The sequence below is a fragment of the Natator depressus genome, chromosome 9 (assembly GCF_965152275.1).
Source record: "Natator depressus isolate rNatDep1 chromosome 9, rNatDep2.hap1, whole genome shotgun sequence".
NCBI classification, from domain to species: domain Eukaryota; kingdom Metazoa; phylum Chordata; order Testudines; family Cheloniidae; genus Natator; species Natator depressus.
In genome coordinates, this window is record NC_134242.1 from 41,689,811 (window position 1) to 41,833,989 (window position 144,179).

General features: G+C 42.5%; 3 protein-coding genes across 5 annotated transcripts in view; 1 reads left to right on the forward strand and 2 right to left on the reverse strand.

The window, feature by feature from the left end:
* Window positions 1-2,217: 2,217 nt before the first annotated feature.
* On the forward strand, window positions 2,218-77,006 carry PER2 (period circadian regulator 2). Of its 2 annotated transcripts, XM_074963968.1 has the most exons (27): window positions 2,218-2,279; window positions 2,953-3,028; window positions 13,766-13,828; window positions 16,710-16,763; window positions 18,941-19,084; window positions 23,767-24,243; window positions 25,166-25,228; window positions 26,211-26,365; window positions 26,966-27,087; window positions 30,046-30,247; window positions 30,361-30,412; window positions 36,323-36,462; window positions 38,211-38,289; window positions 44,583-44,689; window positions 45,649-45,802; window positions 46,206-46,314; window positions 47,817-47,948; window positions 50,413-50,509; window positions 51,703-51,859; window positions 51,959-52,086; window positions 53,511-53,711; window positions 53,941-54,201; window positions 57,265-58,121; window positions 67,003-67,189; window positions 68,017-68,209; window positions 70,081-70,231; window positions 74,442-77,006. In XM_074963968.1, exons 6-27 carry the CDS (start codon window positions 23,987-23,989, stop codon window positions 74,589-74,591), a joined length of 3,954 nt encoding a protein of 1,317 aa, XP_074820069.1. In that variant the 5' UTR covers window positions 2,218-2,279; window positions 2,953-3,028; window positions 13,766-13,828; window positions 16,710-16,763; window positions 18,941-19,084; window positions 23,767-23,986; the 3' UTR covers window positions 74,592-77,006. The 2 variants fall into 2 exon arrangements, with proteins under 2 accessions (XP_074820069.1, XP_074820070.1); XM_074963969.1 differs by lacking the exons at window positions 2,218-2,279; window positions 2,953-3,028; window positions 13,766-13,828; ... (1 more) ...; window positions 18,941-19,084; window positions 23,767-24,243 and adding an exon at window positions 24,471-24,608.
* A 12,413-nt stretch (window positions 77,007-89,419) lies between these two features.
* Window positions 89,420-92,408, reverse strand: LOC141993441 (transcription cofactor HES-6-like). Of its 2 annotated transcripts, XM_074962983.1 has the most exons (4): window positions 92,184-92,408; window positions 91,946-92,032; window positions 91,759-91,840; window positions 89,420-91,550 (listed from the first exon to the last, which is right to left on the reverse strand). In XM_074962983.1, the coding sequence occupies exons 1-4, from the start codon at window positions 92,265-92,267 to the stop codon at window positions 91,105-91,107; spliced, it is 699 nt and encodes a 232-aa protein (XP_074819084.1). In that variant the 5' UTR covers window positions 92,268-92,408; the 3' UTR covers window positions 89,420-91,104. The 2 variants fall into 2 exon arrangements, with proteins under 2 accessions (XP_074819084.1, XP_074819083.1); XM_074962982.1 differs by having other exon boundaries at window positions 91,759-92,032.
* A 51,115-nt stretch (window positions 92,409-143,523) lies between these two features.
* LOC141993442 (transcription factor HES-4-like) overlaps window positions 143,524-144,179 on the reverse strand; it is a 2,850-nt gene continuing 2,194 nt past the window's right edge. The window contains exon 4 of the mRNA XM_074962985.1: window positions 143,524-144,179. This exon is cut by the window's right edge and continues 206 nt beyond it. Within this exon, the coding sequence (XP_074819086.1) occupies window positions 143,940-144,179 (240 nt within the window). The 3' untranslated portion in view covers window positions 143,524-143,939.

A 144,179-nucleotide genomic window follows, 5' to 3' on the forward strand; every position in this document is an offset into this window, starting at 1 on the left:
ATGCTATTGCACAGGCAGCTGACAGTGTGAACACACAACAGCGGTTTCCCTTCAGCGCTCTCTGAGTGGCGATGTAACTGCCGGTGAAGAAACTCTGCCAGTGTAGACATACCCTAATAACAAGGGTTACCAAAAGCTGTAGTTCTGTTTACTCAAGTTAAATAAAAGCTTAGTGATTTTCAAAGTCCAGAGGGCAGAGGTGTTCAGTGCAGTTGTGAAGAGATATGCAGGGCCCTGAAAAAAGAGGAAGAGCAGCCAGGATTACCCTGTGTTCACAGTCACAGAGAGAAAGCTTTGGGGAGTAACAGGCCTGTTCTAGACACCCAGAGACACCAATGTTGAAGAAAACGTGTGCTCGGGAAGGGGCAGGTTGCGACACATGGTGATGCATGCCAGATAAGAACATAGGCCCTAAACCTGCAATGCATGCTGATGGACTGCTGTGCCCAGGTGGAGGTCCACTAATTTTAGTGAGATTTTGTGGGCGCAAGGGTCTGTCTTTCAGGATTGTGGGGCCCGACATAAAACTTCAAGCAGGATGCGATATAGAACTTTGACAAGTCTTATGAGAGGAAAAACTGCTTGGGGATGGTGTAAATGTGTGATAATTAAATAATAAATTTCATAAAGTGGAAGACTTTGAGATGAACATATGCTAAACACACCCTAAAAATGAGAGGTTGATTTTGGCATCAAGAGTAACTTGTTCTGGTGCCAATAATAAACTAGCTCCTGATTTTAAAGGAGCAGAACTCTTTAAGATTCTCATAGTAATGTTAACTCACCGCATTGCACGCATACAGTATTTCTCTTTTTTCTTTTAAATATTTATTGAAATGTACAAGAAACCACCATGTAAAACAATACCCTGCTTTTAACCTTAAAACACAGAAAAGACAGAGCGGTAAACAAAATTATCTGTCTCTTGGTTGGGTTCTTTAAAAGTTAGCAGGTCCCTTCACGGCCCCTAGGGAAGGGTGGGTCACAGGGCTCCAGGTGCTGCCCTTGCTACACCTCCAGGTTCCTCCCCCGAAGCTCCCATTGGCCACGGTTTCCCGTTCCCGGCCAATGGGAGCTGCAGGGGGCAGTGCCTGGAAGCAAGGGCAATGCACCAAGCCCTCTCCCCCACCCCCGGGCCGTGGTCGGCCGCTTCAGAGAGCGGCACCACGGGGGGCAATCCCGCGGGCGGGATCCAAAGCCCTGAGGGACTGGATCTGGCCCATGCCCGTAGGTTGCCCACCCATGGTCTAGGATGATGTACCTGGTCCCACCTCACCGCAGGGGGCTGGGCTAAATGCCCTCTCCCGGTCCCTTCCAGGTCTCCATTTCTGTGATTCAAAGGTCTCAGCTAGGATGGGGCTAGGCCCAGTACAACCAGCTGGCAACGGGCAGCCCTTGCCCCAAAGGGCAGCCTTGTCTTCACTGCTAAAAGTGTTGTTGTTTTTTAAACCCCCTCAAAGTAAGCGAACATGCACGTGCTACCCCACGATAGGAACAGGGGGCTGACCAGGTGCTCTCGTTTTACCAGGTCAGCCCGGGGGGGAGGAGGGCTGGTCACCTCTTGGTTGACTGCAAGATAAAGAGTCTGACATACGTTAAAATGTCACGTCTACGCCGGGTTTTTTCCCGGGGACCACTCCTACACAGTGCCCACCCCCCCTCCAAGAACAGGGCGAGGGGAGACTGAGGCCCCCAGCAGCGAAGGACCCTGCCCTGGTCGGCCACTAACGGATCCTTCCTGCTCCGGTGCTGGCAGCCGTTGGGACGGAGCCCCGCCTCTCCGGCCAGCCCAGGCGCAGCCTCGTCTCTTCTGACGCACGCATCGATTCCGTCCCGCCTGCCCTCGGCGGCCCCCGTTGACGTCAGCCACAGTGTCAGGTGGGGAGGAGTCTCACTGCGTTTCTAGCCGTGAGGCAATCGCTGCCCTAGTCAGCCGTTGCTGACGGCTGTCTAGTATCCTGCTGAGCCCGGGGCTGGCGAGCCCAGTGGAGGGGTGAGTATTTTGGCCCTGCGCCAGACCGTCGCTCCAGAATGGGGGGCTGTTACTCCGAAAACGCCCGTGCCTGATTTGTAGTGAAACATGGAGTCACACGTGAGGCTTATGTAAAATGAACGACGTCTGCCGGAGCCAATGGGGTGGCAGGTGCCCCCCTGCCGCATGCAGAGGCGGTGCCTCCCCGGCCAATCGGAGGCGCGGGGAGGTGTCTTAGTCACGTTTCTGAGTGTATGAAGTCGGGGCTTTGCTAGGTCAGTGGCGTTGTGAGGAGCCGGGGCGCCTGGTGAGTGACGGACGGTGGGTCCCGTCCCGTCCCCCCCCCCCGTTATGTAACCGTGCCCAGTTAGGGGGAGTATCCCGTTCTCTGCGCCTGAGGCGAGGCGGGGCGGGGCGGGGCGGGCCGGGGCGCGGGCGGGCCTGTCAGGGGGTGTGGTGCGGACCGGGGGGTCGGCTGCTGCGCGGCCCCGAGCACAGGGAGCCCCCTGCCCTGTATGAGAGTGGGTGAGTGGGGGGGCTGATTGAGGGAAGTTGGGGCGAGCGGATTGGGGTTCCGGGGGGGTGGGACGAGGACGGTTATGGGAATGGGGGTGAGCGGATTTGGGTGTGGGGGGATGGGTGAGGGCAGTTATGAGATTGGGGGGATGGGCAGGGTTGATTATGGGATTGGGGCGAGGGGATTGGGGGTGCAGGGCGCTGGGTGGGGCCGGTTATGAGATTGGGGGTGCAGGGCGCTGGTGGGGCCGTTTACGGGATTGGGGGCAAACGGATTGAGGATGCAGTCAGCTGGGCTAGGGGCCGGGTGAGTGAGGGGAGAGTGGGAAGGTGGGTTTGCAGTGGGTGCATATATGGTAGTGTTAGGGAGGTAGAAATGTGTATGTAAGGAGGTGTTAGTTGTCTATACAGAGGGGTGTGCACTGAATGTCCATATTTCGCTCTGATATATGGCTCTTATCTAGTTTCTCTTCCATGGTGAGTGGAAAGTAATTGCTCTGGCACTGCAATGAGGCTAAAATCCTCCCTGTACTGTGAGAGGTGAGTTCCCAGCTAGACTGTGGCACTGCAGGTGGTTATAATCCTTGGAGTCTGGCATTAGGAGGCAGGATGATGGGACAGAGGCATTGTTTAATCACATTTAGGGCTTCACTTGCACTTAAACTGATGGTAAATGTGACCTTAACATCTAGCTGTTGCTGACTTTCTTTGTTAAGCTCTGCTGTGTCCTGTTAAGTGTATTATACTGGATCCTGCTTTTCCAATAGGAGTATTATACAATATTGTAGCTGAGTTGTATGTTGTAGGTGGCATTTATATATGTTAATGATCATAAATGCTTTTAAATGTGCATAATACTAGATAAATGATAAATATCAATTCAGAATGTAAATTAGATAGAGATTTGCATGCATACACTGAAGATTTAGCAGCCAGCAAGTTAAATTCTATTTGTTAAAATGTGGAGACATAAGATTGTACTAGCTAGCTGAATCTCCATTATGGAATTAAATAAACCATATATGAGGCAAGAAGATGCTTTGTTTTATGTTGCTTTTTATGCATGTAAGCAAACCATCTCAAAGCTATGAGATGTTATTACTTACCTTAAATGCACATACACTGTCTTTGTAAAACCATACTAATGGCTAAACTTCACTTAATGTAACTATATGGACAAAACTGTTATTAATTTCTTTTAATAACTGGCAGTAATACACTGAATAAATTATAATTTGAGAGAATTTAGCGACAATGTGGTCCTGCCAACAACAGGATCTCTAAAAGATGGCTTTATGGCAGTGGTTTTCAAACTTTTTTTCTGGGGGATCCAGTTGAAGAAAATTGTTGATGCACACGACCCAACGGAGCTGGGGATGAGGGGCTCAGGGCTGGGGCTGAGGATTGGGGTGTGGGGGTGAGGGCTGCAGCGTGGGGCCAGTAATGAGGGTTTCAGCGTGTGGGAGGGGGTTCTGGGCTGGAGGGGGTCAGGGATCTAGGTGCAGGCTCTGGGGTGGGGCTTGGGATGAGTTTGGGGGATACAGGTTTGGGGGTGGCTCGGGGCTGCAGTAGGGGGTTGGGGTGCAGATTTATCTCCGGTGGCTCCTGGTCAGTGGTGCAGCGGGGATACTAAGGCAAGCTTCCTGCCTGTCCTGGCATGCGGACCTTGCTGCGCCCCGGAAGTAGCCAGCAGCAGGTCCGGCTCCTAGGCGGAGGCGTGCAAGCAGCTTCCCATGACTCTCGCCCACAGGCACCACGCTCTCCCCCCCCCCCGCCCCAGTTCCTGGCCAGTGGGAGTGCGGAGCCGGTGCTCGGGGTGGGGACAGCGCGCGGAGCCCCGTGGCCCCCCTGCCTAGAAGCCAGACCCACTGCTGGCCACTTCCGGGGCACAATGTAGTGTCGAAACAGGTAGGCACTAGCCTGCCTTAGCTGGGCAGCACTGCCAGCGGGACTTCTAATGTCCCAGTCAGTGGTGCTGACCAGAGCGACCCAAAATTTGAAAAATGCAGCTTTATGGTGTATTCTAACTTGGACACCAAGACAGAGTATTTGGGACTTTAATAACTGTTTTCAGCTGAGAGACTAGATTAGCAGGATTTTAAAGAACTATATTTTTTTAATTGTCTTAAGACCTGTGCTAGAAAAGTGACTTTCTAAAATAGATATGTAAAGTTCTAAACTCCACAACCTTACATATTTAATTGCTTGATTATTTTTCATTAAAAATGGTCGTACTTTACATTATACTAATATTGTCATTATTTAGTAGATTACATAGGGAAATAGAAAATGTTTTTAATACTGGAGTAAAATGGAAGGTTTATTTAAAGTGAACACCATCAACTAAAATACCACATTTCTTTTTCTTCTACTGTTGTTTCAAGATTAGTATTATTGAAAGTTGAGAGAAAAAAGTTATTTTGTTTTTTATGTTGCTCATTTGACAGCTCTCTGTGCACTTGTGTATGTATATAGATAGGCCCACACAGACAACAGAGAAACGATAAAAGTGACTTTCATATAGCAAGTAAGGAAAGAACATAAAGAAAAAGAAAAACCAAACCAATGATTCTAAAATCAAATTTGGCATGGAGTCAGGAGTAGTACCTGAGGCTGTTAAATACATTTTTAAAACTGACAAGATTTCAAGTTGTCAGTGTTCCTTTAGCCATCGAGACGGTTTATGACATACCTGTTTAGTTAACATTTCTCAGTACTACTAGTACCTTTGGGAATTGGCTTCCATCTCTCAGGGATGAGGAAAATAAATGCAGAAGATGCTAATATGATAGTGGTTGCCATCTGAGCATTTACTGAGATATCCAAATCCTTATCTATATGTGAGGCAGCCACACTAAGGCTTAATACATGGCATAGCAGTGTCAAATTAAGGTCCTGTTCCTGAAAAGACTTACACATGTGCTAAATTTTATGCACTCAGGCCCTGAGTCTGCACCATTACAGATTTTAGCCTGGTTATGGAATATGGCAGGTGTGGCCAAACCATGGCTTGTGAGCCACATGCAACACTTTTACAGATAAAATGTGGCTCGTGGAGCTCCCACTACTCCCGCCTCCATTTTCCGCCTACCAGACTGGGGTGAGGTTGTGGGATTAGGGGATTCGGCCAGAGACAACTGATGCCTGCTGGGGGGCACAATTTAAAGGTTCTACACAGCTTGAGTCATGCCCTCCCAGGCATACCTTCCCTCTTACCGTCAGCAGCCCCTGCCTGCAATTCCCAGGTGTTAGTTCCACCTTGAGAAGCAACAGCAAAAGCAGCAGTTCTCCCTGCAACTCCCAGCTCTTTGCCACTGCCTCTCTCCAGTTTGCTGGATCTAGGAGCTGCATGCCGTGGGGAGAGGGGGGCAGTGGCACCATGTCTTGGAGCAGGGCCAGCAAACCCTGGCAAAAATCTAGGGGGCACATGACCCCCCACGTGTTCCCCATAAGCCACCTCTGGCTTCTTCCCAGCAGGGAGGGTAGCTCAGGGCTTCAGCCTCGCAGGGTGCACCTGCCAGGGCTCAGGGCTTCAGCAGGAGTTGGACTGAAGCCCTGAGCCAAGGCAGGCATGCCCTTGCAGGGCCAAAGGTCTGAAGATTGTCATATGTGGCTCAGAGGGTCAGTAAGCTTGGCCATCCCTGGAATATGGCTAACAGCTGTCTGCCTTACGGTGTGTTGTAACTAGGTCCTTTGCCACAGATGGATTTGTAGTGTAAGTGAACCGCAGAGGAACATTATTTATTAGTTTCAAAGAGAAGGCAGGAGTGTTCTACCACTACTAGTTATATCATATTTTTTTACCACCATTGTGTTGTAATGCTATATGTCAAGTGACCTTGAGCTACTAACGCATTTACAGTAGTTGGAGCGGTTTGAGTGGTTTACTATTGTTTAAAAAAAATTCCTATGCTTATAACTATGCATGCAACATATATTAAAGACAGTTTTGAAAGTGCTAAAGAGCTAGGTATTTTTGATCTTTTCTTTTTAAACAGATGTACCATTCAGTATGATTTCTCCTGTTTATGAATAGCGGCTGTCTCTGCTGAAATCGGCAAACTAGTTTTTCATCACTCTGTATTTTTATTTATTTAGGTATTTGAGGCCACGTTATTGTTTTCTCTATAGATCTAGAATTATTTTTATCTGCAAGAAAATGAAGTTAATGAGAAACCACATCAGAATACCACCCAAATACTGCAGTACAGCTTTTTAAAAAGAATACATAAGTAAAAATCTAGAGATGATAGTGGTGCAGGACTGAATACCACTGCAGGTTATAGTAACATTTGGAAACTTTGAGTACTTTTGACGATGTTTGCTATTTACTTGGATGGAAACATTTTTGTCTTAAACTCTTGAAAGGAAATATTGCCATCAATACTGAATTAAGAACTTCTGTTGTGAAATCCAATGTATTCTATGACATTAGGCTCTTTTATTTGAGGTGTAGGTCAGGGTTTTGCAGGATCTGAAGTAGGGAAACTTTGGTTTTGTAAAAAGAAAAGGAGTACTTGTGGCACCTTAGAGACGAACAAATTTATTCGAACATAAGCTTTTGTGAGCTACAGCTCAGTGCATCCAATGAAGTGAACTGTAGCTCATGAGAGCTTATTGCTCAAATAAATTTGGTAGTCTCTAAGGTGCCACAAGTACTCTTTTTCTTTTTAGTCTATTAGTAATTTCACTGTACTCATAATTCCCCATTTTAAAAGGGAACAGCATGTTCTCTTTAATGCATTGTGTAATACTGGGCACAAGCTTCTTTACTGACAATGCTTGGTTACCTAGCAATTATGATACATAGTAACAAAACAGCTGTTATGTTTGAAGTTTTGTGCCTCCGTTTTGATTCTAAGTTTTATGAATCCATTCTGAGTGTCTGTAGGTTACCAAGATTTCCAACTGGATTCTGTGGGGGAGTGCTGAGGATCATTTCTATATTTGCCCTTTGTTTCTTTTCCCATTCTATCGTTTCGGTTTCTTATCACCTTTTCTTTGTCATTCTTAGGCCATGTCTACATGAGCAAATTTACATAGCTGTATCGAGGAAGTGTGCTGCTGTAAGATTGCTTGTGTAGCTGCTCTATGCCGATTGGAGAGGGCCCTGCTGTCAACATAATTAAACCACCTCCAACTAGTGGCATAGCTATGTCGGTGGGAGAGCATTTCCTGCTGACATAGCGCTGTTCACAGTGGCACCTCTGTTGGTGTAACTGCTGTTGCTTCGAAGGGGTGATTTTTTTTCCCCACATTCCTGAGCATCATAAGTTATACCGACAAACGTACTAGTGTAGAGGTAGGTCAAGACACAGAAACTAAGGCTATTTCTTTCAGATCCTAGCCTCATCCATTTCAGTTCCTCCCCCTCCCCCGGGGTCCTGCAGCTTGTAAAGCATTTTTTTACTAATCATTTTCTTTTGGCTACAGTAAAGCTCTTTACACAATCTGCTGAAAAAATAAAATTTAGTAAGCTCATGTAATCTTACACATTTTCGTTACTTGCTAGCTGTTTTGAGTGTGACTGTTGACATTGTGCCTGACTACATTGTGCTCTTAAACTGACATAGGGGCTGGATGAATACATTGATTGGGCCAACGGTATGAAGTCCATGTACTAGTTAGTCTAAATATGTAATTATACAGTTTGTAAAATCGGTATTTACTCACTTTGTTTCAGGAGCTCATTGTGTCAAGGGTTACTTAAGTAGCATGATTCATTGACTGCCTAGACAGTCACCAGGAATCAGGTGGCCTTTACATGCTAAAAATCCTTATGCAGGCATTGTGGATGCACTTTATACACTTTGGTTTAACAATTTATGTAGTTAAATTACTTTTGTTACTAGTAATGTGAGAAGTCAGGTTCTTCTTCAAATATGCGTTGTTGTGGATCTGTAGGTGTGCATATGCCCCCAGGCATTCAAGCTCGGAATCTTTTGCATAGCCAACTTTCAGAAACCAGTTTCCCCTGCTTCCAGGAGGTACGGGTGGAGATTGTAACTAACAAATGGGTGTTAAACATTCTTTTCTTGTCGTCTACCGGCCCCCCCACCCCATCTTCCTTCTTCTGCAACCCATCTCACAAGAGCCTTTTGACAAAAAAGTGGCCTCTGTTTTTTATGACAGGTGTCAGAGTAGCAGCCATGTTAGTCTGTCTTCGCAAAAAGAAAAGGAGTACTTGTGGCACCTTAGACTAACAAATTTATTTGAGCACAAGCTTTCATGAGCTACAACATCCGATGAAGTGAGCTGTAGCTCACGAAAGCTTATGGTCAAATAAATTTTAGTCTCTAAGGTGCCACAAGTACTCCTTTTCTTTTTGTTTTCTATAGCTCCTAGGTGGAAAATTCTTCAAGAATACAGGGGCAAGAGTTTCTACTCCCATTATTTCTTCATTCTGAATAAGGGGGATCTTCATCCCAGCCAAAAACTGAGGCATTTCCTGATCCTAAACCATGGCCTTTCCCTACTCTGTGTTGCTGGGAAAATTCTTCCATGGGTCATATTGAATAGAATTAACACCCATCTTGTGGAACCCATTCTCTCCCAAGTTTCAGTATAGAAAGATATCCGTCTGGTTGGGACACTGTAGACATGATCTTCACAGCCCATAAGCTTCAGGAAAAGTGCCGAGAGCAAAACCATGGTCCTTGTTTGGTATTTTTTTGACTCAGCTAAAGCTTTTGACTCTGTGAATCATGAGGGACTCTAGAAATGCATCCTGCAAAGGTGTTTTTCTTATTTTAATTTTTGGTCATTCAGCCTTTTCCTGATGGGGGTGCTGTCCAGAGTTGTGGAAAATGGCAAGATATCAGACCCATTTCTGGTCACCAGTGGCACTGAACAAGGTTGTATATTGGTTGACATGCTTTTTTTCCATTTTTTTTTTTTTCAACTATGCTTATGGATGCATTTCATGCCATTGACAGAGGGGAATTTATCCAGTTCTGCAGTTCAATCCGCAACACCTGAGCTTGCATAAAAGTGGCAGAATTACTTCTTAAGGAGCTTTTATTTGCTGATGACCGAGCTGGTTGCTCTGTTGATTGATGACATTCAATTTATAACTGATCATTTCACTCATGAAGTCAATTGTATTCGTTTCACAATCAGTCTAAAGACAACTGAAGAATTTACCAACCTGTGCTGGGGGATGCACACATCTACCCAGTTAAGGTCAGCAGTGCTTTCTCAGGTCTGTGGAGAATTTTTTCTGCCTAGGGAGTATGCTGTGTCAGAATGCCGCAGTTAAGGATGAGATTACTCATTGCACAGCCAAGGGCAGCTCTGCATTTGGAATGTTGTCACACCATGTATGGAATGCTATTGGTGTCAAAATAAGCAGGAAGCTAGATGTTTGTTAGGCAGTTGTACTTGCAATGCTTCTATATGGTTGTGAGACATGGACAACAAATGGATGCTACATTAGGAAACTTGTCTGTTCTATATGAGCTGTCTTTGGTCAGTTTGCAAGGTCAGGTGGTGGGATAAGATCCCAATATCGAAATCCTTCATCACAGTCAGCTATCTGGCATTCAAATGTGCTCATAAAAACTCAGCTGTACTGGTCTGGGCTCCTAGTTCACATGGCTGACTCGAGAATACCTACAGCTATGTTTTATGGTCAGCTAAAGCAAGGCACTCGTTCTTTATGGTAGTCAGTACAAATGATATAAAGTCACGCTGAAGTCAAACTTGAAAGCATGTCAGATTGTCTCCAGCAACTGGGAAGCAATAGCCCACAGCAGAGCAAGGTTGCAGCAGATTTGTCATGTCATTAACCACTCAAACTTGAGGAGAATGAACAGTGCCTCCGTAGCCTTGGCTTCAAGATGTGGTAATGCTTGCCTCCATCATACCATCACTTCAGACTCAGGATTGGCTTGTAACTTTTTCAATTTGCGTTCCACATTGCCATCAACCAAGCTTGAAGTAGTACCTTCTACTTATGGTATGGCCTAATGATTTTCCGTAAGGCTGCGATTCTGTCACAGAGGTCGCGGAAGTCACAGATTCCATTCTTAGCCCTTTGCTGTTTCACCATTTTATTAATGACCTGGAAGAAGACATAAACTAATGACTAATAAAGTTCCCAGATGACACACAGTTGGAGGAGTGGTAAATTATGAAGAAGACATGTCACTAATATAGAGTGATCTGGATCGCTCAGTAAGCTGGGCACAGACAAACAATATGCATTTTAATATGGCTAAATGTATGCACCTAGGAACAATGAATGTAGGCCATATTTACACAATGAGGGACGCTGTCCTGGGAAGCAATGACTCTGAATTTTTTTGGAGGTCATAATGAATAATCAGCTGAACATGAGTTCTCAGCTTGTGGCCAAAAGGGCTTATGTGTGACCTTGGATGCATAAGCAGGAATCCATAAGTAGGATTAGAGAGGTTATTTCACCTCTGTATTTGCAACTGATGGGGCTGCTGCTGGAATACCATGTCCAGTTCTGGTGTCCCAAATTCAAGAAGGATATTGATAAATTGGAGAGGGTTCAGAGAAGAGGATTAATGATTAAAGGATTAGAAAACATGCCTTGTAGTGATACGCTCAAGGAGTTCAGTCTATTTACCTTAACAAAGAGAAGGTTAAGGGGTGACTTGATCAGTTTATAAGTATCTACATAGGGAACAAATATTTAATAATGAGCACTTTAGCAGAGAAATGTATAACATGATCCAATGACTTGAAGTTGAATCTAGACAAATTCAGATTAGAAATAAGGCATACATTTTTAACCGTGAGGGTCACTGACCATTGGAACAATTTATCAAGGGTTGTGGTGGATTAATTCTCCTCTCTGACAATTTTTAAAATCAAAATTAGATCTTTTTTCTAAAAGATGAGCTCTAGGTCGTCGCGCCCCCCCCCCCCCCCCGAAAGGTCTATGGCCTGTTGTACAGGAGGTCATACTAGATGATCACCATGGCCCTTTCTGACCTTGGAATCTATGAATAACCTTACCCTGAATAAAAATAAATGAATGAACAAAAATGCTGTTTTGACTTAAATGGTTTATAGTGAAAAGTACAAAATCTACTGAATGAGTAACCTTAGAGTTACAAGTATACAGCCTAATGTTTGAGGGCAAGGGACTATAACTTAGGGTACATCTTCACTACCTATGTTAAAGCGCTGTCGCAGCACCAGCGACTGTGTGTGTTTTTAAAAAAAAAAAAACTACCTCCGCGAGGGGAATAGCTGCCAGCACTGGTGCACTGTCTACACTGCCACTTTACAGTGCTGAAACTTTCTCGCTCAGGGGTATGAACATCCCCCCCCCCCCCCCCCCGAGTGATGCAAGTTTCAGCACTGTAAAGTGGCAGTGTACACAAGGCCTTAGCATGGGACATATGTGGAGGCTATCTTTGGCCTCTGCGGAAATGTGCCTGTGAACAGCAGGGCTGGCCCTAGACGTTTTGGCTCATGGCAGAGCGGAGAGGGTTGGGCCCGGGTTGCTCCAATTCCTGCCGCTTCGTGATTGCAGGGCGGGCTCAGCCCCGCACTTGTGGACCGGCAGGAAGTGGAGTGACCCAGCCCGCTCTGCTCCCCTGGCTCCCAGCCTTCGGACTTGGGGGGAACCGCCCCCCAGCACTCACAGGAGGCTTGGCTGGGAGCCGGTGGAGCGGAGCAGGCTGGGGCTGGGTCACTCCACTTCCTGACGCCCCGTAAGTGTAGGGTGCACCTGACCCCTGCTGCAGCCCCTGGGATGTAGCTCAGGGGAAGGGATGCAGCAGGGGTGGGGCTTTGGGGAAGAGGTGGGGCGGGGATCGGGCTGGCTGCTGGAGCAGCACACAGCTGCGTAGGGCACCAGGAAATTTGGGGCAGTTTGGTGTCCCAAATTTCCTGGTGCCTGATGCAGCTGAATAGTTTGCATATCGGTAAGAACGACCGTGGTGAACAGGTTGCAACAAGCTTGTTAGTCATGGGCAAACTTCTCTGTGCAGTGCTATTCCTAAGAGGAAGAAAGGGAACAAAGGAAAACGTTGAATGTAGTGGTGATGACTAGGATCTAAACCTATTATTAAAGGGGAATAAGAAGGCTCGAGAGGGGGAGGGAGAGAGCTATTGGAGGGTGTTGGGAAGCCTTGAATAATCAGACCTATTGTGGAGGTGAGCAGTGATGGTGAAGGAGGAACAAGAGAATGGTGCTAACTATGTAAGAGGAGTGGGATAAGCACTGCTTATTGTTGGCTAGGGGAGAGAACATGGTCCTGCTGGATGATAAAGGATGAAGTGAAGTAGTGGGAATAACTAGGTGCTGTGGGGAGGTGGAAGTCAAACTCTGCTTCAGCTGGATTAGGTGCTGCAGGATTGATCACAGGTAACTCAGGAGGTGGGTTTTGGACTCAAGGACTCAGCTGCTGAGGTTTGAGGCCTCCTACTCCCTTCAATTCCACCAGAACATAGTTGAAGGAACTTTACATATCCATTCTACTGTCCTGACAGCAGCATGCTGATAGTGAGTGGCTTCTGCTGAGACCTCCTCTTTCATGGTCGTAGATCATGTTTCCCAAGAATAGGTACTGCAGTTGTGAATGCACAGCAGTGTGTCAGAGCAAGGGGCTAGTAATGGCCACAATGGGTGCCAAACATTATGATGTACTGTGTACTTTTACTCCATTGGATTATTTAGCTGAATGCAGTTCAACAGTTATCTGAAAAGTTTTTCTCTTGCAAAGACTCTAGTTCAAGGTTCTGAGTGTGTCTTGCAAGAGTTGACTATTTCTCAAACACCGGTAGAGTAAGAAATGCAACTTTTTCCTTGCTTCAGGGTGTTTGATCTCAATTTTTATTGTAGGAATACAGATTCTTTAACTTGGATCTTGGCAGGTAAGCAATTACATAAATGCATTAGAAATAGATTTTTCGAACATATGTATTAAATCTGTGTCTGTCCTGTTGATTTAGGATCTAAAACAGGTGCAAGGCATTTTTGGCTTTTTCGAATTTACAAGGGAAAACAAATCAGTAACTCTTCATGTACAGTTTAAGAAAACAATACTGTAGTTTTATTTTCAGATTTCAGTTGTCGCTAAGCTAAGGAATTTTCCCCATTTCCTCTGGTTTACCTTTGAATCAATAATACGTAATGAATATAACTGCTCTCTAACTTTACAATTCATGTTTTCTGTCATGTATGACTAGCCTTTTATTCCACTAATTACGTGGACTTATTAAATAGGCAGGGTTTTAAAGTCTTCTTCTGTAGTTTATTTATAAAACTATATATTGGGTTTGTTGTTTTTGCAGGAGAGTATTAACTACAGTTTCAGACCTTGGTTTGGAAAGATCATAATTAGCACATTCATTAAGGTGAGTGTCTTACTTATGCTCTCCCCCAAGAAATGATCTGAAGTGTGTACCTTCTTTCTTGCTTACTCTGAATTTATATCGTGTGTGTGTGTGGTAGATGTTGCTTTGGAGCTGTTACTTATTTATATAGAAAGCTTTTTAACAAATAGGAACTGCAGGAGAGAGAGGTAAAAGTCATGAAGCACATGGAAATGAGCTGGCTTCTGTTTCCTTTTTAGAAAGTGGAAGCCCTCTAGTGTTACATCTTAATACTAGTTGCTAGATTCGCTGCATCTTGTTATGCGATAAAGTGATTTTCTGTTATTTCCAATATTTTGGGTTTTCCTTTCAGAGGTTTTAAGGAATTCCAATGCCAAAGGTGATTTTGGGAACCGTGTATGTAGATGCTAATTTGCATGAGTCTATGGGATTGTGGCTCAGGAGAAAATGGGCACAACTCTGCTCCCAAGGCTTGATGTCATAGGGCATAGTATGCTTTTATGGAGAGATTCTAGTTTCTAGTCACTTCAGTGCTAGTTTAGATGTGGATTATCTATACCTAAATAGTCTTTGACACACAGATTTCATCACAGAGCCTTCCCTATGCAGAGAACTGTTGTGATAGTTAAAAGGTTACTTTAAGTATAATTTTTTTAGTTTATCTGTGAACAGTCCAGTGATGCCTATGTAATGTATAAATCAAAATAATATAGCTGCTTACTGAATTAATACTGTCCTAGATAGGAAATTAGAACTGAATTATAAATAAGACTTCTGATTTTCAGGCTTTGTTTCATTTTTGGAAGTTTATTTTTTTGGCATATTTTCAGTTTTATGAAGATATCCAAAAATGAGGGCTGGGGTGGGTGACGGGCTTTCTTTTTGTATATACCCCCTAGTACTGTTTCAAACATAACTATGTTAAAGTGCACGACTGGATATTGGCAGGGTTTACATATACCAATTAATGAGCAGCACATAATGCACTTCAGAAATTGTACCCCTATATTCTGCAGTACTGCCCCATGTAGACAGGGCTTTAAATACAAGCCAGGAAGCAGAGACATTGCCTATATGTAGGGCCCTACCAAGTTCATGGTCGATTTTAGTCAGTTTCACGGTCACAGGCTTTTAAAAATCATGAATTTCACAGTTTCAGATACTTAAATGTGAAATTGCATGGTATAACTGGGCAGGTCCCAACCCAAAAGGGGGTTGGCAGGGAGTCGTGGTATTGCCATCCTTACTTGTGCGCTGTTTCTGGCAGTAGCACTACCTTCAGAGCTGGGCGGCTGGAGATCGGCGGCTGCTGGCTGGGCACCTGACTCTGAAGGAGCACCGCTGCCAACAGCAGTGCGGAAGTGAGGGTGGCATGGTATGGGGGGGGGGTTCTCACTTTTTGGGGGGGCAGGGCTAGCCTTATATGTGAGCGACCGCCCACCCAAGGTGCCATGGGGGGGGGCTTCCCCAGGTTGCCCCCCGCACACACAGAGCAAGACCAAGGCACCTTTAACTCCCAAGCACTGGGCCTTTCTACTCAGAGCCAGGGAGGGGCAAGGCTGGGGGTGTCCTGGACGAGGGCTCCTATCGTATGTTGGGATCTAGCTGCTGGTCCTGGACAGGCTGGTGAGGAATGGGACGTCCTCTTCACCTGCAGGGGCATCTTCCCCCCTGGGGCCAGGTCAGACCCACTTCCAGGAACCTCCCCCAGCTGCAGAAACCTCTGCAGCTGCTGACTGGGAGCCCAGCTCTTAAGGCAGTGCCACTGCCAGCAGCAGTGCAAAAATAAGGATGGTATGGTATTGCTACTTCTACTGCTGCGGCGTTGCCTTCAGAGCTGGGGTCTCAGCCAGCAGCCACCAAGCTCTGAAGGCAGCACAAAAGTGAAGGTGGCAATACTGTGACACCCCCTATACAATAGCCTTGAGACACCCCCCCCAACCCTTTTTGGGTTGGGACCCACAGTTTGAGAAATGCTAGTCTCCCCTGTGAAATCTGTATAATATAGGGTATAAGTACAACAAAGACCAGATTTCACAGTCCATGATGTGTTTTTCACACCTGTGAATTTGGTAGGGCCCTACCTATTTAAATAAATTGCACTGGGAAAGGGATGAAATCACCATGATGAGTAACCATTTCCTGTGGTTTTTCCAGTGTTCATTAGATAAACACAGATTTATTTATTTTTATTGGGGGGGTGGGTTACTGATCACAAGTTAAAACCTAAAATCAGAAGCCCTAATCACAAATCACAGCTGAGTTATTTAAGAATCGCTTTAATTTCCTCTAAAAAGTAGGAAAACATTCTTTCAGAAGATGAAAGCTTAGTGCATGCACAGACTGAAGAAAAACTAAATTTTGATAAGGCTACATTGTACATTTTGGAGAGGGCAGTTCTTTATAGATCAGTTCAAGGAGTGCTTTCCATATGTAAGAAGTTGACACAGGTAAACAAGGTTGATGTTGCGGGGCTGGGATGTGTGTGATGAAACAAGAATTATTGGATGCAGTGTTCTGAAAGACTTTGAAGATGATGCAGTTAATAAGGGAAGATAGTGGAGAGCTTCAAATAAGGAGTGATGTCGTCGGGGCAATAAGCAAGGAAGATGATCTTAGAAGCTTCATTTTATGTAGGCTGGAGAGGGACAATGTATTAGAGAAGCTGGAAGGGAGGAGATGGGTACCTGTACATGAGTTTTGGCTAGGTTTATAACATTGCTGAACATGTAGAATCAGAATTCTAAGTATTTTGGTAATTAAAGAAGCTTACTGTATTCATCAGTTGTATCACATACATACCTAATTATCCTTCTGATCATTTGATCTTTGTTGCTACAAAAACCTTAACTAGTTAAGTTTTTAAAACTGACAGTTTACTATTCTGTTTTTAATACTACAGGTGTGACTTCTGTTCTCTTTAAAAGGGGGATCTGGCTTGGATCCTGTGATACAGGTGTGTCACCTAAATCAGGTTGTTGGCTCTTCTCTAATATTTGAAGACTTTCTATTTTATGTTCTGTACAATATGCATAACTCAATCTCAAAAGACATTATTTGGTCTGAATGTTCTCTTTAGCTCAACATTCCTTTCGTACTGATGGAACTAGATTTCCTCTCAGAGAAAAGCTCGTCTTAGGGTGCCATATTTGAATGCTTTACTTTCTCTTCTCAGCCACAATTCAAAGCAGAAGACAGTCTCTTTGGGGAAGCAATTAGCCAAATCCCATCATGCTAAAATATACAATAAGGGAGGCCAAACATTGATGGAATTAATCTGTTCACAAGATTACCTGCTGTGTAACCTATAACTATAACATAAGACATTCTATACTACTCTTTGGTAAAATCATTAATGTTATACTTAAAAAATTTCTGTAGTCTTTTAGAACCAAAAAATAAAAAGGGCCCATCCTGTATTCCTTGCACATCCAAAACTCACATTGACTCATGTCACATGTTGCAGAATGGAACATTGTGAATAAGTTTTTTTCCTTAAGTCTGGCCAACATTGTAGTGTACTTTAACAAACAGCAGCTGTAAAGACACGGCATTTTATTATGAGACTTACTGACATATGCTGTTTTCAAGCATATTTAACTAAAGGTTCTAGTACTAGTCCTTTTTTATTAAACCATTAGTCTTGGGTATTCAAATGCAATTTTTTTTCAGTCTAAGTATTTTGAAAATGATTTAGATGTTTGTCGCATTTAAAATACTGTTTGTTTTAATTTTATTCGGCTACTTGTGCCGGCCATGTACTGATTATACTTTCCAACATAGCTGGATGTTTTGGGTTCAACAGGAAATCTGGCAAAACCCCCCCCTCCCCCCCACAGGTTTCACACAATCTAGAGTCTTACTTTCCCTAAGATGTGCTGAATTGGATTTTAATGTACACCAAACCAGGACTTGAAAAATACCCTTGCTAGTGGGAGGCTTTTACTGATGAATATGAAGGCTTAAGACATCCATTTCTGTAGAATTTAACCTTTCGTTTAAAACAACAAAAGACCCAAATGCCCCATATGGTTGTAAAGATAACCTTTCAAAGGGGATTGAAAACTAAAGAATGGGTGTTGACTTTGTCAATAAACAGGCAGCTCCAGTGCTTTTGCTTCTTAGGCTATGTCTACACTACGCAGCTTTTAGTGACATGGCTATGTCGCTACAGCCGTGCCACTAAGTCACGCAGTGCAGCTGCTGTTTGTCGGCTCTCCTGCCAACAAAAAACTTCCACCCCCAAGGAGCAGCGTTTGCGTTGGCGGCCTGAGAGGGCTCCTGCTGACATAGTGCTGTTCACACTGGCGTTTGTTGGCAGCAAAACTTTTGTCTTTCAGGGTTTTGGGGTTTTCTTTTCTTTTTCTTTTAAACACCTCTGAAAGACAAAAGTTTTGTCATTCAGTTGCGAGTGTAGACATAGCCTTAGTTGAATGTATGTTAGCCTTAGAATGAATATCTTTTCATTAACATTACTGCTGTTGTGAGCCTTTGTGGGCAACGGTTAAACTGACAAGAATTGTACAAATTTTGTATTGCTGCAGAGCATTAGGAGAGGAGAAGAAACACAACCTTTTTCCAGCGTTTTATTATTTCAGGAAACTGTAGGTTTTGAATTGCAGGCCTCCTAGCCTGACGCCGACAAGAAATATGGATAGCGAAAATCATTAGGCCAGAAATTTGAAATCTGAGTATCTGAATTTGGACTCCTAAGCAAGTAGCCTAGTTTTTCCAAAGGTGCTGAATACACACAGCTCCTGTTGACTTGGGTGTTCAGTGGTGGTGGTAAAGGCCACAATAGGTGGCTCTTAATTTGGAGGAGACCTTTTTTTAGCCTGTGCAGACTTAGAGTCCTACCATGCTACTGCTGAACCAGAACTCTACATACTGTTTAGGTGTGTTCTATCTAGTTTAAAGATATTTGTATTTTGAAGCTTTAAATAATTTTGCTGAAATCCAAGTGTATTAAAATGTCGGTATGCTTCCTTTGCTGGATGAGAATTCCTTCTTTGCCAAGGGGTTATCTGTATAGGGTTGGCATAACTGTGAGCAATATGTGGTATTTTTTGTTCTCAAAACTATAAGAAAAGGACATTGTTGGGGGGGCCCTGGTATTTCTTTTATATTTTATAGTTTTAGAGGTGTCCAGACTCTAATGGATGAGGATGACCAAGAGGAGTGCATGTGGGAAATTCTGGACCTAGGTACTTCATGCTTTTTGATGCTAGCTGGGAGGGAACCTGATAACACTTATGCCAACCTTGATTTAAAAAGCAGGTAAGGAATGTGTGTAATTGTTCTGATTCATTTGAGTAGAAAGTTAAATTTTAAATAGTTTATTCAGAAAGCTATTTTTGTTCCAACTGTGTTTTAATTTATCTTTAATTTCCAGAAATGTAAATATGTAAGTTGTGTGAATTAGGCTTTACTCACTTCGTTAAGACTGAATTTTCAAGCATTAGGGTTTCTCAGGTTAGATTGCAGCATCTGCTTATTGGTCTGGATATTGCTGAGAATTTTTTTTATTGCTGTGAATTTTTAATGAATTCTGGTATTAAACTCTTCATTAAGCAAGTAGTAAGCTTATGCTCAGGGCAACTTGAAGAAGACTAGATGTGGGAAAAAAAATACTAAGGAAATAAAGGTTCCTGGATTACTGTAAGTCTGCCAAATACTGCTCTGCATTTTCTTTGTGCTGAGATCTGAGAACACAAGTATTTTGCTGTCTCTTAGCTGGAAAGAATGTCACAATTAGGATAATCTGCTAACTCTTAGCCCTCAAATAAGTTTTAAAACTCAACTGTTTGTATAGTTTTTTACAGATGCACAGGCAACTTTTAGATTAATACTAAAGTGACTTCTCACTTTTGATGGCTATTGTCAAGTTAGCATTCTTTTGCTACCAAGTATGAGGAAGTATTTAAGCATTGCCTGCTTGCCCAGGGAGCCTGCATTCAATGTAAATTTTCACACCTAATTCTTTATTCAAATAGCACGGAATGGTCAAATCATTGCCAGTTTGCCATATAACAATTCCAAAACAATACCAGTTGGCAAAGCAGCCCTCTAAAAGAGGACTTCTGGAAACATTTCACATTAATGAAAATTACAGTAGCAAACTCTAAAATCTATACTGTCAGGAATGATCTCTCTGATATCTGTACTCATGTATGCGGTATGACAGGACCGTCCTGGTAAAAACATTATCATAAGGTGTTAGAAAATAAGGCAAAATCTTCATACTTAGATTTATAGAGAGTTGATTGTGTTCACTGAGGTACATCACTAGTACTTCTGTGGTTTGGGGGAATTGAAATTAATTTGCTTTTCCTTTTTGCCATATGAAGAGCCATAATTTATATGTTGGCACTTTGCCAATAGCTCTGGGTGTGGGGGCTTCAAACATATTAACAAGAAAGTGGTTGTATCAAGGCATCCAGTAGTACTCATCCCGTAGTACGAAACCAATCACTCTTCACGATTTTAGGTTGTTACACACCAAAATGAACATTGCTCAAATTAGTAATGCAATGGCGGTACAACTCAAATTGCATCAACTCCTCAGTACTAAGCCAATCACTCTGTGCTGATAACGAAATCACACTGTGTAATTCCAATGCTGTTGTGAAGTGTAGTCACACTTCATGTGGTAACTTAAGTGTACTGACTCAAGATATCTGTTATAGTGAAGACAAGCCCTCTGGTAGACTTCTCTAGTTACTGGTTTCCTTCCTACCTTCTACTCTCTGGAAGGACTTATGTAAAATAAATAGTGATGGAATGATTTACCATAAGAGGAACCTGGACTGGTTTGCTCTTCGTGACCCAAAGGCATGACTATAGATAAGTCCGGCTTACCTTCTCTAAGTAGCTGACCTGATTTTACACCAGCAGTAAGCTGCCCTGTAACAGAGATTGAGGTAAATGCATCTTCCAGTTCTTTAGATTTCAACCCTTCCTCCCAATATAGTTTCCATGTTAAGGTTGGAGGCCTACAAAAGATCTCTTTACGCTTTGGGAGCCTTGAAATGTGGTGTTTTTTCTCGTCTCCCCCCTCCCCCCCAATACTCTAAAGGTGTGATTAGGTGCCTAACTCAAATTGAGTTCAGTGGGAGCTAGATGGCTAAATACCTTTTGTGAACTCCATTCAAAGTTTTTAAGTTTGCTTATCCTGGCTGCTGTGGTTCTTGATTTCCAGACCCATGTGTGCCAATACTAAACTGGTGTCTACATGAGGTTGTCATACAGAAAGGCTTTTCCTGTTGGAAGACTTTTTTTTTTTTTTTTCCTCTTCAGCTTCTCAGAAGTCCTTACTTAAACCATCTTGTAAGCTTTTTGTCTTTTAATTACCATAGTACATAAAGGGACTGTGCCTCCTTTGTACCTTGGAAACCAAGCCCAAATTCCAGGACATCAGTAACCGAAGAGGACTTAAATCTTATTTCTCAGAAGTCTTCATTAAATTATTATATACTAGTTTTTTCCAAGGACACTTTTGGACATTGTGGGAAAGGTCTTAAAAATGGATCCCATGGAAGCTGCGTATGTCACTAAACCAATTCCTTTAGATTTTTGTTGTGTTGAATGACCAAGTAAACAAATGAAACTGGCCATAATGAACCTAGCATGACAAGGTTGTAAAATGATCTTGTGGCCAGGTCTTATTTGCTGAGACATACAGGGCAAAACTTTTACTAGTAATTATTGCCTTAGGCAAATTACTGTAACAAATTTTGATTTTCTAGCAGCAGTACAGCTTTAGATGTCATGATCCTAAATGCTGGAAGGACAAATGGTATAGTGAATTAGGTCAACATAACGTATTGGACTGTTCCTTAGATCTGGTGCTTGGTTTGTATTATAGGCGCGCGCCGACCCACTTAGAGTGTCTGTTCGCTAGAGGTGAATTGTCTAGTCTCTTTGATCCTAGGTAACCAACAGAAGATATTTTATTATATGTCAAATGCTACTGGGAGTTTCATCTAGGAGCAAACTTCAATGTGACTGAGACCTTGAACAGATTTTTTTTTCTTTAGTAACTTCTAGCTAGTAACTTAAAGACCATAGGTCTGAAATGAAGGAAGAGAAATTCCCCTATCCTGTAACATTTTTCTTGCCACACTATAGACCAATTCAAAGCTCCTCTTCTTCTTTTTCCTGGTGTTTCAGTTTAAGTAACTTTAGGGAGACACAAGTAGCTGCTTATTTTGGCTCAGGAAAAACTGCTGAAGTAAACTGTAGTTCAGAATTTGTGCTACTATAACAGCTCTCTATCTATTGATCTGTCTGTCATATGAATGAACAGCCTTGAGCCTATCAGCTCAGTCATGATTGGTGGATCTGAATTGCATAAATTCACTGTGCTGGTAGAAAAATACTGCCTTGTGTTACTTGCAAAAGGCTGTTTGGGTTTCCAGAAAATATTCTAGCTGTAAGAAAATATTTATAGTTATCAGTAGTGATAGCTAAAATAAATGCCCCTAAAAACACTTCCTCTTCCAACTAAAAACAGATCTCTTGTGCACATCTTTGGCTGAATGAGAGGAAGAGTGATATTTGCTTCTGAGAACTCAAAATAAATGTAAAATGTCTGGAAAACCAAAAATTAGGAGGGTAACAAAATAGTTTCAATTGTTTTTTTGGGAAAACGGTAGGAGAATTTTTAAGTTAAAACTACCTGACTGTTGTAGGTTTGTTCGTTTTTCTTTTGCGTGTTAAAAAGCAAGGCACTAGTGGTAGTACTGGTAAAACTTAAACTTTTTAATTCTGTTGGACTCAACAGTCTGAAAACCGTCAGATTGGAATTGCAAACAAATAGTAGGTAGTGTTTGGCATTTTTACCATTAAAACATAAACACTGAATCACCCATATTTTAGGTAAGAATAAAAATAATTTGCATTGTCAAGTATTACATTAATGTTGTTCAGAGCACATTAATCTTGGAAAAGTGCAAATGACCGCTAAGCATATTCTTATGGAACAAGTGTTGCTGTCTGTGGATCAGAGAAATCTAATTTCCTGACCTTGTTTCGCCTATGTGTTTTTCTGGTGTTTAGTTTGCTACTTAAGGATGACTGCTATTTGGTGCTTTTTACCTTTTGATGGCAAGTCCTTAATGTGTGTGTTATTGCTTTAATACTGTTTAATGTTGATGTTGGTTTTTAAAATTTGAAACTGCTTTAATAGCAGTTCTTTTTCTTTCTTTTTAGAGGTATAATTTCCAAAGCACTACTTGACATTTTTGATTGTACTTAATCTTAAAAGGTCAGTTTAAAAAATTCACTTCTGTCTGGATTTTTTTTTTTCCTTTTGACACTTAGGATTATTGTAACCGAAAGAAATGAGGGAATTCTTTTTCTCTAGGTTGTCCTCAACATGCACTAAATACATAATCAATTCACTGCTTCCACTGGATAGTCAGTCTCCTCTGTTTGTGGGTCTCTCGTGCAGCACCAGAGGAAAGAATTTTTTAAAATAGGAAAATGAGATTAGTATAGTTCATTGTGTTAAGTCTTCAGCAGAAGTAGTAAGACACTCTGATTTTTTTCATATTTATATACGGTTCCAGCCAGTAAGCATGACAGAAATGATATAGACGAAGAAATGATTAATACTGAAATTTTTGAAAAGGCTGTCTTCTAATAAAAATTTCACTTTATTTCAGCTTCCTTTTCCCCTGTGAATTTTATGCCAAAATGAATATTTGTTATAACATTGTTAGCCTTGAATTAATTACGGAAGTGTATTGGTGTGTAAAATGTTTAAAGGTGTCAAATTCTGGGATAAAAATATTAATAACGAAACTCTTGAAACTAAAGCTTAATATTAGAGCTACTTCATTATTTCAGTTTTGATTGGCCAATAATGGAACTTTAATATTGATCAAACTGAAAAAAATTGATTAAAACAAATTGTATTTCAACATAGTTTACTTTTTTCTCCCCCCCTGCCCCTTTAGGATTTTGGATTCACACTTCAAGACTGGCAATCTTGTATGCAGAGCACAAACATGAATATGGCTTGACTAATTCTTGTTCTGTGCAAATATTCCTAATGAGTGTTCAGTGGACTGTATTAAGATCAGGGGGTTCTCTAGCACTGAGGAGCAGAACCCACAACAGCTTGAAATCAGTGGAAATATTTCTTGGCAGTCAGACTCATCAAAGCAGCAATACAAAATGAGTGGATATTCTGAATTTGCAATCAACCATAGTCAAATGATTGCTGAGGAGACTGGTGTTCAAACCAAGCCTGAACGACATCCAGATACTTGTCAGGAGGACATTGAGATGAGCAGTGGATCAAGTGGTAACGACTTCAGTGGAAAGTATATGAATGAAAACTACTCTAGTGGCCATGATTCTCATGGCAATGAATCTGATGAAAATGGAAAAGATACAGCAATGCTTGTGGAGTCTTTAGATTGTCATAAAAGGTGATATGCTGATTTTTTTTTCCCCATTCATGTTTTTAAGATTCTAAAATCTAACCATCTTTCATGTTAATACATGCAGTATAATCTGTGTTGGGCTTTGTTCCTATGCTTAATGCTTTTTCCATTCCATGCTGATTTATTTATTCATTCGTTACTGGCTCATACCATAATAGGGAGGTGGCAGATTGCATCTACATAGTTACTTTCTTCTACTTGAAGAGAATAATGCTATGGTGAAATACTTTTGAAAGTAGAGCCGTATGAGAACATACAAGGAGGAAAATATAGTAAAAATCCTGCTGGAAGTGCAGCAAAGAAGTTTGTCTTCATATTTTCTGCTAAGGCAAATAAAATAGATCAGTGAGGTAAGGCTTTTAACTGCTTGTTTTCACCATCTCAGAATCTCCGAATCTTATTATTGATTAAAAACAGTAGTCTGATTTAAATTAAAGTGGTCAAATTGTGAGTTCAGAACAGAACTTCAGTTTAAAATCAAATTTAGAATGTGTCTTTCCCATGAATAAATCTTGTTTACCAAGTTGAAGCATTAACGATACCTTGTGGCTTTCTTTTTAAGTCCTGAGTGTTATTATTTGAGGAGACTGGGGAAGAAATACGTCATACCTTTTTTTATGATGGTCTGTTAATGACACCGCTGCTGGACACTCTCTACCATTATTAGTCTACTCTGTAGTGATTGATTTAGTGGACACACCAATCTGCCATAGAATTACATCTTTTTTAAGCACACAACATTTACACACAAGCTAGTTTGGCTGAAGCTGCTCAATTGGCATTATCACCAGTTTCATTGGTGTAAAGTTGATCTGTTAATTAAAAGTAACAAATAGAAAATGGAGATCTCAAAGCTAAACACAACTTATATTTGACTTTAACATCACTGAGGTTGTTCTTTTTTCAGCTCAAATGCATTTAGCCTGATGATTGCAGACTCTGAACATAATCCATCTACCAGTGGATGCAGGTAAATAAATAACTATTGTGCATTTTAAAATAAGTTGTTGTGTTTTTGTTTTAAACAAAAAAAAAAAAAAAAAAAAAAAATGACGGAATAAAGCTATTTGAGGTAATTATTATGAACAAAAAATGAATTAATTTAAAATTTGGTAAATCTAGTTCAGGATCTCTTGCCCCGTGGTTGTGACCCAAAAATAGGTCACAAGAATATGTCAAAGGTCACGTGGGAGGCCCTAGTTCAGGGTTGGGTTCTCTACCTGGGGCAGTTGGAAGACCCGGGGTTGTGGGATTGCAGAGCGTGTCCTGCACTCACCTCACAGCGATGGCTCCAGTCCCACAGGGCTGGCTGGATTTAGTTCCCTGCCCTGGGCGTCTGTGACCTAGTGCATGTGGTTTCAGTGCTGCTCAAGTTTGGCCCAACTGTCTCCCCCACCCCCCGTTATGAGGGGGGGTGGCCGGCTGGGCTAAATTTGGGTGAGTATTGCTGCAACCCCATGTGCCAGGTTTCAACTCCATTCACACAAATTTGGACCCATCAGCCCATCTGTCAGGTGGACTGGGCCAAACCTGAGCGAAGCTGTGACTCTGGAGGTCGCAACGCACAAAACCGGGAGACTAACTCAGCCAGTCCCATGTAACAGGAGCCACCTCAAAGGTACTTAGTGTATTTATTACATTCATGTGTGTATCAGATGTTGTGGGCAAAAAATATTTAGTAAGACAGGTGTTTTTGCACTAGAGCTATTTACTGGGTTGTAACAGGCCATCAAGTTTACAAATGGGTCATTAGCTAAATCGGGGTTCTCAACCTTTTTGGGCTAATGTAGCAAATCCTAAAGTGTCTTTGAAGCTAAATACTTCTACAAATCTGTTTTAGTATCATTTTAGAACTAGTCTAATGACATGATAAATGTCAAAAGGCTTTGGTTTTCTAGAAGGTATGGTATTCGTTTAAATATCAGCGTAACTTCTTTGTTTTAATTTTATAGCAGTGAGCAATCCACTAAAGCCAAAACACAACAGGAATTGAGGAAAACATTGCAGGAACTGAAAGCACGCCTTCCTCCTGAAAAAAGAATCAAAGGAAAATCTAGTGTGCTGGCAACATTGAAATATGCACTTAAAAGCATTAAACAAGTTAAAGGTAATGTCAGCTCCAGAACTAGTGTCCGAATGTGGATCTCCTTATAAAGTCAAGTTCATAATAAATGAAAGATCATAAAACTAATGTAGTTGTAGCGTTTTAATAATTTGGGTTTGTGACTCTGCCAAAAAAGGCCGAGGGGGACTGGGCTGGGTTAGCACTTACAGTAACTATTTTTTCAGATATTAAAAATAAAAAACCTAGTAAAATGTAGAGTGAGACTCTATATTTTATTTTAAAATACATTTTTGGTATTTAGTTAGCCATTCACTTACAATTTGTGTGGTATATTGATTACAGACAATATTCAGCAATGCCTTCTATCCAAGGATTGCCAAGTACTTCAGATTGTAATGAACTAAGCTACCCAACACCCTTATGAGCTACATAAACTTCCCCAGATTACAGATGAAGAAACTGAAACAGGAAGAAGTTAAATGCTTTTTCTCATGGTGGAAGTGGGAATAGAACCTAGATACCATGTTCTGTACTTAAGCACAAGCTCATGCTTTCTGTCCAGTCAGTGTTAGCAGGCTCGATGTTAACTGGTCACATTTTGAAATGTGAAATATAAAAAATTGCCTTAATATTCTTATGTAGCCAATGAAGAATATTACCAGTTACTGATGATTAATGGAAGCCATCCTTCTGGTCTTGATGTGTCATCCCATACAGTGGAAGAAGTTGAGAACATTACTTCAGAATACATCATGAAAAATGCAGTGAGTATGCTGACCGATTACTGCTGTGTGTATGTAATTGGTGGGTGTGGTTGGAATTCTTAACTGTAACCTTTCTTTAAAAAAAAAACCAAACAAAACAAAAATTGGGCATAATGGATTAATGCCTTATTGCCAGCAGCTTTGATGGTTTTGTTGCTGGTATTGTACACTGCATTCTGAAGAATTTGCCCTGTGATGGGAAAGAATTGATCATGCTGGATATTGCAACTAAACAATTATCCCATATGCTATATAAGTAAAAACACCTGAAAAGAATGCAAAATACTTAATCCCAAATAGTGGGTTATCCGTCCCTGACTGCTACTTTATCATCTGTTACAAAGCATCCGCTCCAGAAATGAGGGTTTTGATCCTGGCATATACTTATGAATCTGATGATTAAATTATCTTGGGCAGAAGTTCACTCTGGAACTTAAAGTATGGTGGTAAATACTAAACTGCTTTGGCTTATGTGTAGAGAAGTAGTGCCTCACAGACCAGGAAGCTAATGTGTCTGGTGAGACTACACCTAGGTTACCATGTTCAGTTTTGGACACTTTTTCAGTACAGGAAAGCTGACTACAAATTATAGAAAATTCAAATAAGAATTTAGGAGGACAGAATTAAAACAGTGACTCTTCAAACAGCCTGGGGCCTGGTCTACGCTACAATGTTAGGTCGATGTAAGGCCGCTTACATCAACCCGATTAGATCAGTGTATACACTACAGCCTTGCCCGCCTATGTATGTGCCCTACTACACAGACATCATAACTCGACCTCCACAAGAGTCATAGGGCTTATGTTGGTGTAGTTATGAGTAACTTGCATCTGTTGGCTGTCATTATTGTCAATTTCATGGCTCTGCTTCCCTGCCAGGAACAGGGCAGCCACACAGGACACCACACATCGATCTTTCCGGCAGGAACCTGACTGCCCCTGCAGGCTCCCGGCTCCCCCCGCCAGAAGCCTAGCTGCCCCCTCTGGGTTCTCTGCTCCCCACTGGGAGCATGGCTGCCCCTAAAGGGGAGCTCTGCGCCCGGAGTCCTGGCCACACTGCCACTGTTAATTCAGTGGAAGCTCCTGGTGAGGATGCGTACCACTGACAATGGCCACTGTCGGTAGACAGGGTGCTGGGCTGAGTGGACCTTTGGTCTGACCCAGTATGGCCATTCTTATGTTCTTAGTGTGGACATGAAGTACTGCAGTAATTACTGTAAGACAGCATAACATAGGTCGACTTAAGTTTACAGTGTAGATATGCCCTGGGAGTTTTCCTTACTATTTGGACTACTTCATGGGCTTGGAAGCACCTGCTAACATCAGGGCAGATGTCATCATCCCTGCCCTAAACTTCTTGCAGAATCTGGGATAGATGAGGTGCCTGCCTGAGTTGGGAGACTCCAAGCAAGCCCTTCATTGGGGATAAACCAGGAGATGCTGGGTTGGCAGGAGAGGGAGGAAACCCCCTTCCCCAGCTTCTGTTTCTTTTCTAGGATTTTCTGAGGAAGGTACATTCCCTACCCCTTCTGAAGAAGCTGAGGTGGAGGCTGTGGGCCTGGAGGGACCACCCCACTGTAATAACCAAAAAGAGTAGGGGTAAGAGGCAGACATGGTTTGAAGGGATTGGGCTCTCCAGTAGGAGAGAGTTAGGAATGAGAGGCAGCGGAGGAGCTGAAAGAAAAATGTTCCTCACCACTATCTCAAGAACTGAGATCAGGGAGAGGTATGTACTGGAGAGGCAGCAGGGATGCTCTGATCTGGCTCCTTTTGAGAATGCAAGAGTTGAGTGGCCAAGGCTCTATACTGTGGGGGGGGCCAGCATTTACCTCTAGCTGCCTTCCGGAGAGCACAACAGAGGGCTTTGACCTCTCTTTACGTGGGCCTTTGTAGTCCATGCAGGTGGCAGCTGATTGCCCTGGGTTTGTGAGGGTCTAACAGCAATGAGGGAGAAAAAATGTTCTTTAAGTTCATGTTTTAAGGCGTAAGCCAACCACTACCTGATGGGGGTTAGAGGAAGAAACTTCCCTTATGCATCAGTGATTCCATAATTCTCTACTACAGAATTCTTCACCTTCTGAAGTATTTCATTTAGCTATTATCAGGATACCGGTCTAGATATCCCTTTTGGTCTGATCAGGAAAGGCTATTTCTGTGTTCCTATGAATAGTTAAAGGGGTATAAATAGCAGATGAGATGGCATTAAGGGAAAAAAATGTAGGCTGAATGTCAAACGTTCATTCACACTGAGATCTATTCGACTGTAGAGGTTTCCAGCAGCAGAGATCAAACTTTTGTTCTCAATATGTATGAAACAGAACTGGACAAAGGTATCGACGCACGTGCTGTATAGAACAATCATGTATTTCAACAAGATAGACATCACTAGGCCATCTAATAGATTTCCGTTAACTTTTGTGTTAACCACTTGTCCTTAAACTTAGTGTACTAAATTACTAAGCACTGGGCACATTCATTTGGCGGTAGATGAATGTATTGATTTGTGTCATCTTTAAGGCACTTAAATAATTTAATTTTTTATAAATGCAAAATATGCCTGTGATATTAACATTTATGAAGGGGGAACTGTAGTGACCAAGTCCAGCTGTCTCTGTATCCAAAGTAACTTCTGCAGTATGATAGTCAAGTCCATATAGTAAGATTCTACAACCAACTGCTAAAACTACATCAAAGTACATATTAAAACCATCACCTAAAGTGTTTATACCAGCTACATGTACTTTTCAGGCAGTTAAAAGAATTTGTCTTGAGATTTGATGTCTCATACAGTACACTTGGTTTAATCATTTCTTATTAGTTAAAAATAGACAAGATGACTAATACTTAACATCAAATTAGCTTGAACTTCCAAATACCATTTTTAAACCACTATATATCAGAGAAGATTAAAAATGTTCTCTTAATTGTCTAAAATGTTTGAGATTTTGTTATTGCTTAGGACATGTTTGCTGTAGCTGTTTCCCTGATTACTGGGAAAGTCTTGTACATCTCTGATCAAGCTGCCTCTATTCTCCACTGTAAGAGGGATTTCTTTAAAAATGCCAAATTTGTGGAGTTCTTGGCACCTCAGGATGTCAGTGTCTTCTACAGCTCCACAACCCCTTACAGATTGCCATCATGGAGTATTTGTAATGGAGTTGGTAAGTACTCTCAGCATTGAATACATCTGTTTTTCAGTAACATGAACATTTTGGAATACGAAACTTTAAACTGTTTATTGCAACTTGTTATGAAATCCATTTAATGTTTTTAGAGTATTCCACACCAGACTGCATGGAGGAGAAATCATTTTTCTGTCGCATCAGGTAAGACCAAATATTAAAATTAGACTTGAAGTATTATATACTGAGACCATGCATATCAAAAAGTACTCTGTCATTACGAGTACCGGGTAGGATGTGATTTTTTGATTCACTGTCTTTTTCCTGATCTGAAAGCAAGGCAAATCATAGATAACCAGAGGCCATGCATAACTTACATTTTAGAGATTGTTATAGAAAATAACTGCAAAGCAGTTTCAGGAAATTGCATCTCATTTGTTAATGCAGTGTAGTTGAGGCTGTCTATCGCAGGATATTGGAGACAACGAGGGAAGGAGGGGGGAGGGAATATCTTTTTTTTTTTTTTTTTTTTTTTTTAAATTGGACAAGCTTTTGTGTCTCTCTCCAACAGAAGTTGGTCCAGTAAAAAATATTCCCTCACCCTCCTTATGTCTCCGTTATTAATCAGTTTGGAATTTGACCTTTGCACTTAGGTACAAATGAAACTGATCTTGTTAAGTTTTTCCATCATTGAAGGGTTCCATCATTTAATTCAGTGGATACTTGTACATTCCACTCAGTCCATCTCTGCTCAGTCCTTCCTTTGATCCTGATGAAGGGCAGTTCAACACACATTATTAATTTATTACATTAGTGTCTTAAGAACCTCATTGTGATTGTTACTTGTCTGTATGGTACCTGAGGATGATCCCTGTACCAGAGAGTTTACAGTCTTGATGAAACAGAAATGAAGTGGGTGTGGGATAAAAGGATAAGACATCAATATGCCAAAGAGCTTAGAAGCCCCAACTCCTTGACAAATGGCTAGTTCTGCCACCCCCATGCAGATGAAACACAGCAGTTCAGAACACTGCTGTTTTTTCAGGCTTTTCTCCTCAGTTTTTTTTTTTTTCTTTTAAGTAGTGAGCTCCTTCCATTTTTTTCTACTTTCTGGGCACTCACTTAAGGGACAGGTGTTCTCCCTCCTCCCACCATGGGGACTACTCTTTGCTGCTCCCTTCATGCTTCCTACCTCCTTACCCCTCTTACCTTCTTCCCCCCCCACCCCACCCCCCAAAGAAAAAAAATAGGACAGTCAAGGAAGCAGAAGGCCAGATACAAAACATATTTCATTTATGCTGAATACCTGCAACCTGTTGCAGAAGAAGAATTATGCCAGCTGTGTGTCTGGCACAGGAAGCCTCGTTCTGCCAGGGCAGGGAGCATTCATGCTATGTTACATCATGGTCTCTGTCAGAATGAAAGCTGGCATCCAGGGCAGAAGCCTTGTGCTAGCTCTGATTTATTCAGTCTAGACCATAACTACCTTAAAACTCTTGAAGTCTTTGGAAGAGACTGCAGCCAGTTAAAGATGCCAGGATTCCAGTCATCTATTTGACTTCATGAAATGGGTCCTTTCGTACCTGATGTAAGCGGGGGAATAGTCCCGCTATTGTGGGGAACTTTCCTGGCTTCTGCGCTACCCCGGTGAAGTGGGCTAGCGAAAAGATTTGAGTCCTCGCTCCCACTTCCTTTACCTAGTGGTCTCCCTGCCCTTGAGGACTCCCCTTCCACTCCTGTCTGGCAGAGTCCTTGTAACCCCAACAAGGCTGGGCCCAGGATTCCTGGGGGGCTCGACCCCCAACCCTGCTGGGGTGACCTAGGACAGGGGCTAGGGTGTCCCCACTCCGGGGCGCACTCTCTGCCCTGGGCACGTCTCTGACCCACTGCCCATTACATACAAGTTAAAGCAAATGCAAGTTATTTAATCAACAATTAGTTTTAAAAAGAATAAGGAAAAATGGGAAAGGTTAAAGGAAACATCAACCCGCTCTGTGGCACAGAACATCACAAACAGTCTCTCTGGAATGTCAGGGCACTTCACAGTCTGTTCCTTGTAAGTCCCAGGCCTTCTTCTCAGGCCCTGGCTGTGCTGTAGGGATGCTGTGGGTTGGACACTTGCTCTGGTGGTGGCCACACGCTCTCAGGCTCTAAGTGGTAGGACCCTTCTCCCCAGTGTCGCCCCCGCCCTGTCAGGGTTACGATCCAAGCCTAGCCTGCAGAGCCTCTTGGCTGAGGTGTCTCCCTGTGCTGGGCCCGCTGCCCAGGGTCCCCCTCGCTCTCCCCAGCTGCTCACCACACTCAGCTCCGAACTGCTCCAGCCCCAGCTCCACCACTCTGTCTCTGCTGCTCTGCCTCCAGCTCCCTGGGCTGCTTCTTTGGCCCCTCGGGCTCTGGTTGCTACAGCTCTGCTCCCAGGACAGGTCTGCTCCGTAGGCTGCTTCTGTGACTCTGCTCCCAGCACTGACCTGCTTCCTGGGCTGCTTTTCTGGCCCCTCTGGCTCTGGTTGCTGCAGCTCTGCTCCCAGGGCAAGTCTACTCTCTCTGGGCTGTGCCTCTGGCTTTGGGGCTGCAGCTCTGCTCCCAGGACAGGGTCTGCTCTCTCTGGGCTGCTTTTCTGGTCCCTCTGGATCTGGCACAGCTCTTCTCCCCAGCTCAGCTTGGGCCCCTGCTTTCTCCTTAGCTTGGCCCCACTCTGTCTGACCCAGGCAATTCCAGCTCACACAGAGGACAGGACCTCCCTGGCCTCCTGACTCCCTGATTAGCCAGCCTGCCCGCCCTGTCATTCAGGCTGACCTGGAGCATTGGCCTCTCCCCATTGTTCCTGGGGACTGTCAGTCTCAGGGTCCTGATTTCCCATAGAGCCTTCCCCTTTTAGTACTGGGAGCGAGCCAACCAAAACACCCCCACTGAATGTTAGTAAGGGGGCATTCTGCCATTACCTGTCCATGAGGAAAACAGTCCTCTGTCCAGGGCTGAAATTTCCAAAGGTGATTAGGGGTGTTAGCAGCACAACTTCCACTGACACTTAAGAAAATTGTGTGGTCACATTCCCTAATCACCTTTGAAAATATTCAACCCAGGCCTTTAAGAGGACTAGTCTCCTTCCTTCAGGTTGCGGTCCTCAGACATAGGACAGAGCACGCTTCCTCTTTAAGAGCGCGAACGAAGTGAACGTTTCTTTCATGAGCCAAAATGGAAAAGAAGCTGTGTAAAAGCCTCAGGAAGCCAGCAAAAATCTAAGTGTCACAAAAAGAGATTTTAGGAGGCATCATATCTCCTTGTTTCCCAAGGAATAGAGAACTATTGCTGTTGGAGGCCGAAGAATTTGACTATGACCAATAGGAATAGGCTTTTCTGGATCCCCGGCCCTCTCAGTTGAAACATTAGAGTTGTGTGTTTCAGACTCTGCTTTCCTCAACGAAATCCAGCATTGTGAATTTTATTCCAGGTCTTGAAGATCGTTCTGATGCGGGGGAAAGAAAATGAGACCCTCAGAATCCATTATACATTTTCTATAAGATGGCTTCACTGTAAGATCTAGTTATTAAAACATCGAAGTTTCAGGTTTAGGAGGGGTTCTGAAGCTGAGCGTGTTGTCTTCAGTAATATCAAACACTCACATCAGTAGATCCTGGAAGGATTGACAAGCTGGCCAAACAACCTAAATACACTGTTCCTCCTGTGGAGGTTAAGTCTTGTGCAATAGGGACTGTCCCCACCCTCCAAGGCCATTTCTCTCTGTAGAGTCCTAATTTCTGTATTGAAGCATATTTCTGGTCAAAATCATTTTTATGGAAGAACCAGGTAGTATTTATTAACCAACACAACATTGTTTTCAGGAATGCCTCTAGCATTCATTTTTTGGAGTGAATTTCTTTTTTTCTTTTATTTATTATTTAAAATTTAAAAATACTCTTTAGGATTTGTGATTCTCCCACTCATGTTGGAATCCAGTGCATTCATAAGAGAAATTACAGAACATGTGAGCTGTCAAGAGGCTGGTTGTTTACCTCAAAAGAACCAGTCCCAAATCATCAGAAAATCATATTTTATTTCCTTCTGTCTCATATGGCTGAGGAAAGTCTTCAGTCCTCTACTTCCAGATGTAGCAGATGCTGCATTACAGATCTGTACAAGGCATAAATTGAATCAGTTTTAGTAGGGATTCTCTTCCATTCCACCAGATAAGTAGCAAGTCTTAAGCAGAGAGATCCTCAATATCCATTAGAAAGTTTGGGCCTCCATTTCTGCATTCACAGGGCACTGCAAGATTGATTTCCAGGCATCTCTGATGAATGCTTCAGCCACAGAGTTGGTCCCAGAGTAACTCTCCTTGTTAGGGGGCAGGGCAGGGCTCATTCTTTTTGCAGCCTACATTTTTTTTCTTTCCCTCACTATTTCACTTTTCTTTGATAGTTAAAGCTGAGCGATTGGAAAATTTAACAGCTAATTTTTACCACAATCAACGTTCTCTTTAAGAACTGTACTTATTATTACTGTGGAAGAATTCTTCTGGCCAGTTGGATTGCTCACCACCACAGAAGTACCCACCTGATCTGCATAAAATGAAAACAACCCTGTAGTGAGAATTAGTAGAGATGGCATTTAAAGAGGGGAAATTAACAGATAAGTTTTCTGTTAAAGTGTCTTCAAGCACAGAATATAATAAATTTGTATATTTTTATTTGCCTGACAGGTTCTTTGAGCCTTTAGAGGTTCCTTTTTTCTAGCTCTTCTCAAGCATGAGGAATAGAAACTTGGTAACATTGAATATAGCTAGATAGTTCCATATGTCAACTAAAATATTCCCTGAAGAGCTGTCATTTTTGTCTCCGATAATACTTCAAAAGTACACAAATAACAGTTTTGTTATGTTGTAGCTATGAACTCCTGATTTTATTGATGCTGAGCTAGAAAAACTACTTTGAGTACTAGAGGTTTTTGTGGGGGGTTTTACTAAGTGAAGGTCATATTAGCATACAGCCACTGTGTAAATATAAAATTAATCCCTTTTTGAAGGAAAGACCAGGATTAAGGCAAGAGAAAGATTCAGTTATTATAGAGTGACCGAGTTCAGAATGAATGATGTTCATGTGATTTAATGTGAACATCAAGTATCAGAGGGGTAGCCGTGTTAGTCTGTATCCAGAAAAACAACGAGGAGTCCTGTGGCACCTTAAAGACTAACAGATTTATTTGGGCATAAGCTTTCGTGGGCAAAAAAACCTGCACTTCAGACGCATTGAGTGAAAATTACAGTTGCAGGCATAAATATACTGACACATGAAGAGAAGGGAATTGCCTTACAAGTGGAGAACCAGTGTTAACAAGGCCAGTTCAGTCAGGGTGGATGTGGTCAACTCCCAATAATTGACAAGGAGATGTCAATACCAAGAGAGGGAAAATTTTTGCTTTTTTAGTGAGCCAGCCAGTCCCTATTCAAGCCCAAAATAATGGTGTTAAATTTGCAAATGAATTGTAGCTTTGCAGTTTCTCTGTCTGTTTTTGAAGTTTTTTGTTGAAGGATGGCTACTTTTTAAATCTGTTGAATGTCCAGGGAGATTGAAGTGTTCTCCTACTGGCTTTTGTATGTTACCATTCCTGATGTCTGATTTGTGTCCATTTATTATTTTACATAGGGACTGTCCAGTTTGGCCAATGTACATGGCAGAGGGGCATTGCTGGCACATGATGGCATATATCACATTAGTAGATGTGCAGGTGAATGAGCCCCTGATGGTGTGGCTGATGCAGATGGGTCCTCATGCCCAGATAATCTGTTAGTCTTCAAGGTGCCACTGGACTCCTTGTTGTTAATGTGAAAATCATTATAAAAAAACAGTGTGTTGGGTTTTTTACATAAGATGACAGAATAACTTACTCTCATTACAGTTAATGTTCAAAGGCCCTAGTCAGGATTAGGTCTCCCTCTAGGTACTCTCCAAGAAGACCGTGAGATGGGATTTTTCCAAAGTTCTTAAGGGAGTTAAATGCCCAACTCTCGTAAGCACTTTTGAAAGTTCTGTCCATGAGCTATTGCACTGAAGACCTCACTGAAGACTAAATTCTGTGCAAAATAAATAATTAATTAGTCGTTCTTTTCATTATTAGTGCGGGAAAAGAACATGAATATATCTGCTACCACCCATTTCGTATAACTCCTTACCTTATCAAAATACAAGATACTGAGAATGCAGAAGATCAGCTTTGCTGTGTGTTGCTTGCAGAAAAGGTGCACTCTGGCTATGAAGGTAATAACACTAAGATGCAGTGATTTTTTTATCTGTAAAAACCAAAAGGACTGCTTTATTAAAATAACAAACATTCAGTTTTATGAAATTGCATGTAATTTTTTTAGGAAAAATTACTGTCTGGTAAGAACTGTCTTGAGGTAACTAGATCAGGGTTGCCACCCATTTTTCATGTTATAAACATGAGTATTTAAGGGGGAAGGTACTCAAACTTTTATTTGTGGGTTTTCACATCCTTTCGTGAACAGCAGTATAGGGCTTTCACAGCCAAGTCATGATTATGTGTGTTTTGTTTTTTTGTTTTTTTTTTAAAAAATAACTATAAATGCAGCAGTTGAGGTAGTTGCTGAAGCTCATTTGGAGTCCTTGGATAGAATCCTGACCCCACTGAAGTCAAATGGAAGTCTTGCCATTGACTTCATTAGTGTCAGGATTTCATTCGTAATATGTATCCTCAATTGCCTGCAGAACGTTGGGATGTGGAGAGAAAGATGACATCAACATTGTTCTTGAAGAGGAACATAAACAGCAGAGAAAATAATTGCAAATTGAAATATCAGTTTTCTGATTATGGTTAAGAGAAACCTCTTTGTACATATTTTGCATGAGGATGTATTTATTCACATGGCGTGGGATTTGTCTCCTTACAGGAGGACCACAGAGCCCTTTGTGGTAGGGAAGGCCTATAAATGCACAAGTGTGCTGATACCCAACGTACAAGTAAATCCTTATTTGGGTATGTGTAATCATAAGGCAGGTGTGCACCTAACTGAAGTTATGGCAACACTATCAGGATTCATTTTATGTTTTGCCATACTAGTTTTTCAGAAAAAACATATAGGCCCACATTTTCAGTCATGTACTTTTAATTTTAATCACAATGGTCTTAAAAGCAACATCAGAACTGCAATGTGTAACTGTTAAGCTTGAGCCAAGTCATGAAACCATCCTAAAATGAAAATAGTCTTCTTGGGTAGACGTTTTCTATAGGCATGTTTAAGAATCTGATTCTGCTTGTAAGAGCCATTCTGCTTGAAACAAATCATACTAGCCTCAAGGGTCAGATCCTGGTCCCTGCTGCATCTGCATTGTACCAGCACGCCAACACAAAGCAGCTGGTTTAGTTAGATACTTAGACTTCCCAGTGTAGAGGGATCCCTGAGTGATGTAAAGTTAGAATATCTGCCTTTATGCTCCCTCTTGTAGTCCCTATTATGCCAGGCTTTTTGGGTCCATTTCCAGAGTGCAGCTGCAGTCTGGCAGTTCCCAGATGCCACAGTGGTCCCTTCAGGTGATTGCAAGTGAGTGAAAGTAATACTAGCTTTGGGGCTATCCTCACCTGTGTTGGGAGCCAAACCAGGCCCAGGATCAGGTCGTGGCATATTAAAGCAATGTACATTGTCTTTTGGTCTCACTACCCTCTTGGGTCCTGTGTGAGGTGAAGCTCAGCCACACCCAAGGAGTGAATCCCAGATATCAAGAAACACAACAATTTTGAGTTTGTATCCAACACATTCATCTTGGAGGTAAAATATTGCTATAAATTGTAATATATGGGTGATCAGGACTGCGCTCTGTCATTAGGAGGGTGCAAATGGATGTGAGCCAGTTAGTAACACTGAAGATGGCTGTCTGTTGAGTTAAAATTTATTCCATGCTGACAGAAAGATCCAAGTATTCTGAAGCAATGTATGCATATGAAAAGTGCTTTCAAGCTATTTTTCTTTCTTTTTTTTTTTTTTCCCCAGCACCCAGAATTCCTCCGGACAAGAGAATTTTTACAACTACGCACACGCCAAGTTGTTTGTTCCAGGATATAGATGAAAGGTGAACAACTGAAACTATTTTTTGGGAAGGGCTCTTTTTATCTGTCCTCCACAAAATATCCAATAGCTATACAGCAGTTTTAGCCCTTAACTAGCTTCCATGTTTTAGGAAACAAGCAGATATCTTACATTGCTGTCAAATATATTATTTATGTATGTGTTTTGTGATATATTAAAAAAAAGCCTGGCATACTAAGGACTACAAGAGGGAGCATAAAGGCAGATAGATATAGATACTCTCTCACTCTGTGTGTCTCATTCTTAAAATAATGAATTTAACCAAGAAAAACCAAAAATCCTCGAACTTTAACTGACCGTATATCTATTATAACGTGAATTCACACTATGGATTTCGTTAACAGCTAATTTTTAAGTGACTTTTATTGCAGTTGAAAATGGAAAACATACTTGCCAGCTAATAAACTGCCTGCTAGTAATCAATCGCTCTTCCAACCTATGCTGACATGGGGCGATGTTGTCTCTGCAGAAGAGTGCTTTTAAAACCACAAAACATTACGTATTAAGTAAAAGGAGTCAAAGAATTAAAGTTGGAGAACATTTTAATAAATAACTGTATGCCACACGCATTCCTTGCTGGCACAGTTTCACAGTGGACACGCACTATCCAATTAGATAGCAATCCGTTCTCTTCTATAGTTTTACTGAGTCCTTGAGGGTAAACACTGCAGAGGAATCAGATGATTTTCCCGTGTTGCAGCATTTGTTGCAGTTGAAATTGAGATCTCTGCAGTTGTTTCTGCTGTGTCTGATTCTGAAAAACCTGCTTTGAGCAGTATGAAAAGTTGATCTGGTGAAATTTGAAGAACGTAGAATCTGCTTAGAGTAATGATCCACGTTCCAGGGGTGAAGCCAAATAAGGCATCAAGCCCCCAGATTGGAGGTTGTGACTTTATCTGGAAAATATATGGCACACATGAAACATCAGCAACTATGGTGGAGACTAAGTAAATCTCTTTACCTGGAGAGAGACTTGCATGTTTTATGTACAATATAAACTAATAACGAGACGTCCAAGAACTAGGCTTAATCAATTTATTAACCAGATTATTAGAGTTTAATACAGAAAGGAAAAGTACATATATGACCAACCCCTGTGGTAAACAGCAGTTGCAGTGATCAAACTGTCTCAAAATTCTGTGCTTACTCCTTTGTATTTATACCTACTGGGAGGCATTTTGCCCTTTTTCACTTTACCTAGTACATCTTGTTTTTTATTTTGATTGCATAACACCTTTCCCTTTATACTTACAGTTGCTACAATAACCACTTCCCATATTTTAATAAATACCTTTTATTTATAAGAACTGATTTTCCAGTACTACTGTGCAGGCAAACTGGTAGTGCATAAGAAAGCAATTTACATTCCTGGTTAATAGCTCTGTTTCTGAAAGCTTAGGTTTAGTAAAATTTTGTCTTATATGGTAGCTGTCATTGCAACTCCAGTGCTGTGGTTTCACAAGCTGTATTTATTCACTTTGTCTTTGACTGACTTAGCTGCAAAGTTATATTGATTTCAGTTTAGGCAATAGTCCCATCTCAAAGCACTCTGGTTCTGAACTACTGCTGTGAATTATTTTGAGTTTGAACTTAGTTTGGTCAGCAGTGTTAAGTGCTGTGCACAGACTTTATCACATTATGCCATAGTGGCTCTGACAAACACATACGTCAAAGAGCTCTGATCTTTCTGCTGAGGTGGTCTGTGGGAGAAAAATCTTCCTCAGATGGGATGAGATACTTTTCCAGAGAAGCTACCTAATATAAATTTTTGGGACACAGATTGTTCAGTATTCTGGTTTGTGGATCTTATAAAATGTGAAGCATTAGCTACTTTGTGGGATTTCCATTTACATGTTATCTTTAAGGTGCAGAAGTGGCTCCATGTCTAGTTGGCAGCCGGTGTCAAGTGGAGTGCCCCAGGGGTCGGTCCTGGGGCCGGTTTTGTTCAATATCTTCATAAATGATCTGGAGGATGGTGTGGATTGCACTCTCAGCAAATTTGCAGATGATACTAAACTGGGAGGAGTGGTAGATACGCTGGAGGGGAGGGATAGGATACAGAAGGACCTAGACAAATTGGAGGATTGGGCCAAAAGAAATCTGATGAGGTTCAATAAGGATAAGTGCAGGGTCCTGCACTTAGGATGGAAGAATCCAATGCACCGCTACAGACGAGGGACCGAATGGCTAGGCAGCAGTTCTGCGGAAAAGGACCTAGGGGTGACAGTGGACGAGAAGCTGGATATGAGTCAACAGTGTGCCCTTGTTGCCAAGAAGGCCAATGGCATTTTGGGATGTATAAGTAGGGGCATAGCGAGCAGATCGAGGGATGTGATCGTTCCCCTCTATTCGACACTGGTGAGGCCTCATCTGGAGTACTGTGTCCAGTTTTGGGCCCCACACTACAAGAAGGATGTGGATAAATTGGAGAGAGTCCAGCGAAGGGCAACAAAAATGATTAGGGGTCTAAAGCACATGACTTATGAAGAGAGGCTGAGGGAGCTGGGATTGTTTAGTCTGCAGAAGAGAAGAATGAGGGGGGATTTGATAGCTGCTTTCAACTACCTGAAAGGGGGTTCCAAAGAGGATGGCTCTAGACTGTTCTCAATGGTAGCAGATGACAGAACGAGGAGTAATGGTCTCAAGTTGCAATGGGGGAGGTTTAGATTGGATATTAGGAAAAACTTTTTCACTAAGAGGGTGGTGAAACACTGGAATGCGTTACCTAGGGAGGTGGTGGAATCTCCTTCCTTAGAGGTTTTTAAGGTCAGGCTTGACAAAGCCCTGGCTGGGATGATTTAACTGGGAATTGGTCCTGCTTCGAGCAGGGGGTTGGACTAGATGACCTTCTGGGGTCCCTTCCAACCCTGATATTCTATGATTCTAAGTGAGTGTAATTTGACTTTATGAGCAGGTACTTGCTTGAGAGAGGGGTTTTGCTGTATCCTTTTTGGTGTTTATCACCTCAGATGTGTCTAAAGGAAATAATTTTATTGTTGAGTACTGCTTAAATGTCAATTGGTCCTCCTCTTTTCCTCAAATTCCTCCTCCACAGGGCATGCGCTTGTTTATTTCCATTTGGACTTCTTGGATTTTTTTGGCTTGGCTGCCATTTTACCTGAAGACTGAAACACATCTATGTGTTTGCCCTTCCTAAATTTGCTAGCTCCCTGGTACCTGTGAGTATAGGTGCTGACTCCATTTTGGTTTGTGGATCTTATAAAATGTGAAGCATTAGCTACTTTGTGGGATTTCCATTTACATGTTATCTGGAGCACCCACGGGGGGGAAAAAAAAAATTAGTGGGTGCTTGGCAGCCAGCTCCCCTTCTTCCTTCCCCCAAGTGCCTCTCACCTGCTGGGAAGGAGTGGGGAGGGGGCACACCTTGAGGGAGGGGCAGGGAAGAGGTGGGGTGAGAGCTTGAGGTGAGGCCTGGGCCTGAGCGAGGGTTAAGCACTTAAAAGCCAACAACTGGGCTTGTGAGGCTAAGCCTGGGAAAAGAGCTGGACTCATGATGCCTCTTCAAGAAGAGCTTTTCCAAAAGTGCATTTCCAGGAGTTAAATTTAAAAGGAGTGGGAATGACTATAGGAAGAAGATCATCTTTTTATTTCCTTGGCCCTGGGTACAGCACTCCCCCCTCCTTCGTGGCTGATGCTCTGAGGTCTTCCGTCCTCTATTAGTCTAGTTTAACCAATGAACACTTTTGAACTCTGGTACTCCACATTGTAGAGCAGAGTAGGGCTGCTGCAGCACAATGAACTTAGGATGGTTTTAAGACTGTTACAATAAGTTCCGCAGCCCACACAGCTGATATTTTTATTAATTTTAGGACCATTGGCATTTTCCAAACTACAAGTGAGATGAATGCTTAGGAAGACATGCATGTGTATGCAGTTTTATCACAGTCTCTCAGGAGTCAAGTAGACTATGTAAAACAATACCTCAACTTTAGAGCTTCAGTTTAAGAGTATAGAATTAAATATTTATAATAGAGATCCTGCTGTCAACTGAAAGTTGTTCATTATGTAACACTGAAACTATGAACAGACTTGCACAAGGTAAGTAAAGCTTACATGATGACTAGTGTCTGTTTAGGGGTTGCAGAATCAGAATTTGTCTTAATTATGCAAGTAGATCTGCATATTCAATGTGTTGGGTAAAAAGTAGACCCTTCCCTGTAATTAACTGTCACTCCTACCATATGTTACAATTACATGATGCTCAATAGCCATGTTCTCTTTAAATATGAACTTTAGTATACTGACCAATATGTGCTTCTCTTGAGTCTAATTTAATTCCTGCATAAAATTTTTAACTCACAGTAAAGGTTGATAGTGTATAATAAACCTCTCCTACCAGTTACATAAGTGTTACAATTTAGATTGTGTGTGTTAGTGTTAGTGAATGACCAGATAAGGTATCTTCTACACATATTCTGTTTCCTTAATACTTCATACTTTCTATTAACAATATACACATTTGAATCCAAGTAAATCTCATAATAACCTTAGCTCTTAACCATCCATTCAGTTTTTAGAAATGCTGTTAATCAGCTCATGGAGGAGATATTGTATGTGGAAATAGATAATGATACTAACAGTTCTGATATGTAGAATGTACTTGATAATACCTTATTTGTTGTTAATATGTATCTTGAAATTCAGATTAAAAATTCATGCCTGTTGACTTCTTGCTTAATGGTAGCCAAACTTGCATGTTTCTTCATAACTAAATTAGTGATAAGAGTTCAAGTTGCTAAGATGAGTAGGGCAGGTGTTGCACTCCAACACACCACATAAGGTAGTGTTAGCTAGATTTTTTTTTAAATTTTTATTTGAAAGCTAGCTGAGTGTCTTCCACCTGCCTACTTTCAGGAAAATGAAACCAATTTCACCCCCATCTCTTTCAACCTGGTCATGGGATATTGAAGTCTACCCAAAATGAGAAGTCATTGAGAGTAGATTGAAACCTTCATAATACACTTCCTCTCCTTATGTGCTTGTAGCTTTGAAGTACTTTAAATATCCACATTAACTGTCATAATTGGCATACTCATTTAAAATGAGCAGGCAGCTCACCTCTGAGAGGTTATCATTTCAGGCTGTCTGTAAACTCAGGAAGACGTTGCTTGATCAGTTATGCTCAGGTCATGTTTTCTCTGCAGCACAACAGCTACAGACCTGTTCTTAAATGAATGCTGAGATTTGGGAATAGTTGAGGTCTGTCTGTGTGCTCCAGCCCCTATCCCAAGGAGGTGCACTTCATGCTTTTGGAAACGCTGACTGAACATGTTGGAGGGGAGTTCTCCTATGGACTGTCAGAAGTACACTGCTGAAAGCAGTGCCTGTCCTGTAATGCTTCTAGGCTCCATGGGAGCAAGGACCATGCTTCCCTGGAGTTTGTTCTCTGCTTGTCAGGCACTTTGTCTCTGATAAAAATGCAGATGTCTGAAATCCCATATGTCAACTTTTGATGTCTACAAAGGTAGTTGTTTTTGTATCTTGCCAATAACTTCTTATCCATCAACTTGTTTGGCATAAGTAGGAATGCTGCGAGTAGTACTAAGATGTTTTTCAAGGCACATGTGGGAATTAAGCACCTAGTTGCCAATTGTGCTTTGAAAATCTCCCTAATATGCATATTTTAACTAGTCTATAAATGAGTTTTTGTTGCATTAACGTAAAAGCTTTCTTCATTGGAACAAAGTCATTGGTAAGTTACGGTGGTCTAATAAAATTTTAGACCAGTTTCTAACATTTTAAGTCTTCCTTAATTCCTTTTAAATACCTAAACTACTGGGCTGACTATGTGGCAACTCTTCAGAAAATTAAATCTTTAATCTGAGAGGAAGAGTGGACTTCTAGTTAAGGCACCAGACTAGTTCAGGAGATCAGTTCCTGGTTTTGCCACAGACATCTGGTATGACCTCTCTGTCTCAGCTCCCAGTCTGTAGATTGAGGATGCAGCCCTATTTCAGAGGGGTTTTATGAGAACAAACTCATTCATATTCATGAATGTTAGGGAGGTACTCAGATACTCTGGTGGTAGGTGCCATAGGTAAGTGCTATAAAAATTAATGCAGTCTTCTCCAAAGGGTTGTCACATGTTATGGAACTGATACGAACGCTTCCCCAATGCAATTCCACATTACTTTTTTTAATTTATAAAATAAAAAGCTAAAGTTTGGAAAAGAGAGTTTCAAATGAAATATTTCAAAATAGGATTTTTTGTGCATTTACTCTACTTGACTTTCTTTTTCTTAAATTTTTTTTCAGAGCTGTACCTCTTTTGGGATACCTACCTCAGGATTTAATAGGAACCCCTGTTTTATTGCATCTTCACCCAAGTGACAGACCTCTAATGCTAGCAATTCACAAAAAAAGTATGTTATCTCTTACATTGGCAAATAGGGTAGATTTGTCTAAGAACTCTACAAAATACAAGTTAGAATTCAGAGACCTTAAAACTTTCAAGGAACTAAAGGGGAGACAAGCTGGTAGGTTGTATAGAATTAGTCAATTTTCTGATTATTTGTTTTGAAAGCAAAGAAAAACTAAACTATACATTTTTCATTTGGTTTACAGCTGAACATTTAACACTAGTCAACAACAAAACAGGAGAATTATTATTCAAGTTCTTGCTCCTTAGGGTAAAATCTGACTCTTGTAGACAAAATGGCCATAATAAGTAAATATGTTAGCCATTTATCAGAAAGATAATTGTCTCAAGATCACACTCATATACATAGTCATTTTTGAGTGATCTTTTTTCTTTGATTAATGAATTGACAGGAAAGAGAATATGAGCCTCTTGGTCAGTGTCAACTCTTTTTGCATAAATTTTGAAAATGGAATAATTTTTCATTTATTTTTTCTGGGGACATTTTTCTTGGTGCAGTTAGTGTTGCTACGATGGCATCAAGTATGTTTTATGTACAAAATGCATTTACAAAAATATATATATTTAGGTCTTCTATCTAGTGAATAATTTTATGTTGGAGAACAAAAATTCAGTATTGCAAATAGTCTGATTTATTTTCATTAAAATGTGTTTGTAGATGTTGGTATGGGCAAGGAATATAATTTAAATGTTTATAAATTTAAATATGTTCAGTGAAGGTTGGTTTCCTCTGGTGGCCAAACACTTGTAATTTTCCCTTCGATGTGAAATTACCCCGAGTTTGGTTACTGGATAAACCTTATGTCTGCCATAAATATATACATATTCAATTTTTTGTTGTTGTGAAACTATTGTAAACATTGAATAAAAGCATATTAAATATAATTTCCACATGAAATATGGAATATAAAACTGACATTTTTTCTAAAACTTGCATTATAGTACTTCAGTATGGTGGACAGCCTTTTGACTATTCACCAATCAGGTTCTGCACTAGAAATGGGGAATACATAACTATGGACACCAGCTGGTCTAGTTTCATTAATCCTTGGAGCCGAAAAGTCTCATTTATAATTGGAAGACACAAAGTTAGGACGTAAGTAGACAAGTTATTAGATTCTCATATTTATTAATGAGGGTGGGGGGTTCAAGTTTGCGTAGCAGCTCTTTTTAAATTAGTGGAAGAGAGCTGTACAAAAATGACCAACTCAGACTGCTTTTTTTATCTTGGTATTTGGGTTTTGTGATTGTAAGTGTATATTATAATACATTAAATGCTTTTAACAAATTTGTAAGTGCTGCAGGTTTTTCCAATATTGTCAAGAGTTACTTCAGAATGGAGAAGCCATGTTCAGAGTAAGGTTGCACATTTTATCAGATTCAAAGTTTTTTAGATGCAATAGAATAGGAACAAGAGCCTATTTAATATATATGAGAGATTAATTAAAGTTGTGTTTTTACATGCATTTGGAATATTTTGGGTATGATGATTTTTACAGTGGTCCCTTAAATGAAGATGTATTTGCTGCTCCCACCTACACAGAAGATAAAATCCTTCATCCTAGCATTCAGGAAATCACAGAACAAATATACCGGCTGTTGTTACAGGTAAGGTCTGGGGTTTTATATGGTGCTGGGGTCTTGGGTACTTACATGGCCCCCATTACTGCAGTATCGAGAGTCTTTTATCTTTAATACATTTGTCTTCATAACATCCCTTTGCGGTATCAGTGTATTAACCCTATTTTACAGATGTCATTTGTTTAATTATCTAATTCTCCACTATGTAACACGTTCCTTTACACAAATTTACAATCAAAAACTTAATGCCCTTATGATCCCATCTGCATTTTACACCAGGAATCTCACAACCTACGCCAACAAATGTACCCAGCCTTTTATTCTCCCCATTCAATAGTTTAAATGATTACAGTTTACTTTTTAAGTACAAAAGTTATATTCCCTCCCCCCCCCCCCCATCACCATAGCAGTGGTAACAAGAATTAATTGCATTGCAGTCCATTCTCCCAATTCAGACAAAATGGCCTGTTCAGCATCATAATGAGGAGATCAAAATAACACTTTTCTTTTGGGTGGAAAATGATCTTCCTGTATGACACATTAGGATAGAGGTCCCCAAACTGTGGGGTGTGCCCCCTGGGGGGAGGCGGGACATGGAGGAACATTTCAGGGGCACAGCTGGGGGCTGGGCCAGCTCCCATGGGAGAGTGGGGAGGGAGCGCCACCCAACTTTGCTCCTGGTCCCCAGTCCTGCACCCAGGGCCCCAGCTGCCAGCCCCAGCTCTGGAAGGGATGGGGGAGTGCAGACAAGTAAGGAGGGGCATGAGGTAAAAAGTTTGGGGATCACTGGATTCGGGCCACATAAATTCATATACTCCACTAATGTGCTCCAAATCGAACAACACCTGCAGTTCCCCAAGTATCCAACAGATACTGGCACTATTCCATGCATAAGACTGTCAATATATTACACAGGGGTAGAGTTAAGGTTAATTATTTAATCTTAATGACAGTTTTCCAGACTGCAAGACACTTAGTTATTTAAAACTACAATTTGCTTTTAATATCCCATGATGGAGTGAGTTATAGCTTTATCCTTAATTTTTGGGGGGGTTTTGTCTGATAATGGTTAGGTTTTTAAACTGTTATAAAGTTGAATTCTTTATTTGCCTGATGGTGGTATCTTTTAAACTTCTTTATTTGGGATTTTAAGAAGCTACACAATAGTCCCACTCAGTCTAACAATAAAGACATTAATAGACAGTATTTTATCTTTATCAAAAGTGATATAGGTATATTTGACCAGGTAGAAATACTGTCAGTGTTGCATTCAAAATCATGCTGTGGTTTAACTTGCTATGATTTCTTCATTAGAAGTCAAATATACTATCCTTATTAAAGTATATTTCAAACTACCCCAACCCTGCAATGAACTTCGCTTTGTGCAGAGTCCTATTGACTACTTTGGGGTGTATCCCTGTCTGGGGTCTTAAGAAAGCATGCAGCTGTAGTATCTTGCTAGTTTTTTCTCATTCTGAATTATCAGTATGTGCTAAACTTTTGTTAAAGTTGATGGCTAATATTTGCAGCCTGTACACAACAGTGGATCTAGTGGCTATGGAAGTTTGGGTAGTAATGGATCACATGAGCATTTAATGAGTGTAGCATCATCCAGTGACAGCAATGGGAACAACAATGAGGAGACGCTAAAGGACAAGCATGTAAGTTTTTAATTTTATTTTTTAAATGAAGTCTTTTTGGTACAAAACTCGCTATAACTGAAAATGATTTTTACTGTTACTGTGGTTTCAAATTCTGGGCTGGGACTGAGGCTATTGCTTCATTGTGGCTCTGGCTAGGCCCCTCCAGCAGAAATGTTGGGGAGATGGTTGGTCCTGTTTGAGAGGAATTCCTATCCAGGACCAAAAACAGTGGTGGATTAGCCAGTGGGCCAATGGGGCCTGTGCCCATGGACCCTGGAAAAATGGGCGCCGACCTGTTCCATCTGCTCCCCAGTAGGAGCGCTGGGAGGGCAGAGTTGGGGCACAGGGGCTTGCCCCACTCCGCCCGCCTGGTGCTCCTGCCAGGGAGTCGGGGAAGCCCCTGACCCTGCTCCCTGGCAGGAGCACCGGGCAGGCAGGGGAAGCCCCCATACCCTCACCCCATTTCCCCAGCAGGAGCAGGGAGGAGACGGGCCTGCAGGTGGAAGGGGTGGAGCAGGGCCCCTACTTGCTCTGGCCCAGGGCCGCACAAAAGCTTAATCTGCCTCTAAGCGGGGACATAGCTTTATTAGTTTTGCACAACATTTTTTTTCCTTAATTTTGTAAGGGAAGAGCTAGTTGGGTGGCTATCTGTTTATGGATGGAAGAAATGAGGGGGAGGAAATCTTTGTATTTGTCTTTTTCCTGTGAGGGTTGAGACATTCTACAGAAGAGCAGTGAACTTGTATCATGTGTGGATGGCCTAAATTGAGGAAATAACCCCCACTGCATTGCAAGTGTGAGACAGTTGTCTATGAATGATTGTCCATATGGTTTCCACTCATGTACATGGGAAAAGATTCTTTCTGAATAGCAGTGTCCTTTGAGGCTGTGCCTGGGCCTTGAGATTGGATTCCTTTGCCAACAAGAAAAACTGATGACACTGCCCTAGCAAATAGTTAGTGGGTTTTTGTTTTTTTTAGTTCAGGGTTGAATCAAAAAAATATGAAAACAACTCATTTCAGTTCAAACTAAAACTGAATTTTTAGTTTTTCTTGCCAAAATAACAAAACCAGACCCCTTTGTTTTGGGTTGAGTGCAGCATTTTTGTTCAGTCTGAAATTTTTTTATCATTTTAATTTTTCATTTTGGGTTGTTTTTGGATACTTTTACCTATAGATCTTTTTTTTATTAGCTAAATTTCATAATGAACTGATATTTTGAAATGACAAGTTGAAATGTGTTTTGACCTTTTTGACTCTCTTCCATTTTTGGTTGAAACTATTCACTGAATTGGACCTGAATTCACAAATAGTTTTGATGCCCCCCCCCCCCCCAAAGAGGAATGGTCCTGGGCCTTTTTGCTGGCCAGGGCAGACTATGTTTTTGGTGCCCACCTGGAGAAACTGAGCCAAAAAACCCACCTCTCTGGCTCGTACAGAGTCCTCTGGAAGACGATGCCCAGGGTGACTGCTCTGGTTGCCTGGACCTAGAAGCATTTTTTGGGGCAATTTAGCATTCACTGAAAAATTTCGCCCAGCTCTAGTATTTGTGTGTTTTGCATTGGGCTGGCATTCAAATCTGGACTGCAGAAGTTTGCAGATTCTTCTGAAAAATATTTTAAAAATTTATTTAATATAACTTCTTAGTGATACTACTGTTGTGCTACAACTCCTGTGGGCTTTCGAGTATGTCATTGTCTTTGTTTTCTACCGATCAATACAAATATTGTGTGCAGGAAAAAGTATCTTAGCGTTCACTAAAACCTTATTTAAAGACTTCTACCTTCCCCGTCTTGATTTAAAGAATTTTTTTTCTAAACATCCGCATCAGAAATACAGCTTTTTGTTGAAACTATTCTAGCAAGTCCAGAGGCAGGGTCAGAATTATACATTTTGTGGGGATAGACTAAGAATTTTTAATTAATGCTTTTTAAAAAGGCAGGCAGATCTTTTGAAGTGCTATATTAAGCATTTTTTTTCCAGAGACCATAAATGGGACTGCGTCTGTGTAGAATATTCTTTTTCTAATCTTCCTCTGCCAGCTCAGTTGCTAGTTTTAAATGGCCCAATATTTTGGGGAAAAGTGTTTTTGTTCTTGGTAGTTTGTGGTCCCCTAGCTAACACTGGAAGAATTAAATGCAGTCTGAGATGCGACTATGCCAACTACAGTGTGTAGTAAAATTATGTAAGTCTTTGCTTTGCTTTCTCAGTCAAGGAAAAAAATCATAGTCACCAGTCCTTTCAATATTTGTACACAGCCCATGGAAACAACCTTCCCAGCTCGGGTCAACAGGTTAGGTTTGTGAGGCTCGCACTAGCACTTTAAAAATGGCTGTGTGGACAGCAAAGCTCTTTGAAGTTGCGACTCAGGCTGGAGCTTGGGTTCTGAAGCCTAGGGACTTCATTGAGGACCCAATATGTATGAATAAGCCAAAATTTTCTAGTGACTACTTTCTCTTCACACACCCCTTGACACTTTTCAGGTGACATGTCAAGATGCACATACGGCCAGAAATGAAGGGCAACATGTTTTCACTGGTAGAAGAGTGAAGCTGGAACATACGAAAAAGTCTTTTGGAGGTAAAACAGCATGAGTTTGCATTTTTTTTTTTTTCCCCCCCCTGTAAAACAGCAGAATTTCAGATTTTTTTGTTCACAAGTCAGCTGTGTTAAAGTAACTAAATACAATTTCCAGGCCAAATATAACTGTCAGACTATAATACTAACTGGGAAACAGAACATTCTTTTTATTTGGTACTTTTTGTGTTTATGGATGTGAGCTCAGTGTTTGAGAATTGTATCTAATATCTTTTTGGAATTTTCCAGTTAATTGAATATTTTTGTGATAGCTATTAAGTCTTTGGAAGTTGTCCAAGTGTGTTCTAAGATAACTATTTGGATTATGCTATGTTATAAGTAATTTAATTATTATTCTCTGTCTCTCTCCTTGCATATTTGTTCTGTTTCTGTAAGTAGTAAATTCCTTCAAGCAGGGACTTTATTTTGTACTGCAACATTGTTGGTACATAATATAGATGCAGTTGTAAGATGTATAGTGAGAACTTTCCTGGATCCTGTCTTCATTGCACACTATTCTCTTTAGCCTTATTGTGGAGTATTCCACCAAACCATCAGATAATTGCATTTTTTAGTGGGTATTAGATCATGTCAGCATAGATATTGTAACAAATGCTTCTGCCCAACAATTCTGGTGTGACTCAGAGAAAATGTCATGAGGCACATGAATTGAGCTCACAGTTTTTAAAGTGAAAAGCTAAATTTAGGAAGGGACAAAAGGTTACAAAAACAACTAAAATATTTTCTCTTTGCTTGTAACTCCAAAAATTAATAGATACTTTCAACTTGTTATCACTCATAAGATTTAAAATTTGGACATACAAAGAGTTTGGCTATTCCCCTGGTTCCTTTATACTGTACATCCACCATAGTAGTCCTCAGACCCCATAGATTCTGTGATTATGCTGACTTAAAATAAGTAATTACTGAATACATGGGCATTGTAATGCGAATTAAATTTCAAGTTAAAACTATAAGGACTATTGGTTTTCCGCTAAATGTGAAAAACGTTTATGCAGTATTCTGTTGCATGTGACTTGCACAAACATTTTATTGCAATATTTACTGGTTTTACTGTATTTTAATGAAGGATAACTTCTGAGTCATTGAGGGAAGACATAAATTAGGGATTTACATCTGCTTTATTTTAAGAGTTATGAAGGGTTAACTTGTAATAAGCATAAATCTTTATACAGAAAAAACAAATTGTTCCAGTGTTCGGATGGAAGATATAACTGAAAAGGATACTGTAGCCATTGCTGCTCATAAGAATGTGATTACAGAGGAACTGGCTTGGAAGGAACAACCTGTGTATTCCTATCAACAGATTAGTTGTTTAGACAGTGTCATCAGGTAGGCTTCCATCCAATGTGTATTGTTGGTGTGTAAACTGTTTTTAACCCCGAAGTTTACAACATTTTTATTTAACTTTGTTAAACACTTATTATATAGGTATTTGGAGAGTTGCAGCATACCTGGCACAGTAAAGAGAAAATGTGAACCTTCATCAAATGCTGCTTCACTGAGTTCTGATGATCAGAAGCAGAAAACAGCTGATAATGCCATAAAGCCATTAGGAGGTAAAAATTAATTTTTAAAATTAGGATTTAACATAAACGTCAATTCTGTGCAGAACATTCTCAAATATAGATTTTTTTTTTTTTTTTTTTTTTTGGGTGGAGTGGGGAAATGCCCATGTTAGATTTTGACAGTCTCATGTCTAACAAGACAATTCAGAGTAACAGCTGTGTTAGTCTGTATTCGCAAAAAGAAAAGGAGTACTTGTGGCACCTTAGAGACTAACCAATTTATTTAAGCATAAGCTTTCGTGAGCTACGTGCTCAAATTGGTTAGTCTCTAAGGTGCCACAAGTACTCCTTTTTTCTTTTAACGAGACAATGTGGTAGTGAAATCAAAATTCCAAATAACTCTAGCTGAGGGTAACTTCTGCACTGTCAAAGACAATTCTTGAAATTTCTTAGTTTCATTATCTGTGCACACTGAACAAATCACATTAGTATTAGATTTTTAAAAAGCTACATAAAATTGTGAAAATTCATGTATGTTTGCAGTTTTTGTAGTTTGCTAATCTGTTTTTGGTTAAGATTCCCTTAATTGGCAAGTTTCTGAAGGCCTTGACAGCTAATCACAATAGAAATAGCAATTATCTTATTTTGGTTTTGACATTTGAACAGCTGTGATTTTTTTATGGTAATCACACAAGTGCATTGAGCATATTAATATACATAATTTTCCTGGGGGTCAAAGCTAAAGCAAATCAATTAAGAGGCAAGCATTGGATATGACAAGTTTATAAGTAATTATACAATTTTAAAGTAACCAAAGATATGTTGTACTTTTGATGGCTATTGCATCTCCAAGAACTAGGTATAAGGTTGGCATAATTGTTGGAAAAGAGACAGAGGGAATAGAAAAGGGAGGCAGAAGGACTACATAAATAGGCATGGCAAATTTGATTTTTATTTTTTATAATTTTGACAGATATTTGTTTTTAAGCATTTGTTTTGATTTTTATCTTTTTTTTTAAGTGTTCATAATTGTTGGAAGTTATGAGAGGGGTCAAACAATTATTTATTTAATGACGGTAGACAGTGAGATTCAAAAAGCTAAAGCTTTATAACCATTAAAACACAAATTGTCAACATCACATGTCAAAATATATCCTTAAATCAAATACTAAGTTCTCAAGCAGCATTCTTCTTACTTCGCGTATCTGTAAATTTCAGCTGTTATCGATGGAAATACTTTTCTATATGTGTTAGAGGACAATAGTATGTTGTCTTGAAAGTTGAGGTAATATCTGATATAAACACGTTGGCCCTTGCTGAACTATTGGGAATGAACAGAATCTGAATAACTTCGCTGTCTTCTCAAAAGCAATTCAGTCTTTGGCATTTTATGACTCAGGCGATTGATTTTTTTTTTCATTAGCTTATTTCATGTTTCATCTAATGAAGTTTTATTAACTTTTTTTCTTCTAAAGAAAGAGTGCTGTTGAAAACTCGTATAGATCCTGCTGTGTTGAAGACATCTGATAAATCAAATGGTCCTCCGGTAGTTGGTGCTCACTTAACCTCTTTGGCTTTACCTGGGAAACCAGAAAGTGTTGTATCCTTCACCAGTCAGTGCAGCTACAGTAGCACCATAGTTCATGTTGGGGACAAAAAAACACAACCTGAATTAGGTACAGTACTTACTGTTGAAATGAATAGCTTAATTTAAGACATTTTACCACTGGTTGACAGTGGAATAGCTAGTTACAATGGGAATGATGTAAGTTTTTTGTTGCTATAGAATACTTATGGACAGACATCTTATTTTAGTTACAGTGCTTTTATCATAAAGTCTTAATTTTGAAGTTGGCAGAATATTTTGCCTCATTTGCCTTAAATATTTTTTCACTTTTGTTCTAGAAATGATAGAAGATGGTCCTAGTGGAACAGAACTCTTAGTTAGTCAAATTCTTGTCCCTCCATCCAACACTATACATGTAAACCAGGAAAAGGAGCCATTTAAGAAACTGGGACTTACAAAGGAAATCCTTGCAGTGCATACACAAAAAGAAGAGCAGAGCTTTTTGAATAAATTCAAAGAAATCAAAAGATTCAAGATTTTTCAATCCTGCTGCAATTACTATGTACAAGATAGACCCATAGGACGTCCTGGTGAACGTGGTAAGACAATAGTTGTTGTCCTTTGAATTATTATTTTTTTTAACCATTAAAATGATCTGTGAACAGGAAAACAATGTCTTAGATGTTGCAGGTTCAGAAGCTATTGTTAAACCATGGATCGCTTTAAGGGTGGTACAAATGCAATTGTCACTTTTCTTTGCGTAAAGTTAGGCTTCAGGGTTCAGTGAACCCTGGATATGAAATCCTGCCCCTTCCAGGAAGCCCAGAATGGAATGGAGAAGGGACACTGATCTGTAGGGCACAGTGGTAGGAGGAAACAATAGAAGAACATTATATGTAAAATAGGCATGTATCTTTTGTATTGGTAACTGGCATCCATTACAAATTGAAGATTGTTTGCATTTGTATTTAAAGAATCTGTAGCTGGGTGGCCAAACTTACTGGCTTCCAAGCCGCAAACAACAATCTTCAGAAGTTTTGAAAGGTGGGGCACACCTGCCAGGAGCTGGGGCTTTGGTCTTCGGCCCCACTCCTGCTGAAGCCCTGAGCCCTAGCAGGTGCGCCTGCAGGGCTGAAGCCCCAAGACACCCTTTTTCCCCCTTCCCCCCCCCCCCGCTATCTCTGCTGGACAGAAGCCCCAATCCTACTGCAAGGCAGAGGCCCTGAGCTCTTTCCCCGCCCCCCAAGTCTGGTAGGCAGAGAATGGGGAGATGTCAGGGGCTTGCAAGCTGCACTTTTACAATAAAAGAGCTGCATGTGGCTCATGAGCCTCAGTTTGGCCGCTGTTGATCTATAGCATAAAGCATAAAATTGGTAAGTCCTTTAAAAGTGAGATGTTATGCTATATCTGTGGTGTTATGCTATACCTGTGATGGGATGTATAAATCCCACACAGATGAGGAAGGCCTCAGAGTCCAGGTGGTGGGGCTAGCCCTGTCTTTCCAGCCCTGTCAATCGTGGATGATAATGAGGAGGCTTTTAAACTGCAGTCACCTGTGGGGGAAGAGCAGGATTGTCCTAAGCAGCAGACTGCAGGAGTGACTCCTGAAGCTGTGGATGGAACCCGTAGCCAGGATACCTTCACCCTGACCTAGAGGAGAGTATAGCAGACCTCAGAGCCTGACTCAGAGGTCCAGCCAGAGCAATCTCCCCAAAACCCACTACTTTGGTGCTGGATCTCTGGTAGCACTATAGACTTGCCAAACACACCCCCTTACTGCAACTGCAGGGAGGAATTATCCCTGAACATCTTTGGGGTTGTGACTTTCATCTGGAGAGACTTAAGAAGGCCCACAAAGGACAGAGCACTCCCTCCCCCCACTTGCAAATAGTAAGGAACCACACAATGTAGATAACTGGGCATGGTTAGGTTCTCCCACCCCCGCAGTGGGGAACCACCAAGGATTCTGTTACTAGGTCCTTAAAACATAAATCAACAAAACATACAGTCGAACCTCAGAGTTACGAACACCTCAGGAATGGAGATTGTTCGTAACTTAGAAATGTTTGTAACTCTGAACAAACCATTGTTTCAAAAGTTTTACGACTGAATGTTGTTTTAATACAGCTTTGAAACTTTACTATGCAGAAGAAAAATACTGCTTTTAACCATCTTAATTTTAATGAAACAAGCACAGAAACAGTTCCCTTACTATGTCAAATCTTTTTTTTAAACTTTCCCTTTATTTTTTTAGTAGTTTACATTTAACACAGTACTGTACTCTGTTTGCTTTTTTTTGTCTCTGCTGCTGCCTGATTGTGCGCTTCCAGTTCCAAATGAGGCTTGTGGTTGACTGGTCAGTTAGTAACTCTGGTGTTTGTAGCTCTGAGGTTCTACTGTACTACAAGTTGCCATGACAAATGAGGACAAAATATTTCATCAATGAATATCTTGTTTGAAAGTTAGCCACTGAGAATCAAATCCATAAAAGTAATATTTAAACTTATGTATGGAATTGTTCTTCACTTCTACAGTGTATATGATCAATATTTTAACAGAAGATTCAAATTCTATTAACCTCTTTATGGCAGGATGTGAACTTCTACAAATTGTGCGCTAGTGCATTTTACATTAATATTAAAAACAAAGGGGGAGTCTCATCCCAAGTTTTGGAACTGATGGATAAATTCACTTAAGTAATTTTGTGATGGTGATGAATGAAAATGATCATGAAAAGATGGTCATATTATGGGGTAGAGAACTAATGTATTGAACTGATTTTAGATCAGCAGTGTCAAACTCAGTCTGAGAGGGCAGAATTCCATTTTTAATTATGGCTCATGTATCATGGTGGCTGTTGACATCTACATACTGTGCACAGTTCACAGCAAGGTGTTTAACACCACTGATAACTGAGAAACTTTCTTCCCTGCCTTCTGGCAAGTGTGCACCAGAATTGAGATTTTCAAATATGTGAAATTTATGAATTTCTTTCATCTATCAATCCAGTTGACTACTGACACCAGTTTAGTTCGTAACAAAAAAATTTTTAGTGTAGTCTTCCACATAAAATAAAGCAATACTCTCTTCTACATAAGATCTTTTCCTCAAAAAAAAAAGGGGGGGGGGAGAAAAAGGGGGGGGGACCCCAAACGCCACCCCCCTTCTCCTAATTTTGCTACATCTTTTGTTTTGGATTTATTCCCTCTTTTTTGTCTGCACCTCTTTTGCTTGCTTGAGAGTCTTTATAGTTTCTTCCTAAATTAAAGGCGTGTGTGTCAGTGATCCTCTAAAACAGAGGGCTAGAATTGCCTTTCTGTAGTTGCTGTTTTTATTGGCCAGAGAATTCTAGAGGTACTCGCTCCTCAAAAACTGAAGTCACTGCATCAAAACTGTTGGCCAAAGAGGCGAAGGACAACATTTTGGGCACAAAATGCACAGCTTTTTCCCCCTCCTCTTGATTTTCCTCTCTCTGCAATTGTGCTAATACAGCTGCTCCTGCCAAGTTTCTGCGCCAGAGGTGGAAGAGTGAACCTGACTCCTCCCTAGTTAGTTCCGTTCTGTTGGAATAGAGCAACAGACGCAATTTTCAGCAGCTTCTGAGGATGACTTGAAGGGGACACTTCACAATTTGATGTAATTATTTCCCCACTGTGTTCCAGGTGCTCGTGGGCAAAGAAATGGCACTTCTGGAATAAATCAGTCCTGGAGGAAAAGTGGAAAGAACAGGAAATCAAAACCAAAACGAATTAAACCACAGGAATCCTCAGACAGTACAACTTCTGGACCCAATCCCCCTCATCAGTTCCCTCTGCAAGGTCTAAATAGTACAGCTTGGTCACCATCAGATACTTCTCAAGCTAGCCATTCAGCCATGTCTTTCCCTGCTACTATGCCTGCATATCCACTCCCAGTTTTTTCAGCAGCGGGAACTGTGCCACCAGGTCCTGAGGCTTGCCTTTCTGGTTTCAGTGATTTACCAGACTCTGGAAATAATTGTCCTATGCAGCCATCGCAGTTCTCTGCACCTCTTGTAACGCCAGTGGTAGCACTTGTGCTCCCCAACTACATGTACCCTCAAATTAACAATAATTTACCCCAGACACTTTACAATGGCCAGCCTAACTTTTCTGCTGATCCTACTTTCTCTTCACAGTCAGTGTTTTCAACACAGCCGCCATTAGCTGCCCCAAATCCTTTCCCTCAACGGACGTTCTTTCCAACACAACCATTCCATTATAATACACTAGCAGAAAGCAAAAAGGCTCCTGCCATGGAATCACGAAATGATCCATCCCGTTCCTCCACGCCGCAGTCTCTTGAGCCTCAAGATCACACCTCACCACCTTTGTTCCAGTCAAGGTGCAGTTCTCCTCTACAGCTAAACCTTCTGCAATTAGAAGAAACCCCCAAAAGTGCTGAAAGTGGAGCTGCTGCTGGTTTACATGGCACTTTAATTGAAAGAGGAGCCACGGACAAACCCATAACTGATGACAGCAGCAGAAAAGGATCCTCTCCTGTAAGTATTTGCATATAGTTTCCAAAAAAAAATACATCTTTACAGTTTGAACATACCTATTCTTCATAGTCCGTGTGCAGAAAGTACAGTACATTTGGCAAATGAAATGAGGAAATGAATTAATATATGTATCTTTCCACCATTGTAGCTTTTCCTTGGTCTACTTGGTATAGTAAAATTGTACAGACCATCAGTCAGTTTCCCCTTTACCTTACGTTCCTTAAATTTCAAGGATCAACATGTGGGTGTTGATTTTGTTGAATTTAAACTCAGAAAATCTGAGGATCTCTGTTGGAATAATGTTTGCTATACAGGATTTAACAACACTGAGGTAGGCTAATAGTGAGATGATTTGGACCCCTGTTAACCTTTAAAAACTTATGTAGTATGTGGGGGGGGTGTGCGCATGTGCAAACACATACCCAAGATATGTATACTGTTGTGTACTTATGAATCATTAAATATTATGCAGTTAATTGTAGTAAATGACATTAGCAGTATTAACCTAATATGGAATCCCTAAAAATAGTTATTGGGCATTTGGATTTTCTGATGTAGTTGATGCCAAATACATTGATGCTAATGCATATGCCCTGGAATTCCTACCTCCAAAATGTTCGGACCTTGCCATCACCCAGTGTTTTATTTTCAACACTAAGAATCTTTGATGCATTTTACTTTAGCGTTCATTGGGAAATCCCAGTCTATAATGCAAAGGAGTTAACCAATACGTACAACTTTTTTACTTCATAGAATTGTCTTACAGTGGCGTTTGTGTGTTTAAATTATGCTCTGTGGAGCTATAGCCATTTTTCTTGGCATATTAAGCAAGATCCAGATACCCCTGTGTCGTTGGGGGAAGAGAGCACACAATGAATGCCATGTGATTTTTATAAGCCTTAACTAGTTTAAGCTGAGCATGCAGTATTCACCTCTTAAAGGTTAATTAGATTAAAACCACTAAAAAAAAAAAATAGACTAATCCATATTTAGAGTTGGTCAAAATTTTCTGGATTTAGATCTTTGGATGATTTTTTTAACTGTTCTACCCACAATGGATCATAAAGCTTATTATTTTAAGGGGGTTGCTTTCAAATAGTAAGACAAATAGTCCGGATTCATTTCTAAAGTACAAGGTGTGCTTACTAGATGTTTTTCCTGTATCAAGTTTTCAACCAATGATTTAATGTAATAGGTGCACCTCTAGAGAATACTGTGTGAGAAACTTGAGAGGAAAAAGTTAATTGTTGACAAATACAAAGCATTGTACTTTGGAAGGAATAATTTGTATTACTCATGCTCATGGTTGGGTTTGAAAGTAACTACATGGAAAATGACCTAATACCACTGAACAGCTCAATGGAAACTTCTGTTCAGTGTGCAGTGGTAGTCAAAAGCAAACAAATGTTAGAATGTATAAAGAATGGGATGAAAAATAATACTGAAAATGTCATCTTAGCCAATGGAATGACCTCGTGGCGTTCTCAAATGATCAATCGTGATCACCCTATTTGAGGGGGAGAGAGAGCGAGCAGAAATAGAAGGGTCCAAGAGATAACTATATGGAGAAGGATTGATAAAATAGGGACTGTTTAGAAAAGAGACCAATAAAAAGGGAGATGGCATGAAGAAGGTAAATTGTGTGCTTTCATTTATCCTTTCTCCTAATACAAAAAAAGGGGACATTAACAAAAATGAAAGGCAACAAATTAAAACTGACAAAAGGAAGTACTTGTTCTTCGAGTGATTGCTCATGTGTATTCCACAATAGATGTGCGTGCTTGCCATGTGCACCAGTGCCAGAAGTTTTTCCCCTAGAAGTACCTGTAGGGGGGAGTGCCACCTGGAGTGGCACCAACCTGGTGCAGTATAAGGGGAGCTGCGTACCCCCCCCAGTTCCTTCTTGCTGCCAGTGGAGGTGTCAGAACTGCTCTGCTCCAGCTTTGCTGTAGCTCGTCCCAAGAACTGTTCCTTCATTCAGTGTTAGTACCTGTAGGTAGTTTAGTTAGTCATTGAGCCCGGGCCAGGACATGCCCCGGGGTTTAAGTCATACGGCTCTCGTAGGCGTTCTATGCCAAGTAGTGACCTGCACGCAGACTGTTTGTGCTGTTTGGGAGAAACCCATATCGGCGAAAGGTGCAAGATTTGCAAGTCTGTTTAAGCCTCGGCTGAGTGCGCAAGGGGCCGGCTGATTTCACTCAACGGCTTTCCAATCGGATCACTTCATGCATCCGCTCCTGCTATGAGCTGCAAGGTGTCCCTGCCACCCATTGTGAGGGTACATTCGACTTGGGCGCAGGCCTTGTCGGCTGCCTTTGTGGCCCACATCCCCATCCAGGACATTTGTAGGGCTGCCTCGTGGTCTTCGGTTCACATGTTCACCTCGCACTATGCGATCATCCCCCCACAAACCAGGGATGACGCCGGGTTCAGCAGGGCTGTCCTCCGTCCTGGGAACTTGAACTCCTACCCACCTCCCAACATAGCTTGGAATCACCTATTGAGGAATACACATGAGCAATCACTCAAAGAAGAAAAGACCGTTACCTTTTCCGTTACTGGTGTTCGAGATGTGTTGCTCATGTCTATTCCACATCCCACCTTCCTTCCCCTCTGTCGGCGTTGTCTGGCAAGAAGGAACTGAGGGTGGAGGGAGCGCGCAGCTCCCCTTATACTGTGCCAGCAGGCGCCAATCCATGGGTCGTGGGGGGCGCTCCCCCCTACGGGTACTGCTAGGGGAAAAACTTCCAGCACCACCTATTGTGGAATAGAGATGTGTTGTTCATGTCTAAGAACACCAGTAATGGAAAAGGTAACTGTCTGTCTGTCTTTTTATGATACCTGATTAACCTACGGAGTTCTCTTACCAGTAAATATCATTGAGGCTGACAGTGTAATATGATTTTAAAAAAATCCAGTTTAATTAGCTGAGGATATCTAGTTAAATTAGATAAGATTTTTTTAAAATTAGCATAAAAGTTAATGTTAATCCTATTTTAATACATAAATCAACTGCTAACTCTCAAAAATTGGAAACTTCCCCACTGGGCAGTTTATTCTGTAGTTGTCTGTAGCAGGTTTTCTTGCATCTTTTTTTGAAGCATCTAATGCTGTCCGTTTTCAGAGACTCTGTTGGACTAGATAGATCACTGGTCTGAACAATTCATATGTGTAACTTTTCTTAGGACTCTCTCTGTCTCCATCAAATTCTTCATCTAACATTCATCTTAATTGTGTTACAGTGCATTTCTTAAAGAAGAAATTCTGAACTCGATTGATTTGAAACAGGGACTGATGTACGAATTACATTTTTGATATCTTGCACTTTGGCAAGATGATAGAGTGGAAAATTCAGTTTTCATAAACAAGCTATTTCTGTGTTTTTATGCTAGTCATGAAAATTAAACTTACACTCCCACCTGGAAATGTAGAACTTTCAGTATCATCTGCTATATTTGAGCTAATTTTCTATTTTTAATATATTCTGTTCAGTCAAAAGCTTGAATCTCCAAGTATCTTTGACCTATATTGCAGCAAAACCTTTACAATATAACTGTTAGGCAGCTTTTCAGTTATACCTGCTCTGAGATGTAGATGTTGAGGTAGAAAATGTTTCCTAGTGTTTGACTTAACCACGAACTGTTCATCTTGTTGACGCTTTCACTGTAAATTTTTACTGCTTGTCTGAGCTTCCTAAAATGTTCGGTCCATATTTTTTTCGTAAACCTTCAAAACATAATTTTATTGTACCTGCTGTGAAATTTTTTACTGTGAGTTCTTTTCAACATGAAAGAAAGCTAGGTAGAACTTTCTATACAGCTCTGTCTTTGCTGTTAGAATTAGTCCGTACAAATGTCACCTCTTTTGCTAACTCCTCTGCCCAACCTCAATCTTTAGTCACCCCACTAAACTTTTGGGCTGGTCTACACACAGGTTTCATGCCCAAAGAAACACCCATATAGTTATGGCATGCGTCCGTTTTGGATCCAACTGTAGATGCACATGTACCTCATGCCTGCAAGACTGGGTTTTTTTACTAGTAGTGTCCATAGCTGTACATGTGCCCTGTTCTGCCTCATGCTGCTATATGAGGGCTTAAAAGGTGGCATGGCCTCTACCCTCCCTCGGTTCCCTTTTACCACCAGTGGCAGTAAGACTTACCCTAGCTGATGTGTGAGCTGCTAGACATTAGATCCAAGCTTCAGATAACCCTCGTAAAGTACAAGCCACAATTGAAGACTTGTCCTTTGATGGCTCAGAATTGTTCATTGAAAGGACTGACCGTGTTCTCCTCTTGCCGAAAGATCCTACAGTGACTTTCTGCTTCTGGGGATCTGTGCTCCCTCCACCCTTTTGAAAGACTTCCTGCCCTCAGCTTGCATATCAGCAGAGGCAGCATCTACAGTTTTACAATAGAGACAGAATGTGATGCAAAGGAGCATCTGAAGTACAGTAGAGGACAACAGCTATCTCAACCCTGACTCTAAACTCTGCTGCACTGACACATCCTCAGAATTGATGAGGTGTTCAAGAGTAGCACCAGAACCAGTCCACAGAACATGACTTTCTTCCCCATCCCTCTTTATGAATTCGTCTCACAGGAAACTATTGGAAACAGAAATGGCCTTATCTAGGAGTTGTAGAAGAGGTTCCCCAGGAACATGGGAAGAGGCTTCAAACTCCTGGTACTTCATCCTGTCCTAGATTTGAGGATACTCAACAAATAAGTTAGGCATATATATTTTATTTGAGACATTAATGTCTTAAGTTACGCTTGCTTCACGCTCAAGACTGGTTCATGGCTCTCGACTTGCAGGATCCTTCCACATCTCCATCCATCTGGCCCACTAGAAATACATAAGGTTCACAGTGGGTCCCAACCATTATCAGTACAGGATTCTGCCTTTTGGACTCTCCATAGCATCAAGAGTGTTCACTGAGTGCCTGGCTGTAGAGATGGCACATCTAAGAAACCAGGAATCCCCATCTAGGCAGCTGGCTGATAAGAGGCAGGTCCCAGGAAAAGATTGAAACAGCCCTAGATCACATTCTTTCCCAGTTTTCTCACTTGGGACTCCTGGTGACCTACAAGAAATTGTCCTTTTCCATTGGTAGAGATAATAGCTCTAATCAACTCCAGATCAGCAAAGGGGTCTGCTGCAGGACAGGTTCTGGTCTCTTTAGTTGATTAGTGCATGACGTGTGGTCAGATTGACAATAGCACGTACATGCCTTGAACTTTTAGGTCATATGTCAGCATTTGTATATCTGACACTTAATCTGTGGACTCCACAACAGTGGTCAAGGACCACCTACTCCTATCCAAGCATCATATGAGCAGATGAGTTACAGTTTGTCCTCCATGTCCTACAGGACCGCATGGGTGGCTAGATCCACTGAACATGAGTGAATACTCTTTTCAGTTCCTCCCCAATGATTATGCTAGTTACAGATATCCAGAACAGGCTGGGGCACCCAATAGAACCACCTTCAGATGCAAGGCTCATGGTGTCAGAATCATCTGAAGCTCTACATGAATTTCTTGGAACTAAGGGCTGTCAGGCTAGCCTGTGTAGCTTTCCTGCCTGTTCTTCAGACTCTGTGGTGCAGACAGATGGCACATTGGCAGTGCACTATATAAACAAACCAGGAGGCCCTCAATCACTCTCTCTTTTTGGAAGCCATGAAGTTCTGGGAATGGCGTCATCAGCATGGGACAATCTTGGTAGCTCAAAATCGTCTGGGAGTCCGCAATGACTTGGCGCTCTTTTTGAGCTGGAACTTAACTAGTCTTGAGTGGTCACTGTAGAAATCCATTCTTGACAGGTGTCATAAATATAAAGGGAAGGGTAAACCCCTTTAAAATTCCTCCTGGCCAGAGGCAAACTCCTCTCACCTGTAAAGGGTTAAGAAGCTAAAGGTAACCTCGCTGGCACCTGACCAAAATGACCAATGAGGAGACAAGATACTTTCAAAAGCTGGGAGGAGGGAGAGAAACAAAAGGTTTGTGTCGGTCTATATGCTGTTTCTGCCGGGGATAGACCAGGAATGGAGTCTTAGAACTTTTAGTACGTAATCTAGCTAGGTATGTGTTAGATTATGATTTCTTTAAATGGCTGAGAAAAGAATAACTATTTCTGTCTGTGTATCTTTTTTGTAACTTAAGGTTTTGCCTAGAGGGATTCTCTGTTTTGAATCTAATTACCCTGTAAGGTATCTACCATCCTGATTTTACAGAGGGGATTTCTTTACTTCTATTTACTTCTATTTCTATTAAAAGTCTTCTTGTAAGAAAACTGAATGCTTTTTCATTGTTCTCAGATCCAAGGGTTTGGGTCTGTGGTCACCTATGCAAATTGGTGAGGCTTTTTACCAAACCTTGTCCAGGAAGTGGGGTGCAAGGTTTTGGGAAGTATTTTGGGGGGAAAGATGTTTCCAAACAGCTCTTCCCCAGTAACCAGTATTTGGTGGTAGCGGCCAATCCAAGGACAAAGGGTGGAATATTTTGTACCTTGGGGAAGTTTTGACCTAAGCTGGTAAAGATAAGCTTAGGAGGTTTTTCATGCAGGTCCCCACATCTGTACCCTAGCGTTCAGAGTGGGGAAGGAACCTTGACAGCAGGATATTCTGCCAGTGTGAGACCCCCTACTGTAGACCTCTTTGCACAGTCAACCGTGTCAAATATAGGGACTTCTGTTTCAGAGGGGTTGTGAACCCAGCCTCCCTTGTAGAAGCCTTTCTTCATTTGGTCTCGAACTCCTATGTTTTCTCACTGATTTCCCCCCCCCCCCCGCCCCCGATCCACAGGATAATATCCAAGATACGATGGGACAAGGCTATAGTTATGGTAGCACTTATTGGCTGAAGCAGCTTTAGCTGCTGGATCTCGTGCATGTGTCCAGCCAGCCTCCCAGTATGCCTTCCCATATGTCCAGACATACTGTCTCAGAATCTGAGTCAAATACTTCACTCAGGCCCACAGTCATGGCACCTAATTGCCTGGACGTTGATTGGATGAGTAGGACTGACAGACTACTCCTTATAGGTTCAGGAGATTGTTTTACAAAGCCAAAAGACCTCCAGCAAGAGGACTAATGCCTCAAAGTTGAAAAGATTCTCCCCCCCCCCCCCCCCAATCTCTGCTCTGGTAGTCATTTTCAGTCTTCTCTGACTATTGTCAAGGTTTCTCAAGAGCCTTCTTCATCCCTGCTCTCTAATTAGTCTCAACTCCCCACATGAGACCTTCACATTGTTTTCCTGCAACTTATGGAACCTCCATTCAAACTTCTCTCACAGTGATTGTTATACCACCTCACCATCAAGACTTTCACTCCTGGCCATCACATCAGCATGGAAAGTCAATTAGCTCCAAGCACTTATGACCGAAACATCCTTCAACAGGGACAAAATGGTGGTGAAATTGCACATTAAGTTCCTCCCTAAAGTGATCTCAGAACTCCACCTGAACCAGTTTGACCTTACTGCTTTTCTTCCTGAAATTGCGTTCTTTGCTGGAAAAAAGAAGCGTCCTACTTGGGATGTTTGCAGGGCCTGCTTTGTTATCTCAACAAGACAAAGCCTTTCAGACTCCCTCCCCCCTCCTCCGCATGGCTATATCCAGCGTGTTGAAAGGTCAAGCCTAGAAATGTCAATACACTGTGTATTTCCACCTGCTATCAGTTGGCTAGCAAGCCATTTCGTCTGGACATTAATGCACACTCCACCAGGGCACAGGCAGCAGCTTTCTATTGCTTCAGGAACATGCCAGTCCTTGATCTGTAGGGCAGATGCCTGGAGTAACCCACTAACTGTTGTCAAGCATTATGCACTTGACATGGCTGCCCAGGCAGATGCCAAGTTCAGACTAGCAGTACTTCAGTCTCTGCTTGACTGATATAGACAAGAGTCTCCCTCACACTGTCCAGGTACTGCTGCCAGTAGATACTGCTTGCTGGCCACCTTGAGTGGAGTTCCACACTGTCACATACTCAGAACGGTTGCTTACCTTACAGTCACAGGCTTTTTGAGATGTAGTCAATGTGGATCCTGTGACCTGTCCCCTGTTTCCACTTTTAGACTCCTCAGCAGCATAGGCCTTGAATTGCAAGAGAACTGAAGGAGTGTTGTGGCCACTTTTCCCTTATACAGATGTACAAGGAGGTACAGAGGTGCGTGGCTCCAGCACAAATGGCTTGTGTGCCTCTGGTCTTGTGCACAAAGGGTGCATGTGAACTTATAGTGGTATCGACACTTCCTACAGCGTTGAGGAGCCCCGATTAGAAAAAAAATACTGTTACTGTACTATAAAAAAAAGAGTTATTGGTCCAATCCCCTAGAGTGCACTAATTATAAACCAATATAAAGATGCTTATACACATGTAGCTTCTTCCCCTAGGGAACTGTGTGTAGATAAGGCTTATCTTTTTTCCCTTTTACAGCAATGGTGATAGCTATTGTAGCAAGTGTCACTTTTTTTTGAGTTGTTGCAATAGGGACGATTCCTGGTCTTTCCTGTCCCAGTAGAATCTAGATGCTGCAGAAGAAGTCAGATGGCTCCAGCAGAGTGACATACATTAATACTGTACCTTTGACAAACTATTTCCTTACATTGAAGAGCGATGTTTAAGCTTTCACTTGTGTTGAAAAAGAATATGTAGTTATTTGACTAAAAGATTACCTGACAAACCTATTAACCCACTTCCTTCTACCTCCTTAATTATCAGTCAGACTACCTGTGTGTAGTGCAGCTGGTCCTTTCTCTGTGAAAAGGTACTTTTACTTACTTTTATGTAAAGAACTGAATTCAGTCTGTCCCATATATTTAACATAAATATTAGTGAATAAATGGTCATGATTTCCTTTTACCCTTCCTCTCACCCAGATTGATTCTCCAGTGGGAGCTCAAAATAGTGATGCTCTCTCTATGTACAGTGATTTACTTCATATTTTACTTCAAGAGGATGCACGTTCAGGCACTGGCTCAGCTTCATCAGGAAGTGGCGTATCAGCAGCTGCCGAGTCGCTGGGATCTGGATCCAACGGCTGTGGCATGTCAGGGAGCAGAACAGGTGACGTTTACTGGTTGAATATAATCATGCCTTGTGAAACATTAAGAGCGGGATTGTGAGCTATTACAGATATCACTTTGACCCCAAGTGCTTTACAGTAAAATCATACTTTTTTTAAATCTAATTTACAGTCAATCTTATGATATTTAAAAATTTCATATAGCTTTATTTGTCTCGGACTGCTGTAATAGCCTGTTGAAAATGGAGAAACGTTGACTTCTGTTTAAATGTTTTTCTTTGGGCTGCATTTGGAACAACTAACATATGCTATCTTAGTTGTAGAGAGGCTGTGAGGCCAAGTAGGAAGATGTTTGAGGTAATTGTGACAGATCAATAGATGTATTTTTGTTTTCTTTTTTCCTTCATTTTCTGTTTAACAGGACTAATTTAAACTGAAAAGTATTTGTTTCTTTAATCAAAACTAAAAATCTTAGAAGCTTTTTTTAATTATAATTCTAGGTAACGTTGTCGTGTGTTCAGATAGTAGTGTGATAGGGTTCCTTTCTTACCTGCAGTCTTTTCTGGGTAATAGCTCAACGGAAGATGAATATGTATTCTAGTTTACCTTTTTTTTTTTTTTTTTTTTCATTCCAAATTTTCTATTCCATGTTCGGCAGCAACAGCTATCTTCCCTCTGTGGGATGTAGGAGGTTAACACAGATGACCTACTCAGAGACTTTTAAGGGGATTCTCTATTGTACACCTCCATCAGGCATTTTGATTGGCTAAAAGGATTTGCCTGTTATGGAAGAAAGTATGGTTCAAACAGTGTACTTAAATGGAACATTTGACATTTATTATAAAAGCCACTTTTTTTATTTTTCAAGGCAGTAGTGAGACAAGTCATACCAGCAAATATTTTGGAAGCATCGACTCCTCAGAAAATAATCATAATACAAAAAAGAACGCTGAAATGGAAAACAGTGAACATTTCATTAAATATGTCCTTCAGGATCCTATCTGGTTACTGATGGCAAATACAGATGACGCTGTTATGATGACTTACCAGATACCATCCCGGTAACTCTAAGTACTTTTCATCCTGTATGAGATGCAGAGGTGCTAAGGGGGAGAAGAGATGAACTGCTATTTCAGTAAAGATTATCTGACTCTGAATGGACTAAGCCGCTATGTCATTCTGCTTTTCAAGCTTGGTCTCTTTTTAGTGTGTTTTTCTATTTACTAGCCTGAAAGATGGATGTATTTGATAGCTATAGAAACAAGGATAAGTCCAATTCAGTAGGATTAATATGGTCCTAAACTATGGTGTTGGCTGAGGATGTTGTTGTACAGTTACTGACTGACAATCGTATACGTACAAATCCTTTTAGTCTGACTAGTTACACCTCTATCAGTTGGAGTGCATGGTGATTGTAGAATGCAAATCACTGTACTCTTGGTATTTCACTGAAAACCTCCACATTCAAATGCTTGCCTCCTGTCTAAATCCTTTCCCTACCCTATAAACACACACATCCCCTGCTCCTCACAAAGCCCCACTCTCTGCACCTTAGGAAGGATAAGGACCCACAAGCAGTGAGTAAACCCTTAATTTAAAACACTTGATTTGGATTCTCCTCCTTTATCTGTCTTTCAGTAACTGCAGTTTTGATAAGGTAGGTGTGTAAAAAGAGAAGCCTGTTATCTCCTGTGAGGAGCGAAAAGAGGTTGGACTTTGACCTCTAGATTTATAAAGCCTGGGGTGGTGGTTAACTTTAGTGTTCCCTATTAATGTGATATAAATATAGACTTAGTGTATGTCTACACTACAAATGCAACTGTGGCACAGCTGCGCCAGGAGTGTAGACCTTACTACAGCAACAGAGGGCGTTTTTTCTGTCACTGTAGTAAATCCACTCCCTTAAGAGGCGGTAGCTAGGCTGACGGAACAAGTCTTTGGTCAACCTGACTGTGTCTATAGTGGGGGTTAGGTCGACCTAACTCCATTGCACAGAGCATGACATTTTTCACAGCCGTAAGTGATATAACTAGTTTGAGCTAAGTTTTAGTTGTAGACCAAGTCTTAGAATTTCTGAGTAGGAACAGTTGCAAAAGTATATTGTTTCAAATATTATTCCAGTGAACAGTGTCTAATAACCAGAGATTTAAACCCACCAGCATAGAGGCTGATATGAAAGACAGTGGAAGTGTGACACCTAAGTGAGAAGCCAATCTATTCCTATTCCTGCTAGCAGGAAAGGAGACGGTACTGGGATTCCTACCAGGGTGCTGTCCTTTGACTCTGCTTTGGGGTTTCATCTTCCATATCAGCACCTGACTAGTAAATGTTGTTGAAATTTTAATTCAACACCCCAGAACCAAATTCCCCACCCCCTCTGACTCCTGGAAAGGAGGAACGTTTTCTGTCTCTCTGTCACTTGTAATTCTAGAGTTGCCTGACTGTGCGGCCTATTGTAGAGGAACAGGTCTCCTTTTTTCTGTTCTAACCCCTGTCAGAAATCCAGACTCTTTTGAGCTCTCCTCTCTAGTAAATACCTCTGGTGCCTGTATCTGCCCTAGCTCTGAGCTTTCTTAAGCAGCAGCAGAGTGCAACTGACAATGTTCTTGTCAGTTTCACAGATGCTGCCAGCAAGTTTCTGAAGAGTCACTCTGAAAACGGATAGTCTGTTTTCTCTGCTGCACTTCAGGAAAGCAATGAGCTATCAGCAGAGGCACAGGAGTGGTCTGTCTGCAAACTTGAAGATGCTGACACAACCATAACATCTTTCAGACTTACTTTTGGTTGTAAGTTTAACATAGATTTGGGGTTGGGGATGGGGGGGCTTAAAATGTTAGCTTTCCACAAGATATTTGTATGCGCAAGCCAGATAAAAATTAGACTTTAGGTCCTTAAAACTGTGCAGTTCAATTTCTAAATACATTTATTTTAGAAATTTGGAAATGGTTTTAAAAGAGGACAAACAAAAACTAAAGCAAATGCAAAAATTCCAGCCAAAGTTTACAGAAGAACAAAAGAGAGAGCTTATTGAAGTTCATCCATGGATCCAGAAGGGTGGACTTCCAAAAGCAGTTGCTAATTCAGTAAGTTTAAATGGATTAATACTACTCTTTATTATGTAAGTCTTCATTTGTTGTTGACTCATTTTTATAGTTGTTGCAGAGAACTTGATCAACTACATTGAGAGACAGTTTAATTCCAATTTTTAGGTTAACTTCTTCCCATGCTATGGGGAATGACAGTCCAGAACATGTTTGCAGGGTGGTTGTTGCTGTGTTGGTCCTAAAGAGACATGGTGGGTGAGGTAATATCTCTTATTGGACCAACTTCTGATGGTTAAAGAGAAGCTTTTGAGCTACACAGAGCTCTTCTTTAGGGCCTGAAGCTCAAAAGCTTGTCTCTTCCATTGACAGAAGTTGGTCCAATAAAAGATTATCCAGGTCATGACTGACAACACAGTAGCCATGTTTTACATCCGACAGCAATCTATCCCCCCCCTTTTTTTTTTTTTTTTGCCAAGAAGTTTTGTCTCTGGAACTGATGCATTTACCACCACATTATCCTAGCTACCTTACGCCTGGCAAGAAGTTTTTAGTGGACCATGTGCCATTCCCCTCTGTTATCTGGACCGGTGATCTGCTAGGTCACCCCAATCCTTGACTCTGGGAGCCAGCCTTACCGTGCTATGCTGTGAGAACCCCTGCTCTTGGGCTGTTTACGCACAGCCTCTAGCATGTAAGCTGCTCCTTGGATTGTGCAACCGAATAACACTAGCCAATATCTCCAGACCCAGACACAAGGCTAGGAACCTCAGTCTTCCAGAGTCCAGTTATGCCTGCTGGACGCTGCAAGCTTATATGTTTGTCAGTTTAACAAAGAAATTGATATGTACCAGGCTTGTTAACCCAAGGGGAGTCTCTCTAACACACTTCAAACCAAACACACTGCTTCAGGTAGAACAGGGGCAGGCAAACTTTTTTTTTTTTTTTTTTTTTTGTTGGCTTGAGGGCCACATCGGGTTTCCAAAATTATATGGAGGGCCAGTTAGGGGAGCCTGTGACTCCCCAAACAGCCAGGCGTGGCCTGGCCCCCACCCCCATCCAACACTCCCCTGCTTGTCGCCTCCTGACAGCCCCCCAGGGACTCCTGCCCCATCCACCACCACCACCCCCATCCCTGACCGCTCCTGGACCTCCACCTTAACAACCCCCCACCGCTCCATCCAACCCCTCCTCTCATTCCCAACTGGTTCTCTATTCCCCCCCCCCCCCCCCCCGGACCCCTGCCGCATCCAACCACCCTTTCTCCCTGACCACCCCCAGAACTCCTGCCCCTTGCTGCCCCATCCAACCCCCCCCCCCTTCCTGACTGGTCCCCCGGACTCCTGCACCTATTCAACCCCCCTGTTCCCTGCCCTCTGACCGCCCTGCCCCCTGACCACCACTCTCAACTCCCCTGCCCTCTATCCAACCCCCCCTGCCCCCTTACCGCGCTGCCTGGAGCACCGGTGGCTGGTGGCGCAGCCGTGCCGCCCAGAGCACCAGGGCATGCAGTCGTGCCACCCAGCTGGAGCCAGCCACTCCACTGCGCAGCACAGAGTACCGGGTCAGGCTATAGCTCTGCAGCTGTGCTGCCCGGCAAGAGCTCACAGCTCTGCCGCTCGGAGCATTGTGCTAGTGACGCAGTGAGCTGAGGCTATGGGGGAAGGGGAACAGCGGGGGAGGGGGAGCAGCAGGGGGTGGGGCCAGGGGCTAACTTCCCGGGCCAGGGGCTCAGGGGTCGGGCAGGAGGGGGCCGTAGTTTACCCACCTCTGAGGTAAAATAAACAGATTTATTAACTACAAAGATAGATTTTAAGTGTTTAAAAGTCAAAGCACAATAAGTCGGATTTGGTCAAATGAAATAAAAGCAAAACGCATTCTAAGCTGATCTTAACATTTTCAGTGCCCTTACAAACTTAGATGCTTCTCACCGCAGGCTGGCTGGTTGCCCTTCAGCCAGGCTCTCCCCTTTGATCAGCGCTTCAGTCGCGTGGTGGTGGTGTCTGTAGATGTAGGTGGAAGAGCATGGCAAACGACTCTCTTTTATCATGTTCTTTCTTCCCTCTTGGCTTTTCCGCGCCCCCGCCCCCCCTTCAGAGGCAGGTGAACATTATCTCATTGCAGTCCCGAACTGACCAAAGGAAAGGAGGTGACTCACCCAAGAGTCCAACAGATCCTTTGTTGCTGCCTAGGCCGGTGTCCTTTATTCCTGAGGCTGGGCTGGGCTGGGTTTAGTTTGTCCCATACGTGCCCTGATGAGGTGTGAACTACCCCTCTGCTCTTGGGGAGTTTTTGCCTGGGCCTATTTTAAGCTATGATGACTCATTTTCAGCCTCATAACTATATACGTGAAATTACAACGTATAACATCACTTGCATAATGACAGGTTTCAGAGTAGCATCCGTGTTAGTCTGTATTCGCAAAAAGAAAAGGAGGACTTGTGGCACCTTAGAGACTAATTTATTTGAGCATAAGCTGTAGCTCACGAAAGCTTATGCTCAAATAAATTGGTTAGTCTCTAAGGTGCCACAAGTACTCCTTTTCTTATAACATCACTGTAACAACAATGCTCAGTGCATCATGAGCCTTCCAAAGACACCTGACGTGACAAACTTTGCATTGGATACCACACAATCATATTATAAGGATTAACATGGGGGTGTAGGGGGTTCCCTTGAGGCACAGAGTATCACAGACCACCTCTGCAGATGACCACAAATGGACTGTCCAAGATTCCATCATATAGAACAGGTTCTCAAACTGGGGGTCGTGAGTCATGAGGTTATTACGTGAGGGGTCATGAGCTGTCAGCCTCCACCCCCAAGCCCTTCTTTTCCTCCAGCATTTATAATAGTTTTTAATTTATTGGGGAGGGGGTTCATACTCACAGGCTTGCTGTGTGAAAGTTTGAGAACTACTGATATAGAACATTGACGTGCACAAAATAATTCTTCCTTTGGCCTTATCTGCATCTACATCAGAGGTTAGGTCAGCTTAACTAATTTTTCACACCTCTACATGCAATGGCATATTATCCATGGGGCCGTTGCCTAGGTGCCCCGGCAAAATGGGCACCTGACCTCCAGCAGACAAGCGGCAGGGTTGGGGCCAGAGCCTCTCTAGCTGTGCTGGGAGTCTGCCCACAGCAGCTGCCTGAGAGAGAGCCTGGCTGGGAAGAGACAGCAGCCTGCTCCCTGCCCAGGCTCGGCTTCTGGGGAAACGGCTGAGTGAGCCGGAGCTCCCCCTTCCCCCCCAACATGTTCGGCCCCTGTCCTCAGAAGCCGAGCCTGGGCAGGAAGCAGGCTGCTGCCCCTTCCCAGCCAGGCTCTGTCCCTGGCGGCAGCTGGTGCACAGAGAGCATGCTGGGGAGCGGGGCTCTGGCTCGCTGGGCTCCGGCTTGCTAGGCCCCTGTCCCAGAAGCAGAGTCCGGGGAAGGAAGCAGGCTGCCGTTACTGTCCCCCACCTCCCAGCCAGGCTCTCTCCCAGGCAGCTGGCTGTGCTGCACAGAGCAGCCACTGAGCAGCTCCATCCTGCTCCCTGCCTGAGCCTGGCCGCCAGGAAGGGCAGGAGGTAGTCAAATGTGCTGACGGGGGCAGCTGGAGAACAGAGCAGGTAACATAGGGGGCAGGGAGGAGACATGTAGGAAGGTCACGCGTCCTCCCCTTTAATAGGTTCTCTTTTCCACGCCCCCCCTCCCCCGGCTTCCCGCCAGTATGGGGAGGCACGAGTCAGCCCAGATAGCTCTGGGCAAGCGGGGTGTGAGAAGCCCCAGTGCCCCAAACCCCATCCCCTCACAGAAGCACAGGGCGGCAGGGGAAGCCGCAGCACCCAGTCCCGTGCTGCAGCCCAGGTGCTGGAGGAGCTCTGGCTCCCTACTGCTGCCTCAGGACTGGGTGAGCACTCGCTCCCCGCTGCAGCCTTAGGGACCTGGTGGGAGGAGGAAGGGGCAGAGCTTCTCTGGGCTTGGGGCTGCAATGGTTGGGGGGGCAGAAAAGAGCAAATGGGGGCTGCAGTGGGGGGTTGAAATGGGCTGGGACAGTGTGTGGAACAGGGGTTGGGGGAATGGGCAGAACTGGGGCGGGGCTGTAGGCAGAAGGTGTGGGGAAAGGGCCCCACACTTGTTCTGGCCCAGGGCCCCACGAAACCTTAATCCACCTCTGCCTACGTGCCACAGCTATGTCGACCCAACTTTTAAGTATTGGTTCACTTAGTGAGAGATCCTCATAAAGCATTATTGTATTTCTTTTGAAGGAGTGTATTTACTGTGAGGACAACACACGAAGCTGTTTTTATACACCATATGACGAAGAAATCCATGAAATGGAGCTTAATGAAATGATTGAAGCCAGTGAAGAAAACAACTTGGCTACCCTGAGTCAAATCAGTGAAGAACAAACCTAATATTTGGCACTTTTTAGAAAAGCAGCTGCTTTAAATTACTATGATGCATCAGCATGTCTTAAGGTTTTAAAACTTGTTTCTAGTCAAATGAATCTGGTTTATAAAACAAATGGATTTTTTGTTCTAGAAAAGTCATTTGTGAATTAATCTCTTTGAATGGGGCAATCCCTTATCTTTCCAGTACACTGAGCACAGTGCAGTTTTAGAAACAAATCTTTATATATTTAAAAAAAAAAAAAAAGACTCAAATGCCTAAAGCTTTTCTATAAATTGTAGAAGCTTTCATGAAAGCCTATAGATCTGGTAATCAGGTTAATGAGTGCTGTAAAATACATAATTTAATTGTTTTCTTCAACTATCCACTTAGTAATGATGCAGCATTAAATTGAGTTTACATTTTGAGATCACTGTTAATTACTGAATTACTCCACTATATTGAAGAAAAATGTTGAAACTCTGCAGGTATTTTGATTCACAATTCGCATCCTTTCTCCAATTAGTTGATCCCATCTTCTTTGTTCCCATTCATGTTATTTAAATGCTGGGAATATTTTAATAGCATATTACTAACGTCAATATCTGTTCATAAAATTTTTAGGTCACAGATTAAAATTGTGAATGTATGGGAGAACATGAAGGAGAGCCATGAACTTTGTAATGTTTTGTTTTCATGACCATTGAAATACTATGAACTATTCATTACACTGAAATATTCGTTCTGAGAATTTGTATCTAATATATGTTCAAAAACTTGAACTGCAGAAAAGAACACTGCCTCTCTACCACTGCCTGTTTGTTAAAGATTGGTATAAGTTTGTGTACCCTTCTTTCTAGTTTGTTCCTTCATTAAGCTGGCCACCAGTCTTTCAGTTCTGGCTAAATAAACATTAAACATGCATGTGTTCAGAGGGTTAGAGACTTTTCTCAAAGTCAAAATAGTTGTTATACACAGAAAAGGTTTTTAGAACAGTACTCATTTCATTATATTTGGTTACTGAGTGATCTTCAGCTATGTGGGTAGAATCCTTTGATGTCAGGAAGTTTACTTGTACTTCTGGAATAGTATGGATCTGGATATTTGTGCATTAGGTGCAGAAGCTGTTCTTTTATACTGCTTAGCAATGAGAAGAGGACAAAAAAGGGTGGATTTGCCAATAAGTGTTGAGATAAAGAACACTTAAGCTTAGAATACTTCTGGATGGCAGTACTGAGTCTGAAGGGTAGCAGGGGGAAATGTATAAAGAGATTCAGCTGCAGTCAAATTAAAACATTAGTTTCAGTGTGTCTTCACTTAATGTGTTTACAATTACTACAACTGTATTTCTGGTGTTTTTCATCTTTATAGCTTAAAGGAAGAACTTACGAAACTCATAGAATCACAACTTACTAGTGACCATTTCACTTTAATGTTGTATGAAACACTCACCAGCAAGAGCTCATACTCCCATTGTTTTTAATAGTGAAAAGATAAAACTTAAATCTGTGTAAATATTAACTCAAACGGGAAACCCAGTTTAATTTTTCAGTGTTTATAAAGTCCAATGTACTAGATGTTTTGTGCAGAAATTAAGCCGTGCAGATATACCAGCATATTGCGCATATGCTATTATTACATGCAGAAATATATTATTTTAATTGGACCAGAGTGATTGCACTCTTAAAGCTTTATTTCTCAAAGTGTACAAACAACTTTCAGGGACTTCTCAACCACTTTGTACTCTTTTTTCACCATTAGCATGCTTTTCTGGCTAATTTTTTTTAACGAATGTCTTGTAACTAGCTTAGTGAAAGGGAGGGAAAAGGTGTATTTAGAGCATTTTGTGGATGTGTTTATACAAAAACTTATAACCTTGCATTTTTTTAAAGTGTGTGCATTTACAAGGTAGTATTTAAAACATTTCCCTGTAACTTTAAAACCTTTCTAGATAGGTTGGGAAAAATTATAATTTATGTTGTAATATGATGTGACATAACCTTTTGTCAACAATGTTTTCTGTACACAGTGCAATATATTTTGGTTTTGTCACTTGTGACTAATCTTTGACTTTTTGCATTTTAGAAAACTGATAAATAAAACAGATATATTTTTAGTTGCCTTTTTATTTATTGACATTTTATAGCTGGGGGTAACTATATGCCAGTTATACCTAACACATGTAAACTACTATTTCAAAGTACTAATAGCTTACTGTACCAAAGCAGATAAAATTAAATCTTTGCTAATGTCTCAGAATAGTAAACTTAGTGTTCAAAATGGAAAATGCAACCTTTGCATGCTGAAAATGTTGGCTTAGTGGTTCTGGGACTCTGGACAAAGTGACTGGCAGGGGAAGCACCCCTGACTTCAGTATGTTTGAATGTGAATTAATGGGCGTTAGCTGTTCAAAAACACCAGAAGGCGACGTTCTCTTGCTTGTTTTTTGTTAAATGTCAACTAGACTACTATCATTACTTGTTCTCTCACCCTCCTCTAAATCCTTGTAATGAGCAGGTGAGGAGACCAGAATTCCAGTTTCACTCCCTGAAACTCAGTCATGTTTAATCACTATTAGACATACCTACCTTTGTGGTGTTAGTAATGCTGTAAAGTATTAAAACCCAATGCTTCAAGCTAATTTACTTTCCGTGTGTGTGTTTTTCTATAAGTTTGAACTTTAGCTCATGAAAATAATTTGTTTATAATCCATTTCTAACTACATTTTTGCATTCTTGTGCCCTCACACAATGCTGCAATGTTTGAGTTTGGAATGCTACTTTTAAAAAAAAAATTAGTTTCCACTGGAGTGAAAATAGTTCTGTTGGCTTTAGATTTGATTAAAAGCTTTTATAAAACCTAAATTTCGGGCCTACCACAGGAAAACAGATTAAAAACTATTAGGCTCAGTTTTTTAGAATTGTAGATCTATTTTTCACAATTACCACAACTGCATGCCAAATTCTAAGCCTTAATAATAGAGGTGCTACAAAAGGCTCTATGAAAGGGGTAGACATATAAGGTTTTTCATAGAACCTTAAAGCCAGAGGGTAGTTCCACATTGACCAAAACGGAGTGTGTATTTGTCTACTGTATAAGGGAATTCTGAAGTCCTGTAGTTCTTCAAAAGAAACCCATTGTATCAAGGAGAATTAATACGGTTTCCAAAAGCCACACAAAGGTGAAAGTCAATTTTAAAAAAAAGTGCAACTTGGTTTATCTGCTTGAAAGGGTGGGGTTTAGGGGTCAGTTGTGCTAGATTGAGCTCAGTGCTTTCTTTTAAAGTAAATTGAGCTTTCCTCGTAATAAATAAAAATTAATTGTGGAGACCAAAGTTAGCTTATCCAGAGTTAGTACAGTCCATACAGCAGCAGTGCAGGATTCCCCAGATTACCCCATTTAGTCAGGGACTTGCTTAGGTGTGAGGATAAATTGGCCTACTTTGAGGTCTTCCCTGAAACCGACAAACCGGTGTGCCAATTATGGTGATGGCTTTTGTATTGTGGGCATTTGTGGACTGAGATTACCATCTTTCACACAGGTTGCTGAACAGTAGCCAGATTGCTACCCAAAGAACCTGTCAAAGTTATCAATCACAGGCCTTTTTATCAGATGTATAAAAATCTTCTATAATTGGGAAGAGAGTAGTGATTTGTATTGTGGAAATGTGAAAAGTCAGATACCATATTAAAACAGAGATCCAGGACACATTAAAGCAAGTAAGTCAGCCAGGAATGAAAATATGAAATTATATTTTACCCAGATATTTTCAAAATCAAAATTTTCCGGATTCAGTAGAGACTGAAATATTTGTACTAGGCTATGAAGCCAAAGAATAGTAACTTGCACACACTGAGCATGTGTGCAAAACTTGTGCTCAATTTCAGTTAATCGCTAATCCTTTCCTGTTTTTTCCATAGACTTTACCGCAAGTGTGTTTGGTGCCTGTTAACTTGTTAATAATTATTTACTGTCCACGGAATGTGGAATAACCCATTTTTTTTTACCTGGAGTGTTGTTCTGACGGTGCACGCTGCTGCTCCTGCAACCCGACCGTTTCTTTGTGACTGCAAGACAGAACTCAGTGTATCTGAAAAGCAGTAGTTGTGATGTGGACACTGCTGGATTTGGAACATGAAGAAAATATTCTTTAAGACAACTCGTCACAGAACTATTTGTGACTGAGATTTAGAAAAGGGAAGTAGAAGCAAGGAATCCTGGGTTCTGTTTTTTGTCTGCCACTGGCACAATATGACTTCAAACACTTCGGTGCTTTGCCCACTCTGTCCCCTCTGTTAGATTAATACTGACAATTTACCTTCCTGGTGTGTTGAGATGGAATTGCTGCTGGAAAAGTGCCATTTAAGGATCAGAAAGCAGGCACTATATATGAAGTTCAAACTGTAACTTTCAGAAAAGGCCTTTTTTAATTTGAAATGGTGGTCTCTGACTACCATGTGTCCTTTTTCTGTCCCTGATCTAGCAGAGAATTTAAGCATGCCCTTAGGTGCTTTGCTGAACAGGGAAGGATTTAAGTCCCACTGAAGTGTTTGTAGAATCAGGGCCTAAATTTGCAAACTTACTCCTTTGGAGCCAGAAAATTATTGTTCTCTGACCAAAGCACTAACTTGGCAATGTACCTTTACAAATTCAGGTTTCAGAGTAGCAGCTGTGTTAGTCTGAATTTGTAAAAAGAAAAGGAGGACTTGTGGCACCTTAGAGACTAACCAATTTATCTGAGCATAAGCTTTCGTGAGCTACAGCTCACTTCATCGGATGCATTCAGTGGAAAATACACTGAATGCATCCGATGAAGTGAGCTGTAGCTCACGAAAGTTTATGCTAAATAAATTGGTTAGTCTCTAAGGTGCCACAAGTCCTCCTTTTCTTTTTACAAATTCAGACTTTGCAAAATGCCTTAAAATGTTGACGTGTATACCAACCTTTATTAGCATCAAATCATCCACAGAATTGCAAACTGCATAGGAGTCACTTATAATTAAAATAAATACACAAATGTACAGTGGAAGAATGAGGAAAATGCACTACAAGCTGCATAATTTGCAAGTAGGTAGCAAAGGGGAGGAGTACAAATGTTTAAAGAAGCAACAATGCAATCAAATACCAAGATTTCTCAAGAAGCATTACTTTCCTGAGTACATAATATGGTTAAACTTAATATACCTTTTCCTTTATATTGGCTGCTTTCCAGTATTATCTCTGCTTCTGATGCTATATCTGCAGTTTTATATACTAGAGTGTATTGATTCTTAGAAAAGTTGGTGTATGTTGCCCAGAGAGTACATTATCTGGTACTCATAGAACAAAGACCCTGGGTAAGACCCAGAAAAAGATGGTGCAAAACACTGAAGGAGGACAAATTTTGGAGTGAGCTTGGAAGACACACTCAACAGGAACGCTTGGAGACAAAGAACAGAAGCTGCCCACCCTGACAGGTGAAGAAGAATTCTTACAGAAGTGTGGATTGTGTTGTGTGAGAGGTGGGTGTACATCAAAAGAAGTACATCTGGCATGTTCTCCTCTGACAGCATTAAAGATGGGTGGTTTTCTTTACATTGTAAACTATTGGGAATGATTTAAGCTGCAGACTGGAGCAATAGCCTGTTGGAATATTTCTCTCTGTGGCCTATAGATGTCACTGTTCTCACACATTTGGATTTGCTGGAGGCTGTTTTGCTCCACTTGTTTGATTTGTTCTTCTTTTTCTACTGCTGCTTCTTTTGTATTACCTGATTTAGAACTGCTGGATTTGGGGGGGGATGGTTATTTTTCTTTTTTGTGCATTTAGAGCTAGATTCTCCTCATAGATGCATGGCCTGAATTTAAAATAAGGAGTTCAAATGAAATATTACTTTAATTGAACATGGAAATGTTGATTCAATTCATGTTTCCACATTCCAAATAGAAATTTATTTTTGTCTGCCCCACGCTTCAACCTACTTCAAAACAGAACAGTTTTAGCCAACAGATAACTGCTGTGGATTGGAGGACTTCAACTCTGGCTGCTAAATATTAGGAAGACGTTCATATTCAGTAATACCATTTGCCCATTTTCTGTGTGTGCAGTTGCCAAATTGGTCTGTTCTGGGTGAGACAGCTAAATGGGATGGGCTCCACCTCTTCAACAGTAGCATTCAACAGCATGCCACATCATACCTAGCTTTCAGAAAATATCCTGTATGCAACAGTGTATCCAGCACTTACCAATGTAGCCTCAAAAATACCTTCGATCTGCTGCTGAAGGAGATAATCGTTGAATAGTTTACCCCTCCACCCTGCTGGGGTTGTGGCACTGGACAGCATTTCCACTGGGAATGCACAAGGTGTATGAGAACAACTTGCCAGTGCCCCTGGCTTTGAATACTGTCTGGTTTTTACTTTAATGGAGTTAGTGAGAGAGACTTAACTTAAACAGTAGTTTGTAAAACTGAGCCATTAGTCACTTGTATTTATCATGGCACTTGTTAGAGGAACTGAAGTGTAGAATGGTCATTCCTGCCACTCACTGAAGGAAGAGTTGATGTGATTGAATTCATCCTCCCTATTAACTTTTTGTTTTAAGACTCCAGGTGTAACCAATGGCTTACAAAAGATGAGCGCTCTATTTCCACCTCTATCAACAGTACAGAGCTTTCCAAGCATTTTACAGTACATGCTGTCCACCATGCATCTGTTAGCTGCAAAATAACTCTGGAGGGAGAAGGTTTAACAATTTAGGGCATTCAGAGGGAGCCACTTACGTGGCAAGTCATCAGGCTGCTGGTTCCAGTCCAATGATCTCTTACATTTGAGGAAGAATAAATGTTTCTCAGTGCTGAATCAGCCTGACTAAGCAGGTAGTGTATCCTTGTTTTTGACGCACTGCATGCAGCAGGCATAACACAAGTCCCATGAATCACTGAATAGTGTGAAGGATTCAGACGTGAGACCATTTTTAGGGACCTGCTGCCAGTGAGACCAGACTCTGTCCACCAGGGGGACCTTTAGGCCAGGTTGACACTACCGCTTTGGTATAACTTGCATTGCTCAGGTTGTGAATAAGCTACCCTCCTGAGCAATGTTAGTTACACAAGCCTAAGCACCAGTGTGGACAGCATTATGTTGGCGGGAGAGCTACTCCTGCTGACGTAGCTACCACCTCTTGCAGACAGGGATTTATTATATTGATAGGCTCTCTCCTGTTTGGCATAAAGTGTCTTCACCAGATGCTCTACGGTGGTGCAGCTGGGCCAGTGTAGCACTTCTAGTATAGACTAGCCCTTAGTGTTTGTGTTGCATTAAGTCTTGTTACTATTCAGCAAAGCGTCAGGCAGTGTTTGCCTTCAGCTGGGGCACAAAGTACTTTATGCTTTGACATGTTTGTATGGTTAGGGTAGCAAGTAGAACAAAGAGGTGGGAGGGGGGGGAATTCCCTGACACATCTAGTAACCACAGAGCACACTTTTCTCTATTTTCTTCATTGTGTGTTTTTAATTAACTAGTATGCACAAGTGTGAGTACTCCTGTTTCTTTACGCTGGCTCATGTTAATGATTAAATTATTTTTGGTGTTACTACTGAGCCAACTTAAAAATCATACTTCTGACCCAAAAAAACCCTGGCCTTTTTTTGTTTGTTTGTTTTGGGTACATTTGACAATGCTTTGCCAAATGTACAAAAATGTACCTCAGTCCCTGGAAAAATCATGGAGCAGGTCCTCAAGGAATCCATTTTGAAGCACTTCAAAGAGAAGAAAGTGATCAGGAACAGTCAGATCGAGGGATGTGCCAGCAGATCGAGGGATGTGATCATTCCCCTCTATTTGGCATTGGTGAGGCCTCATCTGGAGTAGTGTGTCCAGTTTTGGGCCCAACACTACAAGAAGGATGTGGAAAAATTGAAAAGAGTCCAGCAGAGGGCAACAAAAATGATTAGAGGGCTGGAGAACATGACTTTTATGAGGAGAGGCTGAGGGAATTGGGATTATTTAGTTTGCAGAAGAGAAGAATGAGGGGGGATTTGATAGCTGCTTTTGACTACCTGAAAGGGGGTTCCAAAGAGGATGGATCTAGACTGTTCTCAGTGGTAACAGATGACAGAACAAGGAGTAATGGTCTCAAGTTGCAGTGGGGGAGGTTTAGGTTGGATATTAGGAAAAACTTTTTCACTAAGAGGGCGGTGAAGCACTGGAATGGTTTACCTAGGGAGGTGGTGTCAGGCTTGACAAAGCCTTGGCTTGGATTTAGTTGGGGATTGGTCCTGCTTTGAGCCGGGGGTTGGATTAGATGACCTCCTGAGATCCCTTCCAACCCTGTGATTCTATGATCAGTTTTGGAGTGTCTGAGCAACCAGAGTAGTATGAGGTGAATGATATCCTAGCAGAAGGAAGGGAGAGAGATGAGAGCACAAGGGGAAAGAAAGCGAATAGCATAAATGAGGAATTGCTACCTTGCCTTGCTAAACTGAGATTCAAACTACCTATGCTGATTACCCCCCATCCACTTCCCTGGCATATCAACAAGAGCACACTAGTATCAGAGGAAAGGCAGGGAAAGGACACTTCTTTTTTGAAATTAGAGCTGGTCAAAAAATCCCTACTGTATTACATCATAGGGAAACTGAAATGTTTTCTTCCCCCTAAAACCTCAATAAAATTTGATTATAAATAAAACTGAAACTTAAAAATCAAAAAAAACTTTTTTCAAACAATATTTTTACCACAAACTAAAAAATTAATTACAATTTGTTTTTGTTTTTTTCTAAACAAAAAGCCAGAAGCCTTAGATCAATTGTTTTGGTTGTGGTTTAAAAAAAAAAAGTTTGACCCAGCTCTACTTGTAACCTAGTTGTAGATCCAGAGGAATGACCATGATTACTAACTCCATTAGTTCTTACAGAAAGACTTAGTCTTTGCATTTTCTCAGACACAAAGGAAAAAATATGTATTTTCAATCTAGATTAACTTTATTTTGTCATATCTAAATTAAAACTAATGAGCGGGACCCTCCTTCAACGTTATGTCATGGTATCTCGCCCTGACGATACCCCTCTGGGGGAGGGGACCCTAATTATTAGACAGAGACAGGTAATAGTAATGGGGGGGATTAAAAATATAGATAGTTGGGTTTATGATGATAGGCAATTCACCATATGGTTCTGCCAACTAGTAGCAAAGGTTGCGGACCTCTTGACACAACTAGAAAGACTTAAATGAGGTGAGGGGATGGAGCTGGTGGTCGTGGTACATATAGGTAGCCATGACTTAGCGAAAGGAAGGAGAACCTGGAAGCCAAATTTCAGCTGCTGGGTGAGAGATTAAAGTCCGGGACCTCCGTGGTAGCATTTTTGTGACCACTTAGACAGGGAGAAGTGCAGGATCTCAATGCGTGAATGAGATGATGCTGTTGGGAAGAGAATCCTAGAATATCAGGTTGGAAGGGACCTTAGGAGGTCAACTAGTCCAACCCCCTGCTCCAAGCAGGACCAATCCCCAATTTTTGCCCCAGATCCCTGAATGGCATCCTCAAGGATTGAACTCACAACCCTGGATTTAGCAGGCCAATGCTCAAACCACTGAGCTATCCCTCCCGCCAAAGAGGGGTTTAGGTATATTAGGAACTGGGAAACCTTTTGGGAAAGGAGGAGCCTACACAGGAAGGATGGGCTCCATTTCAACCAAAATAGAACCAAAATGACAGTGTGTAATATTATGAAGGTCATGGAGGAGTTCTTAAACTAAGGAAAGCCGACAGATGTGGAGGAGCATATAATTTGGACAGATACATCCCTCAGGGGAGGATTTATTAAAGGGGATTCTCTATATCTTAGTAAAGAGGAGAGGACAAATGTTCATAAAGGACAGATCAGAACTGAAGAGAAACAATTAAATGAAAAAGAGCCCCACTCAATTACCTCACATAATGGCAAACAACTACTGACAAATTTTATAAGTGTTTGTATACAAATGCTAGAAGTCCAAATACTAAGATGGGTGAACTTGAGCACCTGGTATTGAATGAAGATATTGATATAATAGGCTTCATAGAAACTTGGTGAAACAATGACAATCAATGGGACACAATAATACTAGGGTTCAAAATACATAGGAATGACAGAGTAGGCTTGCTGGTGGAGGAATGGCACTATATGTGAAAGACAGCAAAGAGTCAAATATAGTAAAAATCTTAAATGAATCAAACTGTACCATAGAGTCTCTGTGGATACATATTCCCTGCTTGACTACTAAGAGTATAACAGTAGAAATATACTCCCGACCACCTGACTGGGACTGTGATGGTGATTATGAAACGCTCAGGGAGATTAGAGGCTACAAAAACAGAAAAACCACCAATAATGGGGGATTTCAACTATCCCCATACTGACTGGGTATGTTACCTCAGGATGGGATACAGAGATAAAAAATGTCTAGACGCCATTAATAACTGCTTCTTGGAGTAGCTTGTCCTGGAATCCACGTGGGGAGAGGCAATTCTTGATTTAGTACCTCTTAAGCCTGCTAAATAATCAGTGGGGCCACTGAATGGTCAAGGTGCAAAAGGAGCACTCAAGGAAGATAAGGCCATTGCAGAGAAGCTAATGAATTTCTCTGGCTTCAGCTTCCAGCCATTAGTTCTTGTTCTGCCTTTCTCCGTTAGATTAGAGCCCTTTAGTACCTGGTATTTTTTCCCTGCAAAGATATTTATATGCAGTAATTGTCACCTCTCAATCTTTTTTTGATAAGCTAAACAGCTGGAGCTCTTTAAGTCTCTCCCTGTAAAGCATTTTCTTCAGTGCTTGAATCATTTCAGTGGCTCTTTTCTGCACCCTCTCCAGTTTTTCCACATTCTCTTTAAAACGTGCACACCAGACTCTACACAGTATTCCAGGGTCAGTCTCACCAATGATGTATATAGAGGTACAATCACAGAGAATGAATGAGTGTCTTTTTTTCTACTGTGTCCAAGCCCTGCCCATGGCGCACACATCCTATTCGGCTTACATTTAAAGGTAAATGAATTCAGTGGGCCCAACTACTTGGGCAAGGACTATCTGTGTAAGGGTTTTTGGGCTCAGGCACTCCATAGCAGACCATGTATAAATAGTATATGGAACCATTGTTCAGGTGCAGGAAAGCAAGGTCAGATTCTCAGGGGAAGGAAGACCTTGTAATTAAGGTACTGGCCTGACACTCACTGGAGGTGGGGGGGGGATAGATCTCAGATATGCAACTTCAGCTACGAGAATAGCGTAGCTGTAGTCGACGTATCTTAGATCGACTTAGAATCACTTACTTCGCATCCTCACAGTGTGGGATCGACGGCTGCCGCTCCCCCGTCAACTCTGCTTCTGCCTCTCGCCGTGGTGGAGTTCCGGAGTCGACAGCAGAGCGATCTGGGATCGATTTGTTGCGTCTACACTAGACGTGATAGATCGATCACTACCCACCGATCCAGTGGGTAGTGTAGACATGGCCTTAGGAGGTCTTGGTTCAATACCTGGCTCTGCTGAACGTGTCCTATGCAACCTTGCGCAAAGTCTTAGTGCCTCAGGTCCCCATCTGGACAGAGGGAATAATTGTTATTTTTCTGACACCCTTTGTCTGTTTAGATGTTATGGGACTGTCTTTTGCGGGTGTTGTACGGCACCTAGCATGATGAGGCCCCATCTTCACTGGGGCCTCTAGGCATGACTGTAATACCAACAATGAGTAATAGAAAGGCTTCCTGAAAGAAGTGAGTTTTGAGGGAGAATTTGAAGGAGAAAAAATATTTCAGATGTCAGGATTGAGTTCCAATAGTTCCTGTATTTTTTTCATAGAAGGCACTCTGGCTAAAAAATAAACCATGCATATAAAATCAATTATAAGGGTTTATATTCCTTATCAGAACACTTTTAATATCTTTAAAAACTTAAAAAGAAAAAAGAAAAGGAGTACTTGTGGCACCTTAGAGACTAACCAGTTTATTTGAGCATGAGCTTTCGTGAGCTACAGCTCACTTCATCGGATGCATAGCTATGCATCCGATGAAGTGAGCTGTAGCTCACGAAAGCTCATGCTCAAATAAACTGGTTAGTCTCTAAGGTGCCACAAGTACTCCTTTTCTTTTTTCTTTTTACGAATACAGACTAACACGGCTGTTACTCTGAAACCTTTAAAAACTTAGTCCTTGATATTGTTGGACTAACTTCTGGGAAGCTTGAAATGAAATCTGTTTGGATTTGTCTTTTTCTCCTGGCTGTTTGTGTTCATCCTGGTCTGTTTCTCTAGGGCTGCTTATGAGTACTGGCCTGCTGACTTTTGATTTTTTTTTAAATTCCTTTGTTTTATTTTTAATTAAGAGAATTAAAGCATCTGTTTGGAGGGGAAAACTGGAGAATTACACACATTGGCTAATGTAAATAAGGAAAAGGTAGGTCAAATTTAGAATATAATAACCTTGATTGTGAACCTTTAAGTGATGGCTAAGTTCTACATCCTGCCCAAGATACAGTTGCTCAAAAGTATTTGATGGTATTGCCACTATGTTTATAAGAATGTTTGACTCATTAATCATGAGCACTATCATGCCTAGCTCATTAATCATCAGCACTATCCTGCTCTACCAGGGGCCAATTCTTCCCTGCAACAGGTGTGAGTAACTAACATACACTGGAAGGGGGAGAGAGAATGAGTCCATCCTTATCTAAGCCTTCAACTGCATATCAAACAAGAGATCCTCTTTTTGTGGGCTGCTTCTCTTTCCTTTTACAATGGGGTGCGGTGTCAGATCAGAGAGCGTGTTTATATTACTTTGGAGTGGAAAAGAATAAAGGCAGTTTCTGTGAGTGGACTTGAAAAGGGCTGCATTGATTTTTTTTTTTGTTTTCCCCCTTCCATCAGAGCTGCTGGAAACCTCCTTCCCTCCCCAATGCTCACCTCTTCCTGCCTTTGTCAGGAAAGTGTTACATCTGACACCTTTCCAGTAAGGTACAGAAATGCAAATTTAGAAATCCAGCAACACATAATCAGAGGATGTAAACTTTCTGTGAACCTAATTTGTGGATTTAAAAAAATCCCCTACTTTAGCACATTTCTAAAATGCTTTTGACACTTTTTGGGACTAATTGTATTGCTTGGGCCTAGCTGATTTTTCTTAGAACTAAAACACTGTTGAGAATTATGAACAGAAAAGTAGATTTCCCTCCCTCCAGGAAGGGTGGAGTACACACACTTGGTTTCTGTTAATATTATTTATACCCAGGCGTTCTGGTTTTAATAAAAGAGCAGACGCCCTTAGTTAACATACCTAAAACTAAAACCTCCTCCCGCTGTTTGTGTATTTCATTGTGGACACAGCTTCTCCACTAACACAATCTAAGAAGCACACTGGGGACTTGCATGGCTACGGAGCTAGTATGTCACTCCCTCAGTGCCGCTAAAAACAAATATGCAGCAACAATCACTAGAGTATTCAGGTTTCAGAGTAGCAGCCGTGTTAGTCTGTATCTGCAAAAAGAAAAAAGGAGTACTTGTAGTACCTTAGAGACTAACAAATTTATTTGAGCATAAGCTTTCATGAGCTCCAAGGTGCCACAAGTACTCCTTTTTTCTTTTTTAGAGTATTCAGTTATATTATTCGACAGTTACAAAAAGCCATCAATCCACTGCTGTAACATTCCGGAGTGGGCTAAATATGCACCAGGCAGTGCTTTCTCTCTTCAGCTGCAGCAAAATGCAGAAGGTAGGGCATGTGGGTGTGAGAGATAAATACAGTGGGTATATATAGCTAGGGAATCACAGTATTTACCATCTAGCTTCCCTTCTCCAAGGCTTTATAAGGGAAAGCCTTCTACCCTCGATCTACAGTGTCATTTACAAAGGGGGGTGGAGAATGACTATTGCTAGCCACAAAATCCACTGCTGAACCGAAGCTGGCATTTTTGATGTTGTCTCTTGGCCATGTTTCCATCGTGGAAGTGTCAGGATTTGCACTTTGCTTTCACAGGGGCATCAGAAGAGCCCTAACCAAGAGTCTCTTTCATCTCATGGAAATTAAACCAAGCTGAGCTGCTGCTGCTGCACTTCCCACAGACTCAGAGCACTTCCCCTGCTGCCGGGGAATCTCTGCACAAGCTGTACACTTGGAGGAGCTTGAGGACAACCACTGCCAGAGCAGCTTGTTGGATGTGTGTGATCGATGGTGAAAATGCTCTGAGACGGATGAATGCACAGGACTTCACCAAGTGTCTCGTGATGACTTAAATCTCTAAACTCAGGCAAGTGCATGCAACCTAAGCTCAATTATGTCTTATGCTTGCTTTAAGCTGCAGGGGGCGCTATGCACACCACTTCACTGCCTTAGAGCCGGTTAGCTTTCGGTCTTCCCTTTCCTACCCATCCTGAGAAAGATTAGTGCAGGTCTCCCTTTCTGTGCCCTGCTGGCTGGTGATTCCTTGCCTCGGTCTTTAAAATGCTGAACATTTTTGTTGGTGATGGGCTGAGGAAACAGCCTGTGGTTTTACCTTCCCCTTGAGAAAATCTTATAAGTAAACTGTTTGCTAGAGGCTAAAAGTAGGGCCAAATGTTTTTAATGTTGCAGGATAATACACATTTATCTTTATAATGCATTGTTATCAGTACTAGTGAGCAGAGGCTGAGAGTAAAATTTTCAAAATGAATGTATTACTGGAGGGCAATGGCTTTTTTTTTTTTTTAAGCAAATCTGGGATTGCATTCACTCTGTGAAATGCCAGTTTCCAGGAGATGTCATTTTGTGCTTTGGGTGTTACTTTTAGTTGAACTGTCCATGCCACTGCTTCCATTTACACATCAAAACACCACCCTCCCTCCCTAAAGCAGAAAGGTCTTTACAGGCAGTGCTCTCACCTCCCTTTTGAGGAGCATTGCCCTTCTTGCTAGTTCAAAGGCAGGCGAGAATTTTAGCACAACTGGGGAAAACAAACAACTCTGTACCCAGCTGTGAATGAAAAAACACCCACATCAGATAATTTAAAGAAAGTTACAAAGCAGAGGTCTACCAATAATTTAGATATCTGATTTTATTGTTCCATAGGGTCGTTAACAAAGGAAAGTTACATGTCTTAGTCCCCATGTACTTATTTTGCTTCCTTTCCTAGCTGGTTCTATGCTCAAATACCTCCATGTACTAAGGAAGCAACTTCACAATACTTTTCCTGTAACGATGACAGCTCTGTGAAAGGTAATATCACAGCATAAATAGCCTATATCTTCCAAAAATAGGAACATTGAGGTGTATGACCTTGTATACAGGAATGTTGATGCTCCAGAAGTCACTGGAAGTATTTCCTTTTTGAAGAAAATTTTCTATTCTATTTCACACACTTCTTTTCAACACCTGTCATTCCTCAGCAGAAAAAATGTACAGGTAAAGTCAAGCCACAAGTAAAGCATCTGCCTAGTACTTAAGTTATAATTACAGCTTTACAAAAAGAGACTTACTTGGGGAAATCAAGTTAAGAGCAGTTTCTTTAGAATGGCATTCATGTAACCATGCCTAGGAATTTTAGTGTCCTAAAGTCAAACACCACCACAACTACATTGCTCCCTTCAATAATAGCCTAAGCATTTTTCAGTATTAAACAAAAGAAACATTCAAATTCCAATACTTGAGCTAACAATGCTTAGTACAAGAACTAAGTGCTAAATTACCAGCAGTGTGTCCACAACAGATACAAATTTAACAGCAAACAGTATGGAACCGGATTTTTAATTTTAAAGTGGTTAGAAGTGTATCACACTCCAAAATACATGCAATCCTTTGTGAATTCAATATTTTTTTATTAAAAAGATTAAAAATAAAACATTTGACACCCTAATATACATAAAGTCACAATAAACTCAGATGTGCTAAAAGCAAAATGTGCATAAAACACTCATTTCTAAAAGGCACCCTGCCACCAATATTTTCAATGTTTGTCTAATTCCAACTGATCTCTAGTTTACTCTTCCTTCACTGAAGGCAAGATTCTAGACCACTAAATAATAAAAATTCTAACCACACCAATCCCTTTCAGGGATCTTTACTATCACTATAACTCTTAAAATTGTGCATGCACACTTAAGTCCTATACCTCTCATTGAGTTAACCACCAAGATATAAAATGTACAAGGGCTTTTTCTTAATAGAAAAAGGGAGTGATATTTGGGCCATTTATAAGGGCCAAGAGAAAGAGACAAGGCTGTGAAATACTGCTGTGCATCCACCAAAGAGCTTTGCTACAAAAAAATCTCTTTTCCTCCCTCCCCACCCTCACACCCCAAACTCTCCTAAACAATCCAATTGTTACAAAACATCTCACACACAAATAGATGAAATGTTAACACATTTAACAATTAACCTGTCAGGGTCTGACAGTGTAAGAGTGCCATCTATGCAGTCCCGATATACAGTAATGTTAGACACACAAATGCACCCTCTGAAAGCCCCTGTCCATTCCAATGGCTGTAAGGAGAACACAGTGCTCAAGTATTCTCCCATTATTAGGTAGATCTTTGTTGATTCCTGTACAGTTTCTTTATTTACCAGGGTCTCCACATAGATTTGGAAAAGCTAGGTGAAGGCACGTTGTGTGTCCTGGAGCTGTCCAGTCCAGCTGGGGAGGCCGGGCTTTGCTCAGCCTCTGTCTCTTCCAGATCCGAGCAGGTCTCTTCACTGGAGGAAGGGGAAAGAAGAGCTGAAGGGGGGCTGGCCAGGCTCAGAGCAGCAGGGGACACCCCCGTTGGCTGGGAGAGCCCCTCACTGCCAGGCCAGGGGCTGATGGAGGGTTCTGACAAAACATCCGCGATCAAGTCCTGGAAACTGCCTTCGTTGAGTGGCATGGACTCCAGCAGGTGGTTCAGCAGCTCGGCAGCGACGGTGGAATCAATCCCCGGGCAGTTGGAGACGAAGGTATGAACTTCATGCATGCACTGAATGTACCCGGCTGCAAACCGCTCGCTAGCCTCCCGGTGCAGCTTGTCACTTTCTGCAGCAGCCGCAGCAGCAACACCCATAGGGAAACACACATAGCTGGAGTCAAAGGGGGGGAGCCCCTTCCCTCCCCCCAGCACCCCCCGTTCTCTGGCCATGCCAACCCCTCCCCACGTCACTTCTCGGGTTGCTGCAGCCCCCTCGTTAGAGGGAAGCTGCTTCCCCTCTCCCCCCCGCATCTCCCGTGCCCGAGGGGGACTCACCGAGAGACTGGCTCTGCAGCACGCCCTGCACCCGCTTCACCGTCAGCTCCAGCACCTCGGCGTTCTCCATCTTCGCCTGAAACTGCCCGCCGGGGCGCGGCGAGAGAGGACAGCGATCAGCCCCGCGCCAGGGCCCCCCGGCTCCCGGCGCGGCGCCCCCGCTCCCGCACCCTTGCCGCAGCCCTACCTCCGTGTCGGCCAGGATGAGCCGCAGCTCCTGCAGGCTCTCGTTAATCCGCGCTCGCCGCTTCTTCTCCACCAGCGGCTTCCTGGCCTAGAGAAGGAGAAGGGGAAACACACATTGCACCGACTGCCGCATGCCCCTGAGGCCAGGCCGCGGCTCCAGTGCCCCCTCCGGGGGTCCTGCAGCTCCTACCCCGTCCCCCCCGGGGGTCCTGCCTGGGACCCCTTCGGGTCCGGCTCACCTTCCTGTCCCCCCCTCTCGCGTCACAGAAATCCTCCTCCTCCCGGCTGGGCCGGCTCTTGCTGGGCCGAGAGGACGGGGCCATGGCAGAGCGCGGCGCAGACACCACGGGCTGGGGGGGAGGATGGGGGAGGGGCGCAGGAGACAGCAGCTGGCAAGCGGTGCACAGGGGCGGCCTTCTGCACCAGCCTGCCCACGAGCGTCCCCACGGCCCTCTCCCCCGCCCCCTCCTGGCGCCGCCACTCCCCGGCCCTACTTATAGCCTCTGATTTGCATGTCAATGAGCCCATTGGTCACGCCGAGCCGGGAGAAGCCTCAGCGTTAGGCAAACTGACCAATGAGAGACGGGCGCTTTGTCTATCCAGGGCGCTCTGAGCCTCCGCCAGTGCAGCGGGAGGGGGGCGAGAGGGCTGGGGTAGGGCACGATGCCCCAGGCTGGATGGTGTTGGTTGGGGTCCTTCCCTGCCTGTTTTTTTTTTTTTTTTGTCTCCTGTGTACTGGGACTCACTTAGCCGTGTTTGTCTCGGTGTATTGGGAACACACAGAGAGTCCGGCTGTACCCAGGGTTCAATCTCAACTCTAGGGGAGTGGTGCTGGGCTGTAATCCCCGCCCAGGGCTCTAAGGGAGGCTCAGACATGTGATAAGGGATGGGAACATTGGCACCAATTCACATGTTTCGTGGGGGAGGGGGCAATTTCCAGTTCCCACCCCATCTACATGGACCTCAGGTCTCCCTGGGCCAGGGATTCTTCCCTCTCTTACCTGAACACTGCATGATCTGGTGCTGCCAGGAGTCAAGTTCTTGGTAGACTCCTCTGTGCTCCACCCAACTGGAATAGACTCCTGATGCAACACCCTTTGGCCCCGATGCCTGTGTGTCTGGACAGAGCAGAGGGTGACCGGGCCACGTTTGAGTGATGATGTGACCTCGTGCCCCAGGTTGCAATCCCACTCCCTGAAATTTGCCCCACCCACCGTTCCATCTGGCCAGAAAGGTGACCCAGTCAACTTAATGGGATTGGCACCATGCAGCTCCAGCAGTGCTCCAGACCAGACCAGTAGCAGCTGTACTGATTTTGTATGGGACCACTGTTTAAAAATGGGCCATTGGGGGCCTTCCCAGGTCTGAAGTCTATGGAACTTTGAGCAAATGCAAAAACATGGGGGGGGGGGAAGCATTACTCCCCCATGTCCAGTAATTGGCACCATTAGCTGGGAAATGTAGAAAGTAGGACAGTGAAAAGTTTATGTGCACCACTTTCCATGTATACCTTTTGGACAGTGTAGTATCTATGATATATGTTACACTCACTGCTTCACATATGTAGGGCTAATACCTGATACTCCAGTCTAAATAAAAGTGAAACTTGTTTTTTTGTTTCTTTGGAGGACTAACTTCTGCTTGAGGTATTTGTATGTAATGCCCAAATAAATCAGTCTAAGGGCAGAATTCAGGCCTTCCTATTTAAATAGGAGAAGTTGAATAACTTCACAAGAGAAAAGATGAGATTTCAAAGGACCCCCTTATTACATTTCTTTCCTTTGAGGTATCTCTCTGGAGAAGGGGCAGCCTGCATGAGTTATGGAGAAGACAAAGTAAATAGAAAGGAAAACTTTTTTTTTTGTATATAGTGTCAAATATGCATTCAGCAAATTCTGAGGAACATGGAAATATGTTCTGAAATTCTAATTTCCTCTTCATTTTGGGAAAATTAAGAAAGTAATAAAAATAATTCTCTAAATCTTTGATTCTTTTATAGTGTTTATTGGGGAAACAAGGAGTGGTCAATAAAATACCACAATACAATCCCTGTGAAAGACCGAAACACAGATCTACTGTTACTGCAGATTATTGGTCTATTATTTATAGGGGTTTTTACTATCCTTGGCACTAACATAGAATATCAGAATCCCATAAAAGACTTGCCACTGTTATCAGCAAATCTTCCAGGATATACCATGAACGTCTAACAGTTATCATTTTCTAGAATTCATGCTACATCCCCAAAGGCGATGTTGTTCTTTTAAATACTTGAATTATTTAGCAATTAGCATGAACCAGTGTGTGTGTGCTTCAAAAATCAGACTGATCATCAAGATAAAAGTTGAAACCCTATAAAGAATCACGATCCAATGTATTTGCAACACGATGAAAACTTCCTCCCTTCCTTGTTGGATTTTGTTGCCTCTTCTGTTCCTTAACCTAAAGAATGAAATAGTCTGGCTTTGTGAATGTAACTTGATGCTGATGACAGTTGGCAGCTGCAGTCCCCTCAACAGACTGAATCAAATAAAAGCATTAGGTCTTGTCCCCAAGGAGAGCGACAGGTGTTCGCTCTCCCTTCTTTGTTTCCTTCTTTTTTTTCCTTGTTGGTAATGTATGTCATATTTTGACTCGCCAAGATAATGAGACGCATCTCCTGTGTGTGTAATCAACATCAGAGCCAGGCACAGATAGACAAATGCATAGATATATGCAAGTATATGTATCTGCCTGCCTCTGTGTACGTGTTCTGCATAACTCTCTTCATTTCTGCTCTGTACTACTAGTGTTATCTTGCCATAAACCACCCCCACAGTGCATTTTTAGGGTTTTCATGCTACTTTCATTGTTGAGTTCATGAATGCTGCTAGCACATGCTATTTTTGTAAGCATGCCAAAAGGGGAAGGAGTGCTCATACAATGCATGGCATATACACTCCCTTTGAGAAAGGCATAATTGCAGATAATGCTGTAAATACCCACTAACGTTTCTCACTTACATCCCTGATCACTTTTTCTTTGTGGCTGTATTTATTATAAGCACTCACTTGTTTCCTACAGGGAGACATATGTTCATACTTGTGTGTGTCAGTGTGTGCATATGGCTCTTCCTTGTATTGGTCATCATTCACAGTTTGGCACAGTTGACTTGTTCCATATAGTCTATTGCATACTGTCCTACTCATTGAAAAAGAACATGATAGCTCCTATGCAGTGCTGTTGTAGCCGTGTTGGTCCCAGGGTATTAAACAAGGTGAGTGAGGTAATATCTTTTATTGGACCAACGTATATTGTGAGAGAGACAAATTTTCATGCTTATATAGATCTGTTCCATCTTGTATTTAGTGGTGACGCTCTAAGGAAGTTTCACAGACATGAAGAAGAGCTCGGTGTAATCTCCAAAGTTCATCTCTCTCACCAACAGAAGTTGGTCCAATAAAACCTCACGCACCTTGTCTCTGTGATTGCCCTTAGTCAGATTCATTATTGCATTTAATGACAATGATACTTAAAGACCACTTTTCATCTTCAAAATGCTTTACAAACATTAATGCTCACAATAGACATATAACATAGGAATTATCCACATTTCACACATATGGAAGTTGGGGCTATAAGGTTAAGTAATCTGCTCATGGCCATAAGCAGAAGTCAGTATCAATTTAAGAGCTTCTGGTTCCAGATGTACAGTTAGGCTACTCTTTCTCAAGTTGTGGTTCACAATGGATTTTTTTTAATGCGTGTATTTTCATGAGTATGTTTATTTTTGTTGTTCTACTTCTGCTCAACTCTCCTCTTCCTCTAGCAGTGAAAATCAGGCTTTGCCAAAGTGCTCAGTGTTGGCCTAATTGACTCCAGGTGGAGCAGAATTAGGTCAGTTCTGAGCACTTGGGAAAATCTTATCTGAATCATCTATGAGAACTTTGGTGCACATCAGGCTAAATCAATCCTTGTTGTAGTTCCACTCTACCGTGTGCACACGTGCATTGAGTTCAAACAGGATTAGTCTGATTTTGACACAATTAGTGCAGAGTGTTCACAAATGTCATTTTGGGCCAGGACAGACACAGTTTATGCTTATAAACACAGCTGACTGGCAATTTTATAGTACTTCCCATTTTAGTTGTATTTAAGATAATAGGAAAAGAAGGTAATCAGCAGGGAGGAATGGTACAAAATAACCATGGATACGAAATACGGTAAAGTAATTAATTACTACAGTTTCCCTGGGTAGATTTTAATTTTGATACAAAGTGAGCAAGGTGTAGTAAGTAGAAGAAATGTATAAATCGTATAATCTAAAGCATTTGATTTGTAACAAATAAGGAATCCAAAAGGACACTACAAGCAGGTTTTTCTTTCAACAACATTTAGTTTTTCTTAACATTTGTAATCTGCTATATTAAAATATTAAGTGACTGTTTCACCTATCACTTATTTCAGTGACGTTATACCTGATTTACATCATTGTGAGAGCAGTCTCAGTCCCCAACTTTGTCAGTACAAATAATTTATGGTCTGTTTCTATTCTCACTTAAACTGGTATAATTCAGAAATCACTCCAGTGAAGTCAACGAAGTTGCACTGACATAAAACCAGCATAAAACCAAAATCAGGCCCTTAGTGCTGATCTATTAAACTAATCTGAAAAATTCCTAGCTAATGGGATGCTCCGTGTCTGAAGGATCACCAAAGAAACTCCTGAATTCTACTCTTGATTCTGACACAGACTTTTGCTTCTGCCTTTGGCAAGCCACTTTACCTCTCAGTTTTGCCTTCTGTAAAATGGGGATGGGATAGCACTAACCTTACTTGTAGGGCTGCTGTGATACTCAACTAATTTGGAAATGATTTTTATAATGAAAAACACTGAAAAAGTGCTGAGTATAATTTCTCATTCTTTCTCACATCTGCACATTTAGGAGCAATGAGAAATAGCAAGTTCAGAGTGAAAAGTCTGATTTCCAGGGTGCTTGAGAAATCAAGAAACCTAAGATAGACAAGTGAGACAGCTTTTTTTTCTTTTTTTTTTTAATAGCTCTGTCACGCTTTCCACAATTGCAGCAGCACAAAAGTTTTGCATGTCCAACTAATTGGAAGTTGCACCCCAGAGGACCAGAGAAGCTGTGGAGAAAAGGAGAGGAGATACTAGCAAAATCGGAAGAGAAGATATGAGACAAACCAAAAAAACATGGAGAGAGATTTGTTTAATCTATTTCTGATTTACGGCCTGGTCCAGAGCCCATTGAAGTTGGTGGGGGTATTACATTGACTTCAGTGGGCTTTAGAGCAGGCCCTTAGTGACATCCATTTATCTACATCCAGTCGGTGTGGAAATCCTAATGATATCAATGGAGATTCCATGCTTGGAATGATTGTAAAGTATATGCTCGTTAGTGAATGAGCAATAAAACAAATAAATGAGCCAATCTGAAATCTTTTAAGAACCCTCAGTACAATCGATAATAGTTTAATATTACCTTACATTTTAATTTAATTTTACAGTTGACTTGAACTGATGATAACATTGCACTGAAGTGGCACCTTTTCTGGAGTGGGGCCTTCTGTAACCTCTAAGAAAAGTTACAGGTAAGACAATAGCTGTACCAGTTGTCAAATGCTGGAGCTGATTTTGCTGTACATTAAATATATAGAGAGAAATACAAGAGTATTACTGTACTTGTCAGTTGGCACTATATAGAAGTTTTTGCAGGATACCTGCTTCTTCTATAGGAAAAATGTGACATTCTTGTGCCACTTTAAATGGTAGAACAATTCAAATCAGGTAGAACAATTCAAGATAAACTCATACATTTGAATGTGAGCATCGACTTGAATCAAATGGAAGAAGACTTCCTCAACACCACTTCTAACTCCTTTCTCTTAGGTGGGAAATTCTGGATGAAGTTGTAGTACACAGTCCATTTATTATCTATCGAAATTCTTTGCAGGCTGTTTAATACACCAGATATTACAGCTGATGGATGGATGGCTAAGTTTACAAGCTTACCACTTCTCTCTCCCATATGGAATATCAGATCTTCCCAAAAGCATGGAATTATCACCTACTAGAGGTTGTAGCCCACAAAGATGTAAACCTTAATACTACTGCAGTTAAGGGAGAAGCTCCTTGTAGCTAAGCGAGACAGGCTGTGATTTGGGAGCATTTTTAGCGGCATGTGCATTTTTATACAAATTCAAACACGACTACTTATACAGCATATAGTTGTATATAAAATATATAATTATTGTTTTCAATTATTTTAAAATAATGTATTGTAGTCAATGAACCCTGGCATCAAGACACCTTTATGTAAGGCTCATCCTACTGCCACTGTCATGGAGCCAATGGTATTAATACTACAGACTAAGGGGTAAGGATAAGCGATAGCTCATGGAGAAGTACATGATTCCATTGGATACCCACATGTCTCATGTACATTTTTAGGCATGAAGTGCAGTTGAAGGGGCTCTAACCACTGGAAAAATGTATGCCTAATATTAATGCACCTTTTGAGGCATGGATGGGGCACAGTCTGAACCTTCAGGGGGTAACCAAAATTCTTCATTAATAATATCAGCATAGCACAGGGCAAAACAATGATGCATGTAAACTGTAAACTCCTCAGGAGGTAGTTTTTTTAATAGGTTGCAACACTGCAAAATCCAGTGGTTTTTGGAAGCGAGTATTGTGCAGTCATATAGGCGTTAAGACATGTCACCGTTGTGAATATGATTAGCACAGGTTAGTAACATTCATGGTGGATAGTGTAAATTGTGGTAAATGTTAAGTTGATGCTCAGTTGCTCCCTAGACATCATTTTACTGTCACTCAGTTGACCTTTATGCTAACATGTAAAAACTGTGCAGGTGGTAGAGATTCCAGACCTTTCACCTCTGGCATTTGGTGTTTAAAAGATGGCTCCCAACACAAATGAAATGAGCATTATGGCCTCAGCCTCATTTCCACTGAAGATTAGTCCAAATCACTAACCCATCTAGTGTGGAGCAGCCTAAGAACATGGAATAACAGAGGGTTGTAGGGTATGAAAAATGTGCATTAGAAGAGCTGTATGGAGAAGCTTGCGGTCCCTGCCAGGCTGATACTGGGTCTTTCTAGTGCTATCAGTCTCTCCACTTTCAGCAGTGTGAACATTAACCCTAACTGATATAATCAGAATAAATTTCCCTGCTTTCCATTTAGCTACTTTTTGAGTTTTTTCCATTTGTTTTTACAAACCGGATTGGCTGAGTGTTTTTGGTGTGGGCTGTTGGGTCCTCTGAGCTTTTCAAAGCCACAAAGGTTGCCCCACTCATCTCATTTGCTTGGATACAGTTTTAGCAGCAATCATGGTGTTCACCAGATGGTACACAAGTAGTATAAGGGCCCTACCATCAATCAAACCCTGACCCCGCCCCTTGACCCCTTAGCCCCGCCCCCTTGACCCCTCAGCCCCGCCCCTTGACCTCTTAGCCCCACCCACCGGAAGTCCCGCCCCATGGGTTATTACTTCCGGGGTCAAGGCTGCCACATGACCGGAAGCAAGGTGTGTCATGTGACACCCACCCACCCCTTGACCCCTTTAACCCCACCCCTTGACCTCTGCCCCCCCCCACCGGAAGTCCTGCCCCATGGGGTATTACTTCCAGGGTCAAGGCTGCCACGTGACCGGAAGCAAGGTATGTCATGTGAACCCTCTAACAACTCCTCCCACTGCCCTCTACCAATCAGGATGGGTTTCGCCCCGTAGGACTTCCCCCCCAAGAGGAGCTTTGACCAATCAGGGCGAGTTCCGGAGGGGGGTGTCCTCTCCGGAAGTGGGTCTTGTGACCCCTCTAACAACTCCTCCCCCCCCCCCCACCAATCAGGATGGGTTTTGCCCCGTAGGACCTCCCAGAGAGGAGCTTTGACCAATCAGGGCGAGTTCCGGGGTGGGGGTGTCCTCTCTGGAAGTGGGTCTTGTGACCCCTCTAACAACTCCTCCCCCCACCCCGCTACCAATCAGGAGGGGTTTTGTTCCGATAGGACCAAGAGGAGATTTGACCAATTAGGATGAGTTCCGGGGGCGGGGTGACCCGTCCGGAAATGATTCGTGTGACCCCTCTAACAACTCCTCCCACCAACCTCTACCAATCAGGCCGGCCCGAGAGCAGATTTGACCAAAATAGGGCAGGTTCTGGGATGGGGTGAACCACCCAGAAGAGGGGCGTATGACCCCTCTGCCAATCAGAGCGCAGCACCATCACCCCATAAGGCCCAGCGTCGGGCAGAAGAGGCTGTCTTTTACCAAGAGTGCGTGTTTTAGAAATCGTGGAAACATGGACTCCTTCACCACCCCCGTGAGAACTTCGGACTTTGTTTTAGCCCCGAAGGCCTTTGGACTTGTATGGAGAAAGCGCTACATCAGCGAGAGTTCTGAGGAGGGCCCTTTGGCCCAGCCGTTGATGGACACACCGGAAACCGACCCCGAAACCCGGCTGCTTGTGAGGCCCCACGATGAGCGTGATGGCCTCTTGTTGTCCACCCCCCGAGAGGTGGAAGGTGATCACGGCTTGGGGGAGTTACGGGCGGACAAGGTGAATGAAAAAGACGTGGCTCAGGTAAATGAATGTTTAAGAAGTGACGGTCGGGGTGGGGGTGTGTAATGGGGGTGGGGGGGGGGAGGGCTAGGAACCAGGGATTGTGTAAATCAAAAACCAAGCAGTGGTGTGCTTACGCTGTTTCTTTTTTGAAAAAAAAAATCTCTCAACAGCTCGATGATGCCTTTCTGGAGGCCTTTGAGAACTTACACATCGGTAGCCCTGTGGGAGTAAATGTATCATGCGTCAGCTGTTTTTGCTCATGTCTGAGACACAGATCTCAAGAGGAAAAGGACAAAATGGAAGAATGAACCAGCACAGACACCCTCATGTTAGGAGTCATGGCGTCCATTTTTACAGGCGGTTGTAAAAGGTTGTGTTAAACCAGGCGATTAATAAAACTTATTTAAACGTGTTAATATGAATGTTGTCCCCCACCCACACTTGTGTTAGTAAAAGATGGTACCAGTAACAGTCATGTCTCCACAGGCGGCTCTTTTAAAGAAAATATATTACACCCCCGGGGAAGTTGGGAGCTTTGGCGGGGTGAACCCTCTTTTTCAAGTGGCCAAAAAGCATAGTAAAACTTTAAATAGAAGACAAGTAACAGCTTGGCTTTCAGACCAGGATGCTTATACTTTACACAAACCGGCTCGAATACGTTTTAAAAGAAACAAGACCATTGTTTCAGATGTGGATGCGCAATGGCAGGCAGATTTGGTGGATATGCACCAGTTCTCCAAACAGAACAGCAATTTTAAGTACATCTTAACAGTGGTAGACATTCTATCCAAATATGCCTGGGCCTTAGGCCTAAGGGACAAGACGAGTGGTGAGGTATGCAAGGCCTTTAAAGCTATTTTTAGCGAAGGGCGTGTGCCTCAAAAATTACAAACCGATCGGGGGAAAGAATTTTTAAACAAACCCTTAAGCAGATTGTTAAAACGGCATGGCATTCACCATTTTGTTACTAATAATGAAGTCAAAGCAGGGGTTGTGGAGCGGTTTAACAGAACTTTAAAAACTAGGATGTGGAGATATTTTACAGCCCATAACACCTTTCGCTACATCGATGTGTTACCTGACTTTATAAAGAGTTACAACCAGAGCTTTCACAGAACTATACATACCAGACCCGCTGATGTTAACCCTTCAAATTCTCTGAAGGTATGGAAAATGGTTTATGGAGATGATTTTAAAATAAAACCGGTTGTTGCCCCTTTTCGAAAAGGCGACCACGTGAGACTATCTAAAACCAAAGGAGCTTTTGAAAAAGGTTATGAACAGACATTTACCGATGAGATATTCATAGTGGATGAAGCCTTAACCAGGGGTCAGAGACCTGTATACCGATTAAAAGACTACGAGGGTGAGACAGTTACTGGATCTTTTTACCTTGAAGAATTACAAAAAGTAAACCCCAAACGAGACAGGATTTACAGGGTTGAAAAAGTTCTAGCGGAGAAAGGAAAAGGGAGAAAAAAGCAACTACTGGTAAAATGGTTGGGGTGGCCTGATAAGTTTAACAGCTGGGTGAAAGCTTCTCAACTCTGTGACATTTAGACGCAAACAACAAACAAACAAAAGTTATTCCTCCCCGCAAAGTCAGAGAAGATGAGCGACGGCGGGTTTTACATTACTTTGCCCAGCAACGCCAGCGCTGCAGTTTTTCCCCAAAACACCAGCTCGAACTTTACAATACGGCTAATTAAGCCCTTGGATCTCCGGGGTGCCTGGGAGGTGGGGTTAGTGGAAATACAATACCCGCACAGCTGGAACACTATCAACGAAGACACCCCTTTTGAAGTCACCTTTGGAGATATGGCATGGAGTTTCATCCTACGACGAGGTTATTACGCGTCCATACCCGAATTACTGGATCATATGAACAGTATCATAGCTCGTCACCCCGGACCGCCTGAGATGGTCATGAACTATGACCCTGTGGGTAGAAAAATTAGACTTAAATCCGCCGCTTTTACTTATATGTTTTCTACCAGCGGGGAGCTAGCTAACATTCTGGGCTTGGGCCCCAAACACAGCGTCCAAAAATTCCCTTTCTCGGCAGACATTACAGGGGGTTTTAATTCCTTGTATCTGTACACGGATATCGTAGAACATCAGTTTGTGGGGGATTTTTCTGTTCCCCTGTTACGTTGTGTCCCCGTCCAAGGAAGGAACAACGAGTTTGTCACCATCACCTACGATAAACCTCATTACGTCCCTATCAGTAAACACCACATCGACACAATTACCATTGAAATAAAGACAGATCAGAACAAAAGCGTCTCATTTCGCTTTGGCAAGGTGATCATCAAGCTACACCTGCGCCCCCGGAGAGAGCGAGTTTTCTAAAAAAGCAAAACAGTATTATGGCGATCCTAAAAAATTACGGCGACCCCAACGTCTGCAGAAACTATTACAAAGCCCAGGCGGGATACGCCCTTCCCGGATATCATGGGGCCCCCGTGATGTATGGGGCAGGCGTGGGTGGAATATTCCGTAGCCTCTTTCGAAAAGCCGTACCGCTTTTGAGGAGGGGGCTAGAGATTATTAAACCCCACGTAAAAACCGCCGCTCAAAACATAGCTAAAGACGTGGTAGGTCACGTCTCCCGCGCTGTTCTGGAGAAGGTGGGGAACACAGCTTCACAGGAAGGATCGGGGCTGATGTACATTAAAAGGAGGAAGAAGAGAAAGAGAAATGCGTCATACCCGCGACGCGCAGGTCCCCCGAAACCCTTTAAAAGAAGGGCTTTGACCCGCAGGGTCGGCCATAAGCGAAAGTCCAAGAGGAAGCCTGGGCGAAAGAGGAAACACTCGCCGGCTGATACAAGAGATATATTTTAATCAACATGGCTTTCGTTCACTGCGGGTCTGAAGAATGCACCAAATCCGAACTAGACTTGTTCCAAATAGCCCCTACGCAGACCAGCATTGAGAAAAGCATCTACATCGAGGTGCCACCTCTGTCGGCCGTTACGGAGTCTGCCCCCATTGACTTCTTTATAGCAGGGAATGGCGTAGATTATATGGATTTAAACAACACACTGCTGTACCTGTGTTGCAAGATTGTAAAAGGAGACGGAACTGAACTCAACGCGGGTGCCGAGGTGGGCCTGGTGAATTACCCAGTGGCCTCTATTTTTAGTCAGCTGGATGTCACGCTCGGAGACCGTCTTGTAAGCCAAAGCAACAACTGTTACCCTTACAGGGCCTTTATAGAATCGGTGCTCAATTACAGCAACGACACCCTTGCCACGCAATTTTCCGCTGGCCTCTTTTACAAAGACACTGCCGGACAACAGGAAGACACAGACTTGGATGGCGAGAATCTAGGGTTTGTGAGGCGTGCAAAGCTGACCGCTCAAAGCAGAACAGTAGAGCTTCTGGGTCATCTACACAGCGACCTGTTTTTTCAAGAAAAACTATTGTTGAACGGAGTGGATGTGAAAATTAAACTGACGCGCAGTAAAGATCCTTTCTGTTTAATGGGCAGCGGAACCGAAGGCTTTAAACTGCGCATTCTATCAGCATCCCTTTTTGTGAAGAAAGTACGTGTGGCCCCGAGCGTTCGTCTGGGGCATGCCGAGGCCCTGCTTACCGCTAATGCCAAATACCCCGTGGACCGTGTGGGAATGAAAGTGTTTAGCATCCCTGCGGGCAGCAGGGTCAGTAACCAGGAGAACCTGTTCTTGGGACAGTTGCCCAAAATGCTTGTCCTGGGGTTCGTGGATAACGATGCCTTTAGCGGAAGTTACGCTAAAAATCCCTTTCATTTTAAGCATTACAATATTAATTTTGTGGCCTTGTATGTGGATGGAGAGCAGATACCGACCAAGCCTCTGCAACCAGACTTCGAGGCAGGACGCTGCGTGAGAGAATACATGAATCTGGTACAGACGGCCGGTAAACACATGAAAGATCGTTCTCTGTTAATCGACCGTGAGGAGTTTGCACAGGGTTACACCATGTTTGCCTTTGACCTGTCCCCCGACCAGGAATGCGCCGATCACTATTCCCTGATTAAAACCGGGAACCTGAGAGCAGAAATTCGTTTTGGGAAGGCTTTAACCATTACCGTCAATATGATCGTGTATGGGGTTTTTGACAACGTCATAGAGATAAATCAGAGGAGAAATGTTCTGTTTGACTACATGTGAACATGGACACCGTGCAGCTCTCACGTGTCTTATCAACAGACCCTTACACGAAAAAGAATTTCTTAGACGTGTTTCCCTGCGATTGACTCCCTGGCGGCAAGCTGTCTCAGAGACCCCTAAGTTTGGTGGTCAACACACATCCACACAGCCGACCGGGTGAACACTGGCTTGCCGTGTATCTGGTGGAGCGTAACCTTGGAGAGTTTTTTGACTCATACGGGCATCCCCCGAACAGTGTGTTCTTTCCTAAAAGCATTATGAAATTTTTAAACAAAAATGCCACAGACATTGTGTTTCACAACAGACAATTACAAGACCCCAGCTCCGTTGCCTGCGGCTATCACTGCGTGTTTTTCTTACACCATCGTAGCAAGGGTTTATCTTTTGACCGGATTTTAAAATTGTATTCTAATGACTTAGTGCAAAACGACCGGATGGTGATGAATTTTGTAAAAAATAAATTTAAATACTTGGCCATGCCTAGCCTTGCTCAAAGCATGTTTCAACAAGCCCAGACATGCGTATCTTGCAACGATTTTCATAGTCATGTTACCCAATAAAGCACCCCAGGTGGGGAGTTTAAAGACAATCGATGTTTGGCATGGTTTTTTTTAAAAAAAAACAAAACACAATGACCCAATTCAGAAATGTTTTATTTAAAGCAAAACATTACCAGTTTTAAAAAAAAATGGAACGTGAAAAAGATCACAAACTGAGCCATTCGGCTCTTTTAGCCAATTTTCGTTTTTTAGATGGCAAAAAAGGGGTCACTGTTTCTTGGTCCACACCGGTGTCGGCGATTGAGGCCTTGAGGCGTTCCAAAAGATCTCTGTTGGTCGCGTTGCCCATGATGGAAGATGGCATGTTCAGTTCCGCCATGGCATTCATAAACACATCCCATCCTTTAGGTACATGTCTGCTAGGAACAGAGCGCGTCTGGGTGACGGCCCTGACTAAGTCGAGCATGTTAGAACCATTAACCACAGAGCCTTTGTACACAAAAGACCCTTTATCGGTCCATGAAGAAATGTTTTTATCTTGGCTCAGCTTATTTAGCAATACTGATGCATTTTTCTTATAACGCTTATTCACGTTATCCAACACCTCCTGAGCAACAGAGTCTGAGGTCTTTGGTGTTTCGGAGGGTTTGGCAGTCACACTCTGTTCCTGTTCTGGTAGAAACAGACTTAGTTTTCCTTTGTCCACATCGCTCTGCTTCACGTACGTTAGGTACCTTTGAAGCACGGTGCTGTAAAGTTTAGCCTTTTCATATTCACCTAAGTCAGTTCTTTGAAGAACAGATTTCATTTCAGCATCCAGTAAGCGAGTTGCAGTCGTTCTGATATTTTCCTCTGCCGGAGGGGGAGCACTTAATTGCTCCAACTGCCGGCTGGGCACCAGGTACATTTTTTCTGCATACTCCATTATCGATTAGTTAAAAGCCCCGTTATCAGAGGGATAGCAAAACTTAACAGGGGTCCTATAAACCCCCCAGACTGCTTCACCAGACGCTTCTTTCTTTTAAGTGAAACCCTTTTATTACACAAAGTTTTTATAAGCGTGTGTTTCTTTTTCAGCACACGCACTTGCTTCGGTGTTAAAGGTACGTTTCCTTTTAAGGTGTTGAGCGCTATTTCTGAGATGGCTGCTACTAGATCGTCAGAGGCCGAGCACAGTATAGCCCTCCTTTGCTGTGGGGACGATTTGCTAAGTAATTTTAAAAGGCCCAGGTTTCTTTTCACGCAGCTAGACATGTTTTCAGTCAGCAACCCCGGCTGCTAAAAAGGGACCTGCCAATAATTCATCTCTTTTTATACAGGGCTGTTGTTCTTTTTAAAGTATAAACTGCCGGCCAGTCTGGAGGGAAAAGACCAGTTCTTAGCCTATAAGCTTCTGGTGTGGAAGCATTTAAATCCACCACCAGGTAGCCATAAGGCCTTTTGGTAGCATCCTCAAAAGCTTCTAGAAAGAACTGAGCTTTGCCGGGGTACATTTGCCGAGCGAGTGTAGCAATTTGTAATCTGTCCCTGGGGTTTTTGAACAGAACCATGTATTTTGTGTTTAGGTTAATAGTGCGACTCTTTTTTCCCTGGCAAAATACGTTCTGAACTATATACATAATGCTCAGGTTCCTGTGATGCACGTACTTGGTAAAGGCTTTCTCGATTTCATCGCTTTCACAAGCGGAGTTCATCAGATCGTCTATGATAATCATGTTCACTTTATTGGTAGGAAACAAACGGTCATCGTCAAAAGCATCAGGCAGACCCTCCACAAAATTGATAAAGGGGTATTTACAGAGCAGTTCTTTATACAAGGGTTGCCAACAACTGTAACACCACACAATATTCTCAGGCGTAACAGACAATGTTTGTTTGGCATTATCCAATACATTTTTTATAAAGTAACTTTTCCCGCAGTTGCTAGGCCCCGCGAGAATTGCAGAAAAGGGGTGTCTCCACCTCGTATCCATTTTTCAAAAACCGTAGGGCAGGGTTTTAAACCCTTCTCCTAGGACCCTCTTGTTGTAAACGACTTTCTGTGTTTTTTTAAGGGTTTTTGTCTCTATTTGCCACTGATTTTTGTTTCTTACAATAGAGGGTTGCTGCACCTCTATCTTTTTTGAGGGGTTCTCTCGCAGACCCGTGCAATAGTCCAGGACTAGATCTTTCAAACTGTCAAAGTTGATCTTTTCACAGTTTGCTACGTTCAGGGTAATACCTTTAACCTTCATACAAGCCTTTCCTCCCGACAGTTTGTACCCGTATGTTTTTGGGCCTGCCGACACAAACTCGGTGATGTGTTGATCTGGTGGGATCTCGCTCGTGAGGTCCCCTAAATAATCCCCCAGAAGGGGATTCCAGGCCCCCTCCCTTTTCACAAATATCACAGAGTCAGTGTCGTGGTACAGGCACCGCTCTTGCAATCCGTCTAGGAGGTTGTATAGTTTTAAGCGGGCATAAGCGGTGGTGAAACAGGCTATGAAAACATTGGTATTGCCAGAGACAGAATAACGGTCTTTTGCGTGCTTCCAAGATACGCACGCTGTTTCATCGTCGATAAACTCACAGGATGAAACCTCGTAGTTGGGGGAAAATAGGTACTGAAAGAGTTCGTCAGGGTCTCTCACGATGCTGGTATTGGGTAGGTTGGTTCTTTGGCCGAATTTACCCCACAGAGAATTTAAAAACAGTTTAGCAATTTGGCGTTTAGCGGGGTTTAGCCTGATCTCATGTCGGCGTAAAAGCACGCCTTCTTTCTGGTAGAAATCGTTAACATACTTATTTTGTTTGTCTTCGTCTGTGCACCAGCTGGGATACCCTGAAGCCTCTTGTTTCTGGCGGAGGTGTAATTTTATGTACTCCGAAAAGAGTTTATCAGATTTTTCATTAAAATGCCAGATTTCATAGATTTTAGCCACCACGTACCCCTTCGCTATGGCTGCATTCAATTCCACAGTGCACCAAGTCCCCAGGATGGCCCTCTCCTCGTCAGTGTGGGTGCACGTCTCCCGCTGCACGGTTTCCGCGCAGGTTCGGCATAGCGGGAACATAAGCTTGCCGCCCACTCTGACAGGTAACAATGGGAAAAAGAGGCCTCGTGGGGGGTACACTTTAACTTTTGCAATTCCAAAATAATTTGCAAGGGGTCCAAATTTGTCATAAACTATATCGGGGTGCCCGATAGGGTAGTCTTTCGTTTTGTTTACAAAAGGGTACAAGCTGGTAAAATCATAATAGTGGATTTCTTCCCCAGGCTTAGGTTTATAATATAGACGGATGGCGTTCGTCCTCCCCCCAAAAAGAGCATCCCTAGGCATGAGAGGCTGGGGTAACTGGGCTCGGTTTAAAAAGCTCGCAAGCTCCCTGTCTGTTTCTTTCATCACCACCCACTCGTGCTCCCAAAGAGTCCTCACTACAAAACCAAGCCGTTTTAGATAGTCGGTCTTGAGCTGCGTCTTGTAATAAAGAAACCCAAAAGTTGTCCCCGTCATAGGATTTTGTGCTTTTTCACAATGACAGGCGACACAGCCGTGAAAAAAACACCCATTAAACTCAAAGGCTATGTGTACCCCGTCAATATTGGCATAACCGTCTAAAAAGTAGGGGCCTACCTGTAGTTCCCCACCCTGTAAAGCGTGCCGTATTTGTATATGTTCTTTTTGAGAGATATACAACAGCCACTGGATAGATGGGGTCGAATATCTCTTTTTCTGTCTGTGATAGTTGTCTGGAGGGAGAAGAGCTACCGTGTTAGGCTCCAAAAACATAAACCTGTACATAGCCATGCAGACGGATGCCAGCGTTATGTACCGGAACGGATCTATACACAGTTTTATCTCAGTGAATTTACCGGGTTCTCTCTCTACTAGATCGACCTTCTCCGTCATATTCATAATTTCTTTTCTGTATAGGATACAAGCCTGTCTCAAAATTTTTACATCCTGCTGGCAGTAATACGCAAGCTCTTTCTGCAGGTCAAAGTCTCAGAGCTGTGGTCTTGATACCAGTCGAGAAACTCTGCTTTTTCCCTGGGCATCATGCTTTCTACACCGTAGTGCTCCACACCGGGCATAGGCCCCACATAATTTTGATTTTCTAAAGTGTTAAAAAAATGTGGAAAATACCCTTTGCAACCTTCAAACCCCATCGCCTGTGGGAGCTTGCTAAGCTTCATGGGCAAGAAGTTTAAAGAGTCTATAAAACGAATGCCAAGGGCCTTAACTTCCACACACATTAGTTTACTGCCCTGAGTGATCAGTTCTATGCACATCTTTTCCTTCAGTAACTGTCTAACGCAGAAATACGCATCATAACCTTTGGAATTGTGTGCTAGGAACGTGTAGTCCCGGAACTCTTTGCCAATAAAGGTCTTAACAAACATAGAAAGACATTCGTCACCCTTAAATTCCCAGGATTTTTCCGGCTTTAGGGACATTGCAAAAATATAATTGGGAGTGTGCAACCCAGTCTCCTGCATGCATTCAAAATCATAAAAAATATACTTTTCTGATGATTCGGGCTTTCTAAGGCTGTCCATAAAACAGAGGTGAATGTCTACATCTCCAACGATCAAACCCTGACACTGCTTACAGCGCCTCCCTTTACACCTGTGCTGCTTGTCCACGTACGCCTGACACTTACCGCACAAAGTTTTAGACAGGCATTCAACTTGGTTTTTTGACGCACAGTTGACATGTCTGTCTAAACACTCTTTGGACCGACAATACAGTTTACAGCTAGGACACCTCAGCTGCACACCCATGTTGTCAGAGCATGTTGCGCTCAAGCAGAGACGGCAACGATACCTGCAAGAATGGTCGTGACTGTACACCGTGTGGCAAAACTCACAGTAATTTTTTGCTCCGAACAACTTTTTCACATCCAGAACCCCATAGTAATGTTCATTGTGCAACAGGATGAAATAAGTCTTAGGGTACACGGGGCCCCCCGTTTTAAAAAAACCCCAGCCACCTTTCACCGCATACAGCACCACCTGTATGTTAACTCCTAAATGCTGTTAAAACTTTGCTACATCAGTGAGCATAACCTTTTTTTGATCTGACCACCCCAGTTTCTCGTGCAACTTTCTCGCCTCTGCTAACAATTCTGCATCTGTAGGTTTATGACCGGCCATGACAGCCAAGAGCCCTCCCGCAAAACATAGATTGGTACCGGTGTAAGTCAGATCTACTAAACATTGTCTCTTTTTATGAATAATCTGACTACTAAGGATAGAATTTAAAACTCTTCGAGCGCCCCCACCCCTATTTTTTACAACTGTCACAACAAGGCGCAACGTCCCATCGAAATGCAATTCTCTATTGCTCTGAAGCAGCTTTGAGGTCTGGTTCAAGAAATCCTCAGCGGACAGCTCATCCCTAGTTCTTCTGACTGAAAACAAAGGGTTAGTTAAACGACGGCTCTCTAAACGTAACTGTACGTAATCATCAGGGCCTACCCTACCATTAACATCATCAAGAACTAGCTGTATCCCTCTGTGTATGGCTTCAACAGCCTGTTGAGCTGAATTTATTTGCTCAAGATGGACAAAACGAAACTCCTCACAATACACCGACCCCCCAAATCTAGGTAATTCACGTTGCCAACTTCTCACTCTCTCCATATACACCTCTGCATTTCCAGGGTTACTTGGGGGTTCCTCTACGGAACCATCAGTGGCATCTTCTACATCCGATACTAATTGAGAGTCAGACTCTGAGACGCCTCCGTGAGGGGCATTGGGAGTCGATGGGCCTCCGTCTAGAGAGCACTCTGGGGAATTTTCTAAACCAGAGTCTGATTTCGCCTCCCCATTTTCAGACATGCCAGTTTGAGAGCCTCTGGTAGGGGGCATCTCTTTTTGTTTTTTTTCCCTCATTACCTCTTTAGCCCTTTTTAAAATTTTTACAGCGACCCTGGCCTGGAATTTTTTGGCAGCCATCTGTTTATCCCCCAAGCGCCGTCCGCCCTTTTGTTTACACACGAGCTGATGTGCACCCTTGAGGGTACCCCTTTCCACACCTAGTCATGCCTGATCAGAGCCACCCTTTCCAGCCCCCCTTTCTTTTAGGCCCCCTGAGGATTCAGCGTCCATCAGTTTTCTGAACAAAGCGTCGTATTTTTTCCAAATCTTTTTAGAATGCCGTAGTTTTAGACTCCCCGAAGATACAGCGTCCATCAGTTTTCTGAATGAAGCATCAAACTCTTCCCAAATACTAGAATATGGGGGATCTTTGTCAGTCCTTAGTTTTTTATTCACAACCCCTAGAGTGCCTGCTCTGGGTTTGTGAATGTGTGTGTTTCTGCACACATTCAGAGCCCCTAGAGTGCCTACTCCGGGTTTGTGAATGTGGACGTTTTCGCTCACAGTTTTCTCAGGGCTTGGTGCGGCGGTGGCCACTGAGGAACTGGAGTTGTGTTTGCATGGTTGCAATACCTTGGCATCGCAGGTGTTTTCAATCCTTGGTTTTTTATTCACAATCCCTAGAGCACCTGTTCCGGGTTTGTGAATGTGGGCGTTTTCGCTCACAGTTTTCTCAGGGCTTGGCGTGGCGGTGGCCGCTGAGGAACTGGAGTTGTCTTTGCATGGATGTTTTTTACCAGAGTGTTTTGTTTTGTCCTTGGGTTTGACGTAAATGAGGTTTGGACTGGGCTGATGCTTCATCTGCACTCTTGTGCTGTTTTGCGTTGATAAAGGTCTCAAAGCAGATTCCTGGTTCTTTGGTGGTTCTCGGGGAGGGGTCCTTGTAGCTCCCACTACAGCCTTGTCAGAAGGGCTGCATATGCCTGCTTGGGGCAGGAGGGGGGAAAAAAAGCATTTTACAAAAATGTAACTTTGCCAGCTTTCTCACCCACACCTATGTATGTACTTAAAATACAAAACCTCATAAATTAACCAGACTAATAAGCAAAATATATTTACCCGGCTTCATCCATCCATCTGTCACTGATACTTGTGAATTTTTCTTTTCAATTGTCTCTTTCCTTTTTCTTTTGAGCATTTTTACCCGCTCAAGTTTTGACCGTGCTGTAAAGCAAACAACATTCTAATAAAACACATGAAACTGTCTAGTAAACTTTAAAATAAAATAAAATAATATCCATTAGAGTGTTTTTTCTATTTAAAAAAGTCATAGCTTTAAAACAAAATAATCCATTTCAGGCTGTACAACAATCACAGGTTTTGAGTTTATTTCTACCACTTTGAAAACAACCCCCACAAATATTTTTTTTTTTTTAAAATACATCTCATTTTGCAAAGTAAAAACCCTGCTAATTGGAAACACACCATCACCATCAGTTTGTAGACATATACTTTTTAAAAACCGCCTATGTTTTACACACACACACACACACACACACACACACACACAGAGTTTAAAACACTGTTTGCAACAAAATACTTTTCAATAAACCCACATGCTTTTAAAAAGATCCCTGGTTGTTCTGGCCCCCGCCCTGCCCCAGCCATGTGTGCTTGGGGTCTTTGGGGTAAGAAAAACAAGCCAAAATGTTAGTTAGTATTAGCTCCCAAATCCCTATTCAACCTATGTAATACCTGAAGTTATTAAGCACAACTACAGTTAAAAATGGTTTTTACCTTGGCCTGGTGATGAACTGCAACTTAAAGTTACTGGCTCCATGCTAAACAGATCACACTGCAATACAGATATGCACCATTATTTACTAAGATAGCATGGCCAAAAAATGGCATTATATAATATATATATATTTTCAGAGTTAAAAAAAAAAACCAGGGAACATACCTCCACTTGCAGCCCAGCAGCAATTCAAGAGAGTTTCTGTTGAAAGAGACAGTCTCCAAGCTACCTGAGGTTTTGTTGTTTTTTTTTTTACACCATCCTAACTCTTTTGTTTCAAAATAGTTAGCAGGTTGATTGGATCACCCCTCCCTAGCATTCCCTTTTGTGATCGGGGGTGGGGAATAAGTTTTTCTGCACAATTGGGCTGCTTTTCTTTTTTAAGTTCAAATACTTTTTGTTCCCCCCACCCTGTAGGGCCTTCTTACAGTAACCATTTCAAGTGAGGGGCCCTTTGCAGATATCAATGAATGTCTTGGGGCTTGTTTTTGTTTTTAAAAACATGTTCTTTCATGCTTAAAGTTTGGTGGGACGGGGGGTGATTTCTAGAAAAAGTGCCCCGTGGCCTTCAACCAACTCCTGGGCCATACTTAGACTGGCCTATAGCGTTCCACCAACTCCAGGGGTTATATTTAAACTGCCCAATAGCATCTGCAAACTCCTGAGGTTTTATTTCATTTCATATTAATCAGAACTCACCATCCTCACCCACCCACCTCCCTTACTATGGGTGCACCCCCATCAAAATTAACCCTATGGCTATTCAGTGGGGGGGGGGGTGGTTAAACCCGTTCAGTTCAACAGAATAAGTCAACTCTATTGTACTCAACCACATGTCTGAACCATCCCCGTTTGTTTTATTGTAAACACATTTTTAGGGTATTTTTCCCCCTCCCACAACATACATTTCAGCTTTTTTTTTTTTTTGCTGTAAATGGGTCTCTCTTACACAAAAGACACAAGAGATAGGTTCTCACAAACAATTTTTTTTATTTAAAAGACATACAGCTCCTTCAAAACAAACCAAGATGCTCCATTAAAAAAAGAAAGAAAGAAAAAAAGACTTTAAGCTCCCTTAAGGGCCAGAGACCTTTTAACAGAAATACAAATAGTCACAAAGCCCTTTTCAATAGATTTTTTTTTAAATTTACAGCTACCAAGTTTTATATCGCATGTTTGGCACCTCACCATTTTCTAACTTAATCCTTTTAGATTTCTTACAAATAGCCTTTTTCTTAAGCAGGGTTCTGTAACTTTTTGTACGGACCAGACGGTCAATATAACGCTCTAAGCAGGCATCTTCCGGTTTGGTCATTTTCTTTAAAACATGGTCAGGGTCTCCACTGAATTGCACAGCATTTATCAAGGTCACCCCTTGTGCTAAATGTTCTTGGGTTAGGCATAGACATTGCATAGCATAACCTATGGCAATCACAGTGTTTAATAAGCTTTCCAAACACAGCTCAGCACACAGGCCCCGGAGCTTGCAGTTTATATCCACTGAAGTCCAAGTCACACAGTCATGGTGCCGCTGGCCTGGTGCATCTATGACACAGCCCTCACAATCTTCAAAAAGCTTTTCCCTAAGACAGTGATTAAGAACAGAATAAACAGCAACGCGTACAATAGTCTGCATGACTTTGTTACGCTCACGACGTGGCACTGGCTCAGTCAGTTCCATGCCAAGCCTCCTCCTAAACTCCTCATAGCCGTCATCCTCGGAGTCCTCTTCAACATTTTGTATTGGCGTTGAGCAAAAACAAGGTGGGCCCGGTTCACCTTCGCTGCTTGGTGCAACGCTGTCTAGAGTCTCCGGGTCCTCTAGAAAGGCATCATTGAGCTGTTGAGAGATTTTTTTCAAAAAAGAAACAGCGTAAGCACCCCACTGCTCGGTTTTTGATTTACACGATCCCTGGTTCCTAGCCCCGTTACAACCCCATCCCGACCGTAACTTCTTAAGCATTCATTTACCTGAGCGTTCATCTTGTCCACTAGTGACTTCCCCGAGCTGCGATCACCTTCCTCCTCCCGGGGGGTGGCCAACAAGAGGCCATCACGCTCATCGTGGGGCCCCACAAGCGGCTGGGTTTCAGGGTCCGGGGTATCCATCAATGGCTGGGCCAAAGGGCTCCCCTCAATTGCCCCCTCCTCCTCCTCGGAACTGTCGCTGATGTAGCGCTTTCTCCGCGGTTTGTTGAAGGCCCTCGGGGCTAAAACAAAGTCCGAAGTTCTCACGGGGGTGGTGAAGGAGTCCATGTTTCCACGATTTCTAAAACACGCACTCTTGGTAAAAGACAGCCTCTTCTGCCCGACGCTGGGCCTTATGGGGTGATGGTGCTGCGCTCTGATTGGCAGAGGGGTCATACGCCCCTCTTCTGGGTGGTTCACCCCATCCCAGAACCTGCCCTATTTTGGTCAAATCTGCTCTCGGGCCGGCCTGATTGGTAGAGGTTGGTGGGAGGAGTTGTTAGAGGGGTCACACGAATCATTTCCGGACGGGTCACCCCGCCCCCGGAACTCATCCTAATTGGTCAAATCTCCTCTTGGTCCTATCGGAACAAAACCCCTCCTGATTGGTAGCGGGGTGGGGGGAGGAGTTGTTAGAGGGGTCACAAGACCCACTTCCGGAGAGGACACCCCCCTCCGGAACTCGCCCTGATTGGTCAAAGCTCCTCTTGGGGGGGAAGTCCTACGGGGCGAAACCCATCCTGATTGGTAGAGGGCAGTGGGAGGAGTTGTTAGAGGGTTCACATGACATACCTTGCTTCCGGTCACGTGGCAGCCTTGACCCTGGAAGTAATACCCCATGGGGCAGGACTTCCGGTGGGGGGGGCCAGAGGTCAAGGGGTGGGGTTAAAGGGGTCAAGGGGTGGGGTGGGTGTCACATGACACACCTTGCTTCCGGTCATGTGGCAGCCTTGACCCCGGAAGTAATAACCCATGGGGCGGGACTTCCGGTGGGTGGGGCTAAGAGGTCAAGGGGCGGGGCTGAGGGGTCAAGGGGCGGGGCTAAGGGGTCAAGGGGCGGGGTCAGGGTTTGATTGATGGTAGGGCCCTTATACTACTTACACAGAAGTCTCAGTAATGAGTGGCATTCAAAAGACTGTCCTGTCCATTGACAGGAAGTCCTGAGATTGTGTTCATTTTTTTTTTTTACCGTTGATCAGAGATTAGTTTTACCAACGAATGTCCGAACAATCCTTATTCTCTGGCATTTCAAAGGGACACCTGATGTTATAAAAAAACAGCAAAAGCCTTAAATACAGCAGGAAATGATAGTGCCTGAGCACTCGGGGAAAGTAACTTAGCACAGGGGTTCTCAACCTTTTTCTTTCTGAGGCCCCCCCAACATGCTATAAAAATTCCACGGCCCAGCTGTGCCACAATAACTGTTTTCTGCATATAAAAGCTAGGGGTGGTGTTAGGGGATATCAAGATATCATGTGCAGGGCCCCACGCCATAGGGAGCAACACAAAGCTAAGTAGCTCAGGCTTCAGTTTCCCCCCGCATGGTGGGACTTTGGCTTTCTGCCCTGGGCCCTAGCGAGTTTAATGCCAGCCATGCTTGGTGGACCCACTGAAACCTGCTTGCGGACCCCCAGGGGGCCCCGGACCCCTTGTTCAGACCCACTGACTTAGCATACTACAACTATGTTTTAAGTTCTAACCCTCATCAAAAAGTGCCTGTTTGGGATCTCGGAATCCTGCAGAAATCTTTGTTAAGCCAGTCATGTTCCATTGGTTGTCTTGTTTGCCAGAGTGCACAAAACAGGGAGTGAGTAAGGGGGAAAAGTGGAAAGTAGAAGGAAGGGGGATGATGTGCTTGAGCAGCACCTGAGGAGTTGGGAAGATAATGAGGGTGTTTAGGAAGCTGCTGGCTGGAATGCTGAGGCCAAATGTTCCAAGGCACTTGTGAGTGACATTCAGTTGCAGGAACAGTTTATTCTGTTTATGCGATCAAATGTCTTCCCAGTATAAGGCTTCACAATATTTACAATATTCGCCTAGACTGGTGAAATATTTGATTACCCTTTACTTAATTCCAGCAACTCTTGGCTCTTTATCATGCTAAACAAGTTCAATTCAACGAATTAAGGAGGAAGTGGTTTAAAAAACTTTTGTGCGGAGCTAGATTCTCCTGTTCCTTATCCAAACTGACCCAGTCAACTGAGATTCACCAGCACCCAGAGGCTGCTGTTTTGGCAGATGAGACAAGGGATCAATATCCCTCAAGCACTCATACCAGAGAGTTAGAATCATAGAATATCAGCATTGGAAGGGACCTCAGGAGGCCATCTAGTCCAACCCCCTGCTCAAAGCAGGACTAATCCGCCCACAAAATCATCCCAGCCAGAGCTTTGTCAAGCCTGACCTCTAAGGAAGGAGATTCCACCACCTCCCTAGGGGGTGGCATGGGAGAAAGCAATAAGATGCCGCCAGGAGCAATGAAGGCTGACATCAACGGTAGAGCAAGTTTGGTAAGGGCTGACATCTCAATACCATTTATGAAATGACAGGCTGGGAATCATAGAATCTCAGGGTTGGAAGGGACTTCAGGAGGTCATCTAGTCCAACCCCCTGCTCAAAGCAGGGCCAATCCCCAATTTTTGCCCCCGATCCCTAAATGGCCCCCTCAAGGATTGAACTCATAACCCTGGGTTTAGCAGGCCAATGCTCAAAACACTGAGCTACCCCTCACCCATGAGTTATTCTGACCCACTTGCAGGATCTGTGATTGAAAAGGTCACTATGGGTACTATTTTCAGAAGGGCTCAAGTAGCTTTTGAAAAGAGCTCGGTATGTGACTACTGAGCTTTTATTTTATTTTTTTAAAAATTGACTGTAAGTGTCACAATGGGAGCTGCTGGGTGCTGAGCACTTTGGAAAATTTGGTCCTTTGGTGCCTTAATAGGAGTTTTAGCTCTTCTGACAATCTGATTCCAGTTGTGGGTGCTGAGCACTCAAAAATCTGGCTCAATATCTCCCCACTCCTGTTCACAATATGGCAGTTGGCCCCATATCCCTGCAAAAGCAGATCAGAATAGGATTTTGCTTTCACTAATGCAAGCTGTTACACAACCCTGCAGGTATTTCACTATAGCAGCACTTAACCTAGCTGGTTAACAAAGACAATGGTAGGACTCTGTCTGCAACAGCTAGTTAATCAAATCCATCTATTCATTTTTGAGCTCACTTATTGCTAAATTGGTGGGTGATCTGTAAATTATTTCCACTTTGGGGAGGGTAAATAATCAGCTAAGATTTATTTTTTCTTTCTGTGGATCATCCAAGATGTCAGTTTAACCCCTATTCCAGTGTACTATCCGGTAGAAATACAGATTACCTGGCAATTGATTACTTCAGGGTTTTGCATGTGTGAAGTGCCAGATTCTTTCTGAGCTAGCAGGGTATGAATTAATGGCAACTATTTACCCTGTTATGTCTGCCAGTATATTGTCAAAGTTTGCCTTGAGGCCTAGATATTTGGAGATCTCTACGGGACACAGTAATCCAGGTTTGGAGAGAAACCAATGCTGCAGTTTAGTTAGGGCAATGGGGTGTGATTGTGAGAAGGGCATTTAAGTCCTCTGTAAAGGAGTTGAAATTGAGGAACTCTGGACAGCCTCGGATTGTAGAGATTGGAAATTCATTTGAGCCCAAACCTGGCCTAATTACAGAAAATATACCTATAGTTCAGGCTTTCCATTAACAGTAGCTATTTACATTTCCCTTGGGAATTAGTCTTGGAGGTAGTGCTCTTGATACTATGGAGGAAATGGAGGAGGTCCTCTCATTTTGGTTGGGGAAACATGTCTTCTGGGGTAAAATATGTGAAGTATGGATAGGTCTCTGTCTTTAATAACAATTAAGTCTCACAAATGAAAACTTTAATATCCAGTTAAGGCACAACCCAGTCACACAAACCTGTAAGGGCACCAAAAAATAAAAAAAGTCTCTGTCAAGGACTTTTTTGTTATGTTTCTACAGTGCCAACCACAATGGGGTCCTGCTTCATGACTGGGGTCACCTAGCATTACCGCAATACAAATAAATAATAAAGTTAACGGGTAACCTGTAACGATGATTAATATCTGTTACTGATAGACTCTGAACTTCTATGAGGAAGTCCCCTTCCATCTCTAACAGATAAAGAAACACTACAAACAGCACTGTAATTTACCTCACACTGTTATGCTAAACCCTATGACCTCATACTTGGCCTACCAACACATGCCAGATCACATACTTAGTGCACAGATGTTATCATTGCTGAGGTCATAATTAAGGTTTGCTATAATACTGTGAGTTAAATTACTGTAACTCTGTTCTTTTTCTGCCTGTGACTTAAAATATGGTCTTTGAAATATATTATAAATTGAATAACTTGACAGTGTTTATGAACAAACTGTATTTTTAAAATAAACCCTTACATATAGTATATTTAGTCTTCAGATTTGGCTTGATTTTAAATCTTAATGAGATCTACTAAACAAGCCAAGCTTGATGGTAATGCATGCAAATTGTACAAAATAATATCCATGCCTAATGGCACAATGCTAATGAAATATCACTGTTCAATACTGCACTTGTTTTTAATCACCTCACAAACAATAGGAAAAAATCCTTCCCTCCCCCGCCCCGGGTAGATCTATAAAGTTCTGCATTGAATTTATAGTATTCAAATTGATAGGGAAGAGGCTTGTCCTCTGCAAACTGTGGCAGATTCAGCATTTAAGTGGCTAAGTTAGATTCTCTTACACTCATTTGTTAAGACTCCCTTAGATTTCCTTACATGTACACATTCCCTTATTTCACTTTTCACAGTAGAAAAATGTGCCCAGCCAGAACACTGAGATGCTAATTTAAAATACCACTGTTGCCAGTATAGACTGCCAATTAATATTCCCTAAATATTAAAGAACAACTTTCATCCTGTACTAATAACTGCCCCCACTCTCAGTGCCTGAGAAAAAGATGAGCTTTACAATATGATTGATGTTTATCAAATCATTTAGATCTACTTATGCTCACACAGTGATTGAATGTAAGGGAGGCTAAGTTGGTGTTAAGCTGGAGGCTAAGCATGCTGAAGAGCTAGAAGGTATAAAATAGATTAGGGAATGGCCTATTTTAATTAAACCCCACCTTCCTGCTGGTTACTTTTCTTGTTATCCTCCTTTTTTTTTTTTACCCCTTGGCATGTGAGTCACACCAGCTTTGCCTGTTAGATGAGGATTCAGAGATCCAAGTTCACAAGTGATGTGTAAATTAGATGTTGGTAAATGGATGAGTCTCTATGCAAGCCAGCCTAAGGGAGTCCAGAGAGAGGGATGAATGTGTATCATACTTGTTGGGGTGCATGTAACATGTTGGGGAGGAGGAGTTGGGAATGAGGTAAATTATGAATTCTAGTTTGCATAGATTCATCTCTGAGGCCTCCTCACAATTTTTCAAATGGACATACTGCAATTCGAGTAAAAAACTACCTCATATGTAATGTGAGATGATGAAGAATATCAGCTGAGTTATGACTGTTGCGTACCATAATTTGATATTATCACAGCTCTAATGTGTGGTGGTGGTTGTCAGCTACAGAGGAGATGGGACAAAAGGATTTTCCACTTGGTCTCCTTGAGTCTGACAACCTGCCTTGAAAGTAGCCTACATCTGTTATTTCAGGGGGCGGGGGGAAGAAATATAATGCATATAATTAGTTGCTGTATGGAGGTGGGGAGAATGCCTCTGGGTGTCAGAAATGTTCTGAATGCAGAGACTTGAAAAATATCCCACATTACATCTGGAATGTTAGATCTCAGGTGCTCTCCATCTCTCACGGCCACATCCTGCCCTATAAGCAGAGCCGTCAGCTGATCATACCAAATAGGAAAACTTTCTTTAGCATTCAGACATATTGCCATGTTGTGTATACTGGAGGGGCTGTTCTCTGGATCCATGGCAACTTGGTGGTTATGAACACATGGCCCTTATTAGTGTTTGCTATTTGATGATGTTATTGCAGCACTAAACTTGGATGCCTCTGCTCCAGTCCTGAAGCAGTTCTTTCTCTTTTGTAAGTTGATTTGTCAGCCTTTGTCTGATATCCATCCCATCAGTTCTTTCCACATTTCTGGAAAGGGTCATTGCATTACAACTTCAGTCACACCTCCACACATATGATGTAATTGATGAATTCCAGTCTGGCTTCAAGAAGGAGCCCTTTTGAAGATTTGCAATGATCTCTTGATGCAGGCGGGCTCCGGCATATGTTCTATATTAATGCTCCTTAATCTGTCTGCTGGTTTTGACACCATAGACCATGGTGTCTTTTTGCAATATTTAGAGCAGATGGTGTGGCTGTCTGGAGTTGGTCTAGCTTGATTCAAATCATAGCTGCTAATTTGCTAGCTACACATTCCATTCCTCTAAACACTTTTCTGTCTGCCGCAGGACTCTGTTATGGGAGCCTTGCATTTTAGTGACCATATACTCCATCTTGCTTCAATAATTTGCTGGTATGGACTGATTTATCATTGCTAAGCTGATGACACTCACCTCTAGCTTTTCTGGGAGGTTTCTCTATCTCCTGTTGTACATTTTCCACTTTCCACCTCAGAAACAGTGTCTCCAGCCAAGGAGGGGATTGGACATAAGAACATAAAAATGGCCATATTGGATCAGACCTATGGTCCATCTAGCTCAGTGTCCTGTCTTCCAACAGTGGCTGATGCCAGATGCTTCAAAGGGAATGAACAGAACAGGGAAATTATCAAGTGGTCCATCCCGTGTCGCCCAGTCTCAGCATCTGGCAGTCAGAGTTTTAGGGATACCCAGAGCATGGGGTCACATCTCTGACCATCTTGGCCAGTAGCCATTGATGGACCTATCTTCCATGAACTTACCTAATTCTTTTTTGAATCCATTATAGTTTTGTCCTTCACAACATCCCCTGGCAATGACTTCTACAGGTTGACTGTGTTGCATGAAGAAGTACTTCCTTTTGTTTATTTTAAACTTGATGCCTATTAATTTCATTGGGTGACCCCTGGCTCTTGTGTTATGTGAAGGGATAAATAACACTTCCTTATTCACTTTCTCCACATTCATGATTTTATAGACTGCTGTCATACCACCACTTAGTCGTCTCTTTTCCAAGCTGAATAGATACCTCTGTTCATGGATACCTCTGTGGTGCAGCAAAGTCCCCAGTGATTATCTTGAAGGATTTGGTGATGATTGATGCATGGTATTCCAAGCTGCTGCCACACCAAGGAGAAATAAGGGACTGAGCTCAGGACCTGAATTCAGATCCTCCCCTCCCCCGAATTCAGATCCTATCCTTTATAACTATAAAATACAGACTATATTGGTACTATTGTACTATCTTACTGAAGTTCAGTGCTGATCATCAAATAATTTTCAGAGTGTGAATTCTTGCTAAGAGACTCAGTTTTCATTAGCTCCCTTTGCTTATCTGTGGAGTTGCCTTTCTAGCTGTTAGGTTTTACAGCAGTCCCATTTATTTCTGAGACTGCATTAAAAATGTGGGTAGTATCTTGATCCAGTTCTCTGATTTGAAAGTTTACATTAGCCAAACCCTTCTTTTATGATCTGAAAAAATCACTAAACTTTGGCCCATGCTCCACTGTCTGATATAGAAATGCCATACCCAATTATTAAACCAGAAGACTTTATGATTGTACACTCATCTGTGTATCAATATACTGTTAGCAAAATTATGGTTCTCCATAGTACAAGAATGACAAGTATACCCTGTCACGGTGTATTTTAACAGCACAGTGCTACAAATAGTAGCAGTGCAATATATAAATAAAAAGGAAGCTCATTAGAACTCTAATGGGCTTCAGGTTCATATGTAACAGCTGACGCAGAGGGGAGTTAGATTTCTAATTTCAATTCGGCAACTGCAGTTTAATAGCTCTTAAAGAAACTGAGGGACTGTAATCAGAAGAAAAGATGTAGAAATCTGAAGTACAAACAAATACACTAGCAAAGACAGTAAGTGATAAAAACATTCAGTGAAAATTGTATATTATCCAAAAGGGACCAGATTTTTATCTCATTGATACCAGTGTAAATCTAGAATTATGTCGTTAATTCAAACGGGGTTTTTCTGGATTTATTCTGGTGTAAATCAGAGCAGAATCTGGCCCTACATGTCTGCTTCACAGAATCTGTACCAAATATTGTGAAGTTTAACTCATGAAAGACAAGTTGAATTCTGAGATCGATTCTCCTAAAATCAGGGTAAATCCGGAGTAACTTCACTGAAGTCAACGGCGCGTCCCTGGTATGAGAGGAGAACCAGATCCAGTTCTAAACCTGGCTGAGAACAGCAGTGAGTGAAAGTTGTTACTGAATGCTCTTCAGAAGCCCGGGTAAATGCTTAGCGTGTTGTCGGGAGATCATTCTACAGACAGGCAACTGAGGCAGAACACCAGTGGTAGAGGCTGGAACAAAACACAGTTCCCCTGACACCATCCATTGGATTACACAGCCTACAAAATGAGTTGGTGCTCTTAGTCCAAAAGACAAGGTTCCACGTCACAAGACCACTGTAACCCCAGATGGTACCCTTGTCGGAAGTCTCAGCAGACAGACAAATATTGAATAAGGCATTGAGGCTGATTTTACCCTCTAACCTTTCTAAGTGGTCCTTCCATATCTGGGTTGTGCCTGTTCTGTAGATTAAAAAGGAATTCTGTTCCTCGGGCTTTCAAGCCAACATACGTGAGTAGTACATTCACTACGCATTTTTGAGAGACTAAAAGATAAATAAAATCCAACCTTCCTTTATAAAGATGTTATTTTAATATTGGGAATTGGTACAATAACTTGAGTTTTGTTTTCATGGTTTATACAGTCACTGGTAGAGTAGTACAAATAACCCATTTTTCTGGTTTGGTGGCATACATTTGTTTGCAGTTGACTTGTAATTAAAACATAACAGGTTTGTTTGGGGTTTTTTGGTGGTTGTTTTGTGAAATGAATAAGTTGCAACAAATTAGTTTGGAGGTCAAATGAAATGTTGTGTTTACCCAAAATTTTGTTTAATTTTCAAGGTTTTTTTACATTTTACAACAAAAAATAACTTTCAATTGAAAAGTTGAAATGTTTAATTTAGCAAATGTCAAAATGAAGTATCTTGACTCAGAATTTTGTTATTTGTTCTTACTGAAACAATTTGGCAATTTTAATAGAAATTCTCGTAATGTTTTGACTAATCCAAATCTGAATTTTTGGTGGAAAAAAGGTTTTTTGTACAAATGTTTTTTTTGCCCAATGGTAGTTACTATACTCGGGAATGAAAATCCATCGTCTATCAAATACTTGGAAATAATGTAATTAATTTGTCTGTATTTGTACAGATTTATATAATTCACTTCCAAAATGAATTAAGCTAAACTGAATTAAGGCCATTTTACTTCTGAATGAGTGGATACACTCAAGTTTAATGCAAGTTTAATTAATCGACTTTAAAGTCACGCCTTTAGTTAATTTGGATTAATTTTCCTGAATGTCCCCATGTAGACAAGCACTAAAACTATAGCTATTTTAGATTTTAGGAAGTTTGTTCATATGACCACTATACCTGCATTTTGTCATTTTTGAGGTAGTCAAATACTTTCTATCATTACATTTGCTGCCTGTAATTCATCATATAAGCAATAGCACCATAATAAAAGCCAACAGACAATATGATTGCATTACTAAGCTTTGACATGGGAGCATTTGGCACTTGGCCATACTCTCGTTGAGGCTCAGCCATTCTTACACTGAGGCTGTAGATCTAGCAGCTGATTTTTGAGTTTCTTTGTTCAGTTCTCACATTCTCCTTTTTAATTTTTCATCTTCCTTTCTCCTGTACCATCATCTGTCGATTAAAATTATATACTTGTACCTTCAACCATCACCACTGTTGCTGCTACACTTAAAGGTAAGAGCCTGTTCCATTGGAAAGGTCTGTTTCTTTTCCCCTGGAAATCAATGGGAGATTTGCCATTAGTGCCAATGGCCCAGAGTATTACACCCTTGTTTACAATGAATAATATTTTACCACATGATCAGTCCTACTGAATTCAGTGGGATTACATATGGACTCAAATACCATTCAGTGTGATTAAGGGTGAGTGGCAGAATCAGACCACATAGGAACAGGATTGGGTCCTTACCTCTATTCACAGTAGCTCGTAATTGTCTTGAAATATATACAAGAAATATATACATATTGAAAATAACTCTTGTGATGATGATTTCTAAGCACAGGAATTACCTTGGTGATTTTTACCTTATACTGAATTAAACATTATGAAGGAGAGAGAGAAAATTACCAAACGATAAAAACACAGGAATTAAAAATTGTGCGTTTTTTTTAAATCTAAGATTATATTAGATAGTCTTCGCTATTCTGCCCTGGCAGGGAGGCAGAATGAATGAGATTATAGGTATTTTCCATCTATAACATGTATTGAATAATTAATTATTATTTCTATTAAAGACTGCCACAATGTGATGGACACCGAACAAACACATAGTGAGAGACAGTCCTTGGTGCAAAGAGTTTGCAATGAATAAGACAGATGAAAGGCGGGAGAGAGAAAAGAGGTGCAGAGAAGTGAAGTGATATGTCCAAGGTCATAGAGCAGGTGAGTAGCAGAGCTAGGAATAGAATCTAGGTCTTCTGGGTCCCAATCAAGTTCACTATCCACTAGATCACACTGCTTTTCTTGAGAATACTAAATGAAACAGTAAAACTACAGTTGTGTTCTCCATGCCTGTGAGTCCCTCCCTTCTTTAGATTTTAAAATACAAAAAGATACCTGTACACAAGCTCTGTGTACTCTGACAATTAGTCATAACTCACAATCCATAAAGAAACACCACCTACCAGCATGTGTACAGAAGTTGTCTACAAAATTTTTCTTCGGGCTAAAATTTGGCTTCACTCAGCTGTTTTGTTGGTGTTGCAATCATTTCATTAAAATAAACTTGGCTGGAGTTTTGTTTGTTAGCGTGTCCAGGAGATAATCTTGACATGATTTCAGGACTTTGTTATGCTCTAGCAAATAAAATGTACTAGTCTTTAAGAGAAAATTAGATGCAGCCCTTTGGAAGAAAGCATGTATCAGAGGAAATGGTTTTGTGTCCCCACAATGAAGCTCGTGTAGCCAGCTACTATTTATTAAAATCCCAGCATGTCAACTTCTTCTGCACATGGCACTTTCCCCTTGAAGCATAGCGGATGTATCAAATGTTTGTCCTAGCAGCCCAGACATCATATGGTTTATTATACTTGCTATATTTACCTTCCAAGCCATTTCAGATGTGTGAAGCATACTGCAGCTGTTGCAGTGTGACATAATATAAATATAAAGCAGGTGTTAACTAGCATCCTGTATCGCATATGTCAAATATAAGTTATATAGTTATAATAACAGTCTAATATAATACTGTTATTCAGTGACTTAGGCCAGGCCACAATGTATTTTTGCAGATATTATGGTCATATAAATGTACATTACCATACAGTGATGTTTTCCTGCAAGTCATTCTCAGAACTACAGATGAGCCCAACCTGAAAAAAACTGGGATCTGCATCCAGACTTTAAACATCCGAGGTTAAGGTTTTAAAGCAATCTAGGAACTTTGGACACATCTGCCATTAACTTTAAGATGTCTTTGGGGAAGTTCTATGGCTGGTGTTATGCAGGAGATCAGACTACGTGATCATAATGGTCCCTTCTGGCCTTGGAATCTAACAAACTATAAATCCCCTGGGTTGCTTTGAAACTCTCTACCTGGGCTATTTGGAGTTGTTTCGATCAGGTTGATCTGTAAATTGAGCACAAACCATAGGAACTTTACCGAGTTCATGGTAATATTTTGATCTTCTGTCCTCACTGATCCTAACACATACATTGATTGGTCAACCACTGAAACATATCAGTAAACAACTGTGGCTGAGAAAGATGGTGACCGTAAATGGAAACAATCCTGTGCTCCCACCTCCCATAACTCGCTATGCTGCCATTCTCACTAAGACACTCTTTGTCTCTGACATCTTGGTGCAAAACTCCATGTATTTAAGAGCAGTTAATAAATCCATTTGAAAGAGAGTAGGGTTTTGTGAAGAATGAATCTGCACTGATTACCAGATCGAAATCCCAAATCCCTTGAATTCTGAGGGTGGGGAGTGTTAAAAATTCAAACCAGTTCCGGAACTCAATTTTGCTAATGGTCACTATTGGCCAGATTTTTAGAGAAGCTCAGCAGGCTGTGGGAGATGGCACATAACCCAAGATGGCAATAGTTAAAAGACAATAGAAAGTCACCACGTTACAGCAAAGACCTACATACTGTGGGTGCTTGCTGGAAAGGGCTATATTAAGAGTTAAGTGATTACTATCCTAGGCTGAAGCAGCAGGAAGGCTGGGGGTGCCGGGGAAGAAGGAAAGGGGGAAGAGAGCACTTGTGTGTAACAAAACATGGTGCTCTGATATAGGTTACACCTCATGAGCCCCTGGACAAATTGGCAATAGGAGGTGGATTGGGAAATTACCATAAATCAAATGCAGTGCAGTTCTGGGAGGTGAAAAAAATGTCTGGGCTAAGCCAGTCTTTCAACACATTGCACAAGAGCACACATCTGTTAAAGGTGCTGTGAAGTAAAGATGGTTCTTCCGAGTGGCCTCTGTGTATTCATGCTTGTGGAGCCACCCCCCTTCTTACGGAGTGTGGCACTATCCAGAGAAGCCAGGCCCACAGGGACTGCGTGACAGGTCCATCATGGCACTGAACTTTCACAGTGGAGAAGCTGAACTCTTATGAAAAAATTGGCCATAAGTTTCACAGTGGGATCTACTGTGTTCCGAGCACTGGAAATTGGCCTCACTTGTGGACACTGAGCCTTTGGGGATCTGGCCTTGTCTATCATGGACAGAGCCAAAAACCCGCATCAGAACCCCCTGACCTGTGAGGGAACGTGTCCTAAATTCCTACCTAAATCCAAACTCCACAGGTTGGGCTCATCTCTGGTTTAGGTAGGGCCAAACCTTCAGTTACTTACTCATTCCTTAGTCCTTCCTCACTTGGGTAAAGTCTCATTTATCCAGTACCATTTTACCCAGACCTGACACAGCGCTGGCTGAGTCAGGTGTAGGTAAAAACTGAGGGCAAAGCTTCAAGAGGAAAAGGAATGGGCTGCTTGTGAAAACTTCTCCCCAGTTGTTCCATTAGCTGTGGTTTTATAGCCCTGCAGAACAGGTGCCAGCAGTTAAACTCCATAGATCTCCAGGGCCATCTGTACAGAGGCCCCATGTCTGCATGCTGCAGTCTCTTCCCCTTCCATAGGGCTGCACTGAAAGGATTTCTGCAGTCGCTATCTACCTCAGGGACCTTCCCTGTAGAAGGGAGACCATGGAATCTAAATACAGGTCCTGGCCATATTATGTCTCCTCCTTGAACTCCTTGGGGATAGAAGAGCTGGGACAAAGCATGTTGCCCTAGTCCTGGACTACCCAGGCCTTGCCAACCCACCCTCTCCTCACTCACAGATCTCCAGAGCTGCAGAGAAGTGACAATAAGAGCTGGTCTTCCCTCCACATCCCTCCCTTCAGGAGCCAAGAGGAGTTTTTGGCTTCAGTAGGGGGTGCAGCTCATACCATATTTTTATGCAGGGGGAGGAGAGAGTGGAAAGAGCTCAGAAGCTGAGAGGGTTTTGCTCCCTTCTGCCTCTCTGTGGGGAAACAATGGTTTGTCTCTTCCCTCCCTCTTTCCTTGCCCCCGCCCTTCAAGGCCTGGGAGAGAGGGGAAGAGCCCCTAGGCCAGCCCTCCACCTACACCTGGAAGATGGGGGTGGATGAAAGGCCCCTGGAAATGCCCCTCCCCCCCAGGCCTGGGCATGAGGGAATGAAGAACCTCCATGACTGCAGGAGGACCAGAGATGCCCTGGGGGCAAGCTGTGGGGCGGGAATGATATGAGGTTGGGGGAAGCAGAACAGTAATTGGTTTGGGGATGGAACACAGAATTGATTTAAGGCTGTGTGGGGGGAGGTTGCAGAGCTGTTATTTGGGGCTGGGGCACAAAAGTAGTTGGTGTGAGGCTGAGGGCCATATAGGGCCTCTGTTGCTTAGTATAGGAAAATGGCTGAATAGGCCAGGCTCGTGTGTATTTCAGTTATGTGAGCTTGGGGCATCTGGTTAACATATAGTTCAGTTTTTGAGTGTGGGGGAAATCAAGTGCTATTGTCCCTGTTGGGACAAGAGATTGACACCAAATGTGCCGGGGTTGCTCTGACCGAGACCACAATCAGGCACAATTAGATAAGACGGGGGAGATGCTCCTACCTACTGCCGGGAACGTCTTTCGGGATAAAGACTCTGTAAGGGTCCTAGGTACCACTGACCCCTCTCTAAAGAGCTGAGAAGCTACAAAACAGTGTGTGGGCGGTGCAAAGCTGAAGGGGCTTCGAGGGGATGGGTAGTGCAGAGGGGCTGTCCATAAATTATGTAATGTATGAGGGAGTGGGTGGGTCCTTAATTTTGCATGTTTGTTTCATTGTTACAAGAGGCGGTGGGTCTTGAAAATCTCCAACAAATGTGTTATGTAATTTATGGACAGCCCCAGAGCTGAGGTGGCGAGGGCTAAAGCCAAAGAGAGCAGCAGCCCATCTAAGGACCTCGGGCGTGGGCCTCCCCAGCCAGCTATCAAAGCTGAAATCACTGCAGCTGGCTCAGGAGGTAGAGCCCCCAGCACATTCTAGGCAGCACTGACCTACCTACCAGAATCCTTGGGCCTCCACCCACCCAGGACTACAAACTGTGACTGAGGAGCTGGGGAGAGGGAAGTGGCTAGAACATAGCAGCCTGAGGAGGACTGAGGTTGTGACTGTAAAGGGATGGGAATCTTATTAACTGCTATCTTTCCCAAGTCCATTCTGTTGTTCCCCTTTTCCTTCAATAACATTATCTCTTTTGAAAATCTGTCCCTTAGAGCATGCCCAGAAGGGCTGGGAACAAATGCCGCCACCTAGACGCTGCTATGACATTGCACCTTAGCTGTGACCTGGAGAGCTGTGCAGTCACTATTGACTGAGGACGAACAAGCATTTTGGTGGTGGTTTTTGCCAGCTTGATTCGCATTCAAACTCTTTCTGAGATTCATCTGGTGTGAAGCTGCCAGTTGCCTACTGATTCTAGTTTGGTTTGGGTCGGGTCATGTACAGACATGCTAACGAAGGGATTGCTTCTTTGCTATCTGTGCTCAAAGGAATGCAATGTCTCCTTTACAATGTGTACATACCATACTTTACCATGTGGAGGTGCCAGATGCAAAAAACCACTGCCATTTTGGTCTAATTTTAGAGCTGGGGAGGAACATAAATAAGAATTGATGGTTCAAAGAGCATTGGAGGAGGGAAAAGTGGTGGATTTTCCATGATAATCCATTTGACTATTTTCTGAAAATTCAAGCCCTCCCAGTCTAAACAGCATGAGCTACTGGGGAAAGAGGGGAAGGGGAACTTCCAGGAAACAAGTTTCAGAATCTTAAGAATAGTTTTATTTTTCCACAGGTAATTCAAATAATATCCATAAGCTTGAAACAAAATCTCTCCTAACTAAACAATATTTTTCTCTATTGCACGTGTGTATGCTGGCTTATTATTCTAGGGTTCCCAGCAGTGCTGGGTTGCTAGAATTGTTATCCCAGTCAAATCTGGTGTGTACAAAGAATGCAGGATTAGGCTTTTAAAGGGTGATGTGTGATTGATTCATGTATTTTCTTATGCTCTATTTGTTTCTCTTACAATGTGGCTGTTTTCATGTTTTATTGCCATGTGTCTAGCTCTCTCTTTTGGTATGTTTTTGCCTCATTACTGTTTATATTAAAAGTACAGTAAAGCTTTCAAAAAAGCAAACAAGAGAATGCATATATTAATCTCCTCCCTCACCTGACCATCCGCTCTTGCAATGTCCCTTGAAGCTACTGAATATTGCCTGAGATATTTGTTGAATTTAAGAGTATAGGCATCAGCCTTGGGCATCCCATTAACATTCCTTGAAATGTACATGAAACAGCAGCAGAGTAGGGAGTGTGTGTGGAGGATCAGCTATGAGGCAGTTAACTTGCTTTGTGCAAAGCCAGGTACAGAGACATGGATGCTGACTTCTAAGGGCTTGATTCATTTGCAGATGTTCTGAGCCTTTGTGGTAGGGAAGGTAACCAGAACTGGGTTTACTTATAGCCTGCTGATTCAGCTAGGACTCTGCAATACTGAGAAAACTAATTTAAAGCAATTAAAGTTTTATGCTGCACCACCAAGCTTTGGAAAGCTGCATGGGCAACAGATGCTGAGGAAGTGTACGAATGAACTCCTCTTTTTGTTCACAGATGAGTTCTATGGAATTATTTAACTTCCATCTGCAATCATATGGTCTCTGCAGTGACCCCAGTTGCTGCATGAGCATGGGCATGGTAGGCTTTTCAGCCTGTATTCCAAAACATTCAGATTGTTTTAAAAAATGCAGGTCAGAATCTCAGCTGGTAGAAACTGGCGTAGCACTGTTGAAGTCAATGGAGCTATGCTTATCTGTACTAGCTGGTGACTGGGCTTTGCCTGCCCAACTTTACTGCCTGAAGCCATTCCCCCATCCATCAAAAGGTTTCATATCTTTTCTGGCCATTCAACTTTTCTTCTGCTTTCTCCTTCAAAGCCCTTCCTTGGCTGACAGACTTGTCCGTTCCTAATGTCACTCCTTGTGGACAAGGTTAGACTACCCCCGCTGTCAGGTAGTAGCAGTCGCTAAACGGCACCTAAAACTCGGATGTTTATGGGAGCCTGCATGCTCCTGCTCACCCCTCTTCTGGCCTGTCTCTGGCATTATGGGTAAAATCCTTCCCTGCCCATCTAAGGGGAGCAGACATGTTGTTGCTTTAGTGCTTTTACATGACTTTGCTGGAACGAATGTGAAGCTCAATCTCTCTGGATGCGGACTAAGATGCTGGAGCTCTCAGACTCCCAAACTGAATGACACAGCCAGTGCTGCTTGCCATCCCCACGCAGGGTCCCCCTATGTCCTGGCTTGCACTCGGCTGTCATGTCATTGCTTCTGACTGCACAACCAGGGCCCCAAGTGTCCTCTGCAAAGCTGCCCTCCTGACCAGGGCAGGTTTCCGGCATCATGGCTGGCAGGAACATGTATGTAATGTACTTTGCAGCACCTCTGAGCAGGAGCAAAGTCCAAGCTTGGCTAGTGTTTACTGAGAACCAGATGGAGAGCTAGACATGTCCCTGTAGAAAAGTGGCAGCACATTGGCTGGCTGACTCATTCAGCAGTATGGACTGGTGTTTTGGGGGAGAAGCAGTTACAAGCTGGTGGGGTAGATCAGCACCAGACGAGCAGTCCTTTGCTCAGTGATGGGCTTTATTCTTGAGGTGCATTGATTACAATAAGAGAGACCAATGACAGCAGGTTCGTAATACCTAGAAAACAAGCAGCCCATCTTATAATCCAGTTTTTAAGGACTAGAGCTCCTCCAGATTCTTAGCACCCAGCCCTCTTCCAACTAGAAAGTAGTTGGCTTTCTAAACTATCCTGTATTAACTGTCACAGCTTCCCTAGGCTCTCTCCCCGCCTTACACAGCAGCACAGAGAGCAGGATTCAGCCAGCCCATGTATTCTATTTTCCAAAAAGCTTGCAAATTGTACACTCTTCAGAGTAGAAACAGTCCCTTCCTCGTTGTTTGTAGAGCATCTTGAGCAATGTTGCATCCAGCTCTGGGTGCGACTGTGTCACAAATGAATATTTTTCAAATAGCAACCCTACTACAGCGTGTGTGTGTGTGTGTGGCACTGTATTTGAACCTTGCTTCTGATACCCTCTGGTACGATGGGCTAAATGGACCTATCAGCTGTTTGGAGAAACGTCTGTCCCTCCTGAGGAATTCTGGGGAACTGGCTGAGTGAAGCCCTCCATTATACTTGCCAGGAGCTGGGTTAAGGTGACCAAATGTCCCGATTTTATAGGGACAGTCCCGATATTTGGGGCTTTTTAAAATATGGGCTCCTATTACCCCCCCACCCGCATCCCGATTTTTCACAGTTGCTATCTGGTCACCCTAAGCTGGGTGCAGTTCCAGACTCTGTGCTGGATGAAAGGTGCGAGACTTGTTAATTTCTCCCAGAGGGATTGGGGTTAAAGCTCCATGGTTGTGAAGCGGAAGGTCTATGGAAATACTTTAAGCTTGATCCTGAGAGGGACTGAGTGCCTGTATTTCCCACTGAAGCCAGTGTGTCTCTCTGACCCTGAGCCCTTTGTCAGTGAGCTGAGCCCAACCGTGAGGAATATGTGGTAGACATTATATAGTTATCAGAGACACTGAGACATGGATCTTGGTCACACTTTGTACCCTGCATCTAGCACAACGGGGGCTTGCCCAGCCCATCCTGCAGCCATATTCCAAGCCTCTGCCAGTAACTAAGTAATTCCTGTCTATTGGAAGAGCTCCTTTCTCTGTATAGGGCCTGTTTGTGAATGAGGGTCATTTTTCAGCTCTGAAATCACACATGGCGAAAGCAGTTTTGTGTGTCTGTCTCACTTGCTAGCTGACATTAGTTTTGATAAGCTACTATCTTATGGGAAATTAGTGTAAGCCCCAGGGAGGCAGGATTCAAAGTTCTAACAGCCTTGCTGCAGCTGTCAAGGGTGGAACAGCAAACAAACAAAGAAAAAAACCAACAACCCAAAATCAAATGAGAGAGAATCATCCCGCCATCCCAGCCTCCTGTTTGGATTTAATTCCCAAAAAGCTCACAGAATTGAGCAACATTTTTAGTCACTATAACCCAAGATGGCAATAGTTAACAGAAAGTCACCGCATTACAGCAAAGACCTGCATACTGTGGGTGCTTGCTGGAAAGGGCTATATTAAGAGTTAAGTGATTACTATCCTAGGCTGAAGCAGCAGGAAGGCTGGGGGTGCCAGGGAAGAAGGAAAGGGGGAAGAGAGCACTTGTGTGTAACAAAACATGGTGCTCTGATATAGGTTACACCTCATGAGCCCCTGGACAAATTGGCAATAGGAGGTGGATTGGGAAATTACCATAAATCAAATGCAGTGCAGTTCTGGGAGGTGAAAAAAATGTCTGGGCTAAGCCAGTCTTTCAACACATTGCACAAGAGCACACATCTATCAAAGGTGCTGTGAAGTAAAGATGGTTCTTCCGAGTGGCCTCTGTGTATTCATGCTTGTGGAGTCACCCCCCTTCTCACAGAGTGTGGAACTATGCCCGCAGGGACTGCGTGACAGGTCCATCATGGCACCGAACTTTCACAGTGGAGAAGCAGCCACAGCTCCCCTGAAGCTTCCATCTTTTCTAGTCTGCTGGCTGTGGGCAGAAGGACCTACACTCCATACCCCGAGAGCTTTTTCTGGTTTGTGATTAAACACTCCCTGTTAAACTGTCGGTCTGGTTTCAAATTTTATTTAGCTGAGGTAGTTCCTGTGCTGTTTAGATTCCGAGCCTGCCGCTGTCTTGGTTCTGGGGCATCATGTCTCATCCAAAAGGCCCAGAGAAAAAGCCCAGATTTTCATGGTGTATCTCGTGTCCCTCCGTCTTCTCAAGAGTTGGTGGCACATAACCATTAAACCGTTTGCAGGGCTCATGTAGCTGTGGGGAAGTAGTGTGGTCTAGTAGTAAAGAGCATTGAGAGACAGGAGACCTAGTTCTGGTCCCAACTCTATCCCTGACTTTCCAGAAGACCTTGGGTGACCTTTCTCCGTGCCTCAGTTTCCCTGTCCTTGAGATGAGGATGATGGTTTTATTCATCTTTGAAATCTAGAGCTGAAACTAGACAAGTGCAAAGTATTATTAATGTGGATAGGACTAAAGAAAGGGGTTAGGTAGGTCTTAAAAAATCTTCATTGACCGGTTTTAGCCTACTCTGAATCATCTCTACTCCCCCTTTTCTCCTCTAGCAATGGCTTCCTCTGAGTCGCTCCATGAATACTTACCATTGGTGCTGTAAGAGCCCTCACTGCTATGCCTTCAGTCTAAATCCACTTTCCTCTCTTTGCCTCATCAATTCTCCACCTCATGTATGATTTCATATTTTCTGTTCCACTCTTATCTATGCCCTTTTAATTCTGTCTCCTTCTGCTGCCATGTGATTTAATTCTATAACTGTCTTATGCATAGTAAGGTCAAATGATTGGGGATGTATTGTTCATGAAAGACCCTGTAGAAAATAAAACTGGATTCTATGGTTGGGAGTCTTTGCACTGTATAAGTGCCTATCATGGAGTACAATGATTAGGGGACAGTGCTGTTTAAACTAAGTACCTATAGGAAAGATATATACTGAGGAAAAATTTCCTAGCATTTGCAATTCTCTGCCCCAAATAAATCCATGTTGCTGAAGTTCAAGGATAGAAGACAATTATTTGGATTGTAATGGGGATCTCATAAATGTAACCATAGTGTTTTAGGCTCACATGCATAGAGCTGAACTGATTGTTAAATTAAAAAGCGTATTTCCGCTTTCCTTCATGGCATTTTGGAATGGGTGAGTTCTGCCTTTTTGTTTTAGGTGCTTATATGTCTCCCATCCCTGAAATATTTGAGCACCTCCCAAGTATTTAAAAATAGAAACAAGTTTCTCTCCTTCTTCCTTTCCAGCCCATAAGAGAGAGAGCGAGAGAAATATCTTGATTAGTTTAGGGTATGTAACGGGCTGTGTTATGTGTCTGTTGAGGGAAGGCTAAGCCAAAGAACTGATTTCTATATGCAGTTGTGAGTAGAGCTGAGCAAAATTGGTTTGGAGTTTTTTTTTGATTCCACAGCAGAACAGAAAAATGAAAAATCAAAAAAATTTTGTTTCAGGTTGATCCCAAACCATTTTTTTTTGGGTGTCTTGTAATCTTTTTCTTGGTTTAAAAGAAATCTAGCTAAATTTCCAAACAAATGTTTCAATATGAAAAGCTGAAACATTTTATTTTGAAAATGTCAACATAAAATGTTTTAACTTAAAGCAAAAATCATTATTTTTTGACTGGAACTATTTGCCAAATTCAACCCGAATTCACAAAGAGTTTGTTGACCTGAAACTGCATTTTTTGACGAATATATCAGTTGTCTGAAAATTTTTGCCCCGTACCAGTTGTGAATGAGTCATTCTAGGAAGGGTTACCACCTCAGAGGCATTTTCAGGGCCATGGCTCTGTATTCCATCGAACCAAATTCCTGGGAACAAAAGGGGATGAGCTTTAGTGGATCTTTAGTGTTTTTTCTTTTGTATTTCTCGGCTTCTGTGGGGCTTATTTCAGTTTTACCAGGTGAAAACCACCTTCCCCTATAGCAGCTTGCTAGGGGAACCCAGGTGCAGTGACTTACTTTCAGCAGGCCATACTTCATTCCCATGAGCAACCCTGGGGCCCTAAATGATTTGAGTTCCACCTGCCTGAGAGACTCTCTCTATCTTTGTGGATACTGTGACTCTAGCAGCCATTTGATGCACATGAGCTAAGACCCCCTAATAAAACTTGAGGGGGTAGGTGGCATCCTGATCTCCGTGAGAGGTCCATGGTTCTGGAACTTGCTTCCCACCTTTGTTCACCAGAACCCAGGTTTGATTCCTTTAAATGCTGCAAAGTACTTTGGCTTTTCCTGCTGGTGAGGAGACTGTGAGATAAAAGAGGGTCCTGGTTGATTCTGTAAGGGAAGGCAAAATGGAAGTCATGCTGGGATTGTGGGAAAGTCTGGGTCTGAGAAGGCTTGTTTAAAGCTTTATTTAATATAATAGACTAAATTCTATACTTTTAAATACATATAGGGTATGGAGAGCTTGTGAGACTGCTGTGAAAGTCTGTATAAATTTACAGTAAAAGGGAAAGGGTTAGCACTTTACTAGGGTGCTACTAAGTCACTAAAATGCCATATTATAGCATTTGTGAAGAGGTAACAAGCTGAGTTCCTGGAGTTCCCCCACTATAAAGAATTTTACAACTGTATCATTTAGCCCTGTAGTGCAGGGAGAGGATGTATGTGTGTGTAAGGGGACTGTTGCCCCCTTACTAACATTCAGTGGGGGTGTTTTGGTTGGCTAGCTCCCAGTACTAAAAGGGGAAGGCTCTATGGGAAACCAGGACCCTGAGACTGATAGACCCCAGGAACAATGGGGAGAGGCCAATGCTCCAGGTCAGCCTGAATGACAGGGCGGGCAGGCTAATCAGAGATTCAGGAGGCCAGGGAGGTCCAGTCCTCCATGTGAGCTGGAATTGCCTGGGTCAGACAGAGTGGGGCCGAGCTAAGGAGAAAGCAGGGGCCCAAGCTGAGCTGGGGAGCAGAGCTGTGCCAGATCCAGAGGGACCAGAAAAGCAGCCCAGAGAGAGCAGACCCTGTCCTGGGAGCAGAGCTGCAGCCCCAAAGCCAGAGGCACAGCCCAGAGAGAGTAGACTTGCCCTGGGAGCAGAGCTGCAGCAACCAGAGCCAGAGGGGCCAGAAAAGCAGCCCAGGAAGCAGGTCAGTGCTGGGAGCAGAGTCACAGAAGCAGCCTACGGAGCAGACCTGTCCTGGGAGCAGAGCTGTAGCAACCAGAGCCTGAGGGGCCAAAGAAGCAGCCCAGGGAGCTGGAGGCAGAGCAGCAGAGACAGAGTGGTGGAGCTGGGGCTGGAGCAGTTCGGAGCTGAGTGTGGTGAGCAGCTGGGGAGAGCGAGGGGGACCCTGGGCAGCGGGCCCAGCACAGGGAGACACCTCAGCCAAGAGGCTCTGCAGGCTAGGCTTGGATCGTAACCCTGACAGGGCGGGGGCGACACTGGGGAGAAGGGTCCTACCACTTAGAGCCTGAGAGCGTGTGGCCACCACCAGAGCAAGTGTCCAACCCACAGCATCCCTACAGCACAGCCAGGGCCTGAGAAGAAGGCCTGGGACTTACAAGGAACAGACTGTGAAGTGCCCTGACATTCCAGAGAGACTGTTTGTGATGTTCTGTGCCACAGAGCGGGTTGATGTTTCCTTTAACCTTTCCCATTTTTCCTTATTCTTTTTAAAACTAATTGTTGATTAAATAACTTGCATTTGCTTTAACTTGTATGTAATGGGCAGTGGGTCAGAGACGTGCCCAGGGCAGAGAGAGTGCCCCGGAGTGGGGACACCCTAGCCCCTGTCCTAGGTCACCCCAGCAGGGTTGGGGGTCGAGCCCCCCAGGAATCCTGGGCCCAGCCTTGTTGGGGTTACGAGGACTCTGCCAGACAGGAGAGTGGAAGGGGAGTCCTCAAGGGCAGGGAGGCCACTGGGTAAAGGAAGTGGGAGCGAGGACTCAAATCCTTTCGCTAGCCCACTTCACCGGGGTAGTGCAGAAGCCAGGAAAGTTCCCCACAATAGTGGGACTATTCCCCCGCTTACATGTGCGCACACATGTGGAATGGGGATGGTATAACGGAGTGCTGTCATGACAAACCACAGGAAAAGTAAAATTATGCTACGATTAAAATACCAAGCGCAGATCTCTGAGTGGGTCCCCTCAGAGTTCTTTCTGACTAATGTTCGTCTCAGGGGTGAGGGGACTCAAGGAGGTGGAGGGTATGGCCTCCAAAATGCATGGCTCTCAGGGATCCACTGGGAAAGGCAGAGCTAACTGTGCAGTAGAGTTGCTTCTCCTTGGTATTGCCCATTCCCCACCCGCAAACCATCTCTCCATTAAGAGCTAGGCTGTCACTTGCTCCCCTCACCACATGGGAGTTGTTACTAGGAATAGCTCTTGTATGAGCATCCACTCGGCAGTGAGGAGAGCATGATATTGGTAACAGCTGCTTGCTAGTGTGTTGAGTCCCCAGAATCATGGAGCTCTGACCCCTGGCGTGGGGGGTTCCATTCCAGAGACTACCAAGAGGAGAGAGGAAGGGGCACAATAGGCACTGCCCCCAACTGTCTCTTACAGGTATTTGGGCAGTTCATCAAGTATAGACCAGGAAAGTTCCCCAATCTTGTAAGGTCACTCCAAGCTCCCACAACATTTTCAGACACTCAAATTTCTGTGGCTCTGTTGCTGTGGGCTTTGAAGTCTGGCCACCTGGTCATGGTGGAATTCCAGTGCAGGACATTTTGTTGGGTCATGTTTGTCATGCCACATTTGGCTAAGCCATTCTAATTGTCCCAGACATTTTTTCACATTACAGGATATACACTGGGATTCATTATACCCAACTCCAGGTCTCACACAAACCACTGGAGACATCACATCATGATGAACAGTCATGTTCTGATACATCCATGACCAAATTTCACAGACAAAATGTCATGTGTTTCACTAGGAGATGGTTTAAGGCTAAGCCTGGCTCTCACCATGGGTAGACCAACAACATAAGTGAAATGTGGAGAGGGTACAGATGCAGGACTAGCCTATGCTCATATATTATCAGTGTTTATGGGATAGCTCAGAATGCAGGAACAAACTTTGGTTTAGGTCCCCAAAGCAGCGTTGTTTCTATTAAACCAAAAGACTAAAAATGAAATGACTATGAACATATACATGGTATAATAGGAGATATATGTACGTGTGCAGCTATACGGTGAACAAAAGCTATTTTTTTTAAATTTTAGCCTCCTTCCCCCAAATTAGGCATGATGGTTAAATGTTCAAAATCGGCCCCTTCATTTGTGCACCAGTAGTTATTGTTTTACAAGTCCAATCACTTGTGACTGCAGAGGATTTAGATGTCTCACTACTTGTCTTGTAGAAGTGGTCAGGTTGGTGTGTGTCTATGTTCTATTCTTTGTAAGAATTTGCATATGCAAAATTGTAGGTGAAAAATATGGAGGATGAAAATTTGGCTTTTAACTAGTTTGTTCATTTTACGTTTTTGGCCAAAGCAGAGCCCAGCAGGAGATAGAGTTTTGTAGTGTCTTTCAGCCTCACCTGTTCCAGCCCATTAAAGTTGAGCTTGGACTGGTTGCACTGGCGATACCATCTGGCCATTCCTGGCCAGAAAGATGGCTGTTCCCATGTGAAGCCTTGAGAGTATGAAGTGAAAGAAAATATAGGGATCGTCAGGCCTCCCAGAGGGTTGAGTATGTGTATGTTTTGAGACAAGACCATATAGTAGGAAGCATACAGGGTCATGGGTTCAGTGCGATACATGTACTTCCTGGGTACCTGTTAAAGGATCTGATCTTGTTCCCTTTGAAGGCAATGCAATTGACTTCAGTGCAAGCTGGACTGGGCCCACTGATCATTTTGATGGGATGTCCTCCCCACACTTACCCTAAAAGTGTTAAGGCAGGCCAGAAGGGCTGATTAGCCTATTAGGCAGCAAGTTGGGGGAAATTAAGACTATGAAAGAAGTCTTAATTAGAAGAAGCTCACCTGTGCAGGAATAGGCGGGGCCTATATAAGCTAGGAAGCTAACAAAAGAGGGGGCTTCTGGGAAAGGCTGCAGACACTCCCTGGGAGGAAGGAGCAGTGAAGCTGGCAGATCCAGAGAAGGAAGGAAGAGCCAGAGGATTAGGAAAGGGCTCAGGGACATGTAGCAAGGGTGGAAGAGGCATTGGCTGTTGATTAGAGGGTCCCTGAGCTGGAATCCGGAGTACAGGGTGGGCCCTGGTTCCCCAACCAGCCATTGGGGAAGTGGCACCGGTGGGGCAGTGAATAGGAAGACTGTCTGGGAGACAAGACTTTTTCCCTCGGAAGGGGAAACCGCAATAATGACTTAGCTGAAGGGTCTGCAGATCCAGATAATGCGGCCAGGAGGATGTGCTATCCATGTGACGAGTGGATCAACCTGTCACAATCATACACATAGAATTGCTACCTGTTTGGATTTGTCCTGCTGCACCCAAAGCATTGCATAAGTATGTGATGATATTGCCTTACAGCTACATGGGTCTGGACCAAACCCCAGCTCCGAACACCTGCAAGAACAGCTGCATAGGAAAGTCTGAATCCAGACCCAAACTTAGCAGCTGGTGCCTATCTTTTAAGGTCCAGTTCACAAAAGCTCTCCTATTCAGGACAGCACATCAACACATACTTAGATCTCATTTAAATCAGTGGGACATAAGCTCACGCCTAAATTTAAGCACATGTCTTAGTACTGTCCTAAAATGAGCCAAACTAAAACCGTGGCTCTGAAAACTCCCAAACTTTAGGGAAATTTGGATCCAACTGTGGCTCAGTCTCATCTTGAAACACAACATTGCAATGTAACCTCACTAATGCTGTAATGAAATAGCACCATGTTAGGGCACAACAAGCGGCATAAATCCATGACATCCCGTCAGAGCTCTGCAATGCACTCAGGGGATTCTTTACTAACCTTTATCTGACAAGCGTAATCAGTATCTTACAGGATGTGGGATATATGCGTCAAAATAGGGCGTCTCCATCGAAATAGGAGGTAGATGGAAACATTGATACTGATGGCTTAGCGTCCGTGGAGCTGCACTGTTGATGGCTGCTGCTGTAATATGGGCACTAATTTTTCTAGCATAGGCACACCCACTGTGTGATTTTGGACAAGTCACTTAACCTCTCTGAGCCTTAGTTCCCCATGTGTAAAATGGGGATAAGAGTAGGGTGACCAGATGTCCCCTTTTTAAAGGGACAGTCTCGTTTTGGGGGACTTTTTCTTGTATAGGTGCCTATTATCCCCCACCCCCTGTCCTGTTTTTTCACAGTTGCTATCTGATCACCTTATCTAAGAGTACGCAATACACTTTGGGATCCTCAGCTGAAAGGGCTAGTTATGTACAAAGTAGATGATTAATACTGTTGTTGTAATATATTAAGCTTTATAAAGTTAAATGATTTGAAATAAATGTACAATGATTTTGCTACACACAAATAATATACACCTGTATGTGGGCAAACTATTGTAAATCATTTGCCTTCCTTTAAGGAACATCCCCTTTATTTCAAATGAGTATCCTGCAAGAGATTCTTCTAGCTCCAGTTCTCATTGGGTTTCAGTGTGCCAAGTTTTCCACTCCTACTTCCTATTTAAAAAAAAAATGTTTCTCTCTTCTGTTGCTAATCTTTTTCAGTTACAATTACTTTAGGTGTTACTCATAACAGTAGTGGATATACAGTTTTCAGATAAAAGTTTGGTTTTTTTTTAAATTGATGGTATCAAAACCTATTATCAATATTTTCATGACATTAGAATATTCAGTTTAAATAATATTTTTAGTTAAATATCCCCTTGTGATGTTGTGAACCCAAACTACTACATCAGAAAGTGAAACTGACTAGAAACAAAAGGGAAACTGACCAACTTTGACCCTGATCCTGTATATGCATCTGCTACCCTGGACGCCTACACCACATGGAGCCCCTGGGACTTGACACCAAGGGACTGCAGTAGTGGATCTTGATGCAGGATTGGGGCCTTATTCCAAGCTCTCTGAAGTGTACAAATATAAACAATAAGCTGTACAGATGCTTAATATTCTTTCACTTCTAATAACTTGGGGTGGTATTAATAATAATAGTAAGGAATTTTCATTGCCTGTGTTTATTTTATATTGATATTGTCTCCGCTGGATGAATGGATCTGCTCTAATTCCCATTCTACTCAGTCGGAGTCTTTCCATTGACTTCAGTAGGAGCTGGACTGGGCCATGTTATCTATATTCCGAGCCATTGGTGAGGTTACCTTTCATCTGGAAGGCTTGTTCCAGAATGGAGAAGCAATGACAAGTGATAAATTTAGGCCACTGATAGATTTGTACAATTCAATGTTTCTAAAGGAGTTGCTTCAGAAACCACAGTTTCAGCATTGTGCCTACATTCTATAATGGACCCTCTTTTCATGTAAGCCAGTTGTTACTCCTGCCATCCCTGTGCTACCATTTCTAATGGCTTTTCAAGAGGGCTGGATAAAAGGGGAGAGCTTCACAGAGATGCTAAAACCCAAGGTGATGACTTTCACTCTTTCGACACATCATCAAACAGATCAGTCTGCATAATTAGTCCCCTGTTGGGGAGGGGGTGTCATTAATTAGTATGCAGAGTGTTTGTTTAAGAGATCCCTTGCTCTTTTAACTGTAAAGAAGTTTTAACTGCCTTTGACTTGAAAAACTGTGACCAAATGTTGTCTACAAGTTGAGCAGATTCCTCCCAGACTTATTGGTAGGATTTGCAGGGAATCTTACCTTCTGGTCTTTATATCCTGTCTGGAATTTGCTCACTAGTATAACCTAAAGAATTTGTCAAGGTTGATGGGCGCAACATCTGACCTTTTTACAATCTCATATGTTAACAAGATTCATTTAATTCTTCAGATTTGCGCATGTGTGCAGTGAGCTGCTTTTTCTTTACAACAAAAAGAACAACAAAAACTAACAGCCAAGTACCTAGGAACAATCTTACAAGAACAGATCATTGTGCATGCCCAATGGAGAGAAGAAAAGTAGACAGGGAAACTTCAGTGTTGAACTTTCAAATACTTATTTATACTTTTTTAAAAAAAATGTAGATACAAAGCACCAGACAATATATTTTTGTTAATAAACAGAAGCCACTATCTACTTGGCTCTTTATAAAACACTGTCTCTTCAAGTGAACATGTTATAGCCTAGTTTTAACAGGTAATACAGAGAACGCTGATTAAATGTATATTAATATTAAAAATTTGAAAACCAAGCTTTTAGAATGAATGTTGCATTTCCAGAAGGCTAGAGCTAAATTCTCCTTTTTGTTACTTCCACTGCACTGACGTAATGGGTGTAGCCTGTCCTCTTTCCTTCAAGGACATGATCTCAGTAGCTTAAGTGAGATCTGAAAGAAATGTCGGCAGAAACCAAAATGCAAAAGACAGTATTTCCTTAGTTCTGTTTTATTAATTAGATGTTAATTATTTTAATAACCTAAGAAAATAAGAAAGTTATATAATTAATGTACACTAAAAGCCCAAAAGAGGTTCTATACAATAACTTATATGTATTAAATAAATACAAAATAATAGCAGCCTTCTATAATGCAGGCTACGTTTAGGTTTACTTCGGCTTGAAGTACCCTGGTCTTTAGTACACCTACCGGAACAGATTTGCTCCACAGGTGTTTTAAAGAGGCATATCTATAAGATACATATAGAAGTGTCTAAGATTAGAAGGGAAAATATAAAATACATTTTACCATGGTCTCCACATATCTAATGATCCCATACTAGGGTTATTATGAGAAAAATTTGGCCGTAGGATCTGGCTGGAAGGTGACACATCAGGCTGACTAAAGAGAGATAGTGGTTGTGGTTGAAATGAATTTTTCAAAGCTTGTTTTTCCTCCACAGGATAGAACTGGTCCTGAGATGGACTTGACCCTGAGGAATTCCCCTTATTGCAGATAGGGGATTTCTGCACTGTGTGGGCCTG

Coding starts and splice junctions, on each gene's coding strand:
- LOC141993441 (XM_074962982.1), bottom strand. CDS start 92,267: ATGGCCCCGTCCTCTCGGCCCAGCAAGAGCCGGCCCAGCCGGGAGGAG. Junction 92,033..92,183: donor CGAGAGGGGGGGACAGGAAG/GTGAGCCGGACC, acceptor CTCCTTCTCTAG/GCCAGGAAGCCGCTGGTGGA. Junction 91,551..91,758: donor GCTGCAGAGCCAGTCTCTCG/GTGAGTCCCCCT, acceptor CGGCTGCTGCAG/AAAGTGACAAGCTGCACCGG.
- PER2 (XM_074963968.1), top strand. CDS start 23,987: ATGAGTGGATATTCTGAATTTGCAATCAACCATAGTCAAATGATTGCT. Junction 26,366..26,965: donor AAGCATTAAACAAGTTAAAG/GTAATGTCAGCT, acceptor ATTCTTATGTAG/CCAATGAAGAATATTACCAG. Junction 27,088..30,045: donor AATACATCATGAAAAATGCA/GTGAGTATGCTG, acceptor GTTATTGCTTAG/GACATGTTTGCTGTAGCTGT.